Source organism: Macaca nemestrina, chromosome 7, assembly GCF_043159975.1.
Source record: "Macaca nemestrina isolate mMacNem1 chromosome 7, mMacNem.hap1, whole genome shotgun sequence".
NCBI classification, from domain to species: Eukaryota; Metazoa; Chordata; class Mammalia; order Primates; family Cercopithecidae; genus Macaca; species Macaca nemestrina.
In genome coordinates, this window is record NC_092131.1 from 19375502 (window position 1) to 19497397 (window position 121896).

Here is a 121896-nt window from a genome sequence, read left to right on the forward strand (position 1 = left end):
TTTCCTTAAAAGATAGCTTAGTGTTCTTACTCTGTATTAGGCAGAGCAAGAGTGCTGGATGCTATGGCACAAAGATAAATAGAATAATTTCTTGTCTTCTAAGCGTGCATTCCCAGCCCTGCAATATGAGGGCTGGCAGGACAACCCACTATAGTAATGATAATACATATAAGAAGATAATGAGTGCAGTTAGAGGGGTATGGGTGGAATGTATTGGGACTGCACAGAGTTGGGGCATTGGGGAATCCCAGAAGGTGACCCAGAGGAAATGATACATAGACAGAGTCTTGAAGGATATTAGGGATTGGCCAGATCCACAAGTGAGTCACAGGCATACCAAGAAGAGGGATTCTCATGTGCAAAAGCCCAGAGGGGCTAGGGAACATACTCTATCTGAAGAGATGCAGAGTTTGGGATGGCTGCAGTGTGGGTGCCTTGAGCACAGAGGGGAGCATCGGAAGATGAGGCTGGAGATCCAAGTCTGCATGCACTTGGGCACTCCTCCTGTACCCACACTGCCTTCCTGCCCATCCTAGTAGTGCTGCACTCCACTCACCTGAGCGAAAAGGGGTTTTCATGTAGCCTTCTTATACCCTTATTCCCTGCATTCGACATTTAGCACATAATTCTCAGTAATGCCTGATATTTTGTTGTTTTTGTTTTTGTTTTTTTGTGGTTTTTTTGTTGCCCAGACTGGCGTGCAGTAGAGCAATCATAGCTCACTGCATCCTTGAACTCCTGGGTTCAAGCAGTCTTCCCGCCTCAACCTTCCAAGCAGCTGGGACTATAGATGTGCACCACCATGCCGGGCTAATTTAAACTTTTTTTTTTTTTTTTTTTGTAGTGACAAGGTCTCACTATGTTGCCCAGGCTGGTCTCAAACTGCTGGCCTCAGGTGGTCCTTTCTCCTTGGCTTCCCAAGGTGCTGGGGTTACAGGCATGAGTCACCGTGCCCAGCCCTGATATTTGGGATAATAAGCAATTACTTGGTGATTTAAGAAAAGTTCAAGATTTCACCTGAAGATTTTTTTAGGAAGTTTTTTTATCCCCTACCTTCCCAGTCATCTGCCTTAAGTATAGAGAGCAGGATCTCATGTGATACTTTCAGCATTCAGTACAGTGCTTTACACATACTGATTTTCAGTAAATATCAACAGATTGATATAACCAATTATAGATGCTTAGAAACTTGAAATGTTTGTAATGTCCTATGCTAAATTGATACATAGGTTTTAAGAAAAGCTTTATTTTAAACCATTTTAAGCTTGCTTTGTGAACAATCTTGCTTCTTTTGGGTTGCAGAGGGCTCGCAGCTCCTGATGCTGAAATGCTGTACATGCAGGAGGTAGAGAGAATGGATGGCTATGGAGAAGAGAGCTACCCTGCTAAGGTAAGTGTGGCTCGGTGGCTGGGGTTCTTTAAAGTTAGGCTCACGAATTTGAGAAAATCGTAGGGAAATCCAAAGATGTCCTTATGTGCAAAGGCTGAGGACATGCAAAACTCTGGAAACTTAAAAGCCGAGGTCCTGGTGACCAAAATTTTGTGGTAAAACGCATTCCCATTTTGCGGTTCATACTTTGAAATGGTCTTGAAATAGAGTTCCTAAGGAGGGCCAAACTTTTTCCATTTTTATACATATCTATAAGATCATAGATCTCATTCAGACTTTTGTCTTCCTGCGTGGTTACTCTGTAGGTCTTCTGAACTTCCTGCTTCTGGGAAGCCAGTCCGGGGAACTCTGTAGCAGCAGTTCCTCTGCATCTGCTTCCTGGGTGTTTCTTCTTTTGCTTTCTCCTTTTAGGATAGCCAAGGAAGTGACATATCCATTGGAGCGTGTCTTGAAGGTATCTTTGTGAAACACAAGAATGGAAGGCATCCTGTGGTATTTAGGTATTTTTCTTACCTCTTTTTGTATGTTTTCTGTGACTCCTGTTGGTGATATATTTTTTTAGTACTTACAGCAGTTAAATTGTTCACAAGTCTATACCAAGGTCTCATTAAAAAATGGAAATAATTCCCTTCCTAGAAAAAAAAATACCATCGGAATGCAACAGTCCTTTTCAGTAAGCCACTTTCTTCAAAACGAAATTTCCAGAATATAATGCCTATAATGATGGCCTACTATAAAATGCTTAAAAATGTGTGACCCTTTTTGTGCCATATGGAGGCCATTCTTTGTTTTGATATGAATTTTTAATTTGAGCTGTGCTTTCCAGGGCAATTTATTGGTTAATTTATTTACTGTGAGACAAGGTCTCACTCTGTTGCCCAGGCTAGAGTACAGTGGTATAGTCACCACACACTGCAGCCTTGACCTCCCAGGCTGAAGTGATCCTCCCATCCCAGCTTCCTGAGTAGCTAGGACTACAGGCTAATGCCACCATGCCTGGCTAATTTTTGTATTTTTTGTAGAGACAGTTTCGCCATGTTGCCCAGGCTAGTCTCAAACTCTTGGGCTCAGGCTATCTGCCTGCCTCCCAGAGTGCTGGGATTCCAGCGGTGAGCCCACTGTGCCCGGCCTGTAGGGCTTTTTCTTATGAAAAATATAGATCTTTGTTTTGACTCTAGTTTTGTACCAAAATTCCTAAAATACCAGTATCTAAGCAAATTTCAATAGTTTTTTATAATGTTGGGTTTTTTGCTGATATAAAAAAAGATACGGCCGGGCGCGGTGGCTCAAGCCTGTAATCCCAGCACTTTGGGAGGCCGAGACGGGCGGATCACGAGGTCGGGAGATCGAGACCATCCTGGCTAACACAGTGAAACCCCGTCTCTACTAAAAAAAATACAAAAAACTAGCCGGGCGAGGTGGCAGGCGCCTGTAGTCCCAGCTACTCGGGAGGCTGAGGCAGGAGAATGGCGTGAACCCGGGAGGCGGAGCTTGCAGTGAGCTGAGATCCGGCCACTGCACTCCAGCCTGGGCGACAGAGCGAGACTCCGTCTCAAAAAAAAAAAAAAAAAAAAAAAGATACTATTCATTTGTGGAAATCTTGGAATGTGAAGAAAGATGGAAAGGATATATAGCAATGTACTAATAGTAACTGACTCCGAACAATGAAACTACAGGTGATTTTAATTTCCTTTATAGTATTCTGTGTTCTAATTTGTATCTTAAAGACAGTAAGTTGGTCCATATTGTACAATCCCTGCCTTTAATTCCTTAAAATCTGTAATCTGGAAAATCCAAAGTTCATTTCATAGAAATACTTGCAGTTTTACTCTGAGATTCTATTTACCCAGTTGGGTAAATTGGGTGCAGACTAGTGAAAATTAAAACTTTATATTGTTTTTAAATTTATATTTATTATTTATTTTATTTTATAGAGATGAGGTCTCGCTGTGTTGCCCAGGCTGGTCTCTAACTCCTGGTCTCAAGCGATTCTCCCTCTTTGGCCTCCAAAGGTGATGGGATTACAGGCGTGAACCATGGTGTCCAACCAAAAGCTTATATTGTTTTTATAAGGCAGGAAAACATATTCTATCACTTTTGTTTTTTGGTTCCTTCATGTCTACCATTTGTTGAGTGCTTATCATGAGTCAGATAAACTATGCTGAGCATTTTATGTGAATTTTTTTAGTGTAATCTTCATAACACTCTCAGCAGTAGGTATCACCACCTCTTTGCACATGTGATAATTGAGGCTTAGAAAAGTTGTGATTTGTCCGTGGTCCCTCAGTTATTAACTGGCATAACTAGGACTATAACTTGGGTCCTCCACTTTATGCGTGGGCTCTTAATTACTGTATTAAACAGCTTTTATTCTTTCCACCCCCTACTCACTGCCAGCATCGCAACACACACATTACTTAAGCTTTCTAAACCACTCCTACCATTTCTTCTTGAGAACTAGTTTTGCCTTTGAAGAGCTTTTTCTCTAAACTGACATCTCCTCTCTCACTTCCTTTGCTTTACTGCCTCTTAAGCCATGAATTCTCCATGGTGATTATGACCTCAGAGAGTACCCATCACTTGGGGAGCAGAACCCCACTTCTAGAATGCATTGCCCTGGGCTGGGTGGCTCCCCTTTGGCAGTTGCTCTCTTGTCCCCAAGCCACTTATATTAACCCTTCCCAACATGCTGAGTTGGGGGTCAGGGAGAGGAGAGGAAAATAGATCCGTGGCTTCACCTGAAGGGCAGGGCTCTGATGGTGCCCAAAGTGTCACATGGAAACTTGAAGCATCTGCCTGGCTTCCTTTATCACTGGATGGGAATTTTCACAGTTGCCTTAATGTGATGCTAATAATCTTTAGATTTAACAAACACTGAATCACTACTAAGTTGATTTTATTTTAATACATTTAAAATAAATCTAATGGAGAAGGATAAAATTTTTTCTTCCATAATTTTTTCTTTTTATGACATTCTATGATTATGTAATAAAATCAAATAATAACATATAAAAGCTAATATGATAAAATTAGAAAGTATGAGATTTTGAATTGTAGTGATCACTTCCAGAATAGTTCACTCTTTGAGTTCCTGGCATTTCAAATTTATCTTCACCCTGAAGCTTTTCACAGCACACCTCCCCAACTTTTGTGCCTTATTTTAATACCTGCAGCACTTAAAGGTTCTTGTTGGCTTCTGTGTTCTTTCTCCCACCTTTCCCCTCCACCTGTGCTCTTTTGAGGGAAGCACTGTACTTCACTAATAGTGTCCCTAGGACCGACTGCAGTTTCTGGCATTGTTATAATAGGTGTCTTTTATTTTGTTGAATGAGTAAATGAGGCATTGGCAATCAGCTAAGACAGGGATCTTCCATCAAGCACATCTGACATGTGAGAATGATACATTTTACATCTTTTAAATTCTCTTTTCCCTCATTTAGTATACATGAGTTTACTTTTTACAACTAGCTGCTGTCACTTCAATTAGAACATTCATGCTAGCTGATTAAAACCACTGGTTTTTTTTTTTGTTTTTTTGAGACGGAGTCTCGCTCTGTTGCCCAGGCTGGCATGCAATGGTGCAATCTTGGCTCACTGCAACCTCTGCCTCCTGGGTTGCAGACGATTCTGCCTCAGCCTCCTGAGTAGCTGGGATTACAGGTGCCTGCCACCTCACCTGGCCTAGTTTTTGTAATTTTTTTTTTTTTAAGACGGAGTTTTGTTTTTGTTGCCTAGGCTGGAGTGCAATGGTGCTGTCTCAGCTCACTGCAACCTCCACCTCCTGGGTTCAGATGAATGATTCTTCTGCCTCAGCCTCCTGAGTAGCTGGGATTACAGGTGCTTGCCACCTCGCCTGGCCTAGTTTTTGTAATTTTTTTTTTTTTTTTTTTAAGACAGAGTTTCGTTTCTGTTGCCTAGGCTGGAGTGCAATGGTGCTGTCTCAGCTCACTGCAACCTCCGCCTCCTGGGTTCAAGCAATTCTCCTGCCTCAGCCTCCCAAGTAGCCGGGATTGCAGGTGCCCACCACCACACCCAGCTAACTTTTTTATATTCTTAGTAGAGACAGGGTTTCGCCATGTTGGCCAGAAGTCTGAAACTCCTGACCTCAGGTGATCCGCCTGCCTCGGCTTCCCAAAATGCTGGGATTGCTGGTGTGAGCCACCATGCCTGGCCTAGTTTTTGTATTTTTAATAGAGACAGGGTTTCACCATGTTGGCCAGGCTGGTCTCGTGTTTTTTGTTTTTTGTTTTTCTCAAAAATGTCACCAAATACTAACTTATACGTCAGGCTTAGGGAAAACTTGTATATTCTATCTCCTTGTTTTGCCCACAGGCACTCACATTGCCATTCTCTATTTGCTGTTCTTTAGGTGGCATGACATTGCCAACATGTCCCACAACAAGTCCTTTTTTGCATTAGAACTGGCAAATAAAGAGGAGACCATCCAATTTCAAACTGTGAGTAAACATTAGGGGTCTGCATGGAATGTTTTTCCTAAAAGTTAACAAGTTCTACTTCTGCATGCTTGTATGTATTTGGAGGCAGGGCAGCATTAAAATTATAATATTTTGTAATTGTATAAAACATGCAGTTTCATCATATAGCATTTTGCAAAATGGCAGTTGGCAAAAAATGGCTGCTCAGTAAATGCTGAATGAATGAGTCTTTGGATAACTACTGTCTGATCATGATAACCTTTAAATTAAACCTCAGGGGTTAAGTGGGGGAGAAAGTAAGCACTGATATCTTGAATTTCATGGATAAATGAATAGCTCTGAAGAAATGTTATTTAATAGTTATTTGCTTTTGCTCTCTTGACAAAGGCAATATTGAGTTACTGAGTCATATTTTTGTTTAAAAATGTCTGAGTATATTTGGCAAGAATAGAAGTTGATATTTTTATAGTTTTTAGATTCCCATGTCATTTTGAAACTGTTTAATATGAGAATCACATTGTTAGAACAGATTGTTTTGTCTTCATAAGTTAAATCCTACTTGTGGTGTTCATACCATGGGCACAGTGTTGGAAAATGAAAGGCTTATAGTGTCCTGAAAGTGACTTTGTCATATGATGTCACCCATTATGTATTTAGACAAACTGTGCATTAAACGTATCAAGTTGTGTGTATGCTTTCATATTGCTTTATGCCTATTTTGTTTGCTAGGAAGACATGGAAACTGCAAAATACATTTGGAGACTCTGTGTTGCGCGACACAAGTTTTACAGACTAAACCAGTGTAACCTGTAAGTATGTCCTGCTCGTGGAAATTATCAAAAATAATGAATTTAGAAATTGTAATCTTGAGTATACTGTGTCATCAAGAAAGACATTTTATCAATTGATATCTTTTTTTGATCCTGTAGCTATTTTCCTCATTTTAGCTTTGGACCAACTTCTAATAACTACATTGTATGCCTTTAAGATTTATTTCAACTAGTTACGAGAACTGTTCTAATTCTTGAAAGGTAAAAAGGGAACAATATCCTTTATTTGTTTAAATCAATCCTCTGATCAGCATTTTGAATCATTAAAGATTATTCAGCTTTTCCAGCCACCTGAAGAATTTGTGCCCCTCCTTCCTGGTGTGCATTTTTCTTAGCCTACATGGGTTTTTCACTGTCTGCCGGATCAATAAAGCATACGGTGATATTGCACATGTAAAATACTGTCCTTCATCTCTATTCCCCTCCAGCCTCTGCACCGTATCTGTGCTTTCCTTAATAGCAGGTTTCCTCAAGAGAGTTGTGTATGCTTGTTTATTTCCTTCCTTCCATCCTGTTTCCCCTAAGCTTCCACATTACTGACACTGCTTGTTGTGGTCAGGTGACTTTCGTCCAGTGATCATTTTACGAGTTCTTTCACTTGACCGCTCTGCAGTAGTGATCCTCCAACAGCTCATTCCATCCTTCCTGAATCCTGCTCTTCTTTGGCTGCCAGGACACCTTCCGCTGCTAGGCTTCCTCTTTCTAGACTGTTTCTTCTCAGTCATGTTCGCTGGTTTGGTCCTGAGGCCTTTTCTCCAAATCCGCTCCTCTAGGGGGCTTCTCCTGGCCTGTCCTCCCACTGAGCTCCCGGTTCAAGCGATTCTCCTGCCTCAGCCTCCCGAGTAGCTGGGATTACAGGCATGTGCCACCACACACCGCTAATTTTGTATTTTCAGTAGAGACAGGGTTTCTCCATGTTGGCCAGGCTGGTCTTGAACTTCCGACCTCAGGTGATCTGCCTGCCTTGGCCTCCCAAAGTGCTGGGATTACAGATGTGAGCCGCCGTGCCTGGCCCTCCCTGAGCTCTCGACTCCTGCATCCTACCGCAAGCGTTTAGTTTGCTTAGTCCTCAATACCACTCTGAAAGTTGTGGTGAATATATACTACTGCCTGTGTATTCTGAAGGTACAGCTGGCAGAACTTGCTGATGAATTGGATGTGGTATGAAACCTGACCATTTTTACCACTCGTGCTAGCAGCTTGGTGCTAGCTGCCGCTGCTTCTCATCAGAATATTATGGTAGCCTTCTGACTTTCCTGTTTCTGTGCCTTCGCTGCCTGTAGCTTATTTTCCATATGTCAACCAGAATGATCTCAGTTTAACCTGAATCAGATCCTGTCACTGTTTTTTGTTTTTGTTTTTGTTTTTGTTTTTGGAGATAGAGTCTTGCTCTGTTGCCCAGGCTGGAGTGCAATGGCATGATCTTGGCTGACTGCAACCTCCGCCTCCCAGGTTCAAGTGATTCTCCTGCCTCAGCCTCCTGAGTAGCTGGGACTACAAGTGCACACTACCACGCCCAGCTAATTTTTTGTATTTTTAGTAGAGATGGGGTTTCACCATGTTGGCCAGGATGGTCTCAATCTCCTGACCTCGTGATCTACCCACCTTGGCCTCCCAAAGTGCCGGGATTACAGGCATGAGCCACAGCACCCAGCCCAGATCCTGTCACTCTTCCTAACCCTCCTTTGGCATTCCACTTCTTCTTTTTTTTTTTTTTTTTTTGAGACGGAGTCTCGCTCTGTCGCCCAGGCTGGAGTGCAGTGGCGCGATCTCGGCTCACTGCAAGCTCCGCCTCCTGGGTTTACGCCATTCTCCTGCCTCAGCCTCCTGAGTAGCTGGGACTACAGGCGCCCACCACCGTGCCCGGCTAATTTTTTGTATTTTTAGTAGAGACGGGGTTTCACCGTGGTCTCCATCTCCTGACCTTGTGATCCGCCCGCCTCGGCCTCCCAAAGTGCTGGGATTACAGGCGTGAGCCACCGCGCCCGGCCTCCACTTCTTTTTTTAAGTAATTTTTTTAGTTTGTGTTTGAGACAGCTCTGTCACTCAGGCTGAGCACAGTGACGTGATCATGGCTCACAGCAGCCTCTCAACCTTCCTGGGCTCAGGTGATCCTCCCACCTCAGCCTCCTGAGTAGATGGTTGTGTACCACCACACCTGGTTAATTTTTTGATATTTTTTATAGAGGCGGAATCTCCTTATGTTGTCCAGACTGGTCTCAAACTTCTGGACTTGAGGGATCCTCCTGCCCCGGCCTCCCAAAGTGCTAGACAGGTGAGCCACCATGCCTGGCCCCATTTTACTTCTAATAAAAGTATGAAACCATACACAGTGTGGTGCTTGCCTGGTTCCAACCTTGTGTTTTTTATCCTCCTCCTTGCTTGCTCTGTTCCAGCCACAGTGGTATCCTGGCTAGGCTACAGATGTGCCTCACCCTAGGGGACACTGTCCTTGCTGTTTTCCCAGGTCTCCACCTGCCTTGCTCCCTCATTGCAGCCTGCTATTTGCTGTCTGGTCAGATATGACCCCCTTCAGAGGCTGTCCCTGATTGTCCTATGGTACTCCCCTTCCACTACGATCTGTCTCTTTGCCCTCTAACTTTGTTTTGTTCTTTATAGCACTTAGCACCATGTGAATTTCTATATTTGTTTGTTTGCTTGTTTGCCTATATCCCCTGCCAGCAGGTAAGCTCTACAGCAGTGCATGAGGACAGACATTCTTCCCTGCCTTCAGTGCTATATTCCCCGTGCCAAGCAAGGGCCTGGCTCACTATTGGCCTTAATTAATTTGTTCAACTAATCTGTAGATACAAGTGTTAAGAGCTGTGATTCGAGATGTCTTGGTGCTGGTGCTGTAAGATCCCTTAGGAAAACGGTACCTCACCCAGAACTGCCAAGATAGGAAAGGCTACCCAGGCAAGTGACATCTAAGCTGAGACCTGAAATGTTTCGTTCAATTCCCACAACCTTTCTTTAAGCTGTCCTCTTGTCCTTGTACCATTTCTGGAGGCGCCTCCTGGAGCTGCCTCCCACTTGGCCCCCCGTGCCCTATCTCACCTGTATGCAGTCAGTCTTCTGGATAGATAAGCAAAATATGTAGCACTGCTGTTGAAGTTACATGTCAGGAACAAATCTGAGTATGTGCCTCTCACCCGCCCCGTCCTGGGTACAGGATTAAGGGCAGACTCCTCAGGTCCTTCTCTGGACTTAGCTGCCCAAGCCCAGTGGCCTTGGAGTCTGACTCCAGGAAGAAGTCTTTCCTTATCATGTGAATGCTCCCAGCCCAGGCCTTTGCTAAAATGTCCTTCCTTCCCTTCTCTGGCAGACTCTTAGTCATTCTTCAAGACTGAGTTTAAAATACAGCCCCTGTAGACACCACCAAGCATACAGTTTGTTTAGTCCTCAATATCACTCTGAAAGTTCTGTTTTTTTCTATGTCTTTTGTAACAATGATCTGAATAATTCGTAACAATAATTTAGTAAATGCTTGCGCTATGTCAAGCATTATACTGAGAGCTTTTATTTTCTTTAATCCTTACAGTAACCCTGTTGGGCACAATTATTACTATCCCATTGTTGATGAAGGTATGGAGACTTAGAGAAGTGAAGTGTCTTGCCCTGCCACACAGCTAGTAAGTGGAGCAGCAAGACTCCAGCCTGCGCTCTTAGCCGCTGTGCCAGCCTCTTAGAGTAGTTCCTGCCTGCTCTTTTCATGTGGATTCGATCTGTCTCTCTTGTTTGATGGAGCTCCATGAGGGCAGGGTCTCCTCTTCCTCATCTTCGTGTCCCCTATCTGGCAAGGTGCCCTGTGTGTAAGGGCTTAGTGAACGATGGGAGCTGGAGTGTGGCAGTGATGGGAGTCACAGGGGAGAAGAGCCCTTTTGCTCCTTTGTCTTTTCCTTTTATTACAGATTGTAAATGAGGCATGGGGTGGAGGGAAAGTCTAACAAGGGCATTTTGCCCCTTAGCACCAAGAAGGAAGGAGAAAGGCTGTGGAAGTGCCTTCTGTCTTGCAGGGTGTGAGAGAAACTCTGGGCAGGAGCAACAGTGTAAAGATAACATGCAGAGATGCCCACCCGGACAGGGAGCTGCCCAGTGGTTTGCACGTATGGCCCAGTCCCTGTCTCTTCTCTGCCTTCCCCTGCACCATGTTTGCATCCGAGTCCCCACCGCTGTTCTGGTGATGGGATTTTCGTAAGCACTGACAGGGAGGAGGAACCTGCTTTCTTTGTAAATATGGGAACAGGTTTCCACTAGCTGCCTGGGTGTATTTGCATATGAAAGTGTTCCCCCTGGTGGTGATGTTCAGCAGTGCTCCTTGCCGTTGGGGTTCCCGGAGGCTGGCCTGGTTATCCAGCCATATGTGGCATGATTTCTATGCAGAAGTAAGTTCTAAGATTCAAGCAGTAGATAATGCAGTCTGTTGGACCACAGCATTTTCATTTTAAAGACTTTAATAAGTTAAGAGTGTTCATAATATTGAGCCATTATTACCTCAGTTCATTTCTTCTCTGGAAAATAGTGGAGAATCTACAATGTGAATAAACCATAAAACATAATCCCTTTCCATGAGGCATCCATATTGGCTGGTGATTTTTTTTTTGTTTTTTTTTTTTTTTGCAAATTAACAACTTGTAATAAGTAAAAGAGGGAAGTGGGAAAAGCAACAAATGATTGATTATGGTGAATGATTCAGTCTTAGAAATTCAGCTCTAGTTTTTGGAATATTGCTATTTATTGGCAAGTGTGAATAAAACTACATTAATGTCATCAGTTGCATATATTATACCTAAATAAGGAACACCTGATTCTTTTCAAAATGGAATAATTATGTTTAAAGGGCTGTTTTCCAAAGTTTGTTTTCAATCTCTATATATCCAATAGATTGTGGCAGTCGATTTCCATGAGCTATTCCTATGTAATTACTTATGATTCATTCTGTAGGGAACTAATATATTTCATTGTGAGCATTTGTTTCCCATGTAAAGTAAATGAAGCTTTTAATATTAGCTTTTAAAATTTTGCTTGATAATAAAATGAAAAGAACTTTAATTGTTACGACCATGTTTTGAAGGCTGTCAATATAGACTGTTTCAATATTATGTCAATATAGTCATGTTCCAATATTATGATTCTGAAGTATTGGTAGACTTGTTGTCATGGGCCACATAGGTAAACTAAAGCGTGATAGGCATTTAACAAAACTGCAGCTGGCCTGGAACTGGACAGTGGCTTCTGGACATCTGGTTTGGGCTGGGGTGACTGGTGGCCCAGGAGATAGACTCGACTTGCACAGAAAGGGGAACTGTAATCCCAGGATGTCCCCTTCACCCGCAGTCCTGATCTATAGTTTATTGGTGTTTGGGATGGCTTTATGTCACTCATCTAACCTTGACCCAGATAACTATATTTTAGTATTTACACAATGGCACGATCCAACAGCCTTCCCTTTCCACCCCCTAACAAAGTACCTTAGATAACAGAATGATCGTTATCCAAACCTTAAAAATGTTAGATGGATAACAATCTGTCTTTTAAAAATTATAAAGTCAGGATAATGAGACTTTTATACTTAATATTCCTTTAGGGTCGAATTGGGAATTAAATGAGATAATAATGTCAACCCGTTAGGTCAGAAATCTGCTTCAAACCCACCGTCTCTCACTCCAAGCCCCAGAACTGGTCATGCTGTAATCACCCTCCCTGATTTATATAAGGAAAAGGCTGGGAGAGTGGGGGAGTCTTGAGAGGCCCCTTGGTGTAGGGGGCTCCCCTGTACTTTTCTATGAGTGAAAGTGAGGATGGTATCCTTGAACCTGTAGAGCCAAGCGATAGAGGGTTCAAGAGACTTTCTCCAGAAGGGAAACTTGTATTTCAGACCGCAGCAGGCCGCTCGCTGAGTGCAGTGAGATGGCTGGTGAGTGCCCCCTGCAGCTCAGGGGTGTCGGTGAACATAGCAGCCAGTGTCCACCTTGGTTCCGGAGACTTTTGTAATCAGGAGACTGACTGGAGTAGGCCCTGCCTGGAAAGGGAAAGGATTTACCCCGTCTTCTTCTAGGCCTGCTGCAGGGCTTGAAGAGACTATAGGAAGTCTGAAAGAAGATGGAACAGCCCCTATCCCATTCCAGTCCCCTGAGTCCCAGAAGTGTGGCGAGGAGCCAGTAGTTCCCATGGATCCATGTGAAGGAGCAGGGCAGGAAGAGGTGGGAGGGGAGTGGAGGAGCAGCCACAAGGCCAAACAGTGGGACCTCTGGGTATGGGGACATGGACCCCTGGTGGAGCTGAGGAGAGGCAGCAGCTTTTTCTGAGTGGGTTCTTATATGGATAGAGGTCAGTGTCGCCCTAGAAAACCACACATGTTGGCCGGGCGCGGTGATTCATGCCTGTGTTCCCAGCACTTTGGGAGGCTGAGGCAGGTGGATTATCTGAGGCCAGGAGTTCAAGACTAGCGTGACCAACATGGTGAAACCCCATCTCTACTAAAAATGCAAAACTTAGCCAGACATGGTGGCGGGCGCCTATAATCCCAGCTGCTCGGAAGGCTGAGGCAGGAGAATCACTTGAGCCTGGGAGATGGAGGTTGAAGTGAGCCAGGATCACACCACTGCACTCCAGCCTGGGCGACAGAGCAAGACCCTGTCTCCAAAAACAAGAAAACCACACATGTCATGGGGCTGAAGTGACGCCAGGGCCTCTCCCTCCATCAGTATTCCTTCCCAGTTACCTGAGATGGTCTCTGCTGGCTTTGTTCCTCTCCCTGCCCACAATGCCAGGAAGCTGCACCTAAGGTGGGATTTGGTAGGGGGGTGAACAATAGGAACAGGCATCTCAGAGCCAAGTCAGTGACCTGTAAGCAGCTTGGATATAGCCCTGGTCTACCCAAGTGTAGGCTGGGAGGAGAGCATTTATTCTTCCTTACCCTTACTATAGTGAGCTCAAAAGGTAAGTCATTGAGACAAACATTTGCTAGGTATTTCCACCATCTAACACATTTTTTTTTTTTTTAAGAGATGGGGTCTTACTCTGTCTTCCAGGTTGGAGTGCAGTGGTGTGATCATAGCTCACTGTAACCTCAGACTCCTGGGCTCAAGGGATCCAGTGGCCTCAGCCCTCAGCTTCTGGAGTAGCCAGGATTATAAGTGTGTGCCACCATGCCTGGCTAATTTTTTTTTTTTAGTTTTTTAGAGATGGGGTCTTGCTATGTTGCCCAGGCTGGTCATAAACCCCTGGCCTCAAGTGATCCTTACATCTCAGCCTCCTAAGTACCTGGGATTACAGGAAGGAATCTATTCCTTGAACTATCTGTTAGTTTATGAGCTATCAATGGCATTTTTTTTGTTTGTCAAAATCTTAACTCCCTTTCGTCATACAAGAAAGGAAACTTAAAAAGCAAAATTCAGACGAGGCTTAGAAATATAAGCTCAGCTGTAAATGCTTAGTAATAAGCATCACTTTAGTCCTCACTTGTTAGTCATTCACTTGCTCAGCAAAGGCACCAGGGATACCACATCTTGCCTCCATGGAGCTTACAGATTAGTTGGGGCCGGGGAGCAGGTTGAACACATGATTGTTAGACACATACACTCAGGAATCCGACAGACCTGCTGGTTCAAATGCCGGTTCTACTACTTGTTTGCCATGTGACCAGGAGCAACTTACTGAACCTACGTATCACTTTCCTTATCTGTAAAATCAGGATAATAACTGGACCTCCCTTGTGGGGTTGGTGTACACATTCCACGAGATAATCACGTACAGTCCTTAGCACAGTTTCAATACATAATATTGATTTTACTTGGGCTGGCAGCCTTTTTTCTTTTTTTTTTTTAAAGACACAAGGTCCTAGTGTCTCAGTTTCCCAGGTGGAATATGGTGGGAATTCACAGATGTGATCATAATGCACTACAGCCATGAACTCCTGGATTCAAGGGATCCTCCTGCCTCAGCTTCCCAAGTTGCTGGGACTACACAGGCATACGCCACCATGCCTAGCTCAGCCTTTTTAATTTTTATTTTGTCTTCTTTGGCGCACAGATTCTAGTGATTTCTTCTCAGTTATTTAGCAGTACCCATCAACATAGTAACTGCCCAAAAAGTTTGGAAACCACAACCAATAGTTACATGGTTTTCTCTTATATGCCAAGTTGAGGATAGCTGGTCTCGGAGTAAACTGCATTTATTAGAACAACGCCAAGAAGAAAGAGAAGGTTAGACTATTAGAACTGATGGTGCGGCTGCCTGGGTCAAGCACTTTGGCAGGTACATGCTTTTGTAGTTTGTTTTGTTAGTAGAGCCGGCTACTACAGTGGGCAGTGTTCGCCTCCACACTGGGTGCTGCCAGCAAGAGTGCCAAGATAGCTATCAGTGTGGGAGGGCCGCCCATGTGCTGAAGCTCTGCATCCTCGGGTTTTGTGTTTTATTTTTGCCCCAGGCTGGGCAATTATAGACATGTTGTTGGAGTTTGTTGACAGAGAATTCTGTCGGCAACCCTTGTGAATTTATAGTACTTTAAAAGTTTAAGTTCAGTCCATCTGGACAGTGAGTCTCTGCTAGACTGAACACATATTCAGAGGACCCAGTTTGCCTAAACCTAGTCCTGACAGTGAAGAATAACCAAAGTAAATTTCAAGGCTGCAAAAATGCGGTGTCTTCAAATTCTGGGTACTATCTTTTTTTTTTTTTTTTTTTTGAGACTGAGTCTCACTCTGTCTCCCAGGCTGGAGTGCAGTGGCGTGATTTCGGCTCACTGCAACCTCCACCCCTTTGGTTCAAGCGATTCTCCTGCCCCAGCCTCCTGAGTAGCTGAGATTACAGACACCTGCCACCACATCCAGCTAATTTGTGGGTACTAATTTTAAGGAATATATTAATGTGCAGTTAAGGAGTATTTGTTTTTTTTTTTTTTAAAAAAACCAGACACACCACGCAGACTTGTCTCACCAAAATAAGTACTGGAAGAATGGAACATCTTTTGGAAAAGAGACATTTATTTTTCATTAACAGCCTGAATACTTTCCAATAACAAAGAATATGAAATTATTTATAAAAGCTAGTAAAAGCAGTTGTAATCACCTGATGTTAAAACTAGTATGCACTGGTTTTCTTTTTATCTCAAGAGTCTTATAAAAATAAGCTAATATTCAGGGTTTTTGAATATAAGATACTAGTTTTCAGAGTGTTAAGAGTAATGTTAATTTATGAGACGTGAGGTTTGATATTATGGTAAATTTACTTAAATGGATTGAATATTCACTTTGTCATGATGGATTTTCTAGTAATTAGTCCTTAGAACACCGTAACCAAAGGTCACAGAATATTTTTGTAATCAGTAATTATGTGTTACATAAGTACATGAACCAGGAATAGATGGTAAAAGGTCTAAGAAAAAGTGCTTTGACAAACTACATGTCATCAACAAAGCCAAGAATTCAATGTGTGTAGGTTCCCAGATCTTGCAGTAAAACTGACCACACAGAAGAAAAAAAAATCTTGCCTTTATTTAAAAACAATAGTTACAAATGGGCTTTTCTGTTTCTTGTTCCTTTTTTTACCTTATTGTTTATTTAAACATAGAACTTGCCATGCGAATAGTTTAAAATCTCACATTATCAGATAAGTATTCGTCAGCACTCCCTAATACATTTAGGTGCCTTTTTTTTTTTGACTGGAATCTCGCTCTTGTTGCCCAGGCTGGAGTGCAATGGCGCAATCTCACCTCACCGCAACCTCTGCCTCCTGGGTTCAAGTGACTCCCCTGCCTCAGACTCCCGAGTAGCTGGGATTATAGGCACCCACCACCACTCCCAGCTAGTTTTTGTATTTTCAGTAGAGACGAGGTTTCACCATGTTGGCCAGGCTGGTCTCAAACTCCTGACTCCAGGTGATCCATCTGCCTTGTCCTCTGAAAGTTTGGGATTACAGGTGTGAGCCACTGTGCCTGGCCTTAGGTGTTTTTTAAAAAATATATTCAAAACAAATCAGAAATTTCTTGCAAAGAAAGGTAAATGGGTTTACCATCGGCTTACTGAGCCAAATCTTGTGCCTTGCTTTCCCTTGGTTCCTTAGAGGAAATGTAGATTTTACAAATATATATGTTTGAAATTTTTTTTATATTTGAGTTTTTTAAAAGATGGGGTCTTGCTATGTTGTCTGGGCTGGTCTTGAACTCCTGGGCCCAAGATGCTCCCAAGAGGCTGGGACTACAGGAGCGTGCTTACTGCACTTGGAAATGTAGTTTCTTGTCACTAAAATTCTAAATTCATTTCTTTATTATGTTTGTAGTCTGTGGTTAACAGACTTTTAATTAAAGGCAGTTCTTACTGCTTGAATGAGGCTTCTGGGTTGACAGTGGATGGTTCCCCGGGAGGAAGGTTAGTGGAGAGATCCAGGGCTCCCCCAGCGCACAGGAGAAACACATTTGCATTTGCACTGAATCCCACTTTTCCTGCAGCAAGTGTGTGGGTGATACAGCCTTGTCTCTTTCCCCACTGCTTGCGGCTAATCCAAAGGTTTACTGGGATGGGCCTGGCAAAGATGCTCTGATCCCTTTGTGGGTCCAGGCGATGACTCTGTGTGGGAAGCCTGAAGCCACAGGGCAGGTTGAGGGGTTGGGGTAGCAGGAAAGGACTGAGAGAGAAACAGGCGCATACCACCACGCCCGGCAATTTTTTTTTTTTTTTTTTTTTTTGGTTAAAAAAAAAAAACTCCCTTCTTTTCTCTGACTTCATGACCTAGATAGCTTGTCTTTTTTTTTGCCTTAGAAGATTTATTATGTTACGTTCCTATATCTTGTTTTGGTAGAATTTAAGAGACAGTGTGTATGTGCTCTTCTCAGAGACATCCTATTTTATAGGCAAACTCAGACTGTCACAGTGAACCCAATCAGGAGGAGGTCTTCTTCAAGGATGTCTCTGGTAAGAAACAAGGAAAATATGATTGCTTTTATATTTTAGTGATGTTTTTCCTTAATAAAATACGCTTTTAATACTGTTAATTTTGAGTTTGAACCATAAAAGTGTATTGATCTTTCATCATTTTTAACCAAAGAAATGGTGATTTTTTTCCCATAGGTCTAATCTAGTATTTATATTATTATATTATACATATTTGAATATTAGGTCTGACCTTAATATTAAGAACTTAGACTGTTGGCCAAGAGTAATCCTAAGTTGGTATATATTTAAAATATTAGATGACTTTAATAAGATGATTATAATACATATAAGCTTCTTATGTTCAAATGTTTATACAAGGAAATCTGTATCTATTCCTTCTTCCTCTTAGCTTTTTAGATGCAGATTTTCTTGTGGAGCCTAATGTCCTTGGTATCAGTCATAGGGCTTGGCATTGCCATTTGGGGAAACATAGAAAATGCTAGATATGATAAGAACTACTGTGTCTTCATGTTTATTTTCCATATATAATATATTTAATTCCTTCAGAAGTTTTTTTTTTTTAACAGAAAGAATCCAGTGGATAATAACTTTACCTGTATTACATAAGCAATGTGTTTTAACCCTGTGTCCAACTTTCCATTTCTTAGCCTAAACCCCAGCCCTACGTGATGCCTCCCCCACCACAGCTGCACTATAATGGACATTATACAGAACCATATGCTTCTTCCCAAGGTAAAGTACATTGTTTCTGCCATGCCTTACATAGTTATTACTATGGATAAATCTGTGAATGCTTGGAGATTGTGAAGCCTGGACAGGTTTTGGCTGAAGTTGCACCCCAAATTGCATCATGATAATAGCTATCCTGGATTCATAAAAGAAGCCAATATATTCAGTTTTTGTTTTTTTTTTTTTTTTGAGACAAAGTCTGAATCTGTCACCCAGGCTAGAGTGCAGTGGCGTGTCTCAGCTCACTGCAACATCCACCTACCAGATTCAAGCGATTCTGGTGCCTCAGCTTCCCAAGTAGCTGGGACTACAGGTGCGCCACCATGCCTGGCTAATTTTTGTAATTTTTAGTAGAGATGAGATTTCGCCATGTTGGCCAGACTGGTCTCAAACTCCTGACCTCAGGTGATCCGCCCCCCCTCAGCCTCCCAGATTGCTGGGATTACAGGTGTGAGCCACCACATATATTCGGGTTCTTGAATATATGTAAAAAAAAGCAGTATCAAATTTTGATGCTCCACTGATCTCAAATTTGGCCAATGGGAAACTATCAAGCTAGTTCCTATGTCCTTTTACCACCACTCTATTAGCCTTTAAGTGCTTTGCTGTCTGACAAAGAATTCCCGGGGTTACTTTTCTTCCCCTGCCAGAGGCTTTCCTATTGTAAAAGTTAAACATGTGACTACTGCAGTTTTCACTTGAGAAGTATAAGGAATTGTATTTGTAACAAACTCCCAAACTGAAGTTTAAGCAGTGGGGCTATACCAAATGCTAAGGAGGTTTATGCAGATGAGTATTTCCACATCTTAAGAAGCTTATCTTCAGCCTGGGCCACAGGGCCAGACCCAGTCTCTATCAAAAACAAACAAACACACACAAAAAAACTGGGCCTGGTGGTATGCGCCTGTGGTCCTGGCTACTCAGGAGGCTGAGGTGGGAGAATTGCTTAAGCCCAAGGTGGGGGTGGAGGTTGCAGTGAGCCAAGACTGCACCACTGCACTCCAGCCTGGATGAAAGAGGGAGACTATCTCAAATAAAATAAAAAATAAAAGAAAAAAAAAACTTAGAATCTGATAGTTGAAGATAAGACAGGTGCACAAATAACTTTGTCTTTCTCCCCCTGAACCCCTTTTTGTGGAGAATGGGGTCTTGCTATATTGTTCAGGCTGGTCTCAATCTCCTGGGCCCAGGCTGTCCTCCTGCCTCTGCCTTTCTAAGTGCTGGGATTATAGGCCTGAGCTACCACTCCTGGCACAAATAACTTGAATATGATAGTTTTTCTGAGACAGCATGTGCAATTACCATGCTTCTCAATGGAAGAGAGACTCATCACATTGGGGAGATTGAGAAGAACTTTCTGTATCTGAAAAGATGGGTGGATTTCGGCAGGTAGAAAGGCAGGGACTTGACTGGGGTTGCTGTTCCTAGTTTTGGGGATAGTGAACGCCATGCACAGAATGAAGCAGTGCGTGTTTGGAGAGTAGAGTGGTCCAGGTTCCCTCTTGGGTAAGGAACTAGTAGGGAGTGATGCATGAAGGGACCAGAAGGTGGGATGTGACTATTGTTTGTGTCGGCCCTGGTGTAAAGATGAGCGTTTTCATGCAGTGAGGTGGGTAGTAGGGAGCAGGACTTTGGATGTAGAGCCCGAGAGTGCCCCCCTCACCATGTTCTTCTATTTCCTTCCTCTCGCGCCCTGCCCTTGTCTGGTACTTGCAATCCTGGCCCCTCCCACTTCCGGGACCTGGCTGTCCTCTGCATTGTCTCATTTCGCCAGCTAATATTGTTTGTTCTCCTCGCTTTAAGTGATGGTTTGAGCGATCTGCTTTCCTTTCTCACTGACTTCTTTTTTTTTTTGAGACGGAGTCTCGCTCTGTCACCCAGGCTGGAGTGCAGTGGTGGGGTCTCAGCTCACTGCAAGCTCCGCCTCCCAGGTTCACACCATTTTCCTGCCTCAGCCTCCCGAGTAGCTGGGACTACAGGCCCCCGCCACCACACCCGGCTAATTTTTTGTATTTTTAGTAGAGACAGGGTTTCACCATGTTAGCCAGGGTGGTCTCGATCTCCTGACCTCGTGATCCGCCCACTTCAGCCTCCCAAAGTGCTGGGATTACAGGCGTGAGCCACCGCGCCCGTCCTTTCTCACTGACTTCTAAGAGTATTCTCTGTGTGCTGCTTCTGCTTGCTGGTTACCGCCCACTCCTCTGCCTTTGCCACTCTGTTAAAGCGGCCCTCTCCAAGGCTCCCAGCACCCCCGCATCCCCTCACCATCACGTTCAAGCCTTTGTACCTTCTGGAAACTCTCCTTCTGGCATGCTCCTTCCCATCAGTATTGTTTGGTGTGCCCTGCAGGTCTGTCCTGTGGCTTCTTCCCTCCCTCTGTGAGCTTCCCAGGGGTCTCATCCACATTTAACTTAACTTTTCTTTTCTTTTCTTTTCTTTTTTCTTCTTTTCTTTTCTTTTCTTTTCTTTTCGGAGACAGAGTTTCGCTTATATTGCCCAGGCTAGAGTGCAGTGGTGTGATTTTAGCTCACTGCAACCTCCACCTCCTGGGTTCAAGTGATTTTCCTGCCCCAGCCTCCCAAGTAGCTGGGATTACAGGCACGCCACCACGCCCAGCTAATTTTGTATTTTTAGTAGAGATGGGGTTTCTCTATGTTGGTCAGGCTGGTCTTGAACTCCCAACCTCAGGTGATCTGCCTGCCTCACCTCCCAAAGTGCTGGTGTTATAGGCATGAGCCACCGCCCCCAGCTACAGGATCATTCTTTTGCCTAGTGTTCGAGACTTCACACAATATTCACTGAGCCTGCTCTTCCAACCTTACTTCCCAAGTTATTTTACTCCTCTGTAGCTATCTGACACTCCAGCCACCCCATCTTTCCGGGGGGTGCTCCCTGGCTTTGCCAGTGCTGCTCTGCACCCCCAGGTGCCCTTACCTCATGCACCCTTCTGTTCACATGCCATCCAGACCAGATAGGCAGGGCTATGCTGTGCTAAGAAAATATTCCATTCCAAACTCTCAGGGAAGTAATAGTAAGGGTCACCTGTCCATTGCACACTGCACTAGCAGGAGGGCTCTGCCCCCTGTGAGTCTGCGGTAGGAGCTTGAGCTGGAGAGCCTCTTCTCTCTGGAATGTTGTTTGTTGGTCAGTGTTGCAGTTGGAAGAGAGTCTGGAAGCTGGCTTTTAACTCTCTGTACACTTTCCCTTGACCATTACTAGTCGCATTGCTGTGCCTGGTATCAAGGGGTGAGGAGGCATAATCCTGCCTGCTCTGAGAGGTTGAGAGACCTCACTTCTGATGGAAGCTGGACATGCCCACCTCACCCACTTACCCCTCAAGTCCCCTTAACTGCCATATCTTCTGCGAGGTGGTTCTTGGTTCTCTCTTCCTTGTCCCCATCAACCCCACCCAGGCTGGAAATGACCATTCCTTCCTCTGGACTCCTGTAACCTTTTATCTCTTCTCCCTTCCTTGAATTATGGTGATTTCATGCATACCTTTCCCCTTTTCGTGCCTGTATTCCAACCGTCTTTTTCCCCTTCTATTCTCAGTATTGCCTTTTCCACATAACAGTACCATAAATGGCTAGATGGTTTGTGGGGTGCAGAAGCAGGGAGACTAGGTGGATATAGAGCTAGTTCAGACAAGCCTGGGGTAGGGGCCCGAGCTGTGACAGCAGTGAGAAAAGTGGGATTGCAGAGATGGAGCCACGACCAAGCTTTGCATAGACAAGGAAAGCACAGTGACAAGGAAGTGCTGTGTGTCAGCAGAATAATACCATGGAGGTTTGAATGCTATTTCCTCACAGCCTTATGTGCCACCAGAATAAAGTGTACCCACCGGGTTGTGGCATATTAAGTATCACTTAAATCACTGTGGAGATTTTGAAGCACAAATAATGCCTTTCAGAGGAAATTGTTATTTGAAGGAGTTGGCTGCTGAGTGTTAGAAATCATCTAGGGTTAGAAATCATCCTCAGTAACAGAAGGCAGGTGAGCTACAAATTGACTAGAAGAAACATGGCCCCTGTCATCCCTGGGCAGGGACACATGCATAGCTATTGTAAGATTAGGTTAAACTGATTCTGTTAGCTGCAGGTCTGAATCTTCCTGAAACATGGGAGCCAGGGCAGGGGGCAGCTGCAGCTGTTTTAATGTGACTCCTCTTGGCTCTGGACACTTTATGGGCTGTGTGGCTGCTGGTGACACTGTTGGACCAGAGAAGCTCAGATCCTGCTATACCATTACCCTTTTACAGTCGAAGCTTGTGTATTCATTTGGGAAGAACAATCAAAAATTCCAGTTAAGGAAATGCTTACAGACAGTCGGTGCTTGAACTGGCTCAGCAGCAGCAAGGCCACATCCCTACCCAGGGAAGAAAGAGTCCCCAGCCCAGTGCCTTGAATGGTATCTCTGCCTCAGCTTCCCCAGAGTACCAAAAAGTCTGCTAGTCTGCTGTGTGTGTGGTTTGTTTAAGACAGGGTCTTACTTTGTCACCCAATGAATGCCACCCCTTAAGTAGGCAGAGCCACCCCCATCCTATAGATGAGGAAGCCGAAGCTCCCAGGGTCACTCAGATAGTGTGGCTAAAGCTAGGTCATTTTAGCATGGATTTTTACAAGCTGTGTTCAAATGTCCTCAGAGGTAAGGGCCGATCTCAATATTTGGTTGGAGTAATTAGTCCAATTAAAAAAAATCTCATTTTGAACTTATTCTTTTTCTAGATAACCTCTTTGTGCCCAACCAGAACGGATACTACTGTCACTCTCAGACAAGCTTGGATAGAGCCCAGATTGACTTCAATGGTCGGATTCGTAACGGCAGTGTCTACAGCGCACACAGCACCAACTCCTTAAATAATCCTCAGCCCTACTTGCAGCCCTCGCCGATGTCGTCCAACCCAAGCATCACCGGGAGTGACGTCATGAGGCCTGACTACGTCCCATCCCATCGGCACAGCGCCCTGATACCCCCGTCCTACCGCCCCACCCCAGACTATGAGACTGTGATGAAGCAGCTCAACAGGGGCCTGGTGCATGCGGAACGGCAGAGCCACTCGCTGCGAAACCTTAACATCGGCAGCTCGTACGCCTACAGCAGGCCCGCGGCGCTGGTCTACAGCCAGCCCGAGATCCGCGAGCACGCGCAGCTCCCCTCGCCGCCGACGGCGCACTGCCCGTTCAGCCTGAGCTACAGCTTCCACAGCCCGTCTCCCTACCCCTACCCCGCCGAGCGGCGGCCCGTGGTGGGCGCGGTCAGCGTGCCCGAGCTGACGAACGCGCAGCTGCAGGCGCAGGACTACAGGGCCCCCAACATCATGCGGACGCAGGTGTACCGGCCACCCCCACCCTACCCGCCCCCCAGGCCAGCCAACAGCACGCCCGACCTGTCCCGCCACTTGTACATCAGCAGTAGCAACCCCGACCTCATCACGCGGCGCGTGCACCACTCGGTGCAGACGTTCCAGGAGGACAGCTTGCCCGTGGCGCACTCGCTGCAGGAAGTCAGCGAGCCCCTCACCGCCGCGCGCCACGCGCAGCTGCACAAGCGGAACAGCATCGAGGTGGCCGGGCTCAGCCACTGCCTGGAGGGCCTGCGGCTCAAGGAGCGGACGCTGTCCGCGTCGGCGGCGGAGGTGGTGCCGCGAGCCCTCTCGGCGGGCTCCCAGCCCAGCGTTTTCAGCGAGAGAACGAAGCGGGAAGGGCAGGAGGAGGCGGAGGGTCTGAGATACGGCCATGAGAAGTCCCTGTCAGACGCCACCATGCTGATCCACAGCAGCGAGGAGGAAGAGGACGAGGACTTCGAGGAGGAGAGCGGGGCCCGGGCGCCCCCTGGACGTGCGCGCGAGCCCCGGCCTGGCCTGACCCAGGACCCACCTGGCTGCCCTCGCGCCCTGCTCGCCGGGCCCCTGCACATCCTCGAGCCCAAGGCCCACGTCCCGGACTCGGAGAAGAGGATGATGGACAGCAGTCCCGTCGGCACGACCGCAGAGGCCCAGCGGCCCTGGAGAGACGGGCTGCTGACGCCCTCCATGTCGGAGTCCGACCTCACCACGTCTGGCCGCTACCGAGCCCGGAGGGACTCCCTGAAGAAGAGGCCGGTGTCGGACCTCCTCTCTGGGAAGAAGAACATCGTGGAAGGGCTCCCGCCCCTGGGGGTAAGCCACGCGGCGAGCAGTGCCCGGCCAGGGGACTGCGCCTTCGCCCTGGCGGTTCTTTCACTCATCACGTCCCGTGTTTTTCAGCTCCTCTTGTTCTTCTAACGTTCTTCATTCCCCCACGTCACTGTCTTTTTGTCTAATTTTGAACACATTGAAATTTACATATGGAAATCATGGGGATCCACTTGAATTTTAGTGGTTTTACTGGAGATTATTATAGATGAAGTGAAAAGGTAAATTCACAGGGCTTTGTCGAAAGGAATGGAAAAGATGAAAGGTTTTAGTAACGCAGTGTTAAGGGAAAGACAGTTAAGGTTTCATGACTTTAGCCAGGATTGCTTTAGCCACCCATTAAAAATGCTGTGGGTGATGTGGCACCCACAGTATTTGTTTAGTTTGTTGAAGAGATACCTGAGAAAAGCATCCAGGAAAGTGTTCCCAATCCTAATATAATTCTCCAGGTTGGAGTGTGTGTGGATATAGCTTACATATCTTGGCTGTGATTCTCCAGAGTGATCCTGGAGTTGGGAAAGTGGCACTTTGTCAAGGCAAATCCTGAGACGTCCAGGTTTCTTAAATTTAAAAGAAAGATGAATTCAACTGAGAATCTAAGGAAAGTCCCTTGTAGAAGATGGAATTCTTTAATATTTGGCCTAATAAATAAATATGAATTAAGCACTTTTTACCTACTTTGAAGCAAAATATAAAAAAGCATAATAGCATCATCTCTAGCTGCCATCCTTGGAGCATTTACCATGGGCCAAGTATTTCCTCTACTTTTCTGGCCTATTTACAGTAAGCCTATTGTTATGCCGTTTTATAGTTGAAGAAACAGACTTAGATATTAACTAACTTTTCAAGGTCATATGACTAGTGAGTGACTGAACTGGAATTTTAAACCCATACTTAGCAGCCCGTTCTGTTATCATCTACATTGTCAATGTATGTTCTGCATTGAAGTATACTGTATATATTCTATTAAGTCATAATTACCTGTTGAAGCCTTGCTAGTCTTTCACTGAAACTTTTTTTTTTTTTTTTTGAGAGGGAGTCTGGCTCTGTCGCCCAGGCTGGAGTGCAGTGGCCGGATCTCAGCTCACTGCAAGCTCCGCCTCCCAGGTTTAGGCCATTCTCCTGCCTCAGCCTCCCGAGTAGCTGGGACTACAGGCGCCCGCCGCCTCGCCCTGCTAGTTTTTTTTTTTTTTTGTACTTTTTAGTAGAGATGGGGTTTCACTGTGTTAGCCAGGATGGTCTCGATCTCCTGACCTCGTGATCCGCCCGTCTCGGCCTCCCAAAGTGCTGGGATTACAGGCTTGAGCCACCGCGCCCGGCTTTCACTGAAACTTTTAAACTCCGTCCTCAACCTGGGACTAAGCATTTGTGGCCTTGTGATGAAGTGTGTCCACCCGAAGTTATTTTGTTGCAGTGCTCAGGCTTCCAGCTTTTCCTGGCCCACATCTCCACTCCTCATGCCCTGCACTTGAGCCAGGCTAACTTAATTAGGGCCTCCATCGTATCTTCCATTGGCTTCCAGTGTCCTGGCAACTAGGGTTCTCCTCCCCACATCGCTGCTAAATTGCAAACTCAGACAGGAGGGCTCATTTCAAGTGTGGTTCTGGCCTAGTGTATGAGATCCTTTAAGATGCTGCAAACATCTTGCTAAACAGGAAAAAAACCCACACTATTATAGTGCTTATGAAAGAGATTAATGTACAAAAACCTACTTAACAAAAAAAGTACCATAGATTTAAATTTGCTTTTTTTTTTTTTTCTTTTGAGAAGAGTCTTGCTCTGTTGCCCAGGCTGGAGTGCAGTGGTGCGATCTCGCCTCACTGCCTCCTCTGCCTCCCGGGTTCAAGCGATTCCCCTGCCTCAGCCTCACGAGTAGCTGGGACTATAGGCACCCGCCACCATACCCAGCTGATTTTTTATATTTTTAGTAGAGACGGGGTTTCACCGTGTTAGCCAGGATGGTCTCCATCTCCTGACCTCGTGATCTGCCTGCCTCAGCCTCCCAAAGTGCTGGGATTACAGGTGTGAGCCACCACACCTGGCCTAAATTTGCTTTCTTTTAGTAAGTTTTGGGTTTGAATTTTAAGTTGATTTTTAAGTTTTTCACAAGTGTACAACATGACTCACGTACCTGAACAGTAAAGGTCAATGCCTTCAGCGGACACAGATTTAAGAGTGTAGGGAGCAGTGATTCAGGGATAAGATGTGGGTAGATTTTCCAAAGTAACTCTACCTGAATCCCAGAGCCAGCTGGACAGAGTCCTTTAATACTTCACACCCTTCCCATTGCATTAAGAACTGTCTGTTTTTATGGTGACTCAAGTACTTTCCGCAAATGCTAATTGAGTAGAGCTAAGTACTCAGGCCTATTTTATCCCTGTATGTTTTGAATGGGGTCTGGTAGGTTCAGTTAAATCTGAGGACTTTGATCAATTTGGTTCTCTTAAAAGAACTTTTCTCTCCCATTGACTTTTAAGACCACAATAATAGTAAAATTATGTGATTGGATTATGGTTTTGGTCCTTTTTGCTTACAGGATTCTACTTAAAGAATGGGTATGGCAACTGTGGTCACGAGGAAAGAGCAGAGGTCCTACGAGTTAAGAACCTTGGGGCTGAGTCTAGAGCCTGCCATTTGTTAGTTCTTGGTGACACGGTCAGGACCCTTCATGCGTCAGAACCTCAGCTTCCACATCAGATAACCTCAGATCACGAGGACGGTCATCCCTGCTCTGCCTGCTTCATGGCATTATGTCCCACATGCAGTTAGGCATGAAAAAATGCCTCCTGAATTATATGATTCAGCATAACTGATTTTAACCAAAGATTTGCTTTTATTTGTTTTGACACTGATTACCTTGTAAAAGAGGCAGCCATGTGGCCTCAGACAAGCTATTTAATCTCTCTGTGACTCAGCTTTTATGTTTGTCAATGAGAGGACCCCAGAGAATTGTTGGGGGAATAAAATGAGGTTCTGGCACATTGAAAGAGCTTAGTCAATATTAACATTACTGTGAGGTGGCATCATACATTGAACTTAATGGTTTTCAAGAGTGGAAGAGGCCAATCCCCTGTTGTCTCCTCTGACCTTTCATAGTAACATGGGGTTGCCATTATCTTAATCGTTACAACAAATTTCCTAATGTGAATTAAGGTTATGGAGGTTTAGTATTAAAAACAGTGAAATAAACTGCAGACAAGTAGGAATGATTTTAGAATTCTCCACCCATCTCCACCTCCAACGACCTGATTGTTATCTTAAAGGCAGACTGGTTTGGGTGCTCATACATCTACATAAAGATTTTCTTTTTGTTGTACCCTTTAGTGCAGTGGTTCTCACATAAGAAATCACTGTGCAGGGTATGCATTAAAATCCTATGCTTATATTCTAAGGGCTAATTAAGGCATATTCAAGGCTAGTTTTGACTACATACAACATTCTTCCAATACTGGCTTTGAACTGACCTCACAGCCAATCAACTTTATCCAGCGTGTCCCAGTGTGGGATATTTTGAGTCATTTTCAAGCAGAGAAGTGCGGGAGCTAGCTCGTATTGGCTGGCAAGAGCCGACTTAAATTTTCAGGAATCTTGTGAGCCAACTGATGTGACATTAACAGTTTGAAATTGGCTGTGATGGGAGTATTTACACCATGGATATGGGCAAACACCAATCAAAACTTCCTTCCAAGAGCCAGTGTTAAATATTACCAGCACATCACTGTTTTCTGCACGTTAGAACCATTAAATTTCAGCCTAAGCAGGAACTTTTTAGTCTGTATGCCTGTGTCTGAGTGTATCTGTCTCTTTCTGTCTAGGTGAGGCTTACAGAGGAAAAGTGACTTGCCTGAAAGAAGTTGGTCAGTTAGAGGCCACATGTGAACCCAGGCCTCTGCTGCTTCTAGTCTGGACTGCATTATGTGGGGAGCTCATTATCAAATATGAATTATAAAATTAAAAATTAATCCACTTAGCTTTTTGAGTTAGGTACCAATCATAGTCTCCAATTACAGCAGCAATCTTTTAGGATTTTTTCCTCTCTTACCAAGATGCCTTTTCCCTCTGTTCTTGCGCCATTATCATGGGGCTTCCTGGCCTGTTACAGGTTGAGAGAGCTGGAGTAACACTGATTTTCTTTACAGGGCAGAACCATTTTTTTCCAGTTGGGGCTACTCATTATATTGATGTCTTCCAAGGAAGTGCAGTATATCCAACGAAACTTAGCATTTGTTTTTTGAGACGGAGTCTCACTCTGCCCCCAGGTTGGAGTGCAGTGGCACGATCTCAACTCACTGTAATCTCCGCCTCCCGGGTTCAAGCCATTCTCCTGCCTCAGCCTCCCTAGTAGCTGGGACTACAGGCATGCGCCACCCTGCTGAGCTAATTTTTGTATTTTTAGTAGAGATGGGGTTTCACCATGTTGGCCAAGATGGTCTCAATCTCCTGACCTCATGATCCGCTTGCCTCGGCCTCCCAAAATGCTAGGATTACAGGTGTGAGCCCCCGCGCCTGGTCAACTTAGCGTTCTTATGCTTATTATTCTCAGAGAAGAAAATCATGCTCTAATAATAACTTCAGGAAGCACCTGATTTCAGGAGATAAGATTTTGTTGATGCCTTCTGTTCTGTCCTGTCCTCCTGGTGTCATGATGGAGATTTTAGCTCTGTTTTATTTTCCTTGTTTAAAAATGTAGCCATTCTGAGAGGTAGCGTGATCTAACCCGGGTCATCCAAGTCCACGCTAGAACGCAGAGTAGCATAGGAGGAGGGAGCTTCAACACACAAAGGGGGCTGCTGCAGAAAGCATTTAATTTTTTCAGAATGACTTAAAGAATTTATATATTTTAAAAATTATAAAAGCTGGCCAGGCATGGTGGCACATGCCTGTAATCTCGAGCACTTTGGGAGGCCACCACAGGAGGATTGCTTAAGTTTGGGAGTTCGAGACCAGCCTGGGCAACATAGTGAGACCCCATCTCTACCAAAAACACAGAGATTAGTTGGGCATGGTGGCATGTGCTGGTATTCCCAGGTACTCGGGAGGTTCAGGTGGGATTGTTTGAGACTAGAGGTTGAGGCTGCAGTGAGCTAGGATGGTGCCACTGCATTCCATCCAGCCTGGGTGACAGAGTGAAGACCCTGTCTCAAAAAAACAAAAACAAAACAAAAAAACAAACAATAAAAGCTTATTATAGTCAAGTGATTGCATTTAAAGCTTTTTTGTTTTGTTTTGTTTTTGGACTTCAGCTGATTTTTTATGTCTGTCTTGTTTTAAAAGGAATGCGGTCTGCCTGGAGCCTCACCTTTCATTACAACAGAACTTTGTAACCAATCGTGTTTCAAAACCTTCTATCTGGAAGACTTATCAGGGCTTTGGCCTTGAAAGGAATGTCTTCCCACTAATGTTTGGTAAACAAGTGGTGTGTGAAGGAGTGTAATCTTTCTGGGGTTATTGTGAAAGGAGAACACTCCCTTTGTGTGTTCCTGGTCTTCAGTGCGTTGACATTTCTTTTCACAGGGGTTGTATTTGTGTATGTTTCATATATACATATAAATTCTTTTATAGGGAATGAAAAAGACTCAAGTAGATGCAAAAAAAATTGGTCCTCTTAAACTGGCTGCCCTAAACGGACTCTCCCTATCTCGAGTGCCTCTGCCTGATGAAGGAAAGGAAGTGGCTACCAGAGCAACAAATGATGAAAGGGTACGTATGGGACACACGGGGCTTTGCGCCTTCTCTGGAACAACCGGTAAATACTACGCAGATGCCTTCATGAGATTTTGGTGAATTTTCTAACGCAATTTAATAATAAATGATTGTTAAGGAATTTTGTAATATGGTCCTCAAAACTGGGGCAAATGTATAGCTAATGTCTATAGATAATTTCAGGTTTGAATGCTGATTTTTTGTTTGTTTCTCAGTGTTCTTTTTTACCTTCTCTTGGCCTTTTGGGGCAGTCTTGATTTTGATGGCCTTAAAGTGAGAAGAAATCTACAAAAATACAGGAGCATACATAGGAAAGACAGTAGACACTGACTTTTATTATATTGAAAATTTATCTCGAGAGTAGTTTCTCAGTTTTTCAAAACTTCCTTTTGTGCCTGAGGTGTATTTTCTAAGAGTTTTTATTACATCAAAATCAGATAGGCATACATTTGCTTTACAACGGGATCCTGGAGGTAGTTTCCAATATTTCCTACTGCTTTAGTCTTTTATATGTCGTATGATATAAAATGAAAACACGTGTTCATAGATGTTGGAACTCATTATCCGTCCCCTAGATTTACTGTTCCCCAGGAGAATTCCATCTATTAGGGGTCACAAAATTGACCACAGATCTAGAGAAAATGAATTCAACAAATTTCTTTAGGCCAATTTTCAACTTTAAACAAAACTTTGCATTATATTTCTCACCAAAATGATTGTCTTTGTTCTTTTAATTCTTGTTGTTGTGACTTGTTAAAATTTTAACTTTGTTTTCACCTAGAATTTTGTTTTTGTTTTTATTTGTTTTGATTTTTTTGAGATAGTGAACCTCACGGTTCACTGCAGCCTCAACCTCCTGGACTCAAGCAGTCCTCTTGCCTCATCCTCCCAAGTAGCTGGGACCACAGGCCTGCACCACCACACCTGGCTCATTTTTTAATTTTTTGCAGAGACAGGGTCTCACTGTGTTGCTCAGGCTGGTCCTGAACTCTTAGGCTCAAGTGATCCTCCCTCCTTGGCCTCCCAAAGTGCTGGGATTACAGGCATGAGCCACCGTGCCCAACCTAGAATTTTCAATATTAGACAGTGCTAGGTGTGAAGCAGAAAACAAGATTTCAAATATACAGTCAAAAGGTAGCCACGACATGTGGCTGTATTCATGTTATTCCACATATTCTGTTTTATAGTGTAAAATTCTGGAACAACGATTAGAACAAGGAATGGTATTCACAGAATATGAAAGAATTCTTAAGAAACGGCTAGTTGATGGGGAGTGCTCAACAGCACGACTCCCTGAAAATGCAGAAAGAAATCGATTCCAAGATGTTCTTCCTTATGACAATGCGAGAGTGGAGTTGGTCCCAACTAAAGAAAACAACACTGGTTACATCAATGCATCACATATTAAGGTGAGAGGAACGCCTCAAGTAATAAACAGCACATGCAGTTTCAGTTAAATTACAAGAATGGTAAGAATTGTATTCATGTCTGTTTAGAATGCAGATATTTTAAAATTTATTTTCATTTTATTGTTTTAGATAAACACTCTAGTTTTGAACATTTGTGACAAACTGTACTACAAGCTGGGAAATCCACACACCAGTGCTAGGTAAAAAGTGTCTATCAGACAGAGCCAAAGTCATGTCTTTCCATGTGCGAAACCACTCTGCCCCCAGCACTGTTAGCAGGATTCAGGGCACACTTATTTGCCTGGCTTTTTTTCTTTTGCCTTTTTTGAGATGGAGTCTTGCTCTGTCACCCAGACTGGTGGAGTGCAGTGGTGTGATCATGGCTCCCTACAGCCTTGACCTTCTGTTGCCTGGCTTTAGAACTTTGTCCTTCTAAATCTGAAGACCTCTTTTTAGCTCAAATTCTTCTGGGAGCCACTGAATTGCTAGTTTTTCCTCATCACATACTGACATGCATTTTTATGTAACAGAAGTGTCTCGGCTTTTTGATGGTGTTCACAAAAACTTTCAAAAGGTGCCATCTGTTCTCTTTGCATACTCTTTGTAATAATTTTTAAGTATCATTTTGTTCTTTGAAGAAGTGCTTTTTTCCTGGAACCAGTATAATGTCATTAAACTGGGGTAATGTTTTTGGTGAGAGATAGGGGGTCTAGTTTTATTTTTCTGCTTATGGATATCCAGTTTTCCCACCCCATGTATTTAAGAGACTGTCCTTCCCCAATGTATGTTCTTGGCACCTTATCTGGGGTAATATCACTGCCATGAAAATGGACAAAATGATGATTCACAACACGTGATGGAATAAAGCCAGATGTTCCTTCTTCCTCATTGTACCCTTTGTTCATGCTGGCCACATTCAATTCTTTATTTTGGGAAGGAGAAATCTCATGGTGAGTGAAGAAGTAAGTGTGGACAGGTGGTGCTTTTTTTTCTTTAGTTTGCAAGTATTATTTGAGAAGGGAACAAGCTGACACCAAGGCTTTCTGGAGACTGGAAGTCTGCCTGTGAATGCCAGGACCCCTTGATGGCTTTTGGGAACCTATGCACATACTCTTTTATTTTTAAATATAAGATCAGCATACTTTACTTAAAAATCGAGCATTTCTTTGAAATAACTCATCCAGTCTCATGACTAGATGGATAAGAATGAATGATACTGTAGTTCTGTAGTGATATTTCAAAATCTTCAGCAGCCACTTGCAGAATAGAGGAAAGAATTTGAGACCTGGGTCTGACTCCTAGATCTAAAATGAGGTGGGACCTCACTTTATAAGCTGTGTTGTGGGACCTCATCTCAGTTATATGGAAATAAATAAATGATGCCGGCTTCTCACTAGCCCTTCCTCCTCCCTAGTACTTATTCACTGTTACAATCTGCTACTCATCCACAGTGGCAGCCACTGGGTGCTCAGTGAGATGATGTGGAGCAGTGACTAGGGGACTGGCAGCCCTGAGTGAGAGTGCATGTGACACAAGGCTTGGCACTGGGTTTTACATTTAGTGAGCGTCTGGAGACAGTTATTGTCGTCACTCAACATTGGTGAAGCCAAGATTTAACCCAGGTCTCTTAACTACAAATCTAGTAATTACTGTTGTATTAGACTGCTCTCAAGGAAGTTAAATCTTAAGTGGAAACTTAATATTATTGTGGAGAGTGACCTTGACTCAGAAGTTCAGAGGTGAGACTATCTTAAGTAGGAAGTTTTTTTTTGTTTTTTTTTTTTTTTTAAAGAAGAGGAACCATGGCTGTAATAATAGCTACTTATTGAGTTATATACCAGGTACCATAGATACTGACTCAGTCCTCACAACGACCCTATGAGGGTAGGCAGTATTTTTATTTTATAAATGAGAACTGAGATTCAGCAAGGTTAAGCAGGTTGCATAGATATTATGTATATTCACAGTGCCTACGTTTATAAAAATGTCAGTAATGCAAATTGTATTCACAAGGGAAAAGATGAAAAGTCTTTCCTTATTCTGCTGAATAATCCAGTTTACTACTTTTTTACTTTTTTAAACAACTTTTTTAGTACTACCATGAATGTATGCATACATACCTATGTATATTATACACACATGTCAATTTTTTTAACCTTTTCTAATCCCAGGTCTCTGTCAGTGGAATTGAATGGGATTATATTGCCACACAGGGACCATTACAGAATACCTGTCAAGATTTTTGGCAGATGGTATGGGAACAGGGAATTGCAATTATAGCAATGGTGACAGCAGAAGAGGTAGGTATTCATTTCTCTTAAGTGATTTTCTCAGCCTCTGAAGAACAGTTAATGTTAATCATCTAGAATCCTGACCTGTGGAGAAAAAGGCAGGGTAGGGTTGTGGTTCTGTTTCAGATGTGCCATCTGTGTGAGAAGGGCATCCATTGTCGGATCTCGAGTCATTTAACCGTGCTCGTCTTTAACAGGAGGGTGGAAGGGAGAAGAGCTTTAGGTATTGGCCACGACTTGGTTCCAGGCACAACACTGTCACCTATGGAAGGTTTAAGATCACGACCCGCTTCCGCACAGACTCTGGCTGCTATGCCACCACAGGCCTGAAGATGAAGCACCTCCTTACTGGGCAAGAGAGGACCGTCTGGCACCTCCAGTACACAGACTGGCCTGAGCATGGCTGTCCAGAAGACCTCAAGGGATTTTTATGTGAGTGACTTTTAAGTTTGTTCCCAGGACAGCTGCCTCTGGAGCTGTTAAACAGAGAGGAACATTTATGTTTCTGAAATATTTCCTTTATGTTCTCTCATATAAGCGTCGGACTTGTTTTAACATAAAGAATACAAGTGTTTTGGGGAGGGTTAACAAGAGGTTTATAAATTATGATTTGGTAGTGACTAGAATGCCACAACTGACTCAGTGTCTCCCCCATTTCATTTTGTAGACCAGAAAGTGGGCAGAGGTAGTGACTTGCTCAGGGTCACACTGTCCCTCGGTGGTTGGGTTTGGTTCACTGGTACCCAGTGCTCTTTGTCTGCAGTCCTCTTAATCAGTGGAGAGAATATGAAGATTGAGTCGTCAATGTGATATGCCTTGATCCTTGAGTATTTTTCTATTTCATTGATTTTCCACAGCGTATCTTGAAGAGATCCAGTCTGTTCGACGCCATACAAATAGCACAAGTGATCCCCAAAGCCCAAACCCTCCGTTGCTGGTCCACTGCAGTGCTGGGGTAGGAAGGACTGGCGTGGTTATTTTGTCGGAGATCATGATCGCCTGCCTGGAACACAATGAGGTGATGGCGCTTATGATTGCCTGGCCTTTTTGGGTGGAAATAAGGCTGGGGAAGAGAGGGACGTAGTGACCTAATAGCTCTTTTTGCGCACATTTCCTTGGACTCTGGTGGCCTCAAGATGTCACTAATGTTCCCTGCAAAAGGCTGTGTCTTCTTGGAGAGTCTCAGTACCAATTAGCATATTAAAGACTGAGAAGTCATACGATAAATAAAGCTGTTTAATTTTGTTTTACTTGCTCAAGGTTTTTCAAATTTGAGCTCAGAACTCTTTCTTTCTGTTTACATTTCAAGGATGATTCATGCTGCCCGGAGCCCTTGAGGGAAATAGATATTGACAGCACACTCTGTTTTTGTAGAGTCTTGGTATTTAGTGAGATATGGTCATTATGTCCAACCATACAGAGTCAGTGAGCTATACCCAGGGAATGTTGACGAAATAGTCTGCATGGACATTCTATTTATAGTTAAAACTAATCCGAAAATCAGAAGTAGGCCATCATGGCTTATTTCTAAAAGATGCTAAGGTAGAAAAGAGACTGTGTGCATCTCCTAACCAGGTTTCTGCCAGGACACTAGTGTCTTCCCATCCTTTCTCTCTCCCAAGGGGAACGCATTATCTTCATTACCATTTCTCTCAACCTAGGTACTGGACATCCCGAGAGTACTGGACATGCTGAGGCAACAGAGAATGATGCTGGTGCAGACTCTCTGCCAGTACACGTTTGTGTACAGAGTCCTCATCCAGTTCCTGAAAAGCTCCAGGCTCATCTAAGCTCCCAGATTCCTTACGGGGCCAGTCATGTGAAGCGTTTACAGCTTTAAAAAAAAAGCGCTTGCCTAACTCATACTTTCCCCCCTTGACACTTGATCCACGCAGCGTGGCACTGGGACGTAAATGGTGCAGTCTGAATGGCGGCGCACTGAAGGAAATGTGCGAAGCACAGGCTGAAGACGGGTTTCTAACCTGGGAAAGGTGCTCAAGGAGGACTTGGTTTCAAGGGCCTTGCCCTGCCCTGGTCTGTCCGGTTTGCAGTACTTGCACACATTTTGGAGATTGTATTTTCTAGACAATGCTCTATTTTACTGAAGCTATGCTGGGCAATTCTGGCAATCATTAAAGCGCATAGATTTCTATCTTAAACTAATTTTTGATAATGGAGTTTTATTTTATGACAAATATTTAGGGATTTTCTAGTGAGAAACAACTTTGTGTAGGGATGATCCACAGATATGAGTGGCTCCTATTTAACTTTGTATTTAAAAATCATGTTATTATCTTTTGTAATTTTTTGAAAACCTTGGTTACTTAATGGTTTAGTTACCAAACTGAAAACTATACTGAGAATCTATAAGTGTTATTTTGAAACATCAAAAGGATTTTTCTATCCAGAACATTTTTTATCCTAAAAATTCTATATAGTTGTATCTTCTCTATTTTTCAAATGAGAGCTCAACTCATTTAGATACTGAAATGAGTCAGTTAATGTAAAGTTGTGATGAAGGCACATTATTTAAAATGTAAGAGAATAAACATTATTTTTTCAGTATTACTCATAAATCTAAATGAATTTGATTTTATTGGTTGAAAATGAAGTGAAAAACAATTGCCTAGGGTGGTTTTAAGCACTTTTTTTGTTAAAAACATATCTTTGAGTTTTAATGTATGTGTTGTTTTGTAGATGGCACAATAACAATGGGCGCCGAGAAGTGTTTTGGGAGAGATTAAGGACTAAGTATGTAAGATGACTAGGACAAGAGTGGGGGAGTGTGATGGTAAATGCAGGATGCCTTCGTCTTTACAAAAATGCAGTATTATCTATACTCAGACTGAGGTGCTGGGATGGAGAGCAGGGGCTTGGAGTATGGGGGCTGACCCCACGGCACTGTCCCCAGGGAATTCAAGTCCTCTCACAGCCCGTGACTTACTCTGTTTCCTTGGGGGTTTTCCCACCTAAACCTGTATTGTTTCTTTTTCATAAATAAATTCAGCATTATAGTATCATTAAAAGAAGCCTTGAAGAGGCGTATTTTTCCTTTTGGTTGAAGGAAGGGAATAGTTAATAATAGTTTTCACCTCTTCTCCCACAAAGTACAGTCCAAATTTGTGCACAGAGATTGCTATGGTATTCAAGAGGTACTTGCATTTTAGCTCCTTAATTCCCTGGTCAGTGTTAGCTGTTTAGTGCCCCCTCACCCATCACGTTTAGGCACATCCCAATAGACAGAACCAGGCTGAGTTACAGGGGGAGTGTGTCATCACTGGCCCAGATTAAGATGGCCTCGTCAGAATGACCATTGAGTAGGTACGGATGAATGGAATATTTAGTGGAGGAACCCTTTCCTTTTTCCTTCTTTTTGGGGTCTCTTCTTAAAATGAAAAGCTTCCAAAATATGAAATCTAGGGCTGTTTCCTAAATTACACTATTCTAGGCATCATTTTGATTCCCATGTCACTCAACTCACTTCTTTGAGCACTACAAGTATGTTGTCAGCCACGAGACAGGACTTCCTAAATAGTGTGTGCACCAGCCTAACTCTGCCTTACTGAGAAACCAACCACCTAAGAGGAAACTCAGAAGATATTAATGAAAACTAATTGAAAGTATGCACACTTCTCATGTAGGAACAAAATTAAAATTTTACATTTTTATTTTACAATATAAATTACATTTTGTAGCAACAAAATGTAAATTTTGTAAATACAAAATTCTTTTTAAAGTCCTGTTTAAAGAACAATAGAACTAAGTGAAAATATTCAGAACGAGCTCCTTAGAAGAAAGGAGTAAGAATTTTTTACTGGGACTCTTTCCCATCTCTAGAAAAAGTGCTTCTTCCCTTCCCCCTCCCTCTCCATGGTACGTTTTTGTGAAAATGCTTTTCTATCAGGTTTAAACAGTTTGACGTAGCTCATTGACAAGAACATATTGTAAAACAAATCCAATTAAAGAGTAATATATGGTCTATTTGTGTTTCTGTTGTAATAATTTGATAAGTAAACTTCTGAGGGCAAAATTACTGTTTAAATCTATCACTCTTAAAATGTTGCATGTTTGACATCGTTCCTAAGAGCCATGTAATTTTAAACATTTAATTGCAGTTAGTGAATATGAAAGGATTTCTGAATAAAAATCTATCCACATTACTAAGCTTTGAAATAGTGTGATTTTCAAGAGCAAACTAGAACATTGAGGGTTCATAGGTTTACCGCCTCTGAAATTAGTATATTAATGTCTGCCATACTTACACAGTGCTTCATGTATCTTAGTGTCTTTAATACAAATTATCAAAATGTGCACTTCTACAAAGCGTCGAGTTATAAACCAGTGTTTTCCACTGATCAATTTTGGTATCTTTGGCATCAGTTTTCCTGATTAGTGGGGTCTTTTGATGAAATAGTTTAGCTGATAGTTTTGATCACAGAAAGTACTCATTTTATTTTTTATTTTTGAGATGGAGCCTTGCTCTGTTGCCCAGGCTACAGTGCAGTGGCACAATCTTGGCTCACTGCAACCTCTGCCTCCTGGGTTCGAGCCATTCTCCTGCCTCAGCCCCTGAGTAGCTGGGATTACAGGCATGCACCACTATGCCCGGCTAATTTTTGTATTTTTAATGGAGACGGGGTTTCACCATGTTGGCCAGGCTGGTCTCCAACACCTGACCTCAAGTGATCTGTCTGCCTCGGCCTCCCAAAGTGATGGGATTATAGGCGTGAGTCACTGTGTCCGGCCAGAAAGTACTCATTTTAGAATATCATTTGGAATGCTTATTGTAGTCATTTATTATTAATGTCTTCTGGAACATCTATGAAGCATTCAGAAAATGCTAGAATTTAGTCTTTAAAACCCTTTGGCCGAATTAGAAGCTGGGCCTGTGCTTCCTTAGAAAAGTCCAGAAAGCAATGTCTAGTCAGAAACCCAGGAGGGAGGAGACCGTGGTGGTGTGGGACTGAGTGGTGACAGCATGACGTGGCCAGCTTTTCTGTGAGGCTTTCACCATCAGAAGACAGGAGTCATTTCAGATGGGTTGAGATGTTAATGTTCACAATATTAAGAAAATTTAAATATACAACTATGTACAGTAAAATAAACTGGAGATTAGCTGCAACTTGACAAGAGCAGGTTTATTGTTTGAGATTTGCATGAACAAATGGAAACAGGAATTACTATTGTAAGTAAGACTTTTTTTTGTTTTTTGTTTTTTTTTGGAGACGGAATTTTGCTCCGTGGCCCAGGCTGGAGTGCAATGGCACGATCTTGGCTCACTGCAACCTCTGCCTTCTGGGTTCAAGCGATTCTCCTGCCTTGGCCTCCCTAGTAGCTGGGATTACAGATGTGCACCATTACGCTGGACTAATTTTTTATTTTTAGTAGAGATGGGGTTTCACCATGTTGGCCAGGCTCGTCTCAAACTCCTGATCTCAGGGGATCCACCCGCCTCGGCCTCCCAAAGTGTTGGGATTACAGGCATGAGCCACTATGCCTGGTTGTAAGTCAGACTTTTTAAAGGAACTCTTTTGGGTGGAAATGTAGTTGAACTTGCTTATCAGCAAGATTTCATGTGGAACAAGCTAAAACTATCCCTTTCCGGTTTAATTTTTTTTTTAAAGAATCTAAATTGCAGGGGGCTTTCTTTTGAGCTGAGGGATAGACATTTCAAAAGTAGAGGAATAGCTGCATTAGAAATTTGCCTGGGAAAACATTTCTCAATATGAGCTTTTCAAATTCCTGTAGATAAGAGCTCCATTTACCCTACTATCTAAAATTATTTATAGAAAAATGAGGACAGCCGGTCGTGGTGGCTCACCCCTATAATCCCAGCACTTTGGGAGGCCAAGGCCGAGGCGGGTGGATCACGATGTCGGGAGTTAGAGACCAGCCTGGCCAACATGGTGAAACCCCATCTCTACTAAAAATACAAAACTTAGCTGGGCATGGTGGCACGTGTAATCCCAGCTACTCAGGGAGGTGGAGGCAGGAGAATTGCTTGAACTTGGGAGGCAGAGGTTGCAGTGAGCTGAGATCTTGCCTCTGCACTCCAGCCTGGGCAACAGAGTAAGACTCTGTCTCAAAAAAACAAAACAAACACAAACGAAAAATGAGGAAACGTTAGGAAATTCAGATCAAAGTTTGCATGTTTTGGGGATACTTGGGTAGATAGGATTTTAGAAAACATTTGAAGTCCTTGGATTGTTAAAGTGGTGGCACAGTTTTCTGTGTATTTCAGGTAGTTCCCAAATAAAAAATACGCTCTAAAAGTTCACTTGTATGTTGACTTTTAGTAATATTTACCCATGCAAGCAATACTCTTGGTGTTAACTTTTAGTTTGTGCCCCCGAAGCTTACTCAAACCACAGGAGCCCTGAAAGGTAAGCAGTGGTACAGAACCAAACCATATCTATATGTGTTCTGTACTCCAAGAAATTATAGGGCAACTTTTCTCCCTACTGCACCCTGCTGGTGAGATCAGAGAATAAATTCTCACTCCTGTCGGGCAGTGGCTCAGACTCAGAAAGCAACTGAAGTTAAACTGGTCAGTGTTTTATGGGGAAACTTTACAGAAAGTAAAGGCCAACCAACACAAAACCAGGGCACTTGACAAAAATACAACCAAGGACTCTCACAGGGTCCACTTCGCTCTCCTGTTACCTCCACTTGAGCAGGTGCTGGTATCCATGGCTGAAAGACCTGAAGATGAATCACATCTCAGGACTTTTTGCAGACACTCCCCAGCATCAGCCCAGAGCCCAGTAGCTCTGCTGGGTGACTAGATCTAGAAGAGAAATAACAATCACTGCAGTTTGGCTCTCAGGACCCACCATCCTTAGGGAAAAGGGGAGAGCATCACATCAAAGGAACAACCCGTGGTACAAAAGAATCTGAACAGCACCCTTGAGTCCTAGATCTTCCCTCACATACTCTACCCAAATGAGAAGGAACCAGAAAAACAATTCTGATAATATGACAAAACAAGGTTCTTTAACACCCCAAAAGATCGCACTAGCTCACCAACAGTGGATCCAAACCAAGATAAAATCTCTGAATTGCCAGAAAAAAGAATTGAGAAGATCAACTATTCAGTCAATCAAGGAGGCACCAGAGAAAGAGATGAAGTCTAACTTAAAGAAATATAAAAAATGATATAGGGCCGGGTGTGGTGGCTCACACCTGTAATCCCAACACTTTAGGAGGCCGAGGCAGGTGGATCACTTGAGGTCAGGAGATCAAGACCAGCCTGGCCAACATGGCAAAACCCTGTCTCTACTAAAAATAAAAAAATTAGCTGGGCATGGTGGTGGGCACCTGTAGTCCCAGCTACTGGGGAGGCTGAGGCAGGAGAATTGCTTAAATCTGGGGAGGCGGAGGTTGCAGTGAGCCGAGATTGTGCCACTGCACTCCAGCCTGGGTGACAGAGCAAGACTCCTTCTCAAAGAAAAAAAAAAAGATATAGAATAAGAATGGAAAAATCTCCAGTGAAACAGCATAAGTAAAAAACAATCATGGCTGGGCATGGTGGCTCACGCCTGCAATCCCAGCAGTTTGGGAGGCTGAGGCAGGTGGATCACCTGAGGTCAGGAGTTCAAAACCAGCCTGGCCAACGTGGTGAACCCTGTCTCTACTAAAAATACAAAAATTAGCCAGGTGTGGTGGCAGACACCTGTAATCCCAGCTATTCGGGAGGCTGAGATAGGAGAATCGCTTGAACCTGGGAGGCAGAGGTTGCAGGTACCAAGATTTTGCGATTGTACTCCAGCCTTGGTGACAAGAGTGAATCTCCATCTCAAAACAAAAAAGCACAACTTCTAGAAATGAAGAACACACTTAGAGAAATGCAAAATGCATTGGAAGATCTCAGCAACAGAACTGAACAAGTGGAAGAAAGGAACTTCACAGCTCAAAGACAAGGCTTTCAAATTAACCCAATCTGACAAAGACAAAAAGGAATTTAAAAAAAATGATCAAAACCTCCAAGAAGTTGGGGATTATGTTAAATCACCAAACCTAAGAATAATGGGTGTTCCTGAGGAAGAAGAGAAACCTAAAAGTTTGGAAAACATATCTGAGGGAATAATTGAAGAAAACTTTCTCAGCTCTGCTAGAGATCTAGACATCCAAATACAAGAAATTCAAAGAACACCTGGGAAATTCATCACAGAAAGATCATTGCCTGGGCACACAGTCATCAGGTTATCTAAAGTCAAAAAAAAGGAAAGACTCTTAGGAGCGATGAGGCAAAAGCATCAGGTAACCTATAAAAGAAAACCTATCAGATTAATAGCAGATTTCTCAGCAGAAACCCTACAAGCTAAAAGGGACTGGGGTTCTATATTTAACTTCCTTAAACAAAGCAATTATCAGCCAAGAATTTTGTATCCAGCAAAATTAAGCCTCATAAATGAAGGAAAGATACAGTCTTCTTCAGACAAACAAATGCTGAGAGAATTTGCCACTACCAAGCCAGCACTAAAAGAACTACTAAAGGCCGGGCGCAGTGGCTCACACCTGTAATCCCAGCACTTTGGGAGGCTGAGGCAGGTGGATCACGAGGTCAGGAGATCGAGACCATCCTGGCTAACATGGTGAAACCTGGTCTCTACTAAAAATACAAAAAAAAAATTAGCCGGGTGTGGTGGCAGACACCTGTAGTCCCAGCTACTCGGGAGGCTGAAGCAGGAGAATCATGTGAACCCAGGAGGCGGAGCTTGCAGTGAGCCGAGATCATGCCACTGCACTCCAGCCTGGGTGACTGAGCAAGACTCCATCTCAGAAAAAAAAAAAAAAAAAAAAAAAAAAAAAAAAAAAAACTGCTAAAAGGGGAGCTCTAAATCGTAAATCCTCGAAATCGTCAAAATAGGATATCCTTAAAGCATAAATCTCACAGGACCTATAATTTTTCACTGTAACACAATGAAAAAAAAAACACTAAGGTATTCAGGCAACAAATAGTATGATGAATAGAATAGTACCTCACATCTCAATACTAACGTTGAATTTAAATGGCCTAAATGCTCCACCTAAAAGATACAAAATGGTAGAATGGATAAAACTTCATCAACCAAGTATATTCTATCTTCAAGAGACCCACCTGACACTTAAAGACTCACATAAACTGAGGTAAAGGGGTGGAATAGCTAACTCCTGCTTGCTTTTGGTGTCCATTTGGAAGGAATATCTTGAATGGAATAGCTAGAAAACCTAGAGGAGATGGATAAATTCCTGGAAATATCCAACCCTCCTAGATTAAGCCAGGAAGAAACAGAAACTCTGAACAGGCCAATAACAAGCAGCAAGATTGAAATGGTAATTAAAAAGTTACTAACAAAATATCAATGGGATATTTGTTACCCATGGAATATCTTTCCATGCAAATGGACAACAAAAGCAAGCAGGAGTAGCTATTCTTATATCACACAAACTTTAAATCAACAGCAGTTAAAAATGACAAAGAGGGGCATTATATGATGATAAAAGGACTAGTCCAGCAGGAAATATCACAATCCTAAATGTATATATGCACCTCACACTGGAGCTCCCAAATTTATAAAACAATTACTACTAGACCTAAGAAATAAGATAAATGGCAACACAATAATAGTGGGGGACTTCATTACTCCACTGACAGCACTAGACAGGTCATCAAGATGGAAAGTCAACAAAGAAACAATGGACTTAAACTGTACCCTAGAACAAATAAACTTAACAGATATTTACAGAACATTCTACCCAAAAACTGCAGAGTATACGTTCTGTTAATCAGCACATGAAACATTCTCCAAGACAGACCATATATGATAGGCCACAAAACAAGTCTCAATACATTTTTAAAAATAAAAGTCATATCAAGTACTCTCACAAACCACAGTAGAATAAAATTAAAAATCAACTCCAAAAGGAACCCTCAAAACCATGTCAATAGATGGAAATTCAGTAACCTGCTCCTGAATGATCATTGAGTCAACAATGAAATCAAGATGGAAATTCAAAAAATTATTTGAACTGAATGATAATAGTGACAAAAACTATCAAAACCTCTGGAATACAGCAAAGGCAGAACTAAGAGTAAAGTTCATAGCATTAAATGCCTACATCAAAAAGTCTGAAAGAGCACAGACAATCTAAGGTCACACCTCAAGGAGTTAGAGAAACAATCAAACCCAAACCCAGTAGAAGTAAAGAAACAACCAAGACCAGAGCAGAATTAAATGAAATTGAAACCCCCCCCCAAAAAACCACAATATAAAAGATAAATGAAACAAAAAGCTGGTTCTTTGAAAAGATAAATGAAATTGATAGACCATTAGTGAGATTAACCAAGAAAATGAGAGAGAAGATCCAAAGAAACTCAATTAGAAACAAGCAGGACATATTACAACTGATACCACAGAAACAAAAAAGATGATTCCAGGCTACTATGAACAGCTTTACATGCAAAAACTAAAAAACCTAGAGGATATGGATACATTCCTGGAAATATACAACCCTCCTAGATTAAACAGGAAGAAATAGAAACTCTGAATGGACCAATAACAAGCAGTAAGATTGAAATGGTAATTTTAAAATTACCAACAAAAATAGGCTGGGCGCAGTGGCTCACGCCTGTAATCCCAGCACTTTGGAAGGTTGACGCGGGTGGATTACAAGGTCAGGAGTTCAAGAGACCAGCCTGGTCAACATGGTGAAACGCTGTCTCTACTAAAAATACAAAAATTAGCCTTGCGCAGTGGTGGGCACCTATAATCCCAGCTACTTGGGAGGCTGAGGCAGGAGAGTCGCTTGAACCCAAGAAGTGGAGGTTGCAGCAGTGAGCCGAGATCGTGCCACTGCACTCCAGCCTAGGTGACAGAGCAAGACTCTGTCTCAAAAAAAAAAAAAAAAAAAAAAAAAATACCGACCAAAAAAAAAAAAGTCCAGGACCAGGTGAATTCACACCTGAATTCTATCAGACATTCAAAGAAGAATTGGTACAAATCCTATTGACACTATTCCGAAAGATAAAGAGGGAATCCTCCCTAAATCATTCTATGAGGCCAGTATCACCCTAATACCAAAACCAGGAAAGGACATATCAAAAAAACAAAACTATGGACCAATATCCCTGATGAAGACAGATGCAAAAATCCTCAACAAAATCCTAGCTAACCAAATCCAACAGCATATCAAAAAGATAATCCATCAGATCAAGTGGGTTTCATACCAGGGCTGCGGGGATGGTTTAACATCTGAAAATCAATAAATGTGATATACCACATAAACAGAATTAAAAACAAACATCACATGATCATCTGAATAGACCAGAAAAAGCATTTGACAAAATCCAGCATCCTTTTATGATTAAAACCCTCAGCAAAATCAGCATAAAACGGACATACCTTCTATGCTGGAGTTTGAGACCAGCCTGGCCAACATGGTGAAACCCGTCTCTACTAAAACTAGAAACTACAAAATTAAAACTACAAAAATTAACTGGGCATGATGGCAGGCACCTGTAATCCCAGCTACTGGGAGGCTGTGAGGTAGGAGAATTGCTTGATCCCAGGAGGCAGAATTTGCAGTGAGCCCAGATCGTGCCACTGCACTCCAGCCTGGGTGACAGAGTGAGACTCTGCCAAAAAAAAAAAAAAAAAAAAAAAAAGGCATATATACGAAAGGAATGGAATAGAGAACCCAGAAATGAAGCCAAATACTTGCAGTCAACAAAGCTATTCACAAATGGTACTGGGACAATTGGCAAGTCACATGTAGAAGAATGAAACTCGATCCTCATCTCTCACCTTATAGAAAAATCAACTCAAGATGGATCAGAGACTTAAATCTAAGACCTTAAACTATAAAAATTCTAGAAGATAACATTGGAAAAACCCTTGTAGACACTGGCTTAGGCAAAGTGTTCATGACCAAGAACCCAAAAGCAAATGCAACAAAAACAGAAAAACAGATGGGACTTAGGTAAACTAAAATGCTTTTGCACAGCAAAAGAAATCATCAGTAAACAGACAACCCACGGAGTGGGAGAAAATCTTTGCAATCTATACATCTGACAAAGGACTAATATCCAGAATCTACAAGGAACTCAAACAAATCAGCAAGAAAAAAAAAAAAAAAAAAACTTGTGTCTGGAATTGGTGAGTTCTTGGTCTCACTGACTTCAAGAATGAAGCCGCGGACCCTCGTGGTGTTACAGTTCTTAAAGATGGTGTGTCCAGAGTTTGTTCCTTCAGACATTCAGATGTGTCTGGGGCTTCTTCCTTCTGGTGGGTTCGGTCTCGCTGTCAGGAGTGAAGCTGCAGACCTTCATGGTGAGTATTACAGCTCTTAAAGGCAGCGCGTCCAGAGTTGTTTGTTCTTCCTGGTGGGTTCGTGGTCTCGCTGGCTTCAGGAGTGAAGCTGCAGACCTTCGCTGTGAGTGTTACAGCTCATAAAAGCAGCATGGACCCAAAAAGTGAGCAGCAGCAAGATTTACTGCAAAGACTGAAAGAATAAAGCTTCCACCATGTGGAAGCGCATCCCAGCGGGTTGCCACTGCCGGCTCGCCACTGCCGGCTCAGGCAGCCTGTTTTTATTCCCTTATCTGGCCCCACCCACACCCTCCTGATTGGTCCATTTTACAGACAGCTGATTGGTCTATTTTACAGAGAGCTGATTGGTCCATTTTGAGAGTGCTGATTGGTGCGCTTACAATCCTTGAGCTAGACAGAGTCACAGAGTGCTAGTTAGCTACAGAGTTAGCTAGATACAGAGTACCAATTGGTGCATTCACAAACCCTGAGCTAGATACAGAGTGCTGATTGGTGCACATACGATCCTCCAGCTAGATATAAAAGTTCTCCAAGTCCCCATCCATTTCAGGAGCCCAGCTGGCTTCATCCAGTGGATCCTGCACCAGGGCTGCAGGCTGAGCTGCCCGCCAGTCCCGAGCCACACCTGCGCTCCTCGGCCCTTGGGCTGTCCAAGGGATGAGGTCCCATGGAGCAGGGGGGGCGCCTGTCAGGGAGGCTCAGGCTGTGCAGGAGCCCACTGCAGGGGGAGGAGCTCAGACATGGTGGGCTGCAGGTCCCGAGTCCTGCCTGGCAGGGAGGAAGCTAAGGCCCAGCAAGAATTTGAGTGTGGCGCCAGCAGCCAGCACTGCTGGGGGACCTGGCGCAACCTCCGCAGCTGCTGGCCAGGGTGCTAAGCCCCTCACTGCTCTGGGCCTAAGGCGCCAGCTGGTCGCTCCGTGTGCCCGGCCGAACCCACGCCCGTGCGGAACCCCTGCCCGTGCCCGCCGGAACTCACACAGGCCCGGGAGCGCTGCGCGCAGCCCGGGTTCCCACCCATGCCTCTCCCTCCACAACTCCCGGCAAGCAGAGGGAGGTGGCTCCGGCCTCAGCCAGCCCAGAGAGGGGCTCCCACAGTGCCGTGGCAGGCTGAAGGGCTCCTCAAGTGCTGCCAGAGTGGACGCTGAGGCCGAGGAGGCGCTGAGAGCGAGGGCTGCTAGCACGTTGTCACCTCTCAATCCCACCAACAGTGGGCTAAGGACATGAATAGACAATTCTCAAAAGAAGATATACAAATGGCCAACAAACATATGAAAAAATGTTCAACATCACTTATTATCAAGGAAATGCAAATCGAAACCACAATGCGATACCACCTTACTCCTCTAAGAATGGCCATAATCAGAAAATTAAAAAAATAGTGGATATTGGTGTGGATGCGGTGAAAAGGGAACACTTTTACACTGTTAGTGGGAATGTAAACTAGTGCAACCACTATGGAAAACAGTGTGGAGATTCCTTCAAGAACTAAAGGTAGCATCTGCACCAAGATGGCCAAATAGGAACAGCTCCAGCCTCCAGCTCCCAGTGTGAGCGACACAGAAGACTGGTGATTTCTGCATTTCCAACTGAGGTACCAGGTTCATCTCACTGGGGCGTGTTGGACAGTGGGTGCAGGACAGTGGGTGCAGCCCAATGAGCGAGAGCCGAAGCAGGGCGAGGCATCGCCTTACCCGGGAAGCACAAGGGGGAAGGGAATTCCCTTCCCTAGCCAAGTGAAACCGTGACACACAACACCTGGAAAATTGGGTCACTCCCACTATAATACTGTGCTTTACCAAGGACCTTAGCAAACAGCACACCAGGAGCTTATATCCTGCACCTGGCTCGGAGGGTCCCATGCCCATGGAGCCTCCATCATTGCTAGCACAGCAGTCTAAGATCTAACTGTAAGGCAGCAGCGAGGCTGGGGGAGGGGCGCCCGCCATTGCTGAGGCTTAAGTAGGTAAACAAAGCGTCCGGGAAGCTCGAACTGGGTGGAGCTCACCACAGCTCAAGGAGGCCTGCCTGCCTCTGTAGACTCCACCTCTGGGGACAGGGCATAGCCAAACAAAAGGCAGCAGAAACCTCTCCAGATGTAAATATCGCTCTCTGACAGTTTTGAAGAGAGTAGTGGTTTTCCCAGCACGGAGTCTGAGATCTGAGAATGGACAGACTGTTTGCTAAAGTGGGTCCCTGACCCCCGAGTAACCTAATTGGGAGACATCCCCCACTAGGGGCAGACTGACACCTCACACCTCACATAGCTGGTACACCTCTGAGACGACGCTTCCAGAGGAACGATCTGACAGAAACATTTACTGTTCAGCAATATTCACTCTTCTGCAGCCTCTGCTACTGATACCAAGGCAAAGAGGGTCTGGAGTGGACCTCTAGTAAACTCCAGCAGACCTGCAGCTGAAGGTCCTGACTATTAGAAGGAAAAATAACAAACAGAAAGGACATCCACACCAAAACCTCATCTGTACGTCACCATCATCAAAGACCAAATGTAGATAAAACCACAAAGATGGGGAAAAAGCAGTACATAAAAGCTGGAAATTCTAAAAATCAGAGCACCTCTCCCCCTCCAAAGGAATGCAGCTCCTCGCCAGCAAGGGAAAAAGCTGGACGGAGAATGACTTTGACGAGTTGAGAGAAGAAGACTTCAATCAAACTTCTCCAAGCTAAAGGAGGAATTACGAAACCAGCGCAAAGAAACTAAAAACCTTGAAAAAAGATTTGACGAATGGCTAACTAGAATAACCAATGCAGAGAAGTCCTTAAACAAATTGATAGAGATGAAAACCATGACACGAGAACTACATAACAAATGCACAAGCTTCAGTAACCAACTCGATCAACTGGAAGAAAGGGTATCAGTGATTGAAGGTCAAATGAATGAAACGAAGCGAGAAGAGAAGTTTAGAGAAAAAAGAATAACAAGAAATGAACAAAGCCTCCAAGAAATATGGGACTATGTGAAAAAACCAAATCTATGTCTGATTAGTGTACCTGAAAGTGATGGGGAGAATGGAATCAAGTTGGAAAACACTCTGTGGACATTATCCAGGAGAACTTCCCCAACCTAGAAAGGCAGGCCAACATTCAAATTCAGGAAATACAGAGAACGCCACAAAGATACTCCTCGAGAAGAGCAACTCCAAGACACATAATTGTCAGATTCACCAAAGTTGAAATGAAGGCAAAAATGTTAAGGGCAGCCAGAGAGAAAGGTCGGGTTACCCCCAAAGGGAAGCCCATCAGACTAACAGCAGGTCTCTCGGCAGAAACTCTACAAGCCAGAAGAGAGTGGGGGCCAATATTCAATATTCTTAAAGAAGAGAATTTTCAACCCAGAATTTCTTTTCCAGCCAAACTAAGTTTCATAAGTAAAGGAGAAATAAAATCCTTTACAGACAAGCAAATGCTGAGAGACTGTGTCACCACCAGGCCTGCCCTACAACAGCTCCTGAAGGAAGCACTAAACATGGAAAGGAACAACTGGTACCAGCCACTGCAAAAACATGCCAAAATCTAAAGACCATCGATGCTAGGAAGAAACCACATCAACTAATGAGCAAAATAACCAGCTAACATCATAATGACAGGATCAAGTTCACACATAACAATATTAACCTTAAATGTAAATAGGCTAAATGCTCCAATTAAAAGAAACAGGCTGGCAAATTGGAAAAGAGTCAAGACCCATCAGTTTGCTGTATCCAGGAGACCCATCTCACGTGCAGAGACATACATAGGCTCAAAATAAAGGGATAGAGGAAGATCTACCAAGCAAATGGAAAACAAAAAAAGGCAGGGGTTGCAATCCTAGTCTCTGATAAAACAGACTTTAAACCAACAAAGATCAAAAGAGACAAAGAAGGCCATTATATAATGGTAAAGGGATCAATTCAACAAGAAGAGCTAACTATCCTAACTATATATGCACCCAATACAGGAGCACCTAGATTCATAAAGCAAGTCCTTAGAGACTTACAAAGAGACTTAGACTCCCACACAATAATAATGCAAGACTTTAACACCCCACCGTCAACATTAGACAGATCAACGAGACAGAAAGTCAACAAGAATATCTAGGAATTGAACTCAACTCTGCACCAAGTAGACCTAATAGACATCTACAGAACTCTCCACCCCAAATCAACAGAATATACATTCTTCTCAGCACCACATAGCACTTATTCCAAAATTGACCACATAGTTGGAAGTAAAGTACTCCTCAGCAAATGTAAAAGAACAGAAATTATAACAAACTGTCTCTCAGACCACAGTGCAATCAAACTAGAACTCAGGACTAAGAAACTCAATCAAAACCGCTCAACTACATGGAAACTGAACCACCTGCTCCCAAATGACTACTGGGTACATAACGAAATGAAGGCAGAAATAAAGATGTTCTTTGAAACCAATGAGAACAAAGATACAACATACCAGGATCTCTGCGACACATTTAAAGCAGTGTATAGACAGAAATTTATAGCACTAAATGCCCACAAGCGAAAGCAGGAAAGATCTCAAATTGACACCCTAACATCACAATTAAAAGAACTAGAGAAGCAAGAGCAAACACATTCAAAAGCTAGCAGAAGGCAAGAAATAACTAAGATCAGAGCAGAACTGAAGGAGACAGAGACAAAAAACCCTTCAAAAAAATCAATGAATCCAGGAGCTGGTTTTTTGAAAAGATCAACAAAATTGATAGACCGCTAGCAAGACTAATAAAGAAGAGAAGAGAGAAGAATCAAATAGACATGATTAAAAAATGATAAAGGGGATATCACCACTGACCCCACAGAAATATAAACTACCATCAGAGAATACTATAAACACCTCTACGAAAATAAACTAGAAAACCTAGAAGAAATGGATACATTCCTGGACACATACACTCTCCCAAGACTAAACCAGGAAGAAGTTGAATCCCTGAATAGACCAATAACAGGCTCTGAAATTGAGACAATAATTAATAGCCTACCAACCAAAAAAAGTCCAGACCAGACGGATTCACAGCCGAATTCTACCAGAGGTACAAGGAGGAGCTGGTATCATTCCTTCTGAAATTATTCCAAACAACAGAAAAAGAGAGTCTTCCCTAACTCATTGTATGAGGCCAATTGCATCCTGATACCAAAGCCTGGCAAAGATACAACAAAAAAAAGAGAATTTTAGACCAATATCCCCGATGAACATCGATGCCAAAATCCTCAATAAAATACTGGTAAACTGAATCCAGCAGCACATCAAAAAGCTTATCCACCATGATCAAGTGGGCTTCATCCCTGGGACGTAAGGCTGGTTCAACATATGCAAATCAATAAATGTAATCCAGCATATAAACAGAACCAAAGACAAAAACCACATGATTATCTCAACAGATGCAGAAAAGGCCTTTGACAAAATTCAACAGCCCTTCATGATAAAAACGCTCAATAAATTCGGTATTGATGGAACATATCTTAAAACACTAAGAGTTATTTATGACAAACCCACAGCCAATATCATACTGAATGGGCAAAAACTGAAAGCATTCCCCTTGAAAACTAGACAAGACAGGGATGCCCTCTCTCACCACTCCTATTCAACATAGTGTTGGAAGTTCTGGCTAGGGCAATCAGGCAAGAGAAAGAAATCAAGGGTATTCAATTAGGAAAAGAGGAAGTCAAATTGTCTCTGTTTGCAGATGACATGATTGTATGTTTAGAAAACCCCATCGTCTCTGCCCAAAATCTCCTTAAGATGATAAGCAACTTCAGCAAAGTCTCAGAATACAAAATCAATGTGCAAAAATCACTAGCATTCTTATATACCAATCAGCCAAATGATGACTGAACTCCCATTCACAATAGCTTCAAAGAGAATAAAATACCTAGGAATCCAACTTACAAGGGATGTGAAGGACCTCTTCAAGGAGAACTACAAACCACTGCTCAACGAAATAAAAGAGGACACAAACAAATGGAAGAACATACCATGCTCATGGATAGGAAGAATCAATATCGTGATAATGGCCATACTGCCCAAGGTAATTTATAGATTCAATGCCATCCCCATTAAGCTACCAATGGCTTTCTTCACAGAATTGGAAAAAACTACTTTAAAGTTCATATGGAACCAAAAAAGAGCCCGCATTGCCAAGACAATCCTAAGTCAAAAGAACAAAGCTGGAGGCATCACGCTACCTGACTTCAAACCATACTACAAGGCTACAGTATCCAAAACAGCATGGTACTGGTACCAAAACAGAGATATAGACCAATGGAACAGAACAGAGCCCTCAGAAATAATACCACACATCTACAACCATCTGATCTTTGACAAACCTGAAAAAAATAAGCAACGGGGAAAGGATTCCCTATTTAATAAATGGTGCTGGGAAAACTGGCTAGCCATAAGTAGAAAGCTGAAACTGGATCCCTTCCTTACACCTTATACAAAAATTAATTCAAGATGGATTAGAGACTTAAATGTTAGACCTAAAACCATAAAAACCCTAGAAGAAAACCTAGGCAATACCATTCAGGACATAGGCATGGGCAAGGACTTCATGTCTAAAACAACAAAAGCAACGGCAACAAAAGCCAAAATTGACAAATGGGATCGAATTAAACTAAAGAGCTTCTGCACAGCAAAAGAAAATACCATCAGAGTGAACAGGCAACCTACAGAATGGGAGAAAATTTTTGCAATCTACTCATCTGACAAAGGGCTAATATCCAGAACCTACAAAGAACTCAAACAAATTTACAAGAAAAAAAAAGCCCCATCAAAAAGTGGACAAAATATATGAGCAGACACTTCTCAAAAGAAGACATTTATGCAGCCAACAGACACATGAAAAAATGCTCATCATCGCTAGCCATCAGAGAAATGCAAATCAAAACCACAATGAGATACCATCTCACACCAGTTAGAATGGAGATCATTACAAAGTCAGGAAACAACAGGTGCTGGAGAGGATGTGGAGAAATAGGAACACTTTTACACTGTTGGTGGGACTGTAAACTAGTTCAACCATTGTGGAAGACGGTGTGGTGATTCCTCAAAGATCTAGAACTAGAAATGCCATTTGACCCAGCCTTCCCATTACAGGGTATATACCCAAAGGATTATAAATCATGCTGCTATAAAGACACTTGCACACGTATGTTTATTGTGGCACTATTCACAATAGCAAAGACTTGGAACCAACCCAAATGTCCATCAATGACAGACTGGATTAAGAAATTGTGGCACATATACACCATGGAATACTATGCAGCCATAAAAAAGGATGAGTTTGTGTCCTTTGTAGGGACATGGATGCAGCTGGAAACCATCATTCTCAGCAAACTATCGCAAGAACAGAAAAGCAAACACCACATGTTCTTACTCATAGGTGGGAACTGAACAATGAGAACACTTGGACACAGGAAGGGGAACATCACACACCAGGGCCTATGGTTGGGAGGGGACTGGGGGGAGAGATAGCATTAGGAGATATACCTAGTGTAAATGACAAGTTAATGGGTACAGCACACCAACATGGCACATGTATACATATGTAACAAACCTGCACGTTGTGCACATGTACCCTAGAACTTAAGTATAATAAAAAATAAAAAAAATAATAAAAAGTTTGAAATATTGCAAGCATTACCAGAATGTGATACAGAGACACAAAGTGAGCATGTACTGTTGGAAAAATGGTGCTGACAGATTTGCTCCAAGGATGCAGGGTTGCCACAAACCTTCAATTTGTAAAACTGTAGTATCTGCAAAGTACAATAAAATAAAACATGATAAAACAAGGTAAAAAAAAAAAAAAAAAAGAACTAAATGTAGATCTACCATTTGATCCAGCAATCCCACTCCTGGGTATCTACCCAGAGGAAAAGAAGTCATTATACAAAAAATGTAACTTGTACATGCATGTTTATAGCAGTACAATTCACAACTGCAAAAATATGGAACCAGCCCAAATGCCCATTGATGAACGAATGGATAAATAAAATGTGATGTGTATATATATACACACATACACACAATTGAATACTACTCAGCCATAAAAAGGAATGAAATAATGGCATTTGCAGCAACCTAGATGGAATTGGAGACCATTATTGTAAGTGAAGTAACTCAGGAATGGAAAACCAAATATTGTATGTTCTCACTCATAAGTGGGAGCTAAGCTATGAGGATGCAAAGGCATAAGAGTAATACAATGGACTTTGGGGGCTGGGGGTAAAGGGTAGGAGGGGAGTGAGGGATAAAAGACTACACATTGGGTACAGTGTACACACTGCTTAGGTGCTGGGTGCACCAAAATCTCAGAAGTCACCTCTGAAGAACTTAATTCATGTAACCAAACATCACCTGTTCCCAAAATCCTACTGAAATAAAAAATAAATAGTAAGAAAAAAAAAAAAAGCAGCCTGTATTTAATTCTCATGCAAGCTCATTTAATTCTTGCACTCTATGATAAAGGTTCTATAATTACCCCCATCCGATTGAGAAAATACACACAAGCTCAGTAACCCAGCTCAAAGTCAGCTTAAAAGGAATCAAACCCAGCTTAAAAGCAATCAAACCCAGGCAACCTGGCTCAGAAGGCACACTACCATTCATCGTGCCTCTCAGCTTCAGTTGATGGGCTGTGTGAGAAGGAAAAGGGGAAGATATAAAGATGTTGCTTGATGTTAACAAGATGTCTTAGGGATAAAAAAAAAGATGCTGCTAGAAAGTTTAAGTGCTGTTTCCCAAACTTACCACTCACATCCTACCTTCATACTATAATACTTTTGCCACATTCAAGAATCATTTTTTTTTTCTTAATATACTTTAAGTTCTAGGGTACATGTGCACAACGTGCAGGTTTGTTACATATGTATACATGTGCCATGTTGGTGTGCTGTACCCATTAACTCGTCATTTACACTAGGTATATCTCCTAATGCTATCCCTCCCCCCAGTCCCCTCCCAACCATAGGCCCTGGTGTGTGATGTTCCCCTTCCTGTGTCCAAGTGTTCTCATTGTTCAATTCCCACCTATGAGTGAGAACATGCAGTGTTTGGTTTTCTGTTCTTGAGATAGTTTGCTAAGAATGATGGTTTCCAGCTGCATCCATGTCCCTACAAAGGACACAAACTCATCCTTTTTTATGGCTGCATAGTATTCCACGGTGTATATGTGTCACATTTTCTTAATCCAGTCTGTCACTGATGGACATATGGGTTGATTCCAAGTCTTTGCTATTGTGAATAGTGCCACAATAAACATACGTGTGCATGTATCTTTATAGCAGCATGATTTATAATCCTTTGGGTATATACCCAGTAATGGGATGGCTGGGTCAAATGGTATTTCTAGTTCTAGATCCTTGAGGAATTGCCACACTGTCTTCCACAATGGTTGAACTAGTTTACAGTCCCACCAACAGTGTAAAAGTGTTCCTATTTCTCCACATCCTCTCCAGCACCTGTTGTTTCCTGATTTTTTAATGATTGCCATTCTAACTGGTGTGAGATGGTATCTCATTGTGGTTTTGATTTGCATTACTCTGATGGCGAGTGATGATAAGCATTTTTTCATGTGTCTGTTGGCTGTATGAATGTGTTTTGAGAAGTGTTTGTTCATATCCTTTGCCCACTTTTTGATGGGGTTGTTTGCTTTTTTCAGAATCATTGTTAATATTTAAATTAACTCACCTTTTAAAACTTAAAGGGAAACTAAAGGATAACAACAAATTGTCCTAATAGGTATCCAAGTTAGGATGGGTCATGGCCCCAGAGACAAGAAGCTGTACCCAGAGTCAGAGCATGAAGAAGACTGGACATGTCAAATAGGGCAGGTCTGGGGCCCGGATCAAAGTGTTGGAGAACAACGGCCAGGAGAAAATTTCTGAGAATGCCTCCAGAAAGACAAATAGTAGCTACAACCAAGAAAGGAAAATTTGGGCCAGGCCAGTAGGTCTGGGGTAGTTTCATGGGGACTGGGAAGAGGGTGTTTGTGAAAGAGTGAGTTTGGGACTGAAGAAAGGAACCCTGGGGCTGAGGAACAATATAGCCCAAGAAGCAAATACAGGAGTAAAGATCAAACAGATTGGGAGACCCAGGCTGGGAACCAAGAAGAGAGCTGAGGTTATTTCAGGAGGTTTAGGAGGACTGCAAGAGGGGAGAGATGGTGTTGCTTAGAGGGTTAAAGGGAAGAAGTCCAGAGGTGAGGGCTGAGGGGCAGGTGTGCCAAGGAAGGGTTACAGCAGGGTGAGTTGGGGATTCTGACAGTGGGGGTGAGAAGTGGGTTGGGTGCTCAGTCCCACCATATTGTGCTTTGCAGGTTGTGCCTGCATCTGAATCCTGAAGACAGTGGTGATGGTCAGCATCCCATGAATGAGATGGACATGTCATCCATATACCACTAAAAATCAACTCTCAGCTCTCCAGGGGTATGTACCACACTTTGGGAAACACTGCTACGGCCAAAGGATGATAAAAGCCTGAGTTAAAGAACAGGATACTTGGAAGTCACTGCTAAGTTTTTAGAAGAATACTTGGGTTGCATTTTTTTAAACATAAAATTAAAATATAGCTTATAAAAACAAAACGGGTTGTTTTTATCCTCCACAGTATCTAGGCATGAAACTTTGTACATAACGGGCACATGAATATTCAATTATATTATTGTAAATAGTTGAAAAGGTATAATTAGAGATGAATCTTCTGGGCCATGTTCTAATAGTAAGGGTCTCATTCATGAGCTACGGGGGAGGGGAGGGCTTCAGACAGGTCTGACTAAATGTTTGCACTCACAAGAAGAGACAACATCTCAGCTAGCTGACAGAATTCCCTGGGTCACTGACAACTGAAAGGTCCTCGAGGCTGTAGATATTACAGGAAAGCGAGAAAAACGAAATTAAAGATACTGCAGACAATGTCCAATGCTTCAAGACCCACACCAGATCACAAACCATTTCCCATAGCCGACAAAACCGCTGGGTATGTCTGGGTAAAAATGTTCCTCTGAGAACATGGGTAAAATATGTTTCCTCTGAAAAGTGATTTTAGAAATTGTGGCCAGCAGGTCCTCAGATGACCCCAGTGACTGCTGTGTTCTGGCATTCACACCCTTGTATATATTCCCAACCCTTAAGTGTGGGCAAGACCTGTGATTTGCTTCTACCCAAAAGAACATGGCAAAGGTGATAGAAAGTCACTCCTGTGATTATGTTACATTATATAAGACTCCATCTTGTTAGCAGAATCTCTCTGGTTTTCCTGATATCCTTAAAAAAGCAAGCAGCCATGTTATAGCTTCCCTAAGGAAAGCGCCAAGTGGCAGAGAACTACAGGCAGCCTCTAGCCATTGGTCGGCAAGACAACGAAGCCCTCAAATCTACAGCTGCAAGGAAGATAATTCTGCCAACAAGCCTCTAAATGAGAACACAGCCCTAGTCACTGCCTTGATTGTGGGGTAGCCTTGTGAGACCCAGGGCAGAGGACCCAACTAAGCTGTGCCTACACTCCTGATCCGCAGAAACTGTGGGATAAATAAACATGTGGCATGTTAGGCCACTAGGTTTCTGGTAACTTATTATTGCAGCACAGAAAACTAACACAGAAATCTTATACACACACTTTAAAAAAGGAAGAAAAGTAATATTGAGTTACTGGCCATTTGAGGTATTTATTAATGAAGATTAAACATCCAAAGGGCAGTCCTCAATGCTCATTTCCATGATTTTAAGAGTTGATAATTCCATGTCATGATTATTATCACCTTTGACACTGGAGAACTGAACAGACTGGGAGAGTGATGTGTTAAGACTGCATGATCCATTTGAAATCTCAACCTTTTCAGGGTCACTGTCACCTTCAATGACATTCACAGAAGTTTCCTGATCTGTTAAACTGTCTGAAATACTTGGATTATTTTCATCCAAAGTTGAAGGTTCAAGATTCGTTTCATCATTCACCTGTTGAATTATAACCCCTTCTGAATGCTTTGATTTATAAAGAGGCAAGAAAAATTCAGTTGGTGAAGAGAATATCTCGTTCTCATCTTTTGGTGCAGACGATAACATATTCAAAGCCTTTTGGTATTCTTGACGTTCCTGCTGAATAGTTACTTCACTTTCATGTTTTAATTCATTTGGTTCTGAATTCCCAGCCTTTTTAAAATCAAATAAATTCAACATATCAACATCATTTTGCTTTACCGAGTTTTCCTCCGACGTGCAGCCTAAGTCTACCTTCAGGACATGCAGCAGGTGGCGCATTTTTTCCTAGGATTAAGAAAAGATGAGAATAATTACATTAATTGAGTCAAATCAAATTTTGACTGCAGTGCTGCAAATCTCACAGGATTAATACTTTTCCTTTCACTTCTCCCACCACCACCCTCAAAAAAGTTCAAGGGAAAAAAAAGCTTTTAATGTATTGTTTGAAGGTATGAAAAAACCGTAAAATTATTTTTACATTAGAATTTTTCTAATGAAGTTATAAGGAAAGACAAACCTCCTCCAAATGTTTATTTTGTTTTATATGTCGCTCGAACAGTCGTTCTAAAAACCTACAAATGATAAACAAAAATGTTAATGTCTCAAAATCAGAAAATCATCTAAATATAAACTAGCCATGTAACACTGAAACTATAAAGGTTGAAAAATGTGTTTTAGATTATTCTTTTTCTCTGTAAAGCTGAAGACTAATGCTTTCCTGTTCTATGTTCTTCCTTTGTGCATTTGCTTCACGTTACATGTTTCTGAAAGACTGTATGCTACTTTTATTTCTTTGAATAAAATTCTCCTTTTTCTCACCCCACCTCCAAAAAGCTGTTTTTCTCACAGACATATGCAAACACCCAAAGCCTCTCTACCCCCATCTTTACACACACACACACACACACACAACCAAACCCTAAAGAAAAGCCTTTTACAGAGATATTTTATAATCCTTCCTAAATTATACTTTTAAAAAAATCCTATATTAAAGTATAAAACACCAATGAACAAAATGGAAAAGGACACCAAAAAAAAAAAAAAAAAAAGGAAAAATATTCCAAATTCATGGATTGGAAGAATCAATATTGTTAAAACATCCACACCATCCAAAGCAATCTACAGAGTCAATGCAATCCATATCAAAATACCAGTGACATTATTCACAGAAATAGAAAAAAAAATCCTAAAATGTATATGAAACCACAAAAGACCCAGAATAGCCAAAGCTATCCTAAGTAAAAAGAACAAAACTGGTGGGATCATATTACCTGACTTCAAATTATACTACAGAGCTATGGTAACCAAAACAGCATGGTCAGGCATAAAAACAGACACACAGACCAATGGAAGAGAATAGAGAACTCAGAAACAAATCCACACACCCACAGTGAACTCATTTTTGACAAAGTTGCCAAGAACATACACTGGGGAAAAGGCAGTCTCTTCAATAAATGGTGATGGGAAAACTGGATACCCATATACAAAAGAATGAAACTAGACCCCTATCTCTCACCACATACAAAAACCAAATCAAAATAGATTAAAGGCCAAAATATAAGTTCTGAAACTATGGAACTACTAAATGAAAACATTGGGAGAAAATCTCTAGGGACTAGTCTGGCAAAGACTTCTTGAGTAATATCCCACAAGCACAGGCAAAAAAGCAAACATGGACAAATGGGATCATAAGTTAAAAAGCTTCTGCACAGCAAAGGATATAACCAACAAAGTGAAGAAACAATCCACAGAATGGGAGAAAATATTTGCAAACTACCCCTCTGACAAGGAATTAATAACCAGAATATATAAGGAGCTCAAACAACTATTTACTATTAGGTTTATAGCGAAAAATCTAATAATCTCATCAAAAAATGGGCAAAAGATTTGAATAGACAATTCTCAAAAGACATATGAATTGTAAACAGGAATATAAAAAGGTGTTCCACATCATTGATCATCAGAGAAATGCAAATCAAAACTACAATGAGATATCATCTCACTGCAGTTAAAATGGCTTATATGCAAAAACAAGCAATAATAAATGCTGGTGACAATGTGGAGAAAAGGGAATCCTTGCACACTATTAGCAGAATGTAAACTATTAGTTCAACCCCTATGGAGAACAGTTTGGAGGTTCCTCAAAAAACTAGAAATTGAGCTACCATATGCTCCAGCAATCCCAAAAGGAAGGAAGTGGATATCAAAGAGATATCTGCACTTTTATGTTTGTTGTAGCACTGTTCATAATAGCTAAGATTTGGAAGCAGCCTAAGTGTCCATTAACAAATGAATGGATAAAAAAATGTAGGACATATACACCATGGAGTACTATTCAGTCATAAAAAAAGTAGGATCCTGTCATCTGCAACAATATGGATGGAAATGGAGATCATTATGTTAAGTGAAATAAGCCTGGTACAGAAAGATAAACATTGCATGCTCCACTTATTTGTGGGATCTGAAAATCAAAACAATTGAACTCACAGACATAGAGAGTAGAAGGATGGTTAACAGAGGCTGGGAAGGGTAGTGGAGGGCTGCAGGGGAAGAGGGGTAGTTAATGGGTACAAAAACATAGAAAGAATCAATAAGATCATTTGATAGCACCACAGGGTAACTACAGTCAATAATAACTTAATTGTACATTTAAAATAAAGAATGTAGTCAGATTGTTTGTAACTCAAAAGATAAATGCTTGAGAGGATGGATACCCCATTTTCCGTGATGTCCTTATTTCACAATGCTTGCCTATATCAAAACATCTCATGGACCCTCATATACACCTACTGTGTACGTCACACAATTTTAAAAAATAATGAAAAAATTTAAAAATTCCCACTGATGGTAAATCCACATAATAACTTAAATGTTATCACTTATTAAGTTCCATTAAATGCTACTGTGCTAGCCATAATAATCATTTTACCTCTAATTCTGACCAACGTAGGGAGGGAAAGATAGTGTAAAAACCATTTTAAAGATGAGAAAGCCACATCTCTAAGATGACAATTTCCTCTCCCCTGAGGTCAAAAGCCATTAGGGGAATTTAACCCACATGTGTCTGGCTCCACATAATTTCTTCATTCTAAAACACCATGCTCACCTCTCTATCACAGGAATGTCCAACAGTTTCTTAAAAAACAACTAATTTCCTTTGTTATCATTTGCTAGCATCAGTGAAGTTATGAGCCAACCTCAGAGTTAGTAGTTCTGAATTATTTCACAATTTTTTTAAAACCCAAGAAATCTGTATTCTACTTTTTACAACTGTTGTTAACATTTTAGAATATTCACTACTAGGCATTTTTTCTATTCATTTGTATTTCTTTACCAAATTGTAATTAAATGATACATACTATTTGGGTATCTATCTTGTTTTTTTCTTTTTCTTTATTTTTTCTGAGACAGAGTCTCGCTCTGTCGCCCAGGCTATAATGTCGAGGCGCGATATCGGCTCACCGCAAGCTCCACGTCTTGGGTTCACGCCATTCTCCTACCTCAGCCTATAGCTAGGACTACTGGCACCTGCCACCAGGCCTGGCTAAATTTTTGTGTGTTTTTAATAGAGACGGGGTTTCACAGTGTTAGCCAGGATAGCCTCGATCTCCTGACCTCATGATCCACGCGCCTCGGACTCCCAAAGTGCTGGGATTACAGACATCAGCCACTGTGCCCAGCCCTATTTTGTTTTTTCTAATCAACGACACATATCTTTAACATCTTTCTGTATCTGTAAATTCACTTCAACATCATTTTTAATCCCTAAACAGACCTTACATTTCACATATATCCCACAGTTTATTCAACCAAACATTTACCATTAAACATTTAGGTTGATTCTGGTTTTTGGTACTATTATAAAAATGCTGTAATAAATAGTCTTACACTTGATAAAAACAAAATTTTAAGCATAAATACGATTTTGTATGTGTATTTTTTTTCTTGTGGTGGCAAAAACCAACAAAACTTATCATCTTCACCATTAAGTGCACGATTGAGTAGTGTTAAGTATATTCATACTGTGATACAGATGGCTAAAACTTTTCATTATGTATCCTGAAACTCTTTACCCATATTATGTGAATATTATTTACCAACTTTTTAAAACGAAAGTGGTCAAAAGAATTAATGTCAAAAATCTTAGGTCTTTTTGATATGCCTTTTTATGCCAATAATGAAAATGTTTGCTTTAATTTTTTAAAAAACTTGATGTAAAGGATAGAAATAATTTATTAGAAATGTCTATGTTTGGCATATTATTACAACAGAGAAAGCAAGTAGTATACATAACAGGGTCCTAGGTTACAAAACATAAAGTAGAGCCCAGTGCTCAAAGAATCTTAAGATACATAAATGTTCAAGCTAAATTCAGGACACACAGTTTCCTTAAGCTATGCAATAGCTAATCTGGTTTTGCAAACTTTTCATTTAACTTGCGGTGCACAAACCTAGCTCTTAATTTGTTCTCATTTTACTAGATCTAATACTAATAATGGTTGTACCAAAAATGCTTGCCTTTGATTCTCATGACAGTTTTAGATAGTAAAATGGGATTATGAAGCTTTGCAAATAAGTGGTAAAGATCTTCCTTCACGAGTCACTTATAATACAAAGGATATAATATTAAAGTGAATAAAAGCTCTATTCTTTAATTCTCCCAAGTGATGAACTTCCCCTAGAGTATGAATTAAACATTCTTTACAATTACAATAATAAGTTTCCAAGAAAGCAATATATTTTTTCATTTCCTAGTATGGGAAAATAACTTTAAAATTTTAACATCATATGAAGAAATATGAAGAATAGTTAACGTACTCCTGAATTGCCATAACACAATTAAAAAAAACTAACCTGTTTGAAAATAAACCAAGTTTCAAAATTTCATCTGTTACATCTTCAATGAAACTCAGATACAACAGTTCTTCTTCGCTGTAAAGGGAAGGCAATATACAGCATAAAAATTATTGCTTACTTATTCTGAAAACTGTAAGAAACATTAGTACCTAATTAGAAATATCTATCTCTACCATTACCAATGTACTTCTATCTCATATTACTAAGGGGAATATTACAAACAAACATGTCTACCTTCTCGAATTATGCAAGGATAAATATTTATTAAAGATAATGACCTAATAGAGTAAAATTTCAAAGATATCTGCAACATCCATAGCAGTAAAAAATAAGCAGAATTAAACAACACAAAAAGAGACCAACGACAAGGGGCAATCAAATGCAATCCACTGGGAACAAGCACCCTCGAGGAATGTTTTAAATTTCCTCTGGCTCCTGACCAGGTCCAGCAGCAGAGGTGCAAGCCCCTCTGCAAAGCATTTGCAAGAAGGAAAAGGAAAGTTGTCCAGAGAAGCAGGAGCTTCAACTAAGAAGTCCTCTCCTAGCCCCAGGCCAGCATCTTCTCATCTTAAGGTTGAGAAATTCACTAAGCAGAAAAATTTATTTTTTCTCTCAAAACGTTTGGAGACAAAATCTCAAAGGAAAATTTGTGATCATAAATATTGTGGTAATTTTTAACTACTTGAACACACCTCCCTATTATAACTATATTTTAGTAGCTATTATAAGAAAGTTAGGATATTATTGTATGTTTGATTTTAATTAGCTGAAATTAGAGAATTAGTACCAAATGTAAGTAGCAAGTAACTAAATTACTGAATAAGCAAATATAAGGGAAGAGTTAATAAGCAAATCAAATAATAGATCTAAATGTTTAATAAAAAGTTATACTTTCAAACTGATTCACAGGGTCTCACTTGTTTAAAAACAGCATATTTGAAAATAAGTAAAATTTTATAAATTATTTTCCCTAAAAAAAGTAACTTAATTAAAACAACATGAAAATCTACGAGTAAAATATCTGCAAAGAACTGCTGAGATTAGAAACCTCTGGAAAGAGTATCCTGAACTACTAAAAGTCTGTATTTCTCTAAAACTCTTCTTTATTATTTTATTATTTTTACATATAAATAAGAATTATGGATACTAATTATTAAAAAGTATCAGGTATTAGCTTAGGGACAAACTTCTACTGGAGATAAAAACGACGTGATTGACAATTGCTCCAGAAAGTTAAGTTATTATTTCTCAAATAAATTTGAGAAAATTATTCAGGTCATTTTCTCAAATTTAGCATGTATTATATGGTTGATACCCCAAAGCTGGTTGTAAGACAGATTAGCGTTCACAGATGAATGGATAAAGAAAATGTATATATACATAATGAAATACTATTCAGCCATAAAAACAAATAAAATCATGTTATTTGTGGCAACATGGATGGAACACGGATGGATGCTGGTGAAATAAGCCAGCAATAGAAAGTTAAACACCGCATGTTCTCACTCATATGTGGAAGCTAAAAACAGTTGATTTCATAGAAGCAGAGAGTAGGACAGAGGATACTGGAGGCTGGGAAGGGTAGAGGGGAGTGAGGGACAAGGTGAGATTTGTTACAAGATACAAAATTATAGCTAGATAGGCAGAGTAAGTTCTAGTGTTATATACCACTACAGGATGACTACTATGGTTAACAATAATACATAGTTTCAAATAGCTAGAAGAAGGATACTCAATGTTTCCAACACAAAGAAATGATAAAACCTTTGAGATGATGGATACACTAATTAAACTGTTTTAATCACTGTACAGTATAAGTATCAAAACATCACTAGGTACTCCACAAATATGTACATTTATTACTTGCCAGTTTTAAAAAAAGAGATTATTGTTCAATCCTGACTTATTTAATAATGGTTTCTATGATTCTTAATTCTTAATTCCACTATGCAAAATGAAGAGGTAAAAAAGATCTTACTCAGAGTAGATTTTACTAGTTGCTGGGGGCTTCAGGGAATACTGACACACTGCCCTAGAAAGAAAAGTAGTTGAGCAAAACAATGGTTGGCATACAATAAGTATTCAGTAACACTGTATATTAGTACAGACTGAATATCCCTCTTGGAACCGAAGTGTTTCAGATTTTGGATTTTGGAATATTTCCATTATATACTTAGTAGTTGAGCATCTCAATCCAAAACTCTGAAATCCAAAATGCGCAAATGAGCATTTCCTTTGGGTGTCACGTCAGATTTTGGAGTATTGTGACTTACGGATTTTCAAATGTGGGATGTTCAACCTGTAATTACACTTTTCAGCAATTTTTAAAGCACTCTCATATCCATATCTAATTTAATATTCTAAACAACCCAGTCAGGTATGTTGGCTGTGTATTATTTTTACTATTTACTGATGAGTTCACCCAGTGTCAGAAAGGCTAAGTATAACTTTCCAAGGTTAATGTTAGTAAGCAGCAAAGATAGGTTTTTAAACTACTCTTCTACTTATAAATTCACAATTCTTTTCAAAACTACACTATGGCATTTCTCTAGTATAAACAATGACAATTTGACTAAGGTTAATGTATAGATAATGCTAGATATAGATACATTACTATGAAGTATTTTTAAAGCTGGTCATCATGATAAATTTTGTTACTCAGTTATGTTACCAATAATTAATTTGAAGCTAAATTTTATTCAGGTATACTCAATTATACTATTTTACTTTACTTCTTTTAGAAAGTATTAGAAAAGATAAATACTCCTTTCCTTAAGTCATTCTTAATATTCAGTGAAGACTGGCTCAAGAGCAGTTTATATTAATAAATAATAAGTTATATGTGTTGAAACACCAGAAATTTTAAAGACAGGGAAGTTAACAATGAACTCTCCACGGCCTTAGCAGGTGAGATCTCCCTAGCAAAGGCCTGAGGGAGAAGCCGGAGCCTGAGGGCATTGTGTGTACTTTCCTAGTGATCTGCTACATTAACACCTCATTCTTGCCCTCTTTTTAATCTCTACTCCTTCCTTTCTTCTACCCCCCTCCCCGCCCCACATTTCATATCCATTCTCTGACACTGGAAATACATTTGACAACTGAAACTATCAAGGCATCTTTTAGGTTTTCTACTACCTGCTAATTAATGTATAATATTCCTTAATCACTCAACACGATGAGTAATTTTTAAAGAGTGTCTCCATTGCAGTGAGCTCAGACCGCACCACTGCACTCCAGCCTGGACAACAGAGAGAGACTCTGTCTCATAAATAAATAAATAAATAGTGTCTTCATATAGCACAGATAGGTCAAGCACTAGCATATGATGAATATTCAAAATCACAAATTATGACTCCTCAAATGGTACAGCTCTTCAGCATTATTTGTGGCATGTAAACTGGTTAGCATCACTGTCAGAGGACTTGTCTTGGGGAAAATTATTTTTTTAATGAATAGTGATGACAAATAATACAAGTTGGCGTGGCGTTTTCCTTTACTAATGAATTAGCAAAATTAACTCATTTAAACCTTTACTAAGCACTTAAATTTGTAAAATTTCCTTGGTAAAACTAAAACTGTTATTGAATTACATCACACCAAAATAGACTACAGCATGCAATTAAATAGTACTTATGTGGCAAACACTATATGTCTGTTATACAAGAAGGCAATTAAAGACAGTTGAAATTATTTCTCCTGTGAACTGTGTACCTTGGCGAGGAATGCTGAAGAGCATCATCCTTAATCTCATCCCATGTTAAGTCATGCCCTTGTAAAGGTAAAGGGGCTATTTTTTCTTTGGCATCATATGTCACACAGTTAGATGCCTGGGGATGCAATAAAAAAAACTTCATTTTTGCTTAAAAATACATTATGAAAGCAGAAATATAACAAATTTTAAGTGAACAGAGATATCCAGTAGATAAAAATTATACAGTATGACAAAGAATATTTTAGAATAATTTTTCTATCCATTCAGCACGTTTTTCTTAAAGATAAAATGACTTATTTCTTGTATTTTAATGAGTGGCATTTAAATAACACTAAGAAATTGTCACAAATAAACATATAAAGGGAAAAATGAAGCAAATTTTCAACTTTTAAGTAAATTTGAGGGAACAAAGTCTCATTATTCAGAAATTCAAATAGCTCATCTGTTTTACATGCCAACATGTCAAATATGTAGAAGCAGTGGTAGCGCTGGCAGCATGAACAATAATATTAACAAAAATAATGGCAGCTTACTTTTATAGACTCCTTACTATGCACCACAAACTGTGCCAAGCATTTACTCACATCGTTAGAGTTAATCTTTACCGTGACAATTTATGTACAGTGCTTTACAGTTTTAAAGGTGCTGTTAAAATGTGGATCTACTGCAGTTAATACTGGCTTCTTCAAGTCAAGTACTGATGGCACTGACTGTGGAATATGAGGACACACATTTTCTTGCAGGATTGTAAATAAATACTGTTTCATGTTTATGTAGTTATCTGCAGAGTTAACTCATTCCCAAAATTTCAAGCTAGTCTATTAAGCCCTAGCCCAGGCTAGGTACTTTGCCTATATCATTTACTCCTCCTAATAATCCTGCAAGTTAAGTACAGTTTTTCTAGATGAGGAAATGCAGCTCTCAGAGAATAAGTGATTTGTCCTTGGACCTTAAGTGGCAGGGCCCTGTGTCAAACAGCATTAATGGCTGAGATGGAAAACGACCACCTTCTACCCATTTTCAGAAGGGAAGGAGGAAGTTGAGTATGATTATATTTTATTCTTCTATCTCTGGATCTGTGTTTGACATTTTAATAGACAAACCATTTTTATAAACAACAAATTTAAGTCAGGACACAAGTGCAAGACTGACACTCCAAAAATAAAACAATTTATCTCAAAATCAGACTCAAAGTTGCAATATTTTAAAAGAAATGATGCTAAGAATTCAAAATATAAACCCTGTAATAAACAGCTTTATGGTCTAGAAAAAGTAGAGGCAAACATAATAACAGCCACTTATTCTTATAAAATGTATACTTTCCAATCATATAATATGTGGCAATTCTTTACAAAAAAAAAAAAAAAAAGGGATAAAAACTCAACTTCTGCACTACTCTGCTGGCTCCTCTAGTAATCCAGGTCTGCATCTTTGTAAACAATACTTAAGGTATTTTACTGATCCTTCCATCTGTCCAGCCAGCCAACCAATCATCTAGGAAAGATGTTAGTAACAAATGACTTCCCAGATTTGGCAGGATCCACCTGGCCATTCAGAGAGCTATAACCATTTGTAAACAGCCAGACCTTCTGTATACTGGCTATATCATGTATGATAAGTGCTACCAACAGATTATTCTTCACAGTCTAAATAGCTGTACATATTCTATTTACAGAAAAATATCTGTAATTCAAATGTAGCAATACTAAAAGATTTCATACTTATTACCTGCTTTATGTTCATTTCTGATTCTGTCACATTTTTAGTCTCAGCTGTCCCCAACTCAGATTTAAAGCTGTAATAATTTAAAATAAATAACTGTTAATCCTTCAAAATATAAGCACTGTGGTAACAAGGTTTACTGGCTAGAAAAAATAAACTCAAACATAAAAGAATGAGATCCATCTGTTCTTATAAAATACATAATTTTGAATTATTTGATTTTATTTGATAAAATATCTGCAGACTCATCTGATATTACTGTACCTCTTACCTATATCCAAAGAAAAAAAATACTAATCTTAAATTGTTTTCACTTTCTAAAACAACTAAAACCTAGTGCCGGTTAAATTGTTTATGTAATACTAGAAAACCGATCACAATACAAATCTGCTAAATCTCAAAACTTGACAAGATTTGTTTTTTTCTTCAGTCATTTGGCAAACTTTTATTGAACATTCACCTTGTGCCACACACTATTGTATTTGAAAACATTATTGAGGCAAATTATACTTAATTTCCAGAAATTATCCCAATTTAAAATTATTCTTGGCAGTTGTTGCTATGAAGACTGGCCTGAATATCTGCAGGGAATGGAGCAGAGGGGTAGATGGATAAAGGGTTAGTTTCTTTCCCTCTATAGCCCATATTTTTGCCACTTTTAACATGAATCAATATGCATATTTACACAAATGCTGTCTGATGACATATTTTAAGAATTCTCTGAAAGTATAATATTTAAAAACATACACAATTCTTGAACCATGCTTGAAACAATAAAATATGTAATTCATACTTATAAGGCACTTGACCAGTGTAATATTTTTTGCTATTTTTCAGCAATTACTCTGATAGTTCTAGTGATACACAGAAAAGGAAAAGTCACATTCATCTCATTCCAATCCAAAGGGCACTACCAGATCTTAAGGCTGGCAGCAGCAAACAAGGAATATTAATTCGTTAATTTTCATTTAATTTCCTGAAGGATTTACTATTGGTTGTTGATGTGTCATACCTTAATTCAGTCTGGGTTTCAGCTTCTATCCGTTGATCTGCAAAATCCTTTTTTCTTTTGGCAGGTGTATAGTAGCGATACTGTGACAGGAAAGATTTTGCTTCTGTTTTTAAAGTGCGGGGAGTGAATGGCAATTGTTTGTTAGAAAAGAGTTCAGCATGTTTATCCAAAAGATCCCCACTGGGTGCTTTCGAAATGACTAACTGAAACCGGTGGGAATTTGGGAATGTGCTTCTGGGCCTTCTGCCATACAGGGTTCCAGAGCCCGGTTTCCGGGGCCCGGAGGCTGCATAATCCACGCTGGACGGGGAGGAACTGGAGTTCTTCTCAGGACCATTTGTGATGACTTTATCGGATTTATGTAGGCTTAGGTGTAGTCTCTCAGAAGAGGGTACTAGTGACCTTGCAAAGGATGAAAATCCATTCATTTCTTCTTTTAACATGTCATCCTCAATTTGTGGTTCACCTGAGGGCTAAGAACATTTGACATGACAGTCATCAACTGCATTACAAATTCATGTAATTGGGGATTTTGAGATTATACATTAAAAAAATGATAGCCTCAAGGATTTACAAAATTAACTGATATGTTCCTGAAGATGTTAATATTTTATTTGAAGTTCTAGTCAAGTATTTAAACTAAGATTAAAATTTAATTCCAAATATAAGTAGTAGAGCAATCAATTTCCTTTCTGAAATTAAAAAAAGATGAATAACATACCTATTTTGGGGATCTTAAACTTGCATATTAAGATCTATTGGGAGATCTCAGTTTTATCTGAAAGTTTCCACACAAATTGTGAGCACCAATGCCCTTCTCCACCACTATTAGTGGCATCATCCTCATCGTCCTGTCTTGTCACTATTGGAGAGTACAGTGTAAGCCATCCCTCTGTGATGTCAAGCATTTAAAGAAATGAAAAGGAACTTCTCCTCATAATGTATGGAGCCCTGGCTTAGGTAATTGATAATTTAAATATAATTAATAAATATTTATTTCATAAAAATTTCATATATATTTCTCAACTTATTTTCATTGGGGTGGAGGTAATACTTTGAAAAGGGAGGCATTTTGACTTGCTCCATTTCTTTTTGGCTTAACTTCAGGAAAACCATTTCTATAGGTTATCTGTAAAGTTTAAAAACACAGATAATATTTTATTCTTTTATAAACTGAAAATGTCTAAGAAGCTTTGCCTGTGACTTTAGCCCTTATGGACACATCTGTATATCCTTTGCAAAACTCTGAGGCACTTTCATTAGGTAGAGGGGAAATTACAAGGAGGTTACAGAAATTGAGGTAAAACTCGCTAGGATTTAGCCAGTTATATGTGTCTTATAACCTCATTGGGAGGAATAACAAGGAGAAGATGGACAAGTTGAGTAAGGAAAAAGCCAAGTGCTTCCTGTATGCAAGCTACTGCTCTTGACATTGAATAGAAGAGGAATAATAAGAACTTCTGTCACTGCTACTAATACATATGGTGTGCTACTATGTGCAAGGTACTGTACTAGTTAATTTTCTTGTATAGCTCATTTAATCCTAACATCAACTTCTGGGTGGTAATACAATTATTACTCTATTTTACAGATAAAAACACTGCTCTGAGGTGCCGAGTCTCACAGATTTGAACAGAGGCAGAGTCCATGTTCTTTGCCACTTTATCATATTGTCTATTTTAAAACTTATTTGAAAATTATATGATTTTAGATTTTTTTTACAGCATAAAAAATCTTAAACTGATTTTAACTCTTTTTCTGGGAACAAATAAGTCAGCTAACCTAAAGTTCTGATTTATCAAAGCAAAAAACTGCAGATAACTGGACATTGTGACTACTACCTAAAATATGTCAAATCACCTTTCCTTTCCAACTGCTTTACAACCTTATTCCAAATACAAGACAAAAGTACTCAAAGCAAGTAAGTATGCCGACATTAAATGTTGAGTCACTAGGGTACTATTTGGTAAATGACTTCAAGATGTTAGTTTTTATAAATAGTCCTAAATGATACTCACACTACAGCTTATGTACCAGAAGAGTTTAGCTCCCAAAGAAGAAATTTCTAAGTACAGTCTAAAAATATCCTATAGTGCAATTAATTAATAAGCACGGGAATTATTTACACTTAGAAGAACAGCACAAACTGAGATCAGAGGAAGGAGAAAGAAATGCATAAGGCATTATGTTTGCCTGTAGAGAAATTTTATCAGTAATGATTATTTAATAAACAAAATGAAACACCAAAGAAAGTCTTTCTAAAGGGTAGAAGCATATGTTAAGCTATCTCTCTGAAATGGGATGGAAAAATTGCTTCTGAACTTATTGGAAGCATGAAATTTTTCTCATTTTTGTATCTTATAATTTCTACCTTATATCCTACTTTTTCTTTCCTTGGAAACCAGTAGACTACAGTATAAAATCCACTGCACCAATCTGCATCTTGTTTCCTTAGTTATGAATATCAGAAAACTGGGATAAAGATATTTGTGCAGAATATATGTTAACACACTGGCAGAATCCCAAAACATGAATAGCAGATCACTGTAAAGAAGTTCTGAAATCAGAAAAGGGTTCATCAATTATATGCCAATGGAGCAGAGTCTGGTGGTACCCTGAACACTCACTTTCTTATGTCATTCTTAGTTTATGAGGTTTGTTGTGCACTGTTTCTGTGATTTCAGGATTTATGTAAAGTAATAGCCATAACGTAGTTTATATACTCATCATACTTTCATGTCAAGAATTTTACAATACAGAACTCAGTCTAAATCAATCTTTTTTAAGGATGTCAGAAGACATAATGTATAATAATTTTCCAATTGTCAGATTTTTAAACAGTTGAAGAGTCAATTCAATTGTAGAACTGGATGGGTATAAATTATTTTAAAATCTAACATTTGTTTGCAAAAAAGTTTCAAATTATATATAAAAGAAACATAACTCTTGATTTTCACTATTTTATATTGTTTTTAAAAAGTTTCCCAGATTCTTTTTTTAAATCGCACTTTGTTGCCCAGGATGGAGTGCAGTGGTCTGATCATGGCTCACTGCAGCCATGACCTCCTGAGTTCAATTAATCTGCCTGCCTCAGCCTCCTGAGTAGCTGGGTCCACAGATGTGCACCATCATGCTTGGCTTTTTTTTTTTTTTTTTTTTTTTGGCGGCGGCGGGGGGAGGTATTTTTTGGTAGAGACGGGGTTTTGCCGTGTTGTCCAGGCTGGTCTCAAACTCCTGGGCTCAAGTGATCTGTCTATCTCAGTCTCTCAAAGTGTTGGGATCACAGGTGTGAGCCACTGCTCCCGCCTCTTTTCTAGATTTATTCAGAAATATAGATCACACCCACATATTCACTTAATCTTAAAAGCACACGGTAAGTGCTACACCAGTGAAGCAAATGAGTAGTAAGGGAGCACTGACTAAGTAGTGAATGACTCAGAGTTACAGGGTGAAGACTGGAAGGGCTTAGGAGGGTTCTGAGGGTGACAGCATGTGAGTCAGAGTATGAGAAAAGAAAAGTGGCAAGAGGATATGGGCAATTATCATAAAAGGTTTTTGATATAGGGACCTTTATAATACATATAAAGGGCTAATACATTCAGAGGTTAAAGCCAATATTTTAACTATAGCAGCCTTTACAGTGAATACAAATTATAACCATAACAGGTGTCTGTTAACCATAACACCCATTCAATTATCCAAATATACTGCCCAAAATAAGGCTTGTAAGACAATCTGAGTGTATCTAAAATATTTATTATCAGGGCTTATAAAAAATGTAGGCCAACTGCAAGTTACTATGAATTCTAAATGGAGTCAATAAACATATAGATAAAATAATAAATTAACAACTTTATGGAGACAAAAAGTTATAGGGTTATAGTTGCTATTGGAAAAATGAAAACATCTAACATTTACGGAAATATATTAAGATATAAAATATGTAAATAATATGTATTTATATTTTACTTTATTATAAATAAAATATATAAAATACATTAAAAAGATATATTAAAATATATGATTTGTACTTTCAAGAAACACCATTCTTATCTCAAAATATAATTAGTAATTTATACTCATGCTGAATAATAGAAACAAATTTTAAATTTTCAGTTACAAAGTACAATCGCTAAAAATGAAAATACACCTGTGAGTCAAACATTGAGGAACAGATTCCCAAATAGCAAAGTATAATACAGAGCAGATAACAGATTTATTCTAAAGGAAGCAGCTCTATTCCTAGTCCTTTTATCTACATAATAGCCCTGTGTCTCTCAATCATATTCACTGCTTCCCCTGATGACTCCCAAATCTATTTTCAGCCCAGACCTCTTTGCTGACACAGATACTTATTTCCAAGTGTCTATTAAATATACTAGATGTTCCAAAAGCACCTCAAATCAAACACAGCCAAACAATAAACTCCTATCTTTTATTACCTCCAGCCCCAAAGAAAACCTGCACTTCATCCCATTATATTTCTGTGAATGATGTGCTCTTCACATCATCCACTCAGTCACCAAGCCCTGGAGATTCTACTTTCTTCTTTTTTTTTTTTTTTTTTTTTGAGATGGAGTCTCGCTCTGTCACCCAGGCTGCAGTGCAGTGGCACGATTTTGGCTCACTGCAACCCCGCCTCCTGGGTTCAAGCGATTCTTCTGCCTCAGCCTCCAGAATAGCTAGGAGTACGGTGCACTCCACCACGCCCAGTTACTTTTTGTATTTTTAGTAGAGACAGGGTTTCACCATATTGGCCAGGCTAGTCTCAAACTCCTGACCTCGGGATCCGCCTGCCTCGGCCTCCCAAAGTGCTGGGATTACAGGGGTGAACTATCGTGCCCAGCTGAGATTATACTTTCTAATGATCTCTTAAATGTATTCCATATGCTCTCTCTGCTGTCTTAGAATCATGTCTTAATTACTGCTTCCCCGATTACTGCAACTGTCTTATAAGTGTCCTCCACTGTTGTCAGTGTAGTCTGTATAGTGTCAGTATGATGACATAACTTCCCAACTAAAAACTGGTCTGTGGCTCCCAGCATTTCTCAAAGAAAAAAATCCAGACTCATTATTATGGCATTGGTATTTGGTAAGCAGAGCAGTCAGTCTGGCTTTTGCCCAATAATCCATAGTTTTGTTTTAAACCACATCATGGGTGCTGAGGCAGAAAACAAAGCTCTAAGAGATCATGCTTGAGAATCTGGGATTCTCTCAATGGCTACTCCTCAACTAGACGACTTGCAAGGAAACTTCCAGGACCTCCTGAACCCTGGCACTGAGCTGAAGGAGACTGCTGGCCTTCTAATACCAATTCTAACAAATTCAAAAAGGAGACAGTGGGGAAATCTAAACATTAGATATTTGTTATTAAGGACTGTTATTAATTAATTTTTTTTTTTTTGAGACGGAGTCTTGCTCTGTCACCAGGCTGGAGTGCAGTGGTACAAATTCGGCTCACAGTAACCTCTGCCTCCTAGGTTCGATTCCCCTGCCTCAGTCTTCCAAGTAGCTGGAACTACAAGCGCACACCACCACTCCTGGCTAATTTTTTTTGTTTTGTATTTTAATAGAGATGGGGTTTCACCATGTTGGCCAGGATGGTCTTGATCTCCCAACCTCGTGATCCGCCCACCTCGGACTCCCAAAGTGCTGGGATTACAGGCGTCAGCCACAGCGCCCAGCCTGTTATTATTTTTTAAAGCATAATAGTATTGTTGTGGTGTTAAAAGTCTTTTAGATACATACTCAAATATTTATGGATAAAATTATATGGTGTCTGGGGTTTGCATCAAAACAACCTAGGAGAGTGAGTGGATATATAGGTGAAATAACACGGGTTCTGAGCTGATGATTGCTACAGCCTAGGTGATGGGAACATACGGCCTTATTATACTATATTTTTGTAGATGTTAAGGTTTTCAAAATTTAAAAGTTCAAAAAATGAAACCACACATAAAAAGAAAACAAACTTACTGTTTCAGCTGAGAGACAGAGATGGAAAGAACACAGCTTTCACCATTACAAGAAGAAAAAAGCTGAACAATCTGCATATTAATGATTTTTCTTGAACTAATGAGAAAACTGAGGACACAGAGCAAACAACTAACCTGAAATCTGGAGAGAGATAAGTATCTGAGCACTTGCTTACTTGGGAAAGATGCCATGGAATGCCATATAAATTGATAAGATTATGCTATAAATATTTGTTAATTTCCTAAAGAATGAGTGTGGACTAGTGATGTGCTCAGGTCTGTGCTGGACCTGAGGCCCTGGGGAGTTTGTACCTCTTGCGGGCTTTTCCTGTAGGAAACCTACCACAAGCTTATAGGGAAGAGCAGAGAGAATCCCTTTCCTACCTTGGTGTGGCTTGGGGAGAGAAAGAGCAGTCACTGCAGAAAATCTTCCTAGACTTACTTTCCCATTCTCTTTTAAGGAACAAAAACCTTAATCTGCAGGGGGAAAATCCCTTCATTTTTGCCATATAACAGAATCACAGAAGTGACATCCTATCATCTTTGCCATATTCTACTGAGTTACAGGTCCTACCTGCACTGAAGAGGAGGGGATTGCTTAAGGGTGTGGGTCACTGTGGGGGTGTCGTCTTCGAATTTTGTCTACCACATTGAGTCAAATAGAAAGTATGAAATAAGAAGGCAGATTCACTGATTTTTTGGAGGGTTTTTTGTGTCTCTATCTCCTTCAGTTCTGCTCTGATCTTAGTTATTTCTTCCCTTCTGCTAGCTTTTGAATGTGTTTGCTATTGCTTCTCTAGTTCTTTTAACTGTGATGTTAGAGTGTCAATTTGAGATCTTCCGGCTTTCTCTTGTGGGCATTTAGTGCTATAAATTTCCCTTTACACACTGCTTTAAATGTGTCCCAGAGATTCTGGTATGTTGTATCTTTGTTCTCATTGGTTTCAAAGAACATCTTTATTTCTGCCTTCATTTCGTTATGTACCCAGTAGTCATTCGGGAGCAGGTTGTTCAGTTTCCATGTAGTTGAGCGGTTTTGATTGAGCTTCTTAGTCCTGAGTTCTAGTTTGATTGCACTGTGGTCTGAGAGACAGTCATCTCACCCCAAAATCTCCTTAAGCTGATAAGCAACTTCAGCAAAGTTTCAGGATACAAAATTAATGTGCAAAAATCACAAGCATTCTTATACACCAGTAACAGACAAACAAAGAGCTATATCATGAATGAACTTCAATTCACAATTGCTTCAAAGAGAATAAAATACCTAGGAATCCAACTTACAAGGGATGTAAAGGACCTCTTCAAGGAGAACTACAAACCACTGCTCAGTGAAATAAAAGAGGACACAAACAAATGGAAGAACATACCATGCTCATGGATAGGAAGAATCAATATCTTGAAAATGGCCATACTGCCCAAGGTAATTTATAGATTCAATGCCATCCCCATGAAGCTACCAATGAGTTTCTTCACAGAATTAGAAAAAACTGCTTTAAAGTTCATATGGAACCAAGAAGAGCCCACATCTCCAAGACAATCCTAAGTCAAATGAACAAAGCTGGAGGCATCATGCTACCTGACTTCAAACCATACTACAAGACTACAGTAACCAAAACAGCATGGTACTGGTACCAAAACAGAGATATAGACCAATGGAACAGAACAGAGTCCTCAGAAATAATACCACACATCTACAGCCATCTGATCTATGACAAACCTGAGAAAAACAAGAAATGGGGAAAGGATTCCCTATTTAATAAATGCTGCTGGGAAAATTGGCTAGCCATAAGTAGAAAGCTGAAACTGGATCCCTTCCTTACTCTTCATACAAAAATTAATTCAAGATGGATTAGAGACTTAAATGTTAGACCTAATACCATAAAAACCCTAGAAGAAAACCTAGGTAATACCATTCAGGACACAGGCATGGGCAAGGACTTCATGTCTAAAACACCAAAAGCAACAGCAACAAAAGCCAAAATTGACAAATGGGATCGAATTAAACTAAAGAGCTTCTGCACAGCAAAAGAAACTACCATCAGAGTGAACAGGCAACCTACAGAATGGGAGAAAATTTTTGCAATCTACTCATCTGACAAAGGGCTAATATCCAGAACCTACAAAGAACTCAAACAAATTTACAAGAAAAAAAAACAAACAACCCCATCAAAAAGTGGGCAAAGGATATGAACAGACATTTCTCAAAAGAAGACATGCATACAGCCAACAGACACATGAAAAAATGCTCGTCATCACTGGCCATCAGAGAAATGCAAATCAAAACCACAATGAGATACCACCTCACACCAGTTAGAATGGCAATCATTAAAACGTCAGGAAACAACAGGTGCTGGAGAGGATGTGGAGATATAGGAACACTTTTACACTGTCGGTGGGACTGTAAACTAGTTCAACCATTATGGAAAACAGTATGGCAATTCCTCAAGGATCTAGAACTAGAAGTACCATATGACTCAGCCATCCCATTACAGGGTATATACCCAAAGGATTATAAATCATGCTGCTATAAAGACACATGCACACGTATGTTCATTGCGGCACTATTCACAATAGCAAAGACTTGGAATCAACCCAAATGTCCATCAGTGACAGACTGGATTAAGAAAATGTGGCATATATACACCATGGAATACTATGCAGCCATAAAAAAGGATGAGTTTGTGTCCTTTGTAGGGATATGGATGCAGTTGGAAACCATCATTCTCAGCAAACTATCGCAAGAACAGAAAACCAAACACCACATGTTCTCACTCATAGGTGGGAACCGAACAGTGCGATCACTTGGACTCAGGAAGGAGAACATCACACACCGGGGCCTATTATGGGCGGGTGCGGGGAGGGATTGCATTGGGAGTTAAACTTGACGTAAATGACGAGTTGATGGGTGCAGCACACCAACATGGCACACGTATACATATGTAACAAACCTGCACGTTGTGCACATGTACCCTAGAACTTAAAGTATAATAAAAAAAAAAAAGAAAAAAAAAAGAAGGCAGAAATAAAAACATATTAAATGCCCCATTAAAAAGACAAGGATTATCAGATTGAATAATCTGACCCACCAAATACTAACCTAAAACATTAAGATTGGCAGGTGATACTTAAAAAAAAAAAGAAGAAAACATTAAGATTAAAAAACAGAAAATGATATACCAAGTAAATACTAGTCAAAATAAAGCTAATTTAATTATATCAGTATCAGAAAACATTAATAGAAAAACCATTAAGGTAAAGAAATTCAAAGCACAGTGCTAACAGGTTCAGTTCACCAAGAAACTACCTCCTTCAGGTTTTTCTAAATCTGTATTATGTATCTCTAATATCTCTAAATCTGTATTATGTAATAACATGCATTCAAAATATATAAATCAAAAATTAATAGTACCACAAGGAGAAATAGCTAAATACATAATTACGTGGAAGATTTCTCTCAATAACTGATAGATTAACCAGACAAAAATAATCAATATGTTATAAAAGATTTGAACATCTGGAAAATACAAAGTTTAATAATATACTATATATTAAATACTACATGCAAAAACTATAGAATATATTTTATTTTCAAACATATAATGACACAGTACATTTAAAAAAAATTGTCCACCTACTGTGACATAAAACAAGTGCTCAATAAATTTCAAGAAATGGATATAATACAGATGTTTCCTAACCACAATACAATAAGGCTAGAAATCTGTAACAAACAGTTACTAAGGAAAAAATAGATATAGAGATTAAGAAACAGTTCTAAATGACTTCTGGGTTAAATTAAAAAATCATAATGAAAATTGTAGGCTGGACATGTTGGTTCACGCCTGTAATTCCAGCACTTTGGGAGGCCGAGGTGGGCAGATCACTTGAGGTCAGGAGTTAGAGACCAACCTGGCCAACATGGTGAAACTTGACTCCACTAAAAATACAAAAATTAGCTGGGCATGGTGGCAGGCACCTGTAGTCCCAGCTACTTGGGAGGCTGAGGCACGAGAACTGCTTGAACCCAGGAAGTGGAGGCTGCAGTGAGCCGAGATCACACTACTGCATGCCAGCCTGGGCAACAGAGCAAGACATTGCCTCGAAAAACAAAACAAAAAAAACAAAAAAAAGAAAATTGTAAAATACTTTGAATTGAAACATAATAAAAATATCACATATCAAAACTTGTGGGATGCAGCTAAAGCTGTACTTGGGGGAAAATTTATAGCGTTAAAAATGCTTACACTAGCAAAGAAGTAAGGCTGAGAATTAGTAACTTAAATAAAATTAGAGATAGTACAGCAAAATAAACCCAGAGAAAGTCAAAGAGGGAAATAAAGAAAAAGGCAGATATTAACAAAACAGAAAACAAATACAATAGAGAAGATTAACACAATAAAAAATGTGTCCTTTAAAAAAATTGACTCAATCTCTGATGAGAATGATGAAGAAGAATGAAGGTACAAATAAACTACCTTAGGAATAACAAGGGGAAATAATACATATTCAGGAGAGATTAAGAGAATAGTATGAACAATTCTCTGCCAAAAATTTACATAAAATGAACAACTTCCTACATAAATATAACACTGAATTCATTCTATAATGACCTAAAAAATGAATCAGTAGTCAAAAATTTTCTCATTAAAAAAACACTTTAGGCCCAGACAATTTTAATGTTGAGTTCCATCGAATTTAAGGAACAAATAAACCCAAATGTACACAAGCTAGTCTAGAGTACAGAAAGAAGAAACAGTACCCAGTATATTTTATGAGGTTAGCATAACCAGACACAAGGAGTAGAAAAAATGAAAATGACAGGCCAGTATCAATAATGGATAGATGCCAAATTTCTAAACAAAATGTTAGTAACTAAATCTAGCAATGAATAAAAAAGGTAATGTACCACGACTAAGTTCTGTTTACAACAGGAATGCAAAGTTGGTTTAACATTGAAGTCAATTGTTGTAATTCATTACATTAACAGATTAAAAGAGGCTCAGCACGGTGCCTCATGCTTGTAATCCCAGCACTTTTTGGAAAGCCAAGGTCGGTGAATCACTGGAGGTCAGGAGTTTGGGACCAACCTGGCCAACATGGCGAGACCCCATCTCTACTAAAAATAAAAACATTAGCTGGAAGTCGTGGTGGGTGCCTGTAATCCCAGCTACTCGGGAGGCTGAGGCAGGAGAATTATTTCAACCCAGGAAGTGGAGGTTGTAGTGAGCCAAGATCATGCCACTGCACTCCAGCCTGGGCAACAGAATGAGACTGTATCAGAAAAAAAACAAACAAGCAAAACAAAACAAAACAAAAAAACCACAGATTAAAAAGAGAAAAATTATATCATAATATCATCATTCCAAGAGATGCAAAAAAGCATCTCATAAAATTAATATCCATTCAGCAGAAAGGGGGAAAAAAAACTTCACAAACTAGGAATAGAACTTATTTAACCAGATGTTTGAAGGTATCACAAAAAACCTATAACTGGAGTCTGCAAACTATAACCTTCAGGCCAAATCTGACCCAATGTCTGACCCAATGTCTTCAGTTAATAAAGTTTCAGCAGAACATAGTTACGCCCATTTATTTATGTACTGTCTATGTCGCCTTCCAATGGCAGAGTAGTTGTGACAGAAACTGTATGGCCCCCCGCCCTTTTAAAATATTAACTATCTGGATCTTCACAGGAAAAATTTGCTGACCCTAAACTATAGTAAACAAAGTCAGACTGTATCACTAATGAAGTACCATAGAAACATTTGCTTTAAAAAAATAAAAATACAAAAAAAAAAAATAAATAAAAAAAAATAAAAATAAAAATACTATCTTACCTTTTGTAAGGTGTTAAAAAGTGACTTGGAATTATTTTTAGAATTGGCTCGCATTGCAGTTTTAGTTAATTTGAACTCTTTTTCACATCGTGCTAATTCCTTTTTGAGTTTCTCTCTTCGTTGTTGGTCTGCATCTAAAAGGGAAAACAAATCTTTCAAAATATGGAACAAAATAGAAAATTTTTTTTCCGTCTTGTTAGAATAATAAATGGAACATTTTTCTTGTTAAAATGTTATGATATGCAAATAGAAATCCATATACTTTCCTATATAAAGAGTTACACATTTTAAAAATTATTTATTTCACATGTGCCTCTAGATATTAACTAACATTTAATTTATAGAAATTCTAAATGGATTAACTATTTAAATAACACAAACAATGTAGTGAGATTTGTGTAGTTACCAAAAGAAAAAAAAAAAAAGAACGCCAACAAGATATGACAAACTGGCTAAGCCTAAGGGCATAAGAAAGCAATTCTTAGCAGTTATTCACAAAGATATGAAGGCTACAAATGCTTAACCATGTTATTTGTGACTATGTAATCACCAAATACATAAGTTTGTACTAGTCTACAGACTTATTCTCCAAATGAAATATTATTAATACCATCATATTCCATTAAAGTATTAAATTTATATGACTTCAAAAGGTGATGTTACATTTTAAAAACATTAGTGTGATCAGGGCAACTGACTTCTATTTCTCTTAACTGCTATTCATTTGGAAATACAAACAAAAAAGTGCTTTCACACTTTAGTGTGCTTTATGTCAGGCACTGACTAGTTATCAAAGACTAATCATTATATAAAGATTAAAAATAATGAAATGAAAGCTAGCCAAATTTCAGAATTAAGTAGAAGGTTCACTATCAGTAAAACGACTTGTCTTTTCATACAAAATTAAAAATCTATTGGAATTGATTCCAACTTAGTGGACAAGATAGTATCAAGTCTAAAATCACTTTTATTTGAATCAGAATTTATAAAAATGTCTACAAGCTTAAAAAACTAAGGTAATTTATATGTACATATAGCTTTAGTATAATTGTTAAACAAGATTATAAGCATGTTAAAGTAAATAGGTCTATTTGTCATTTAAAATGACTGAAATATTACTTTAAGGCTATTCTATCCTCGAATACTTGCCTAATGAATGTATTAGCTAAATTATAATGCTTGTGGAGTGAATTAAATAGTACCTTCTCAGTTGGATCTGTTATCTTACTTATAGGTAAAATAGGTGAGTAAAAAAAGAAGAGTCCTCAGACACTAACATTAGAAAAATGTTCTTTTGTATTGTCAAATCTACCTATTCATTTATAAGTAAAACTTCCTCACACCATCTATAAAAATCAACTCCAAATGAATCACATTCCTAAATTTAAGAGCTGAAACTATAAAATTCTTAAATTAGACAATCAAAATTGAAAGATGCTGGCTGGGCCCAGTGGCTCATGCCTGTAATCCCAGCACTTTGGGAGGCTGAGGTGGGCAGATCACTTGAGGTCAGGAGTTCAAAACCAACCTGGACAACACGGTAAAACCTCCTCTCTACTGAAAAAAGAAAAAAAATACAAAAATTAGCCGGACATGATAGTGTGTGCCTCTAGTCCCAGCTACTTAGGAGGCTGAGGCAGGAGAATTGCTTGAAACCAGGAGGTGGAGGTTTCAGTGAGCTGAGATCGAGCCACTGCACTCCAGCCTGGGTGAGAAGAGTGAGATTCTATCTCAAAATAAAAAAATTAAAAACGTTTACACTTTTTCAAAAGCCACACGTGTGAGAAAAAAGCAAGTCACATATGGGGAAAATATATTTTCAAATCATGTATCTAATAAAGAACTTGTATTTAGAAAACAAAAATAACTTACAAATCAATAATAATAAGAAAACCCAATTTAAAAATAGGCAAAAGATTTAAATAGGTATTTCACCAAAGATATATAAATGGCCCATATGCACACAAAAGAAAATGCTCTACATCATTAGTTATGAAAGAAATACAAATTAAAACCACAATGAGATACCACTTCAATCTCACTACAATAGCTATAGTTAAACAGAGTCAATAACAAGTGTTAGCAAGGATATACAGAAACTGAAACCCTAATATATTGGAGGTAGAATACAAATTGGTACAGCCACTTTAGAAAAGTTTGACAGTTTCTTAAAAAGTTAAACATAATATTACAATATGACCCAGCAATTCCACTCTCAGGTATATGCTCAAGAGAAATGAAAACATGTCCACACAAAAGACTTGTATATGGATGTTTGTAACAGCACTATTCATAATGGCCAGAAAAATACAAGCAATACAAATGTTCATCAATTGATTAACAGACAAAATGTGGCATTATTCATGTAACAATTCTATTTTGCAATGAAAAGAAATGAAGTACTGACACAGGCTACAATATGGACAAATCTCTGAAAACCATTATGCAAAATGAAAAGACTAATGCAAAAGGCCATATAAATAATTCCATTTAAGTGAAATGTTCAGAAAAGGCAGATCTGTAGAGAAAGTAAGTAGGATACAACTAATATAGTTGTATAGATGCAGCTTGGAAATGCCTCTCCCACCAAGATGAGCTAAAATATTGAGTAAACCATCCCACTGAACAGAATTTTTGAGAGGAAATGCTGCAAATTGAGAGAGTTGACACAGAGATCACGGTGAAGAGGGAAGAAGCTGGGAAACCTGCACAGAGTCGCTGAGAGCCAGAACTAGCTCCTGGTTCTAAGGAAGCGGTAAGTAAAGGAACTCTGGGATCCTAGCTACAAGAGATCCCACGACCCCCATAGCCATCTGAATTGGAGGGGGAACTGTCTGGAGATCAGCAGAGGCAGTGCTCAAACCCGAACAGAGCCCAGGATTCCTGACGCACAGTGCAGCTGTGGCAAAATGCGACCATAGGCACCCATCCCCCAAGGCCCTCCATTTTGCTCTGCGTGACTATAGCTCCTGCTGTCTGCCAGACCAAGAGAAAGCAAAGGTTGCCTTTTCTGGGAGACTGGGTCCATCTGAACTACATGCCCCCATTGCTTACTAGCCCTTCCCACGACCACTGCCTGGTTGCTCCCACAACAGGGTGCCCATAGCACAGCCTTCACTGCCCTACGTGATTGTTTTACTGGTGGTCTGGGAACAGTTTAGCTCCCGTGCACAGTTGTTGCTTCAACCTGAGGGGCTAGAGAACAAAATCATGGGCTGGCCCAGTCCCAATTCCCCAGGATTCAACTACACCACCCAGGGGTATAAAGCTGAGATCTGTGACCTGAGCTTGAGCAGAGCCAGAGCCCTCATGCTTAGAACACTGAGAAAAACATGGCGCAGGTTCATCATGTGATGGCATGGGAGTTGGGCATCTGCTACTCCAGAAGATGGATCTGGCAAGGGTGTGGTCTGTTAGCCAGCTACAGCCTCTTCCTCAGGGACTCCTATGGTAGAGAATAACTGGAACAGCCCAATGATCTGGGTGCAGAAGTCTTGGGACAAGCCTAGCTGGTCAGGCTTGTTCCTGGGGCAGATGCTGGAATGCTGGAAAGAGACCCACCAGGTCAAGGGACCATGAGCTAGGCAGGCCCCACAGCCAACTGCTGGGCTAAAAAGCTCAAGCTGTGTGTGCCACACAAGCTGCACATTTGTGGTACCACTGCTATGCCTGGGGATCCCCCACCTTTGACCCACTCCATCACAAAACCACAACAGACAAATCCCAAAACACGCTCTGACTCTGCCAAACTCAGAGGACCAATGAGTGTGCAGAAAGTTGTGGGTCCCCTGGTGACCTAACCTTCAGCTTGAACTGCCCCTAAGTGAGGGAGGAGTGCAGCTCACCAAAGCCCCCGCTGGGGCTAATGAAATGCAGGTATGGCTCCAGTAATTGTAGGGGGCTCCACCAAGGCCTGAGAACAGACCTGGTGAGGGAGTCATCTTTCACTGCCCATCTTCCCTCTCCAGAACACTGCTGCTTACACACTGAAATACAAACAGGTACATGGCTGAGAGACTATGTGTTGGTCCTTACTTTTAAGTGCCATCTACTGGATCACAGCCTGAATTACAACACAAACAAAAATAAATTTCTTCAACACATAATGCCTGTGAAACCCAATGCAGGAAACTAAGGAACCCATACAGAGCCTTAGCTTTCTGAAATCACCCAGAAATGAAGCCAATCAACTACACACCACATACATCACAGTCAAACACTCAAGGGAAAAAAAAGAATATAGAAACAAAAAGCCCTAACCAAATGACAGTGAATTCAATAAAAAGAAAGATAAGAAAGAAATACCAGCCCCCTCAGATGAGAAGGTATTAGCACAAGAACTCCAGCAATTCAAAAAGTCAAAAGTCAAGAGTGTTTCCTTACCTCCAAAAGATCACATTGGTTCTCCAGCAGTGAATCCTAGCCAGATTGAAATGTCTGAAATAACAGACATAATTTCAGAATCTAGATGGTAAGGAAGCTCAACAAGATCCAAAAGAAAATTGAAATCCAATCCAAGGAAGCAAGAAAAATGATCCAAGAAATGAAAGACAACATAACCATATTAAGAAAGAACCAAAATGAATTTCTGGAATTGAAAAATTCACTATATAGTTTCACACTACAATTGAAAGCCTTATTAACAGACTAGACCAAGCTGATGAAAGAATTTCAGAGTGTGAAGACCAGTCCTTTGAATCAACTCACTCAGAAATTTAAAAAAAAAAAAAAAGAATTTAAAAAATGCAGAAAGCCTCTGAAAAATACAGACCAAACCTATGACTCACTGACATGCATGAGAGAGGAGAGAATAAGCAACTTGGAAAACATATTAGAGGATATAATCCATGAAAATGTCCCCAATCTCGCTAGAGATGTCAACATACAAATTCAAGAAATTCAGAGAACCCTTGTGAAATACTATACAAAATGACCATCCCCAAGACACAGAGTCACCAGGCTTTCTAAGGTTAACGTGGAAAAAAAAAAATCTTAAAGACAGCTAGAGAAGCCGGGCGCGGTGGCTCAAGCCTGTAATCCCAGCACTTTGGGAGGCCGAGACGGGCGGATCACAAGGTCAGGAGATCGAGACCATCCTGGCTAACATGGTGAAACCCCGTCTCTACTAAAAATACAAAAAAACTAGCCGGGCGAGGTGGCGGGCGCCTGTAGTCCCAGCTACTCGGGAGGCTGAGGCAGGAGAATGGCGTAAAACCCGGGAGGCGGAGCTTGCAGTGAGCTGAGATCCGGCCACTGCACTCCAGCCTGGGCGACAGAGCGAGACTCCGTCTCAAAAAAAAAATAAAAAATAAAAAAATAAAGACAGCTAGAGAAAAAGGAACACCAATAACAGGCTAACAATGGACTCAGCAGAAATGTTACAAGCCAGAATAATTTGGCGACCTATTTTTAACCTTCTTAAAGAAAAAAAAAAATGCCAGCCCCAAATTTTATATTCTGACAAACTAAGCTTCAGAAACGAAGAAGAAATAAAGTATTTCCTGACAAGCAAAAGCTAAAGGAATTTGGTATACCTAGACCTAATGTGTTAGGCTGTTCTTGAATTGCTATTAGAAATACCCAAGACTGGGTAATTTATAAGGAAAGAGGTTTAATTGGCTCATTATTCTGCAGGCTGTACTGGCAGCATAATGCCAGCATCTGCTTCAGGGGAGGCCATATGAACCTTCTGCTCATGGTGGAAGGCAAAGAGGGAATGTGCATTTCATATGGCAAGAATGAGAGGGGAAGGCAGTAGGGGCATACACGTTTAAACAACCAGATCTTGCAAGAACCCACTCGCTATCATAAGGACAGCATCAAGCGGGTGGTGCTAAGCCATTCATGAGAAATCCACAGACATGATCCAATCACCTCCCAATAGGGGCCAATCCCAACACTAGGAGTTACATTTCAATGTGACATTTGAGTGGGGACAAATACCCAAACTACATCACCGAGCCTACAAGAAATGCTCAAGGAAGTTCTAAACATGCACACATAAGAATGATACTCACTACCATAAAAGAATACGTAAATACAGAGGTTCACAGACCCTATAAAGCAATTACACAATCAAGACTACAAAGCAACCAGCAAACACCACCATGACAGGTTCAAACCTCACACATCAATAGTAACCTTGAATGTAAGTGGTCTAAATGTACCCATTTAAAAGGCACAAGGTGGCAAGAACCACTTTTTATTTATATTTATTTAAAAATAAAATAATTTTTTATTTAAAAAATAAAAAAACAACCTTCTACTATCTTCAAGAGGCCCATCACACATGTAATGACACCTACAGGCTTGAAGTAAAGTGATGAAGAAAACCTATCATGCAAATAGTAAATAGAAGAGCAGGGGTTGCTATTCTTGTATCAGATAAAACAGACTTTAAACCAACAGCAATAAGGACAAAGATGGGCATTACACAATGATGAAGAGTTCAATTCAACAAGACTTACCTATGCTAGATATATTTGCACCCAACACTGGAGCACCCAGATTCATACAACAAGTACTTCTAGACCTATGAAAGGATTTAGACAGCCACACATTAATAGTGGGGGACTTCAACATCCCACTAGCAGTGTTAGATAGACCCTCAAGGCAGAAAACTGATAAAGAAATTCTGGATTTAAATTTGACACTTGACCAATTGGACCTAATAGACATCTACAGAAGAATACTCCACCCAACAACCACAGAATAAACATTCTTCTCATCTGCATGTGGAACATACTCTAAGATCAACCATATGCTCGATGATAAAGCAAGTTTCAATAAATTTAAAAAAACTGAAACAACGCCAAGTATATTTTTGGATCCCAGTGGAAAAAAAGGTAAAAATCAACACCAAGAGGATTCCTCAAAACCACATAATTTTACATGGAAATTAAACCAACTTGCTCCTGAATGACTTTTGGGTAAAACAACACAAGGTGAAATTAAAAAAAAAAAAAACAACTCCTCGAAATAAAAAAAAACAGAAACACAACATACCAAAATTCCTGAGATGCAGCAAAAGCAGTGTTAAGAGGCAAGTTTACAGTGCTAAATGCCTACATCAAGAAGATAGAAAGATCTCAAGTTAACAATCTAACATTGCAACTAGAGGAAGTAGAATAACAAGAACTAATCCCAAAGCTAGTAGTAGAAAAGAATTATCTAAAAGCAGAAATACTTGAAATTGAGATTCCAAAATCCATATAAATGTTCAATGAAATAAAAAGTTGGTTTTTTGAAAGGATAAACAAGATCAATAGACTGTTAGTGAGATTAACAAAGAAAAAAGAGAAGATCCAAATAAGCACAACCAGATATGACAAAGGCAATGTTACAACAGATCCTACAGAAATAGAAAAGATCCTTAGAGACTATTAAGAACATTTCTATGCATGGAAACTATGAAATCTAGAGGAAATGGATAAATTTCTGGAAACATACAATTTCCCAATATTGAATCAGGAAGAAATTGAAACCCTGAAGAGACCAATACTGAGTTCCAAAATCGAACCAGTAATAAAAAAAACCCTACCAACCATAAAAAGCCTTGGACCAGATAGATTCACAGCCAGATTCTACCAGATATACCAATAGTTGGTATTAGTCCTACTGAAACTATTCCAAAAAATTGAGGAAAGACTCTTCCCTAACTCATTCTATGAAACCCAATCTATGAAACCAGCATAATGATAACACCAAAATCTGGCAAAGACACACCAAAACTGAAAGCTATAGACCAATATTCCTGATGAACATAGACACAAAAATGCTCAACAAATAGTAGCAAACCGAATCCAACAGCACATCAAAAAGTTAATAAACCACAATCAAGTAGGCTTCATTCCTGGAATGAAAGGCTGGTTCAACATATGCAAATCAATAAATGTGATTCACCATATAAACAGAATTAAAAACGAAAACCTTATGATCATCTCAACACATGTAGCAAAAACCTTTAAAAAATCTAGCAATCCTTCATGATTAAAAAAAAAAAAAACCCCAACAAATTAGACATCGAAAGAACATACCTCAAAATAATAAGAGCCATCTATGACAAGCCCACAGCCCACATCATATTGAATGGGCAAAAGCTGGAAGCATTCCTCTTTTGAACTGGAATGGCATAAGGATGTCCACTATCACCACTCTTATTCAACATACTACTGGAGTCCTAGCCAGAGCAATTAGGCAAGAGAAAGAAATAAAATGCATCCAAATTGGAAAAGTAGTAGTCAAATTATCTCTTTCCTGATATGATTCTATAATTAGAAAACCCTAAAGATGCTGCCAAAAGGCTTCTTGAACTAATAAACAACTCCAGTAAAGTTTTAGGATACAAAATCAATGTGCAAAAATCAGTAGCATTTCTATACACCAATGACATTCAAGCTGAGAGCCAAATCAAGAACACAATCTCATTTACAATAGCTGCACACACACACAAAATGAAATACCTATGAAAATATCTAAGGAGGTGAAGGATATCTAAAAGAACTACAAAATACTGCTGAAAGAAATCAGAGGCGACACACACAAATGGAAAAACATTCCATGTTCATGGATTGGAAGAGTCAATATCATTAAAATGTCCATACTGCCTAAAGCAATCTAGAGATTCAACACTATTCCTATCAAACTACTAACATCATTTTTCACAGAAATTGAAAATAGTATTCTAAAATTTATATGGAACCAAAAAAGAGCAGTCCTAAGCAAAAAGAACAAAACTGGAGGCATCACATTATCCGACTTCAAACTATACTAGAAGGCTACAGTAACCAAAACAGCATGGTACTGGTACAAAAACAGATACATAGACCAGTGGAACAGACAGAGAACCCAGAAATAAAGCTGCACACATAACTGATCTTCAATAAAGTCTACAAAAATAAGCAATGGAGAAAAGACTCCTTATTCAATAAATGGTGCCAGGATAGGTTGCTAAATCATATTCTGAAGAATGAAACTAGACCCCTACCTATCACCATATATTAAAATTAACTCAAGATGGATTAAAGATTTAAATGTAAGACCTAAAACTATAAAAGTCCTATAAGAAAACCTAGGATATACTCTGCTAGACATTGGCCTTAGCAAAGAATTTGTGACCAAGTCCTCAAAAGCAATTGCAACAAAAACAAAAATTGACAAGTGAAACCTAATTAAATTAAAGAGCTTGTGCAATGCAAAAGAAACTATCAACAGAGTAAACAGACAACCAACAGAATGGGGGAATATATTTGTAAACTATGCATCTGACAAAAAACTAATATCAAGAATTGTGATGGCTAATACTGAATGTCAACTTGATTGGACTGAAGGATGCAAAGCATTGATACTGGGTGTATCTGTGAGGGTGCTGCCAAAGGAGATTAACATTTGAGTCAGTGGGCTGGGGAAGGCAGACCCACCCTTAATCTGGGTGGGCACCATCTAATCAGCTGCCATTGAATATAAAGCAGGCAGAAAAACGTAACGGACTGAGGCTGATCTAGCCTCCCAGCCTACATCCTGGAGTCTTCCTGTCCTCGAACATCGGACTCCAAATTCTTTAGTTTTGGAACTCGGACTGGCTCTCCTTGCTCCTCAGCCTGCAGAACGCTTATTGTGGGACCTTGTGATCATGTAAGTTAATACTTAATAAACTCCCCTTTATATATATATATATATTTTCCATTAGTTCTGTCCCTCTAGAGAACCCTAATACAAGAATCTATGAAGAACTAAAAAAAAAAAAAAAAAAAAAAAAATCAAGAAGAAAAACAAATAACCCCATTAAAAAGTGAGAAAAGGACATACTTATCAAAAGAAGACATACAAGCAGCCAACACATAAAAAAGTACTCAATATCACTAATCATCGGAGAAATGCAAATCAAAATCACAATGAGATACTATTTCATACCAGCCAGAATGGCTACTATTAAGAAGTCAAAAAATAATAGATGTTGGCAAGGCTGCGGGGAAAAAGGAATTACACACTGTTGTTGGGAATGTGAGTTCAGCGACTGCGGAAAGTAGTTTGAAGACTTCTCAAAGAACTAAAAATAGACCTACCATTCAACCCAGCAATCCCACTACTGTGTATAAACCCAAAGAAAAATAAGTCATTCCACCAAAAAGACACAAGCCCTCATATCTACCACAGCACTATCCACATTAGCAAAGATATGGAATCAACCTGGGTGCCCATTAATGGTGGATTGGATAAAGAAAATGTGGTACATATGCAGGATGAAATACTACATACCCATGAAAAAGAACAAATCATGTCCTTTGCAGCAACATGGATGTTGCTGGAGGCCATTATTCTAAGTGAATTAATACAGAAACAGAAAACCAAATACTGTATGTTCTCACTTATAAGTGGGAGCTAAACATTGGGTACGCATGAACATAAAGGTGGGAACAACAGACATTAGAGACTAGAAGAAGTGGGAGGGAGAGGAGGTGTGGGCTCAAAAAGTATTGGGTACTATACTCACTATCTGGGTGACGGGTTCATTTGTATCTCAAACCTCAGCATCACATAACATATCTTTGTAACAAACCTGTAGCCCCTTAATCTAAAGTTAAAAGTAAGAAAAGACGAAGAGGATAGTAGCAGAAAGAGAAGAAAAACAGAAGGTTGTTGTCTAAAGTGTCAGCACTGTTTGTCATAATTCTTCTGCCAGAATGCTTTCTCCTTGATCAAAGTACCTGTTCAGGATGAAGTGAAGGGAAATGGGAGTTAATGGAATATTATAAGAATTGTTTAATGACTTTACTGCTGGAAAAAATGTTAACAGTTATTTGGAGTACACCACTGTTATATATGAATTTCTCTGCAAGTATGGTAGGATAAAGAATACCTGGAAGAAATATAGGATGGCTGGCAAGATGGCCAAATAGGAAGAGCTCCAGTCTGCAGCTCCCAGCGAGATCAGTGCAGAAGGCAGGTGATTTCTGCATTTCCAACTGAGGTACGCAGCTCATCTCATTGGGACTGGTTAGACAGTGGGTGCAGCTCACAGAGGGCGAGCTGAAGCAGGGTGTGGCACTGCCTCAGCCAGGAAGCGCAAGGGGTCGGGCAACTCCCTCCCCTAGCCAAGGGAAGCCATGAGGGACTTTCCTGTGAGGAACGGCACACTCTGGCCCAGATACTATCCTTTACCTGTGGTCTTCACAACCCGCGGACCAGGAGATTCCCTCAGATGCCTATGCCACCAAGGCCCTGGGTTTCAAGCACAAAACTGGGTGGCCATTTGGGCAGACACTGAGCTAGCTGCAGTTTTCTTTCATACCCTAGTGGCAACTGGAATGCCAGTGAGACAGAACCATTCACTCCCCAGGAAAGGGGGCTGAGGCCAGGGAGGCAAATGGTCTAGCTCAGCGGATCCCACCCCATGGAACCCAGCTAGCTAAGCTCCACTGGCTTGAAATTCTCCCTGCCAGCACAGCAGTCTGAAGACGACCTGGGATGCTAGAGCTTGGTGGAGGGAGGGGCGTCCACCCTTACTGAGGCTTCAGTAGGCGGTTTTTCCCTCATGGTGTAAACAAAGCCGCCAGGAAGTTCAGACTGGGCGGAGCCCACCGCAGCTCCGCAAGGCTGCTGTAGCCAGACTGCCTCTCTAGAATCCTCCTCTCTTGGCAGGGCATATCTGAAAGAAAGGAAGCAGCCTCAGTCAGGGGCTTATAGATAAAACTCCCATCTCCCTGGGACAGAGCACCTGGGGGAAGGGGTGGCTGTGGGCGCAGCTTTAGCCAACTTAAATATTCCTGCCTGCTGGCTCTGAAGAGAGCAACGGCTCTCCCAGCACAGCATGTGAGCTCTAAGAGACAGACTGCCTCCTCAAGTGGGTCCCTGACCCCTGTGCCTCCTGATGGAGAGATACCTCCCAGCAGGGGTCGACAGACATCTCATACAGGGGAGCTCCGGCTGGCATCTGGTGGGTACTCCTCTGGGACGAAGTTTCCAGAGGGCAAAACAGGAAGCAATCTTTGCTGTTCTGCAGCCTCCACTGGTGATACCTAGGCAAACAGGGTCTGGAGTGGACCTCCAGCAAACTCCAGCAGACCTACAGCAGAGAAGCCTGACTGTTAGAAGGAAAACTAACAAACAGAAAGGAATAGCATCAACGTCAACAAAAAGGACATACACACAAAGACCCCATCCAAAGATCACCAACAGCAAAGACCAAAGGTAGATAAATCCACAAAGACGAGGAAAAACCAGTGCAACAAGGCTGAAAATTCCAAAAACCAGAATGCCTCTTCTCCTCCAAAGGATCACAACTTCTCGCCAGCAAGGGAACAAAATTGGACAGAGAATGAGTTTGATGAATTGACAGAAATAAGCTTCAGAAGGTGGGTAATAACAAACTCTTCTGAGATAAAGGAACATAGTCTAACCCAATGCAAGGAAGCTAAGAACCCTGATTTAAAAATTGGAGGAATTGCTAACTAGAATTACCAGTTTAGAGAAAAACATAAATGACCTGAAGGAGCTGAAAAACACAGCTCGAGAACTTTGTGAAGCATACACAAGTATCAATAGCTGAAGCAATCAAGTGGAAGAAAGGATATCAGAGATTGAATATCAACTTAATGAAATAAAGCATGAAGACAAGATTAGAGAAAAAAGAATGAAAAGGAATGAACAAAGCCTCCAAGAAATATGGGACTATGTGAAAAGAGCAAGCCTACGTTTGATTGATGTACCTCAAAGTGACCAGGAGAATAGAATAAAGCTGGAAAACACGATTCAGGGTATTATCCAGAAGAATTTCCCCAACCTAGCAAGACAGGCCAACATTCAAATTCAAGAAATACCGAGCACACCATGAAGATACTCCTTGAGAAGAGCAACCCCAAGACACATAATCTTCAGATTCACCAAGGTTGAAATGAAGGAAAGAATATTAAGGGCAGCCAGAGAGAAAGGTCGGGTTACTCACAAAGGGAAGCCCATCAGATTAACAGCGGGTCTCTCTGCAGAAACCGTACAAGCCAGAAGAGAGTGGGGGCCAATATTCAACATTCTTCAACCCAGAATTTCACATCCAGCCAAACTAAGCTTCATATGCGAAGGGAAAATAAAAGCCTTTACAGACAAGTAAATGCTGAGAGATTCTGTCACCACTAGGCCTGCCTTACAGGAGCTCCTGAAGGAAGCACTAAATATCGAAAGAAAAAACTGGTACCAGCCACTGCAAAAACATACCAAATTGTAAAGACCATTGACACTATGAAGAAACTGCGTCAACTAACGGGCAAAATAACCAGCTAGCATCATAATGACAGGATCAAATTCACACATAACAATAGCAACCTTAAATGTAAACGGGCTAAATGCCCCAATTAAAAAACACAGACTGGCAGATTGGATAAAGATTCAAGGCCCTTTTGGTGTGCTGTATTCAGGAGACCCATGTCAGGGCAAAGACACGCATAGCCTCAAAATAAAAGGATGGAGGAATATTTACCAAGAAAAGGGAAAGCCAAAAAAAAAAAAAAAAAAAAAAAAAAAAAAAAAAAAAAAAGCAGGGGTTGCAATCCTAGTCTCTGATAAAACAGACTTTAAACCAACAAAGATTTAAAAAAGACAAAGAAGGGCATTACATAATGGTAAAGGGATCAATGCAACAAGAAGACCTAACTATCCTAAATACATATGCACCCAATACAGGAGCACCCAGGTTCATAAACCAAGTTCTTAGAGACCTACAAAGAGACTTAGACTCCCACACAATAATAGTGGGAGACTTTATCACCCCACTGTCAATATTAAAGAGATCAACAAGACAGAAAATTAACAAGGATATTCAAGACTTGAACTCAGCTCTGGACCAAGCAGACTTACTAGACATCTATAGAACTCTCCACCCCAAATCAACAAAATATACATTCTTCTCAGCACCATATCGCATTTATTCCAAAACTGACCACATAATTGGAAGTAAAACACTCCTTAGCAATTGCAAAAGAATGGAAATCATAACAAACAGTCTCTAAGACCACAGTGCAATCAAATTAGAACTCAGGATTAAGAAACTCACTCAAAGTCACACAACTACATGGAAACTGAACAACCTGCTCCTTAATAACTACTGGGTAAATAACGAAATTAAAGTAGAAATAAATAAGTTATTTGAAACCAATGAGAACAAAGACACAACGTACCAGAATCTCTGGGACACAACTAAAGCAGTGTTTAGACGGGGTGTTTATAGCACTAAATGCCCACAGGAGAAAGCGGAAAAGATCTAAAATTGACACCCTAACATCACAATGAAAAGAACTAGAAGGGCGAGAGCAAACAAATTCAAAAGCTAGCAGAAGACAAGAAATAACTAAGATTAGAGCAGAAATGAAGGAGATACAGATGTGAAAAACTCTTCAAAAAAATCAATAAATCCAGGAGCTGGTTTTTTGAAAAGATAAACAAAATAGACCACTAGCCAGACTAATAAAGAAGAAAATAGAGAAGAATCAAAAAGGCACAATAAAAAATGATAAAGGGGATATCACCACTGATCCCACGGAAATATAAACTATCATCATACTATAAACACCTCTGTGCAAATAAATTAGAAAATCTAGAAGAAATGGATAAATTCCTGGACACATACACCCTCCCAAGATTAAACAAGAAGTTCAATCCTTGAGTAGACCCATAACAAGTTCTAAAATTGAGACAGTAATTAATAGCCTACCAACCAAAAAAAGTCCAAAACCAGACGGATTCACAGTCGAATTCTACCAGAGGTACAAAGAGGAGCTGGTACCATTCCTTTTGAAGCTATTCCAAACAACAAAGACAGACTCCTCTTTAACTCATTTTGCATCATCCTGATACCAACCCCTGGCACAGATACAAGAAAAAAAGAAAATTTCAGGCCAATAATCCTGACTAACATTGATGTGAAAATCCTCAATAAAATACTGGCAAATCGAATCCAGCAGCACATCAAAAAGCTTATCCACCACGATCAAGTCGGCTTCATCCCTGGGATGCAAGGCTGGTTCAACATACGCAAATCAATAAATGTAATCCATCACATAAACAGACCCAATGACAAAACCACAGGATTATCTCAATAGACGCAGAAAAGGCCTTTGACAAAATTCAACAGCCCTTCATGCTAAAAACTCTCAATAAACTACATGTTGATGGCATGTATCTCAAAATAATAGCTATTTATGACAAACCCACGGCCAATATCATACCGAATGGGCAAAAGCTGGAAGCATTCCCTTTGAAAACTGGCACAAGGATGCCCTCTCTCATCACTCCTATTCAACATAGTAATGGAAGTTCAGGCCAGGGCAATCAGGCAAGAGAAAGAAATAAAGGGTATTCACATAGGAAGAGAGGAAGTCAAATTGTCTCTGTTTGCAGATGACATGATTATATATTTAGAAACCCCCATCATCTCAGCCCAAAATCTCCTTAAGCTGATAAGCAACTTCAGCAAAGTCTCAGGATACAAAATCAATGTGCAAAAAATCACAAGCATTCCTATATACCAAAAACAGACAAACAGAGAGCCAGATCATGAGTGAACGCCCATTCACAATTGCTACAAAGAGTAATAAAATACCTAGGAATACAACTTACAAGGGATGTGAAGGCCCTCTTCAAGGAGAACTACAAACCACTGCTCAAGGAAATAAGAGAGGACACAAACAAATGGAAAAACATTCCATGCTCATGGATAGGAAGAATCAATATTGTGAAAATGGACATACCGCCCAAAGTAATTTATAGATTCAGTGCCATCCCCATCAAACTACCATTGACTTTCTTCACAGAATTAGAAAGAACTATTTTAAATTTCATATAGAACCAAAAAAAGAGCTGGTATAGCCAAGACAATCCCAAGCAAAAAGAACAAAGCTGGAGGCATCATGCTACCTGACTTCAAACTATACTACAAGGCTACAGGAATCAAAACAGCATGATCCTGGTACCAAAACAGATATATAGACCAATGGAACAGAACAGAGGCCTCAGAAATAACACCACACATATACAACCATCTGATCTTTGACAAACCTGAGAAAAGTAAGCAATGGGGAAAAAATTTCCTATTTAATAAATGGTGTTGGGAAAACTGGCTAGCCATATGCAGAAAACTGAAACTGGGCCCCTTCCTTATATCTTATGCAAAAATTAACTCAAGATGGATTAAAGACTTAAATGTAAGACCTAAAACTGTAAAAACCCTAGAAGAAAACCTAGGCAATACCGTTCAGGACATAGGCATGGGCAAAGACTTCATGGCTAAAACACCAAAAGCAATGGCAACAAAAGCCAAAACTGACAAACAGGATCTACTAAAGAGCATCTCTACAGCAAAATAAACTATCATCAGAGTCAACAGACAACCTACATATTGGGAGAAAAATTTTGCAATCTAGCCATCTGACAAAGAGCTAATATCCAGAATCCACAAGGAACTTAAACAAATTTACAAGAAAAAAACAACCCCATCAAAAAGTGGGCAAAGGATATGAACAGACACTTTCCAAAAGAAGACATTTATGCAGCCAACAAACATGAAAAAAAGCTCATTATCACTGGTCATTAGAGAAATGCAAATCAAAACCACAATGAGATACCATCTCATGTCAGTTAGAATGGCAATCATTAAAAAGTCAGGAAACAACAGATGCTAGACATGATGTGGAGAAATAGGCATGCTTTTACACTGTTGGTGGGAATGTAAATTAGTTCAACCATTATGGAAGACACTGTGGCAATTCCTCAAGGATCTAGAACCAGAAATACCATTTGACCCAGCAATCACATTACTGGGTATATACCCAAAGGATGATAAATCATTCTACTATAAAGACACATGCACATGTTTGTATATTGGAGCACTATTCACAATAGCTAAGACTTGGAACCAACCCAAATGCCCATCTATGGCAGACTGGATAAAGAAAATGTGGCACATATACACCATAGAATACTATGCAGCCATAAAAAAGGATGAGTTCATGTCCTTTGTAGGGACATGGATGAAGCTGGAAACCATCATTCTCAGCAAACTAACACAGGAACAGAAAACCAAACACTGCATGTTTTCACTCATACGTGGGAGTTGAACAATGAGAACACATGGACACAGGGAGGGGAACATCACACACTGGAGCCTATTGGGGGACTCGAGGAGGGATAGCATTAGGAGAAATACCTAATTTAGATGACAGGTTGATGGGTGCAGCAAACCACCATGGCACATGTATACCTGTGTAACAAACCTACATCTTCTGCACATGTATCCCAGACATTAAAGTATAATAATAAAAAAGAAAAAGGGAAAAAAAGAACACCTGGATATTTTTTAGTCAATATTTTTCTTCTCTAAAGAAACTATACACAAATGCAATTGTGGAAACTACTTACAAATAGATTAAAGATCATTTTGATCTGTAAATATATTTATTTAATAGAATTTCTTCTTTTTCCAATAACAAAAGATAGAATACTAAAAAAAAATAAAAGTAGATTAGTGGTTACCTGAGGCTAGGGGTAGGAATTTGCAGTGTGGCTGCAAATGGGTGCAAGGGATCTTCATAAACTGATGAAAATGTTCTAAAATTACTTTGTGGTTACACAATTCTGTAAATTTAGTAAAACTCAGTGAATCTTATAGTATGTAAATTATTTTTCAATAAAACTTCTATAAAAATGAAAATATTTAAATAATTCAACAAACTACATTCCAGGTTAGGTACTGATCAAGTTGGTAGTCTGCTATGACAGAAAAGTACAGAGTAGCTTATAAAAACAGAGATGGCTCAAATCCAGAGTTCTCTTTTTATGTGTCTAGAAAGCCTGTTTCTAAGCCAAATTCATTATAATGAAAAATCATATATAATGAAGAATGATTATTAATTACACTTAATTTGGTGATTATAATATTTGCAATTACTCTAAGCCATCACAATTTGGTTTATATAGCAAAAAGGAAAAACTCCTGCCTTAACTGACTAAAAGCAGAAAATAGCATGGATAAATAAGCATGGATAAATACCTAAATCTAAATTTTAAAAACAAAAAATGTAAGCAATTCTTTAAATACCCCTTATATGCTGTCGAATCCCAAATTTTTAGCTCTATCCTGAAATTGTCTCTAGAATTCCAGACCTGCACTCCAACTGCTTCCTCAGGGTTGCCAACTGGCTATGTAATAGGCATTTATTTCAGATGTAATGACCAACACTGAACTACTGATTTGCTTTCTCCTCTCAATCTTTTCCTATGATATTGCTCACTTCAGTAAATCATAACTCCATCCTTTTGGCTGACAGGTTCTAAGTCTTGGAAGTCATTTCTGACTCACTCCTCTTTTTTCCCTCATACTACATCTACATCCAACCCATCAGTAAATACTATTGACATACATTTGAAATGTTTCCAGAATCCAATTATTTCAATCTCTCTCCCCTGCAACCACTCTGGTCCCAGTCACCATTATTTCTCATCTGGATTATTTTTTGTCTTCTAACTAGTCATTCTGCTTCTGTAATTGCCTCTTACAGACTATTCTCAACTATGAAGCCAAAGGGATGATTTTAAAAGTAAAAGTGGTCCTGCTACTCCTCTCTTCAAGACCCTCCAATGGCCTGCAATGTCATTCGGAGTGAAGGCCAAAGTCTGTGCAATGGCCACTGCCTTTTATCATCTGCATCCCTCTGTTCCATCTCAGTGACTTAATCTATTACTCTTCAGTTGGCTTATTTCATACTAGCTATACAGCCCTCCCTGCTGTTTTTTGAAAACACCAATCACGACACCATTTCAAGGCTTTTATACTTGCTGTTTCCTCTGGACTGCTTTTTCACCAGACAGCTACATGCCTCTTCCTTAATTCTTTCAGGTCTCTGCTCAACTGTCACCTTATCAGCAAGGCCTTCTCCTCCAAAGGACTCTCAGTCATTTTTTTTCCATTGCATTTATTACCATATGACATATTCTTTATCTATTTATTGGTATTCGCTTATTGTTTGTCTCCTCCAACTACAGTGTGAACTCTACAAAAGCAGGAAATTTGTCTTGTTCACCTCTTTAGTCCCAGCCCTTAGAATAGTGTCTAGCACATAGCAGGGGCCCAAAAAACATATGCTGAATAAATCAATGAACAAACTCTAGCAAACTAAATTAAATGTTATTCAGAATGATTATTTTACATTTGTGATTTTGATTTTCCTTTTTTTTTTTCTTGAGACAGAGTTTCACTCTTGCTGCCCAGGCTGCCCAGGCTGGAGTCCAATGGCGTGATCTTGGCTCACTGCAACCTCCGCCTCCCAGGTTCAAGTGATTCTCGTGCCTCAGCCTCCCAAGTAGCTGGGACTACAGGTGCGTGCCACCACACCTGGCTAATTTCTGTATTTTTAGTAGAGAAGGGGGTTTCACCATGTTTCTCTACAGGCTGGTCTCGAACTCCTGACCTCAGGTGATTCTCCCACCTCAGCCTCCCAAAGTGCTGTAATTACAGGCGTGAGCCACCATGCCTGACCTAAAATACTTTTAAATACTTAGTAGGGCTACTCTACTACCCTTTTCTATTCATGTTCAGATTATTTATGGCTATTTTCTCATATATATGTAGGTTACTTTTGGAACATTTTGTCAAGTAGTATATGAACAATATTCATTTTTGGCATCTTAATTGAGCTCACATTGAATTTAGAAATTACTTTAAAAAGTATCAATACTGGCCGGGTGCAGTGGCTCAAGCCTGTAATCCCAGCACTTTGGGAGGCCGAGACGGGTGGATCACGAGGTCAGGAGATCGAGACCATCCTGGCTAACACAGTGAAACCCCGTCTCTACTAAAAAAAAAATACAAAAAATTAGCTGGGCGCAGTGGTGGGCACCTGTAGTCCCAGCTACTCGGGAGGCTGAGGCAGGAGAATGGCGTAAACCTGGGGGGCGGAGCTTGTAGTGAGCTGAGATCTGGCCACTGCACTCCAGCCTGGGCGACAGAGCGAGACTCTGTCTCAAAAAAAAAAAAAAAAAAGTATCAATACTTTAAAAAGTACGTATCAATATAATACATTTGCATTATATAGAATCTTTTTATCTTATAACAAGATATGCCCTTTCTTTTGGTCCAGTCAATACATTAACCAAATTTATCTGGTTAATATATTATTTCCAGTCATGACCAGGTAGTCATTCTATTTAAGTTTGTATATATTAGATTGTTTAGGTAATAATTTTTTCAGCTTTGTTAAGGTATAGCAGACAAATTATATATGTTTCAGGCATTTAATCTGATATGTTGATATATATTGTGAATAATCATCATAATCAAGATAATTGATGTATCACCTAACATAGTCACCACTTTTTCTTTTTTTGTGGTGAGAACACAGATGTACTGTCTTAGCAAGTTTCAAGTATATTATACAGTACTGTTAACTCTAATTAATGTTGTACACTAGATCTCCAGAACTTACTCAACTTGCATAACTAAAACTTTATACTCTTTGACCAACATCTCCCCATTTCCCCCTGGCAATTTCCATTCTACTCTCTGCCTCTTTGAGGGTGCCCACTTTAGATTGCACACATACATGTTTAATAATCCAGACACAGGCAAGTACCACATTACCTCACTTACATGTGGAATCTAAAATGAACCTTCAGGTTCATCTGTGTTGTCACAAATGACAGAAATCACAGGATTTCCTTCTTTTTAAAAGCTGACTATGTGGTGTGGGTTTTGTGTCTGTGTATATGTTATAAATGTGGTGTGGGTTGTGTATATGTGCATGTAATATTTCTTTACACACATACCACATTTTCTTTATCCATTCATCTGTCAACAGACAGGTTGTTTCTATATCTTGACTACTTACTACAATGCTGCAACAAACTGGGAGAACAGATATCTTCTTGACATACTGACTTCATTTCCTTTGGATATATATTCAGAAGTGGGATTGCTTAATCATATGGTAGTTCTATTTTCAATTTTTTGAGGAGGCTCTATATTGATTTGCCTAATGGCTGTACCAACTTACATTCCTAGCAACAGTGCACAAGGGTTCCCTTCTCTCCACATCCCTGCGAACACTTGTTATACGTTGTCTTTTTGATAGCCATTCTCACAGGTGTGATTGATATCTCATTAGGGTTTTGATTTGCATTTTCCCTGATAATTAGTAATGTTAAGCATCTTTTCATATACTTGTTGGCCAGTTGTATGTCTTCCTTTGAGAATGCCTACTCAGGTCCTTCATGCATTTTTATAGCAAGGTTTTTTTTTTTTTTTTTTTTTTTTTTTTGCTATTGAGTTGTACTTATTACTTACATAGTTGGGATATTAACCTCTTATCAGATACATGGTTTGCAAATATTTCCTCCCGTTCTGTAAGTTGCCTATGCATTCTACTCTGTCAATTGTTTCCTTTGCTGTACAAAAGCTTTTGAGTTTGGTGAATTCCATTTGTCTATTTTTGCTCTTGTTGCCTGGCTTTTGGAGTCTTATCCAAAAACATTATTGCCCAGACTAATGCCAAAAAGCTTTTTTTCTATGTTCCCTTCTAGTAGTTTTATGGATTAGGGCCTTATATTTAAGTTTTTTAATCCATTTTGAGCTGATTTTTGCATGAGTTGATTTTTGTTTATGGTTTAAGAGTCCATTTTCATCCTTCTCCGTGGGGCTATCCACTTTTCCCAGAGTCATTTATTGATGACACTATCCTTTCCCCATTGTGTGTTTCCGGTACCCTTTTGAAGATCAGTTTACTATAAATACATGGATTTATTTCTGGGTTCTCCATTCTTTTCCATTGGTCTGATAAGTGTTTTTATGCCAGTTCCATACTGTTTTGATTACTGTAGCTTTGAAATATATTTTGAAATTTAGAAAGTGTGATTTCTCCAACCTTGTTTTTCTTGCTCAAGATTGTTTTGTTTGTGGTCTTCTGTGGTCTCATATGAATTTTAGGATTGTTTGTTCTATTTCTGTAAAGAATGTCTTTGAGATTTCTATAGGGATTGCAGTAAATTTATAGAACACTTTGGGTAGTACAAAAATTATAACAATATTGATTATTCCAATTCATAAACATGGATGTCTTCCATTTATCTGTGTCTTTTAAAATTTCCTTTATTGATGTTTAATAGTTTTCAGTGTACAAGTTTTCAACCTTTTTGTTTAAGGTTATTCCTAAGCATTTTACCCTTTCTGTTGCTGTTGCAAACGGCATTGTTTCCTTAATTTCCTTTTCAGACAGTTGTGTACAGAAATGCCACTGGTTTTTGTACATTAATTTTGTATCCTGAAACTATATTAAATTTCTTTATTGCAACAGTTCTTTTTTATTGGGCATTAGGGTATTCTACATATATTACCATGTCATCACAAACAGAAATTACTTTTTTTTTTTTTTTTGAGACAGGGTCTTTCTCTGTTGCCCATGCTGGAGTTCAGTGGCATGGTCAAAGTTCACTGCGACCTTGACTTCCTGGGCTCAAGTGATCCTCCTGCCTCAGCTTCCAATGTAGCTAGGACTGCAGGTATGTGTCACCATGCCTGGTTAATTTTTAGTTTTTTTTATTTTGTAGAGACATGGTCTCACTATGTTGCCCAGGCTGGCCACTCCTGGCCTCAAGTGATCTCCCCACATTGGTCCTCCAAAGTATTGTGATTACAGGTGTGAGCCACCACACCTAGTTTTACTTCTCTTTCTTTCTAATTTGTATGCTTTTTATTTTTCTTGTCTAATTGCTCTGGCTAGGACTTCCAGTACTATGTTATATAGAAGTGGCAAAAATGGGGAATCCTTGCCTTATACCAGATCTTAGAGGAAAAGCTTTGTTTTTCTTCATTAAGCATCATGTTACCTGTGGGATTTTCATATATAGCTTTCATGCTGTTGAGGTAAGTTCCTTCTATTCCTATTTTGTTAAGAGAGTTTATCACGAATGGATGCTGAATTTTGTCAAATGGTTTTCCTGCATGTATTGAGATGACTGTGTAGTGTTTAATCTTTCACTATGTTACTGTGGTACATCATACGGGTTGATTTGCATATGTTGAACCACCTTTGTGTCCCAGGGATAAATCTGACTGGGTCATGGTGTTTGATTCTTTTAACATGCAGTTGAATTCAGTTTGCTGGTATTTTACTGAAGATTTCTGCACTTAAATTAATCAGATATATTGGCCTGTAGCTTTCTTTTCTTGTGGTGTCTTTGTCTGGTTTTGGCATCAGGGTGGTGTTAGCCTCATAAAATAAGTTTGGAAGTATTCCCACTTCTATTTTTATAAGAGTTTAAGAAGGACTGGTACTAACCTTTCTTCGAATATTTGGTAGATTTACCTATGAAGATATCTGGTCCTGGGTTATTCTTTGTTGGGAAGTTGTTTTTTTTTTTAATTTTTAATTTTATTTTCTTGAGATTTTATCCCATTCTGTCGCCCAGGCTGGAGTGCAGTGGCATGATCTGGCTCACTGCAACCTCCACCTCCTGGACTCAAGTGATTCTTCTGCCTCAGCCTCCTGAATAACTGGGATTACAGGTGCACAACACCATGCCTGGCTAATTTTTTTGTATTTTTTCATAGAGTCGGGGATTCACCATGTTGGCCAGAAGGTCTCGAACTCCTAATCTAAAGTGATCTGCCTGCCTTGGCCTCCCAAAGTGCTGGGATTACAGGCATGAGCCACCACATCTGGCTTCTGTTGGAGGTTTTTAATTACTGATTCAATCTCCTTTTTTCTATTGGTCTATTTGGGATATTTCTTCTTGATTCAGTTCTTGTAGGTTGTATGTTTCTAGGGATTTACCCAGGTGGGCTTAGTTTATTTTTCTTCTACTAGTTCCTTGAGGTATACAGTTGAGTCGCTTGAGATCCACTCTTTTAATGTAAGTATTCATCACTATAAACCACTCTCTTAGTAGTAATTTTGCTGCTTTCCATAAGTTTTGGTATATTGTGGTTTTGTTTTCCTTTGCTTCAAGATATAAAAATTCTGTTTTTATTTCTTCTTTGACTCAATGCCTGTTCAAGAATGTGTTGTTTAGTTGCCATGTATTTGTGAATTTCCCATTTTCTTACTGCTATTAATTTTTAGTTTTATTCCATTCTGGTTGAAAAAAGATACTTGGAATGATTTTAAACTTCTTAAATATGTTATGTCTGATTTTGTGGCCTAATATGAGATTTATCCTGAAGAAGGTTTCATGTGCACTTGAGGAATACATATTCTTCCATAGGGTGTAAAGGGCTGTACATATCTGTTAAATTCCTTTGGTCTGTTATGCTGTTCAAGTCAGCTGTTTAAATGATTTCTGTCTGGGTTCTATATCCATTATTGAAAGTGGATTATTGAAGTCTCCTATTATTGTATTAATGTAATTTATCCCTCAGATTTGTACACAATTACTTGATATATTTAGGAGTTCTGATGTTGGGTATGTAGATGATTGTTACATCTTCCTGTTAAGTTGACCCTTTAAAAAATATATAATGGCTGTCATTGTATCTAGAGATCATTTTAAAGCCAGGCGCGGTGGCTCATGCCTGTAATCCCAGCACTTTGGGAGGCCGAGGCAGGTAGATCATGAGCTCAGGAGTTCGAGACCAGCCTGTTAAACATAGTGAAACCCCGTCTCTACTGAAAATACAAAAATTAGCCTGGCATGGTGGCACACACCTGTAGTACCAGCTACTTGGGAGGCTGAGGCAGTAGAATCGCTTGAACCTGGGAGGCGGAGGTTGTGGTGAGCCAAGATTGCGCCACTGCACTCCAGCCTGGGCAACAGAGCAAGACTTCATCTCAAAAAGAAAAAAAAAAAAAGGAGATAATTTTATGTTTATTTTGTTAAGTATAGCAGCACCTGTTTGTTTTTTTTTTGTTATCATCTGCATGGAATATCCTTCATTTTCAGCATATACATTGAGCTACTCTATGCCTTTGATTGAGAAGTTTAAACTATTTACATTTAAAGAAATTTTTGATAAGTGAGAACTTACTATTGCCACTTTGTTAGTTGATTTTGTTTTGCAATTGTTCTGTTCCTCTACTTTTCTCTTTGTTATTTTAAGCTTTTTTGGGAGTGATTTGTTTTGATTCTTTTTTATGTGTCTATTAAGGTTTTTTCTTTCTTGTTACCCTATTTGACAGGGTCTCACTCTGTCGCCCAGTCTGGAATGCAGTGGTGTGATCATGGCTCACTGCAGTCTCGACCTCCCTGGGCTCAGGTGATCTTCCCACCTCCACCTCCTGAGTTGCTGGGACCACAGGTGCATATCACTATGCCCAGCAAATCTTTTGTATTTTTTGTAGAGACAAGGTTTTACCATGTTGCCCAGGCTAGTCTTGAACTCCTGGGCTCAAGTGATCTGCCTGCCTCAACTTGCCAAGGTGCTAGGATTACAAGCATGAGCCACCATGCCTGGCCAACTCTACACTTTTACTCCCTCTTCCAATACTTTGTATTCTTGTAATGAGGGTTATTTCTTTTTACACTGTGCATCCATTAACTTTTGTGGTTATAGTTATTTTTAATATTGTTGTCTTTTAATTTTTACATTATGTTTTTTTTAAAAAACAAAAATGTTAACTTTTATACATCTACATGTGGGCCCTGCAGAAAATCCTAAACGGGACCCAAACCATATGAAGTTCTCCTTTAAAGGAAAGCAATTATCTCAATATTTAATAAAACAGCATATATTAGAGTTTAACGTGATTTATGCACCACCATTACAGTGTTATGTTATTATATTTACCAGAAAGACTTATGCTTTCATATTGCTGGTCAACATGTTTTTGTTTCAATTTGAAGAAATCCTTTGAGCAATTCTTGAAAGTCAGGTCTAGTAGTGACAAACTTCCTCAGTTTTTGTTAGTTTAAGAAAGACTTTATCTCTTTTTCATTTTAAGAAGGAGTTTTGCTACGTAAAATATTCTTGGCAATTTCTTTTTCTTTCAGTATTTTGACTATATCATCCCACCTTCTCTTGGTTTGCAAGGTTGCTGTGAGAAATTAGTTGATGATCTTGCATAGGATTCTGTATGTGATAAGTTGCCTTTCTCATGCTACACTCAAAATTCTCCCTTTGTCTTTAATTTTTGACAATTTAATTACAATGTGTCTTGGAATAGACCTCTTTATGTTCAATCTATTTGGGATCCTTTGGGCTTTCTGAATCTAATCCATTTCCTTCCCTAGAGTTGGGAAGTTCTCCAGTCGTTATTTCTTTAAACAAACTTTCTGCCAGTCTCTCCTTCTGAAACTCCCATAGTATGCATGGTTTGCTTAATGATATACCCTATGTCCCTAGGTTTTTTTCACTCTTTTTCAATTGTTTTTCTTCTCTGACTGAATAATTTCCAATTACCTGTCTTCAAGTTTTCTGATTATTCTACCTTAACATGTCTGCAGTTAAAACCCTCTATTGTATTTTTCGTTTCCTTCAGCTTTATAATTTCTATTTGCTTCTTTAAAAATTTTCTTTGTTGAACTTATCAGTTTGTTCATGTATCGTTTCCTTGATCTCTTTGAGTTGTCTATCAGTGTTCTCTTGCCAAGCTTTTTCAAAACAATTATTTTGAATTTTTGTCAGGCAATTCATAGATCTCTATTTCTTGGGACTTTTTACTAGAAATTTATTGTGTTCCTTTGGTAGTGTCATGTTTCCTATATTTTTCTGTGTTCCATGTAGACCTGCATTTCTGTCTCTACATTTGAAGAAGTACTCACCTCTTCCAGACTTTACATACTGGCTTCAATAGGGAAATTATCCATCATATTACCTGTGGTGGGTATGAGCCCACCAACTTAGTGGGGTGTGCATGAGTGTCAGGTCTGAAGATAGTAGGGGTACTGGGTCTGAGCAGGTGTGTGTGGTGGTGCCAGTCTAAGCTGGGAATGTGAAGGGTAAATTTGGATTTTAAACCCAAAAGTGTGGTTGAATAAGAGGATTAATACATATATTCAAGGTTTTTTTTAAAAAGGGGATAATTTTATTTTATATATCTATTTTTTTAAAAAAATTAATACCAGTATGAAAATTTTGCAAAGCTTTCCTAATTAAAGTTGACACACAGTTAAGGAGGATTATTTGCTCTCATGACAATTAGGTAAAACCAACTTAATTCAAATGATCCAGATATTTAAAGCATGTAAACACTGAACCAGTTTTGTGCTAGAAAAAAGTTACTAATATGATACAGAAGAAAAAAATATAAAGCACAAAAATTAAAAATCTGGAAGGGTCCTTAGAAATCATCTAATTACCTTTCATTTCACAAAAAAGGAAGGTTAGAGGTAAAATGACTTGCCCATATAACTTGTATGTAGTGACCAAACTGGTCTTTAAAAATATGTAGTAAGCAGTCTCTACTCTTGCCTAACATGCCTTTTTTCCTCCTTTAAAATTATTTGAATCTAATTTTCCATAAAAAATGACAGCCTACACAAAGGTTTGTTGCAAACATAAAAAGAATAGAAAAGGGAGAATACAAAGTGTCAAGCACAAGGCCTGAGAAAGACACTGTGTTTGTAGCTATGAACTATAGCTGGTAGCTACTGTCTCCCCTACCTTCTATCTCTTCAACTAAGAAGATATACAAGAAGAGATGAGTTAACCATTCCTACTGTTTCTGATCTTTCCTAGATTGCAACCAAAAGGCACTTCCCTATCTATGTTTTTATTCATTTATCATTTACCATGAACTAACCTTAGGTGAATATTTACTTTTTAATGTAGAAATGTTCTCAAACTCTACATAAATTCAAATATTAACTTAGAAAACTTAGAAACTTAGAAAACACTGAACTTAAAATTTATAACACTGATTTTTATATGATTAATAAGACAATCATAGGCTGTGACAGCCATGTTTTTAAAGTATACACTTTTAAAGTATCCTATTTTTAAAGTATACATTTCTTAATTGAAATCAAACAAAGCCTTCAAATGGTATTCTTCAGAAATTTTTAAACAGGGTTTTCAAATTTTCAGTCGGATGATTTGCTTAGTAAATATTTCTAAAAACGAAGATACTTGGTCAAAGGGTAGCTATATAAGAATTCTATATATACTGTGTCAATATTATGGGTTTTCTTTTTCCTTTTTTTTTTTTTTCTTGAGACAGGGTCTCACTCTATCACCTAGGCTGGAGTGCAGTGGCATGATCATGGCTTACTGCAGCCTTGACCTCCCTGGCTCAAGTAATCCTTCCATCTTAGCCTCCTGAGTAGCTGGGACCAGAGTTGCATGCTACCACGTCCAGCTAATTTTTGTATTTTTTGAAGAGACAGGGTTTCATCATGTTGCCTAGGCTACTCTAAAATGCCTGGGCTCAAGTGATCCACATGTCTCTGTCTCCCAAAGTGCTGATTATAGGTGTGAGCCACTGTGCCTGGGTATTTTTGGATAATTTTGAAGTTAGAAATGCTTTCTCAAAAGGCAATGTGTCAACACCTTTTAGTATGGCTACTATTAAACAAATAGAAAAAAGCAAGTGTTGGGGAGGACATGGGGAAATCTGAATACTTGAGCATCATTAGTTGTAATGTAAAATGGTGCAGCTGCTACAGAAAACGATGTGGTCGCTGGGTGCAGTGGCTCACGCGTATAATCCCAGCACTTTGGGGGACTGAGGCAGATGGATCACTTGAGCTCAGGAGTTTGAGACAAGCCTGGGCAACATGGTAAAACCCTGTCTCTACATAAAAAGACAATTACAGGCTGTGACAAAATTAGCTGGGCATGGTGGCTTGCACCTGTAATCCCACCTGCTTGGGAGGCTGAGGTGGGAGGATTGCTTGAGCCCAGGAGGATTGCTTGCAGTGAGGTGAGATCACTCCACTGCATTTTAGCCCCAGGACAATAGAATGAGACCCTGTCTCAAAAAAAAAGAAAAAAAAAAAGAAAAAGAAAATAGTATGCTTTCTCAAAAAATTAAAAATAGAATATATGATTTAGCAATTCCACTTCTGAATATACTCCCAAAATCTTTAAAAGGAGGGTCTTGAAGAGGTATTTGTATACTCATGTCCATAGCAGTATAGTTTATTCACCACAGCCAAAAGGTCAATGTAACCCAAGTGTCCATCAACTGACGAATGCATAAATAAAATGTGGTATATATACAGAATGGAATTTTATTCAGCCTTAAAAAAGGAGATTCTGACGCATTATGATGTGGGTGAACCTTGAGGACATCATGCTAGGTGAAATAAGCCATTCACAACAGAACAAACACTATATGATTCCACTTATATAAGGTACCTAAAATAGATTCATAGAGATTGTAAGTACAATGGTGACAGTAGTCAAATTCACAGAGATAAAAAGAATGTTGGTTTCCAGGGCCTATGGGAGGAAATTAATGTTTATGTGGCACAGGAGTTTCAGTTTTGCAGTATAAAGAGAGTTCTGGAGGTAGTGGTTATTATTGTACCACAATATTCATGTACTTAATATTGAACTGGACACTTAAAAATGGTTAAGACAGTAAATTTTATATGATGTATATTTTATCTTAATTGTTTTTTAATTAAAATAATGTTAAAAAATTACTTACACTTTACGCTGGTACTCATGCTTACTGGAACTGAGCAGTCTACTGCAGCTGAAAGAGAAAGTTAATAGTTTAATAATATTCTCAGTACTTATAAATGACAAATACCAAATGTGGAAGTCACAAAATATTCCAGACCTTGCAGTTGTTTATTGTACTTCTAGAGATGGAAAACACAATATCCTTGATTAAAAATACACTGTTGGGATTAATAAATCATTCAATACTGCAGAAGAAAATACTAGTGAACTTGAAAACACAGCAATATAAACTATTCAGAATGAAACAGACTTAACATACTTATAATGTAGTCCCAAAACAAGCTTGGGGGAAAAAAAGCAAAATGGAAGACTTACACGGCCTGATTTCAAGACTTACTGTAATGCTACAATAATTAAGGCAGTGTGGTATGGGGCTTAAAGACAGACATATAGATCAACAGAACCAAGGAGTTAAGTCCAGAAACAGACCCACGTACATGGTCAACTGACTTTTTTTTTTTTTTTTTTTTTTTGAGACGGAGTCTCGCTCTGTCGCCCAGGCTGGAGTGCAGTGGCACAATCTCGGCTCACTGCAAGCTCCGCTCCGCCTCCCGGGTTCACGCCATTCTCCTGCCTCAGCTTCCCAAGTAGCTGGGACTACAGGCGCACGCCACCACGCCCGGCTAATTTTTTGTAATTTTAGTAGACACGGGGTTTCACCATGTTAGCCAGGATGGTCTGGAACTCCTGACCTCGTGATCCACCCGCCTCGGCCTCCCAAAGTGCTGGGATTACAGACGTGAGCCACCGCGCCCAGCCTCAACTGACTTTCAAAAAGTACTAGGACAATTAAATAGAGAAAAGAAAACCTCTTCAACAAATGGAACTGGGAAATTTGGATATGAAGAGGTAAAAAAACAAAACAAACAAAAAACATCAAAACCCTTATATCATACCATATACAAAAACTAACTCAAAATGGATTGCAAATTTAAATGTAAGGGCTAAAACTTTAAAACTTCTAGAAGAAAACATATTAAGAAAATCTGAGTGACCTAAGGTTAGGCAAATATTTCTTGAACAGATTATGAAAACAAGTATAAAAAACTAAAGATTTCACGATTTTCACATCACAAAATATTTTTCTTTTGATTTTTTTTAGCCATTTAAAAATATAAGCATCATAAAATATAAACTAAAATTTAAAAACTTTAGCTATTTAAATGAGAAAATAAAAATTTAAAAGACAGTCAAAAATTGGTGAAATTCAAATAAGGTCTATAGTTAATGGGATTGCATCAATATTGATTTCCTGGTTTTGATAACTATACTACGGTTTTTAAGATTTTTAACATTAGCAGAAGAGCAGGGTAAAGGTATACCTCTACACCATTTTTAAATGTTTCTGTAAGTCTAAAAAATTTTCCAGAATACAAATTTAAATAAGAAAATGAAAACACCAGCTACAGATTGAGAAAAAAAAAATCTGCAAAACATATATCTGATACAGAATCTGTATATAAAGAAACTCTCACAACTTAATACTAAAGAGACAACTCATTTTTAATAATGGGTAAAAGATCTGAATAGTCATTTCACCAAAGAAGATATACAGATGGGAAATAATAACGTAGCATCACTAGAAATCAGGGAAATGCAAACTAAAACTGTGAAGTTATACTATTTCATAAACTAAAACTGTGAAGTTATACTATTTCATAGAATCGTTAAAAAAGGACCGTCAACACCAAGGGTTGGTAAGGGTGCAGAAGTAATGGAAATGGAAATGGTATATTCCCTCTGGAAAACCGTAGTTTCTTATAAAAGTAAACCTATACTTAATATATTACCTCATAGTTCTACTCCTGACACATAACTTTACCCAAGTGAAATGTAAACACATCTTCCAAAATTGTATGTGAATGTTTATAGCAGCTTTACTCCTAATGGCCCAAAGTGAGTCAAAACAATCCAAATGTTTAACAAATCGTGAATCATAAACAAATTGTGGTCTATTCATTAAATGAAATACTCCTTAACAATACAAAAGAATAAATGGTGGTACACAGAACAGCATGATTAGTCTCAAGATCATTAAGCTAACTGAAAAAAGGCAGACCCAAAACAATACACGATTCCATTTCTATGAACTTATAGAAAAGGTAAAACTACAGGAGAGAGACCAGATCAGTGGTTGCCAGGGATTTGTCAGGAGGAGACTGACTGCAAAGGACTAGGGGGAACTCTTTTGAGGTAATGGATTTTTTCTATATCAAGGGTCGGCAAACTTTTTCTACAACGGGCCAGGTAGTAAATGCTTCAGGCTTTGCAGGGTGATACAGTCTGTCACAAGTGGTCAACTCTGCTTTTTAGTGTAAAAGCTGCCACAGACAATATGTAAAAGATTGAAAATGACTGTTTGTCTATGGATAACTAAATTTGAATTTCATGTCACAAAATATTGTTTTTATTTATTGCTACCATTTAAAAATATGAACACCATTCTTAGTTCATGGGCTGTACAGAAACAGGTGGTAGAGGGTTTGGCCTGAACGGTGTAGTTAGCTGATTCCTGTTTTACAGCATGGTTGTAGTAGTATTTATATAAATGTGTTCATTTTTCAAAGTATTTATCTGTACACATTATAATCAATGCATTTTATAATGTAAGTTTTATCTCAATAAAGCTGATAAAAGAAAAAAAATTAAACAGAAATATAGCTAGCATCTTCTTTGTGCAACTTCCATAGATGTGTAAACAAAAAAGCAGATTATAAATTTTTATATTAAAAGCAATATCTAACAAAATATTATTAGCAATAGAGATAAAATGAAATAAAACAGGCATTATATAGATTTCAAATATAGTTAACAAAAATGGGTGTGAATTTGCTAAGTACCTAGAGTCAATAATTTGTATCACACTAAACCAAACAAATACAAATCCTCTTATATATATATAAGGTTTTCATTTTTGCTATAGATGTATTTTAATGAGAAGTGAAGCTGGAGGTTTAAATTGAGAACAGAGAGTTCACATTTGCACATTTTTACCTTTGGCTGAAAGGATTTTATTATAGTGAACAGCCATGTGATTCTTGACCAGCTGGAGAGTGCTTAGTCTGAGAGAAGAGGAGTCAGTGCAAAAAGCTAAAAATTAAAACATAATCATTATATATTTAAAACTAATATAAAAATCATGAGATAAACAAGGTACTGATTATTTAATTCATTCTTATAAAATGTTCTGAAATTCAACCAGAGATATTGATATGACATTGTGATGTGAATCTTTAATCTTGCACTGATAATGCCAATGAGCTATTGACCATTTGGGTTCAAACCTTCCTGAGAATAAAATTTTACAAGCCTGAGAGTCTGAGGAAGAGATTCTAGGATATGACCTATTATTGCATTTAGAAAACTATTTCTTTTTGGCAGCTCTCAATCTTGTAACTAAGAATGTTTAGCTGCTTGCTTAATTAGTTATCACTGTTAATACTTAAACAATCAATGGAGTTTCAGAAATTCAATGAATACCCAATCCCAAAACTCTACATACAAAAATTATATTCTGAGAAGCAAATTTCTAACTTAAACCTGAAAACAAGATCTACATATCAGTTTACTACATTCTTTTTGAAGTACTAAAACTATCTTATAACAAGTGTAATCGCAAAGAAATTCCATGACATGAAACTCCTTGGTCCTCATTCAAACCATTTAAAAGAAATCTTAGAAATAGTTAAGCACTTACATACAAGTATATAATGTAAATGTAGGCAAAACTTTTTTAAACATTAAAAAGTTTTTGAGAATACATGCAAAATGGTTAAAAAAATTCAGCAGATAAAACGGCATATGGAGATTGAAAAATAAGTGACTTCTCTACCCTGACCTTTAGTCTCTCTTCCCAGAAATACACCGTTACTGTTTAAATGCATCCTTCCAGAGGCTCTGTGCATAATATAAGCCTATGCAATAATTATGAGCTTGATGCTACTACTAAAAATATTTACTGAATAAATGCCATGTACCATGCATTGTTCTAAATTCTTCATAAGTATAAACTTATCTCATCATTATTATCATCATTTATTCGAAGTGAAAACTGAGGCACAGAGATATGAGTTACATCTTCAAGGTTACACTGTTGATAAGGGATGCAGCTTCCATGTGACGCAAGGCAGCCTTATACTTACAACCACCATACCTATACCAGCTCTATACATATATTCTTTAAAAGAAAGTTAGCAAACTTTACATATTGTTCTTTATCCTGATTTCTATGTATGTATATTTTAAATCTAGTTTCAACTTTTTATTTAAAATTTATTTTTTTAAAGTTTATGATTATGGCTGTATATGTATGTATGTATCACACTGTAAGACAAATAAGTGAGGCAACTGAAAATAAGATCCTCCCAACACATTTGGAGGTAACAGTATCAAAGATTTTTCATGTAAATAGGGAAAATAAGGCTTTCAATTATTTTGCCTAAGAATATTCACTTATACTTCTAAGCTATAATTACAAAAATTTATTTTAAAACCTATCTTAAAAATTTACCTTGAAAGTTTTAAAATATAAAAATATCACAGCACCTAGAAATCCAGTTGGATAAAGAGGCCCATAGGCTTTTGCTCCTAATATGAAATGTATTATTCAAGTGCACTTTTTCTTGGCATAGCTTTTCCTTTTCAGTGCTTATGTCTTTAATACCTGCTACTTACCATTTTAACAAGGCAGGCATGCCTTAAATCAGGGTAGTTTCCTGGCAAAAGTAGAGCTGGGCTGCTGTAGCAGCTGGGAGCAGGAGACAGCCAAGTCCACATCCAGGGCACAATAATAGTTTGAAATCATAGACTCCAAAATTCTCTAATCTCAAGAACGCCTATATTTCATTAAAATTAATAATATGAAGTTCAAATATTCGTCAAATGAAATAATTTTTCCATCATGTCATATAATTTGCAAGTAAAGGAAACACTCAGACAATCTTTTAACAAAGTTACCATTTTAAGCACCTCACTTACCATTACTTTTGGTGCTCAAGTGTCCTTTAAATAGGCATGGTGGACCATATCTGGGAAGGACAGAGGTAGCTCTGACTTTTAACAAGAAAAAAAATCATAAATTAGGATAAATGAAACACAACTTTTACAAAAACAACAATATTCAATATTTTTTAAATAATAAATTTATCACAAAATAATTTCTTTCCCAAAAGGTGATTATGTTTTTAGTGGTAATCTCCAAAACAGGAAGTCTGAGTTACGGCATTAAACGTAATTTAATATGTAAAATATAAATGCTATATCCCCCAGAGACGTTTTAAGAGGGTAAGATGGCTAGTTCACTATCAGGTGGGCTGTTAAAAGCTATAACAAGGAGGACACATACGAAGTCTAGAAGATATATGGATGACTAAATGTAGAAAAAAGAAGTATCAAGATAGGAGAACTAAAATCTAGTACCAGAGAACAAAGCTTGTCAGAATAGATTAAAACAGAAAAACAAACTGAGGTCGGAATACCTATGAAGCTCTTTCTATGTCACAGGTCAGAGTGCAGGATGGAAAAAAAATACTTAGGACAATACAAGCCAAGGCAATGCCATCTGAACTGGGAAAAAAGACAGTGATGAAATGAGCATAGCTTCTACCAAGAAAGAAGGAGGGTAGAAAAAATACCAACAAACTCTCAGAAAAGCCTCATTTCTCCAGATAGAAAGAACTGTGACTTTTTTCTTGTCCAGAATTTAATGCCTTTTCACCTGGAAATGACAACTCAACTTTCTTTTGGGCGACTGCTATTCCTTTACTCTTAGCCCAGGTGGTTCAAAGAGAGCTGACCCCACTGTCAGGGTTAGGCATAAAACCCAAATCTGGACAGCTGCGTTGACAGCATCAGCAATGCTATGTGATCCAAGTCCCGCCATGAGATACACAATCCTGGGCCTTTGACTGGAACTATTAGGAAAGGTACTTTCATTTCACTGGGCTTGCTAAACCCAGTGAAGGGTCTAAGCAAGCCCTGTATTGCTGGTGGCCATCCCGAACCATATAAAGGAACCTGTCTGAGAATGAAGCCTACACAGTCAAGTGGAACCAAGATAGAAAGAGATTCCTTGGTGACATCATTTGAGTACCTGAGGCCAACCATATTTGATGCTCTACCTTACCTAGACTTTTCTTTATATTAGCCAAAAAAAAAAAAAAAAAATCACATTTTAGCTTAAACTAGTATGAGCTGATTTCTTCATTTGTAGTCAAAATGCTAATTAATTTAGTAGTAACCCTGCCAGGCAGTGCTCCAAGCACTTTACTGGTATAAATTCATTTAATCCTTACAATTCTCCCTACTTTATAGATGAGGGTAATTGAAGCACAGAGGTTAAACTCATAATTTGCCAAAGATTACACAAGATTGTGACAGATTTGGGATCTGAGCCCAAGCAGTCTGGTTCCTGGATCTTACTTATTACACTATCTTGACCAATATAAACTGCTCAGTACTTGAACCATGCTCTAAGCTACTAAATCATGTGAAACAGATCAAGAAGATATCTCAACTATATGTAGTTTATTCCCTTCAAATTCCATTCTATTGTATGTATGTTTCACTATAGGTCACAGAAAAAGGAAAAACAGGTATACCCAGAGAAGTGTGAAAGGATGAAAAAAGAATGAAAAAAGGTTGGAACCTAGTGATACTGCCTTGGATAGAAATGCTTCCCCACCCATCTGTAGGTGACAGCTGTGAACAAGGTGGTTAATATTTGGCCCCAGGAATCAAACCAGCTTCTCTTTAGCATAAGATGGTGATAAGAACAAACATGGAATTTAGATGTTCCTTGATGTCTATGTTCCCTTGTCTATTTACTATCAGATGTACACCAAGGCATATACTCCTTGGGTTCTGATATTCCTACATATAAATGTCATATTAAAAGTGACAGAATTAGGGCTGGGCACAACGGCTCATGCTTGTAATCCCAGCACTTTGGGAGACCAAGGCAGGCAGATCACCTAAGCTCAGGAGTTCAAGACCAGCCTGGACAACATGGTGAAACTCTAACTGTACAAAAAAAATACAAAATTAGCTGGGTGTGGTGGTGTGCGCCTGTAGTCCCAGCTACACAGGAGGCAGAGGTGGGAGGATGATTGAGTCCAGGAGGCTGCACTGCACTCCAGTCTGGGTAACAGAATAAGACCCTGTCTCAAAAAAAGAAAAAAAAAACCAAAAACCTAACAGAATTGATGGGAGAAATAGACAACTTAATTCATCTACCCTCTCACAGTTTCTGGGTCCTGCTTTGTGTCCTGTGTATAGGTCACATTGTCCTGTTTTTGTTTTTGTTTTTTTGCATGACTTGTAATTTCTTTTTGTTGAAAAGTTAACATTTTAGGTAATATATTGTAGCAACTCTAGATACAGAATCCTCTCCTGAGCTTGTTTCCATTGTTGTTCACTTGTTTGTTTAGTGACTTGGCTAAGCAATTTATCAGTCTCTTTCCCATGGAATGGGAAGCCTCTGATACCACTCCTCAGTGATGAAGCTTTGGGCACGTGCACAATCACGCCTTCGCTAATGAGGTCTGAACCCCAGTCTTCGGGAGAAAGTCTCTTTCAAATTGTCCTTCCTTGAGTACTTTCCCTTAATTCTAGGTACCAAATACAGTTTTCTTATATCTTTTTAATTAATTCATTAAATTTTTTAAATACTAGAGATAGGGTGTTGCTATGTTACCCAGGCTGTTTACAAACTCCTGGCCTCAGGTGATGCTCCTGCCTCAGCCTCCTAAAATGCTGAGATTACAGGCATGAGCTGACATACCCAGCCTCTTACATCTTATACTCTTTTATGAAAGTATAACAATTCTTTAACTTTTCCTTGTATAAACTAATGTATGGTTTCTATCTCCTGACTGGACCCAGAATGAGCCAAAGGGGCATGAAGAAGTAGCCTAAAAACCAAATGCCAAGGAAAAGAACATCATTCTCTAACTATTAGGACTAACATCCTGTCAATGAGATCGAAGATCTTAGTGGGGAAATTCACGGGTATATGAGAGCAGCCCATTTTCCTACACAATTTGATTAAAATAGCCAGAAGAAAGTCCAGTGAGGAAAGATGAAAGTGTTTCTTGTGGCAGGGTTTCTCCGGAAGACCAAAGGTTTCAGAATCTACCATTGATAAGTGTCTCTATGAGACCAATAGATCAAAATAATTTTTTTTTTTTTTGAGATGGAGTCTTGCCCTGTTGCCCAGGCTGGAGTGCAGTGGCATGATCTTGGCTCACCGCAACCTCCTCCTCCCAGGTTCAAGTGATTCTCCTGCCTCGGCCTCCCCAGTAGCTGGGACTACAGGCACATGCCACCATGCCTGGCTAATTTTTGTATTTTTTGGTAGAGACGGGGTTTAATTATGTTGCCCAGGCTGGTCTCGAACTCCAGACCTGAAACTCCCAGAGTGCTGGGCAAAAAATTTTTTTCAAGTTACTTTCAGTTACCTATACTAATAGGTTGCCTCCTCTCCTCCCCAAAGGTCATTGATATTAGAGTGAATGGCAATTTGTTATTACCAATCTTTTCTTCATCTTCCCCCATAGGAAGCTGGAAGCCACGCCTTATATATTACCTAGTCCAAGCCCCCATTTGATAAATAACTGAGGCCCAGGGATGTAGAGTGAGATGAAGATGACCTAGTTAATAGGAAACAAAGATTACAAACAAGACTAACCGTTTTTCAGTCTGTTGCTCTATTATACCACCATTTAGAAGGTTTGCCTTGCAAAAGAATGTCTAAAACGTGATTACAGTAAGAGCATGACAAAACATAATTTTTCTTTAGATATTTTAACATTTTATCATCTGAAATAACTAAAAGCACCTTCTAATGAAATCTAAGAAATTTATTTTCAATTATTTTAGCTTTGTCTAAAATTATTTATGGTTTCCTATTAATAATAATTTACAGTATATGAAAGCTGACTGCCCCAGTTATTTGCTGATTACATTTATTTTAAAAATTCAAAACTAATAACAATATTTGATATTATCATATATTATATCCTAAATAGGAAGCTAACTAAATTGTGCAAGTTGTAAAAATATTAACTTTTACATTTGGCATGAACCCAATTTTTAAAATAATTCAAAAATCAAATACTGACAACTTACTAAATCTACTATACTCTAAATTTTACATATATCCTTTCCCCCTGCCCATCCCTACCATGGAATAGTAAGTAAACGCATTGGCTTCAGATTTTATATTTTTCACCTAGATTCAAATCCTGTTCTGCCACTGTGACCTTGGCAAATCATTTGTGATCTTTTGCTTTAGTTTCTTCACTATGAAATAAGGCTAATGCCTAACAAGATATTTTTGTACATTAAATGAGATAATTTGGAAATAGTTCCTAGTACATAGTAAGGGTTTAATTTTAGTTTATGTGCAAAATTTCTTAAGATCATAAAGCGTTTTGATTTGCTTTTTCTGAAATCTAGGTTGGTAAAGTGTCAGAATATACAGTTTGCTGATCAATGAATAGTTATCTCCTACAATCAGAGTAGCACTTATTTTGATCAATGACTACATAATAAAGGCAGACTCATTCAAAAAATGACATCCAGGAATCATTTAGCAGTTTGGTTTAAAGGCAGTCTTTTAAATAGATAAAAACACTGTATTAGGAGGGGCGGGGAGTCTAAAGATTGCCTCATTTGACTCGAGGAAAGAATGCTACTCGTTCAGAAAGTGTGAAAATGCAAATTATTTGGTTTGGGCCGATTTGTAGAGATTTAAGGTTATATTTCCCCACCCCCCAACCTCACCCCATGATGTCCACCTGACTTAAGAAATCAGTAGATAACAGGTGTATATAGTGATTACGGATTGCTGCTAAAACTGCAGTCCGCTGACCAGCAACACTGCATTACCTGGAAATTTATTATAAATGCAAAATCTCAGCCACCCCCAAGGGACCTACTGAATCATAATCTGCATTTTAACATGATTCTGAGGGGATTCCTATTTACATAAAGTTACAGAAGCCCTGGGTTACTCAATAGCTTTGGGGGAGGTAGTTACTGAATGGGAGATTTCGTATTTACTGACCACTTAAAATGTGCCAGGATCTTCTCTACATTATCTGCATTTAATCTTCAAGAACTCCATGGCTTAAGTATTTGACCCTCATGTTCAAGAGATGAGAAAACTGAGGGTCGTCTCCATGGAGAGCAGAGGGGTTTGATTTGGGGCCCGGGGCGGTCTGACTCCAAAGACCAAACCTGGTTCCTCTGCCTGGGAGCTACCGAGGTTTTAACGGCTGCACGACCCTGAGTTCAGGAGACAGGGGCCCCTGGTGTCAGGGCGACAAATTCAGGGCAAAGAAGCGGACCTGCGAGGCTGGCAAGCAGTCTCTCCCTCTTCCTTTGCGCGGGCCCGGGCAGCTCCGGGCAACACTGGCGATTCAGCCAGGGGTAGGAAGCGCCCAAGGGGCGGCCTTGCACTCGGCTGCCCGGACCCGAGGCTGGGAGCGCCGGCTGGAGCAAGGGGCGAGGCGGCGGTAGCCCGTGACAGCTGCCCTTTACCTCTCCGGCTGCCATCCATGCTTAGTCCTCTTGCAGCCGCCGTAGGGACACGGGGGATCCCCTTCGGTCCTTCCCCTGGCCGGGCCCAGCCCCGGCAGTGGAGGACTGGAAAGTAAGAGCCTGCGGGGGCGGCAGCAGCAGGGAAACCGTCGCCAGGCCCGTTGCTAAGGGCCGGGTCCAGTGAGTCGCGATTATGACGTCACGGCGCAGAGGACGTGCGCTCCGCCTCCCCGCGCCAGGGGTGCACGGTACTGGAAGGACAGTTGCGGACGGAGAGACCTGGCGGGGAAGGTGCATCGAGCCCCAGTCTGTTGCTCTGGGATCCTGCCAGTTTTCCGCAGAGCGACCTCCTGTCAGGATCCAAGTCACCAGCACCTGGCAGGCTCTGTCCCTGCGGGAAGAGCAGGGAGAGGAGGTGGACTCATCTGGCATCCACGTCCCCTGGGTCCTGGAGAAAAGTCAAACACAAATGTTAGTTGAG

At 39.7% G+C, this 121896-nt stretch overlaps 2 protein-coding genes across 4 annotated transcripts in view; one reads left to right on the top strand and one right to left on the bottom strand.

Moving 5' to 3' along the window:
• LOC105467583 (protein tyrosine phosphatase non-receptor type 21) overlaps window positions 1-39123 on the top strand; it is a 91122-nt gene extending 51999 nt beyond the window's left edge. For both annotated transcript variants that reach the window (XM_011717298.2, XM_011717299.3), the window contains exons 7-19: window positions 1303-1390; window positions 1802-1890; window positions 5760-5847; window positions 6556-6635; window positions 17509-17569; window positions 18199-18283; window positions 23005-24437; window positions 30015-30152; window positions 31343-31564; window positions 33736-33864; window positions 34053-34287; window positions 34713-34873; window positions 35517-39123. In XM_011717298.2, coding sequence (XP_011715600.2) covers window positions 1303-1390; window positions 1802-1890; window positions 5760-5847; window positions 6556-6635; window positions 17509-17569; window positions 18199-18283; window positions 23005-24437; window positions 30015-30152; window positions 31343-31564; window positions 33736-33864; window positions 34053-34287; window positions 34713-34873; window positions 35517-35645 — 2938 coding nt within the window. In that variant the 3' untranslated portion in view covers window positions 35646-39123. The remainder of the gene's footprint in view (window positions 1-1302; window positions 1391-1801; window positions 1891-5759; window positions 5848-6555; window positions 6636-17508; window positions 17570-18198; window positions 18284-23004; window positions 24438-30014; window positions 30153-31342; window positions 31565-33735; window positions 33865-34052; window positions 34288-34712; window positions 34874-35516) is intronic.
• An 18703-nt stretch (window positions 39124-57826) lies between these two features.
• On the bottom strand, window positions 57827-121598 carry LOC105467584 (spermatogenesis associated 7). Of its 2 annotated transcripts, XM_011717302.2 has the most exons (12): window positions 121416-121598; window positions 115851-115925; window positions 113868-113963; window positions 110836-110883; window positions 81275-81408; window positions 69463-69935; window positions 68457-68523; window positions 66728-66843; window positions 64995-65048; window positions 63014-63091; window positions 58677-58731; window positions 57827-58444 (listed from the first exon to the last, which is right to left on the bottom strand). In XM_011717302.2, exons 1-12 carry the CDS (start codon window positions 121432-121434, stop codon window positions 57860-57862), a joined length of 1800 nt encoding a protein of 599 aa, XP_011715604.2. In that variant the 5' UTR covers window positions 121435-121598; the 3' UTR covers window positions 57827-57859. The 2 variants fall into 2 exon arrangements, with proteins under 2 accessions (XP_011715604.2, XP_011715606.2); XM_011717304.2 differs by lacking the exon at window positions 113868-113963.
• Window positions 121599-121896: the final 298 nt, after the last annotated feature.

What these genes read in the sequence shown, in the direction of transcription:
- LOC105467584 (XM_011717302.2), bottom strand. An exon ending in GAAACCCAGACTGAATTAAG is followed by an intron (nt 68,524 to 69,462) that starts GTATGACACATC and finishes AAATTATTACAG; the next exon opens with CTTTAAATCTGAGTTGGGGA. An exon ending in ACTAGTAAAATCTACTCTGA is followed by an intron (nt 63,092 to 64,994) that starts GTAAGATCTTTT and finishes TTCCCTTTACAG; the next exon opens with CGAAGAAGAACTGTTGTATC.